The 103975-nt window shown below is 43.2% G+C and overlaps 1 protein-coding gene and 1 non-coding gene across 2 annotated transcripts; one reads left to right on the top strand and one right to left on the bottom strand.

Moving 5' to 3' along the window:
• Positions 1 to 38977: 38977 nt before the first annotated feature.
• On the top strand, positions 38978 to 93171 carry B4GALT5 (beta-1,4-galactosyltransferase 5). Its single transcript, XM_028735166.2, has 9 exons — positions 38978 to 39396; positions 73853 to 73987; positions 77766 to 77879; positions 81424 to 81548; positions 82664 to 82780; positions 84564 to 84751; positions 84946 to 85068; positions 86528 to 86629; positions 90115 to 93171. The coding sequence occupies exons 1-9, from the start codon at positions 39273 to 39275 to the stop codon at positions 90260 to 90262; spliced, it is 1176 nt and encodes a 391-aa protein (XP_028590999.1). The 5' UTR covers positions 38978 to 39272; the 3' UTR covers positions 90263 to 93171.
• On the bottom strand, positions 86005 to 86204 carry LOC144327890 (U2 spliceosomal RNA). The gene has a single exon (XR_013393065.1). It is a non-coding gene; the product is annotated as a U2 spliceosomal RNA (small nuclear RNA).
• Positions 93172 to 103975: the final 10804 nt, after the last annotated feature.

The following is a 103975-nucleotide window of genomic DNA, read 5'->3' as shown; positions in this document are numbered from 1 at the left end:
CCCTTTCCATCTTCGTCAGAATGACTTATGACACATGACTGCCCTCTTGAGAAGTAGAGCGCAGCCACCCTAAAGGAGTCAAAAAATGGCACCCTCTCCCCATCGACCCATACATCTTTTCCAAAGGCATTCAAATTATTTTGGGGCATAAGGCGATAAAATATCTCAAGGGCCTCATCTAAGGACCTCATGCTTCCCTGACAGTGAAAAAAATTCATTAATAATAAGTACAATCGCTAAACAGCATTGACCATGATATCCTGAAGCAGCTGTATGGGGGAGGCATGTCACTACCTGGATCATTGTCTTAGGTTGCATTTAGCCATGTATCTGTACTTCCTAGGTACCTGTTGTACCTTGTAACCTGTGCCTTGCCTGCTGTGCACCAATCAGATTTATGCCTTTGGCTGAAACAGAGCTGGGAATTTGAGTTCTTTGCCCAGCAGTGAGAGCCAGGAAGACCCTCGCAAACCTAGTAAGACTCCCAGGCTTCACAGCCCTGCTCTCTCTCTCTCTCTTTCTATGATGACTGAACAAGTAATAGTTGGATATGGTGGTTATTCTGCATTTTGAAAAGTGGTTTGCAATGGAGCCTGTGGCTTGTCAGGGCCCCCTTCTTCATGCTAAAGAAGACATTGCTTCACTCCGTGTGGTTTTGTGGTGATGTGCTTGAGACGTGACTTTCTCACAGGTTTTGCTAGCAGCAAAAATTTGGTAGGTTGGTAGAGCTGATTCTGGGACATAGGTCTTGCTGGTAACTTCCGCTCTCCTTGTATGTAGAAGCATATTGGATATTTCCTCATTTTTCAAAACCCACGCTGCAGGTATTTGATCGGCCGGGCATAAATTTTTATTTGATGGTAGCAAACTACAGAAAAAGCAGGAGATTCTTTTGGGTGTTTCTGTAAGTTTCTAATGAGCCTGGTTATAGGACATTTGATTTGAACCTTGTTGGATCGAAAGACTTAACAGGATGCATTTTCAAAAGTGGTGAGCATCCATATTTTTAGGCGTAGGCTAAGGAAGTTGCATGTGCTGTCTGTTTCCCAGAGCTCTGTTAACCCCCTTTACAAGGGAAAGTCTTTGCATGCAAGATGCTGGTTTTCAAGCATGTCACCATGTCACCACAAAGTGTGAAGGAACAGCTTTCTGGAATGAAAAGGAAGCCTGACAAGCCACAAACAAAACCTAACATGGCCTTCTCTAAAAGCTGTAGAATAAAAGACTCATCGGTTTTTTGTAAATGATATACAAGGCTTCTGTCGCGCATTTAGTTGCAGTAAGCCCCGTTTTTATATAACAGGAGTTACTTCTGGGTAGACAGGTATAGGATTGTGCCTTTACAGGTTGCTCTGAGGAGCTCACTACATGCTAGTGCAGAGAGATGTAACTGAGCCCTGGTACTACCTTGGGAGGGGGGAATTTAAAGCAGGGAAGTAGAAAGAGAGGAAAGTGTAAGGCAGCCCCTTCCAACCCCCTTCACTCTAAATTTTCACCTCCTGAAACGGCATTTCATTTTAAAGAACTGAGGTTGGGTGACATACATTTGCTTGTGATGTACATTATATAGCTGGTCTACTGTAGGACAGAGGTGGTCAATTTTGTGCCCTCCAGATATCGTTAGACTACAACTCCCAACATCCCCAATGTTCTCACTCCAACTTCTGCCCTTCTTGCACAGACAAAACCAGCATCATGGGAACTGTTCTCGTGTAGTACAATCCCCTGCCTTGAGATGGTGTGAATTTTCCAGCTACGTGGGTGGGAACAACTGCATATCTCTTTTCCATCCATTCAGCAACCTCCCTTCAGGTATCACGCCAATCAGGTCAGAGAAAGTCACATAAGTTCCCAAGTGACTTGAATATTCTCCAGAACAAGATGATCCTCTAGACTAGTTTAAGGAGCCATAGCTCAGTGGTAGAACATTGGTTTTGCATACATGATCTCTCAGGTTCAATTCCCAGCATCTCCAGGTAGGGCTGCCGGTCAGTGTAGACAACCTGGTTTTGGACTACAATTCCCATCATCAATGACCCTTGGTCCTGCTAACTAGGAATGCTAGGGATGATGGGAGTTGTAGTCCAGAAGCTGCTGGAGACCCAGTTTGAGCAACCCTGGTGTAGTAGACAATACTGAGCAAGGTGGTTTGACTTGTTATAAGGCAGGTTACTATGTTCCTGTGAGATTGTAATCAGCCAGTTCTGAGTGGAGGCACACTCCTCTGAAAAAATAGGTTTGCAGATTTGTGATGGTCCTGGACCCTCCTTTGTTTTTTTGGGCCCAAGAGACTTTGAGAGTGGAGAATGCTTTTCATTGACTTTGGCTGCTATACCAGCTGCAACCTCATCTGAACCAAGAGTCTGGCTGTGTAACAGTCTCTCAAGATAAGTGCAATGAGGTCTATATGTGGTTGCCCCTGGGGAGGAAAACAGATGCCGCAATCTGTGCAGGATGCACAAGACAGAGTTGACTGGCACTGCTGATTTCAAATGCCATCTCACCGGTCTTAAAAGAACTCCACTGGGTGCCTGTTTCTTTTCCTGATCCAATTTGAAGTGTTGGTGCTTACCTTGAACGTAGGGTTGCCATGTGCCCTGCTTTACACGGACCTCTCTTTTGAAGTCCTCCGTTTGGAGGTGTTCTCTGTTTAAAGGGGCCGCCCAGTCCAAATCTGGTTTAAAGGTAAGGAACCCTACAAAGGGAGGGGCCTTGACGTTGCCCATCAACAGCTAGGTCAGTGAGAAAGGAAGCAAATCCCCAATGCCAGTGAAGTTAACTCGTTATTCAAGGAAACAGAATACAACTCAGCCTAGTGGTCTCAGTAACCCTTCCCAGTAGGTCTCACCCATATGGAACAGTTGCCAGGATGGAAGGTCCCTGCCTTCTGCCACCCTTAAGGCCCCCTCCAGGACCTTTCCCAAGCAGTCTCAAACTGTGTCTGCGCACCTCCACCCTCCTCATTATCCTGTGTAGTCTTGGAGACTGGGGGGGGGGGGAGCTTTTTGCAGCAGGAGGGGAAGACTCCCTGGATTCTTCAGCAGTCTTTTGACACCCCCACTCTTCTGCTTCAGCCTCAGAATCTGAACTCTTCCCTGTCACAGGCTCTTCCTGCTCACTAAACTCTGCTGCCCCTTCAGCTTCCAACACCTCCTCCTGCCAATCTCTCCCCTTTGACCAATCCTCTGTCTCCCACCACCAGTCCCCTGGTTCTGAGCCTTCCTCCTCTGGGGTTTCCCTTGGGGTTTCCCTGGCTGGTGCCTCTCACCACTTCTCTTCATCCTGCCAGTTCTTGACAGGCGATGTGCATTGGAGCTATATTTAAATTATAGTAACTATTTTTAAATTTGCGGCTATGCATATAAATTACTCTTTGCAAATTTGTGTCATATTTTGGAGGGGAATGCAAAGCCTCTTTATTGGCAATGCATAAGTGGCCACCCTACCTTAAAGCCCTAAATGGCACGGGACCCGAATATTGGAAAGCGATGTCCTCCCCTTCCAGCCTTCTTGCTAAAATCATCAGCCAGCGTCCGTCTCCAAATACCACCTTCGTCTGCAAGAGTCAGGAATGGTGTCCAGGCTATGGAACCTCCCCTCCCCCGGGAGATACATGTGGCACAAACTTTACCATGTTTCAAGCACCAGGCAAACTTAAAAAAAGAAAATCAAATCATGCTGGCATTTAAAAACATTTCTACCCCATTGTATTTTGAAACCTTCTGGCTATTAATGACTCTTTTCACCTGCTCTTTGTGGTTTTACCCATGGGGCAGTATTCAACAAACTCATACCATCAGCGTTAAGGACTTATGACTGTACAATGGAAATTCCTCCCCAACCATCCTGCAGAGCAGATTTTGGGGCATAGGGTTCACACTTGTTGGGGGGGGGGGAGGATAAAGAATTGCTTATTATAGGTGGGGGTAGGAGATGAGGGGGAAAGTTCCATTGTGCAAGTGGAAATCTTACCACCAACAGAACAAGAATGTTGGATGCCGCCCTGTATCACTTTTGCAAGTGCACCTTTGACATTATTGATAAAAGACTATAACTGAGATAACAGGATAAATAAAATATTCAAGCACACTGCTGAAGAGGGTGGGCTCACATCACAGAGGAATGGCATGGTTTGGGGGGGGAAGCGGGAGAAGAGAAAGAAAGAGAGGCAAGGATGCACAGGAAATCTGACATTTTTAAATAGTTTTTGCTGGTTAAGTCATGCAAAGGAAGAGAACCCAAAACTTATTTTTGCTTGCACTAGAGAAGAATGCAAATAGAGCCAACCTGGTAATAGTGTATCAGCCAAACTCTTCACAGCCCACACGCTGCTGTGGCACAAAAGGTTTTCTTTTTTCCATTTTTCAAAAAGAGCCATCTGCAAAGCTTTCATTTGTGGTTGTCTGCTTGCATGGTTAATAAGCATCTGTTAGTAAATGTTGGCTTGACTCCTTCCTTGAATGTGCACAGGAATTTTATTATTGTTTGAGACTCTTCCCCCCCCCCCCCCCCGCATCTCACCCAAAATGATACAGCACTAAATTATCCTGTGTTTAGCCTTAATTGCTGGATGTTACAGGGCAGTCTAAACATTATCTGTCATGATATAGTTGGAATCAATACAACAGATGTCCAGAAAAATGTGTAATGTTGTAAGTCTACGTACAGATATGTGTATGTGTTGTTAATCTACATGTATCTATTCAAAGACATAAGCTTTAGAGATGGAATATAGCTCCAAACAACACAGATGCATATGTCTGGACGCTACGAGGTCACTGTATTTCTTCAAAGAAAGTTCTTCCCCTGCAAAAACAAAGTAATAGCTGTTATATTCTTTGTCTTAAATGAGTTGGGGATAGGCACTTATTTTCTTAACCCATAGTCCAAGAGTGGAAATTAAAATTAAAATAACCCACAGCCTTTAAAAAAAAAAAGTTGCGGACAGATGCTTGGTTTTGCAATTCGAGTTGCAAAACCAATGAGTATTCAACGAGTTGCCTTGCTAGTGGGAAGTAACCAAATGAAATCTAGATTTTTGCTACAATTTGTTTTGGGTACAGTATGTCTCAAACTGTAAACTGCTTGCACTTCCTATTGGGATAGTATTTCAGTAGTATTTTCTGTGACGCTGATGACTGATGTTATGGAACAGGAAACAAAGAGTAGAAAAAATGGACAATTTTATATAAACAGTTTAGAGATTTATTTTAATTATTAAGCCGTATATGAAGCTTGCTAAATAAATGGATATTCTCTCCCAATGGAGGAAGCGGAATCCCCCAAAGATCAGTAAAGGTAAAGGAACCCCTGACCATTAGGATAAAAAGGGATTGTGAGTAGGATCTCTCCAAACTGGGCGAACAGGCATTCAAGTGGCAAATGAGATCCAGTGCAAACTAGTGCAAAATGATGCACATTGCGCCAAAACATCCTAACTTACATAGCAATATTTAAGTGCCTTAATGACCAGTTACCAAAATTTTAGTTTGCATATGTTTTTGTTCATAATTTGCTTTCCATATTTTTGACCATATTTCGTTTTCCATGCTTATTCAGAAGTAAGTTGCGCCAAGTTCAGTGGGACGTGCTCCCAAATAAGTATGCATAAGATTGCCTATTTGCCAACATTTTGGTGACCAAGGCAGGACTGCTGCTTTTATGCACCATTCCGCACTGAAAAGGGCTTTTCCCAGAATTCCATACATTGCATTCTGTAATTACTGTACCTTCCTTGCACTGGCTGCTGAAACAGGATGTGTTAACTAAGCATAACCATTTACTTTAGCTTAGGAATGTTTAATCTCATAATAGTTATATGGCTGTACTTATTACAGAATAGCTGCACCTTAAACTTCTTAGCTGATTCCATTATCTGGATAAGCAAATATGGAAGGGGGAGCAAGGCCTGGACATTTTGTGCTCCATGCATATGCCTTTATATTTGCACATGTACAAGAGCAAAGATTAATCTGCCACAACCTCTGACACATGAAGATTTAATGTCTATCGATGGAGGGGACCCTAAATGGGAGAAAGGGAGACAGCATTATCTGCTGTTCAAAGGAACAGCCTTGCACTGAAATCTGAGCAAACATCTGAGAGGAGATTAAACACCGGAGAGTTAATCTACAGTACCTTGGTAACATATTAGCAAACACAATGACTGTTATTTTACTCAGCAAACCACTGTGTCATACTGCTTCCGGAAAACATAAATTGCATAGTAAATTGGGGGATCAGTACAATGGTTCCCATATGCATAGCTTCCTGAGAGTAAGTTCCATTGACCTCTGTGGCGCTTGCTGCTGACTGCATAGGTTCAGCCTGTGAAACGCATTGAAATTTAACAGAAGGTCTTCAGTCAGCTGAAACGCAACGTTTAGCTTTGAATTAGAAATGCAAGCAATCTTGCAAAGAAGCCGTGCCTCTTAAACGTTTAGTATGAAGTAAGGGCCTCTGTCAAAAAGAATAGGTGCATGGTGCAAACTCATTGGCTGTCATGGACTGGCTGGACACAGAGGAGTGGTGGGAGGCACCAGCTGGGAAACCCCCAAGGGACAAAGGCTCAGGATTGGGGGTGGGAGGACGAAGAGTGGACAGGGGAGAAGGGGAGCCTGGGAGGAGGAGATGTTGGGAGCTGAAGAGATAACAGGGTTTAGTGAGCAGGGAGAGGCTGTGGCAGAGGAAAGTCCAGAATCAGAAGCTGAAGCAAGAGAAAGAGGAGACCAAGAGGCAGAGATGAGTCAGGCTGGTGAAAAGCCAGGGTGTCTCCCCCTCCTGCTGCAAAAAGCTTCTCTCCCCGCTGGTCTCCCAGGTCCAGAAGAACTATGAAGAGGGAGAAGCAGAGACAGGCACATCGGCATAGTCTGAGATTGCTTGGGAAGGACCTGGGGGAGGAGGAGCCTCTGCAACTGCCTCATAGGGACAAGACCGACCAAGAAGAGTTGCTGTGCTCCTTAGCCCTGTCTCCCTTGAGCAGGCCTTGTTTCTGCTAATAAAGTATTAACGCCCCGTACTCCGTGTGATTTATTGCTGGGTGGCTGCCTGACATTGGCAGAGCTTATCCAGTGCTCCTGCTGGTGCACTTGCACTGGATCAACCGTCTCACCCCTCACCCTCTCCTCAGAAAGCAGCAGCATCTCACCTGCAGAAGAAGCTAATGTTAACAGTTTTGCCCTACCCAGCAAGCTGCTTCTGCTTATTATTGTTTCCTGTTGACGCAATATGCCACAGCGGCTTATCTATGTAGCTCTAGGTTGATAAAACAGCCTGCTTCCAATTTATCATGGATCTAATGGAACCTTTGCTGATAAAGCCACCTCTTGTCAATGCAAGGAACGCAAATCACCTCCTGTATAATATATGGGGCCTATATCTTGGGGTGACGTTGCTCTGAGAACAGTGGGGTGGGGTGGGGAGAGAAATGAGTAAGAGCAGGTTAATATGACAGTTTTGGTCCTCTTGCGGTCGGGGGAAGGGAAGGGGGAAAGGAAGAATTCGGCAGGTGGAACTGGCTGGGAGCAAAAGGGAAATCTAGAAGAATGAGAGGGAGATGTTCAGTGAGATTTGCTGTCATGTAAGTGGGTGCACGATTTGAATCTTCACTTACTCTATGTTAAATAATAGGTCATAATGCAGCCACCATTTAAGCATCATGATGCTTTTGAATTATGATGCTGGAGGAGACTCTTGAGAGTCCCATGGACTGCAAGAAGAACAAACCTATCCATTCTTAAGGAAATCAGCCCAGAGTGCTCACTGGAAGGACAGATCCCCTGCTTGGCAGGGGGTTGGACTCGACGGCCCTTGTGGTCTATTCCAACTCTATGATTCTGTGATCCTGAAGCTGAGGCTCCAATACTTTGACCACCTCATGAGAAGAGAAGACTCCCTGGAAAAGACCCTTGTGTTGGGAAAGATGGAGGGCACAAGGAGAAGGGGACGACAGAGGACGAGATGGTTGGATAGTGTTCTCGAAGCTACCAGCATGAGTTTGACCAAACTGCGGGAGGCAGTGGAAGACAGGAGTGCCTGGCGTGCTCTGGTCCATGGGGTCACGAAGAGTCGGACACGACTAAACGACTAAACAACAACAACAATGCAATTTAAGCACTTTGAAAGTCCACAGTCTTCAGTGATAAAAGCTGTTATGTACTTAATTCCACTGAAAACAAGGAAACTTCAAAATAAAGGTGGACCTTCAGATGTTGCTGAACTACAGCTCCAATAAGTCCTGATTGTAGCTGGTGGGGCTCAAGGAAGTGAAGCATATAAGACAGAAATAAAGTTGGGAAGGTGAAAGTGAGACCTAGTGGTTTCATGGGGTGGGAAAAAAGGAGGTCTAAGGTCTTATCTCTGGGGCAGGTGGAGACAGTGGCAAGCAGGCAGGCAGAACCCTCTAGTTTTAAGCATCTTGCACAATCTGCATGGCTTTCTTCGCCCTACATAAAAAGAAACCAGGATGTAGCCAGAACAGTTGATTTAAGGGACATTCCAACAAAAGCCAATTAATGAACCGCAGGTCTAGCTTTCAATAATGAGAGAAACATTTGATGAAACGAAGGGTGGGTGCTTGGCCCCAAACCAAATGCATTTTTGCAGTTTTGTTCATTTAGGATATTAATGAATCACGCTTCATCCAAAAGAAGCTTGGAGCAATACACAACAAGCACAAAACCAAAACACACCAAGCGTCACTACGCACATATACCAGCTGAACATTAAATAACAAAATCATTAAAACACAGGCTCGCCCATTGCTATTAAGGATTAAGTTTCTCAACATGAAAGTAAATAAGATTTGTCGTCATTAAACTGTGAAAAATCCTGAGCAAATTAAAATTATCCTCAAATGACACCCATTTATCCGAAAACATGGGAGACAAGAGTAAGTCCAGGGGGAGTTCATCCCAAAATCCAACCCCCACTACAGAGAAGGTTATTCTACCTATCCCCTCACTATGAATCCTAGCAGGGACTGTGAGCAGAGCTCCTTCCATTAAGGATCAAAATGACTGGTATTGGAGGAGGCACTCCTTGCAGATATTTAGGGCCCAAGGAGGTTGTAAAGAAGTTGGTAAAATGCGGTCTTGACTATGCTACCACTCAGTGGATTTGTAACTGGCTGACTGACCGAACGCAAAGGGTGCTCATCAATGGTTCCTCTTCATCCTGGAGAAGAGTGACTAGTGGGGTGCCACAGGATTCTGTCTTGGGCCCGGTCTTATTCAACATCTTTATCAACGACTTGGATGATGGACTCAAGGGCATCCTGATCAAATTTGCAGATGACACCAAACTGGGAGGGGTGGCTAACACCCCAGAGGACAGGATCACACTTCAAAACGACCTTGGCAGATTAGAGAAATGAGAGGCACAAATACAAGATGGGTGACACCTGGCTTGAGAGCAGTACATGTGAAAAGGATCTAGGAGTCTTGGTTGACCACAAACTTGACATGAGCCAACAGTGTGACGCGGCAGCTAAAAAAGCCAATGCAATTCTGGGCTGCATCAATAGGAGTATATAGCATCTAGATCAAGGGAGGTAATAGTGCCACTGTATTCTGCTCTGGTCAGACCTCACCTGGAGTGCTGTGTCCAGTTCTGGGCACCACAGTTCAAGAAAGACACTGACAAACTGGAACGTGTCCAGAGGAGGGCAACCAAAATGGTCAAAGGTCTGGAAACGATGCCTTATGAGGAACGGCTAAGGGAGCTGGGCATGTTTAGCCTGGAGAAGAGGAGGTTAAGGGGTGATATGATAGCCATGTTCAAATATATAAAAGGATGTCATATAGAGGAGGGAGAAAGGTTGTTTTCTGCTGCTCCAGAGAAGCGGACACGGAGCAATGGATCCAAACTATAAGAAAGAAGATTCCACCTAAACATTAGGAAGAACTTCCTGACAGTAAGAGCTGTTCGACAGTGGAATTTGCTGCCAAGGATTGTGGTGGAGTCTCCTTCTTTGGAGGTCTTTAAGCAGAGGCTTGACAACCATATGTCAGGAGTGCTCTGATGGTGTTTCCTGCTTGGCAGGGGGTTGGACTCTATGGCCCTTGTGGTCTATTCCAGCTCTATGATTCTATGATTCTATGATTCTAAGTCAGGAGTGGGGTTAACTGGGTCTGCCAGGGTTCCCCATTTTGCCCATGAGGCCCACCTACATACACCTGCCCTACACCTGCCGCCATATATGATGTCAAACATGGAGCAGGTAAAGGTATTGGCTGAGAGTTCCTGCAAAGCCCATTTTGTTCCATCAACTGAACAGCAGTGCCTACCAAGCTCTGTGCAAGTGCCCTTCCCAGGTGCCAACATTCAGCTGATTGCCGTGTCAAGGAATTGTGAAGCTTTTTATGACATCTCTGGAATTACAATATTCTTGTGATCTAAATAGCATCTTCGGGTGTCACATCTCAAATGCGAATAGACATTAAATGTCCCTCATCTCTCTAGCAAATTGGTTAAGAAAACATTACAGTAATTAACAAATATCAGGCTTAAAAGTTTGTAACCAGTAGCACCTGTTTTGGACTAACATCCTTTTTAATGTGGCACAAGCTTTTCTGTGGTCTCCTGTGTCCTGTTTTCTGCATCCTGTTTCTTCAAATGCCAAAGTGTAATAGCTAGCAGAGTCATCACAATGTGGTTAGTGGAATGTTTGCTCTCAACAACCATTCATATATATATATATATATAATACTACAAACATCAAAGGAAAGGAAAGTCTTTATAAATGAAAGACGAGGCCATAGTCCAAGGAGGGGGAAACTTTGGCCCTCCAGATGTTGTTGGAATACAATTCGCATCAGCTCCAGTCAGCTAGACAATGGTCGGGGTGGTGGGAGTTTTGATCCAACAACATCTAGAGGGCCAGAGGTCCCCCATTGCTGCCATACGATTCTGTTTATGCCCTGGGTTGTACAATCATCCCCCCTCTTTACAGTACAGTCATACCTCGGGTTGAAGTAGCTTCCAGTTAAGCATTTTCAGGTTGCGCTCTGCGGCGACCCAGAAGTAACGGGGCGCATTACTTCCCGGTTTCGCCGCTCGCGCATGCGCAGACACTCAAAATGACATCACACGCATGCGCAGAAGCAGCGAATCGCAACCCGCACTTGCACAGATGTGCAGACACAGGTTGCATTTGCTTCAGGATGTGAACGGGACTCCGGAACAGATCCCATTCACATCCAGAGGTACCACTGTAGTGGACTTTGGGCTCAAATTTCAGTGGTGCTATGCACAACACGAAAATTTTGGGGAAGGAGCCTTTTGTGCTCTATTCTACAGCATTGATGTAGCTTCCACTGCAGCATGGTGCCCAGTGAGGCTGGGCCAGTCACTCTACCCTAAAACCGCCTCTATTCTTTAATTCACGTTTCCCCACTCCATATACCCGCCAGAATGCATTTTCTTGAGAACGGTCACTCAGAGGTCTTTTATGACATCCCTGAATAGGTTGAACTGCTCATTCATGTGTTTTAATTGACTGATGACATCAGAGTTTGGTCTGTTTGTGTATTTCTCCAAGAAGGATGGCCAACATCCAGTCACTTCTCTATGCTCACTGGTGTCGGACAGAAGTTTTCATGTTTAATACAAATCTGGAATATCTGCAGTGCTTGAAAGATTCAGGCAGAAGTGCTGTTTATTGCTGTATCCTTGAGAAGCGGACAGTTTGGATCAGCTTACAGACTATAGGGTGACTCTCTGTTTATCTGCACGAGTGACTGCTGCAAGGCAAGGCTATTTTGTTGTTTCAAGGTAATGTGTCTGATGGCTTCCAGGCTTCAGAGTAGTTCACAGCTCCAAGTGTAAATCGGTGTTGCATGAGGATGTGAAACTTCATTGCATAAATGCTGCAAGCTGTGAGGTGGTGGGCGGTAGCTTTTATTATGAAATCAGTCCTGAAATATTGCCCTTGATGGGAAATAGAGTGAGTCTGCTCTGAGATCTTTTAAGCTTTCACCTCATGCTTTTAACTGCAACAACAATGCTGGGCTTGTTATCTTGGCCACATTCTCTATTATTCTTGTCGTTTTTGTTCTTTTGCTTAGAAGTTTCCACTCGGCTTTTATAGCAAGGATTTATCCAGGAAGCAAAGTGGTTTGCATAGATCTGTTTACTTCCAAAAATTTAAAGACTTTCTAGAGCAGCGTTAGGGAACTAGTGTAGTCCTCCAGTGTTGCTGGACTCCAGCTCCCATCAGCCCCAACCAGTATGGTCAATGTCCAAGGATGATGGGAGTTGTAGTCCAACAACATGGAGACGGGGGATCCTTGATCTAGGACGGCTGGAAACAAAAAGATGCAGGGCTCAGGTACCATTTAAGAGTTGTTGAAGGAATTATTCATAGGTAAAGCTTGTCAGGAAGGGACGCGGGTGGCGCTGTGGGTTAAACCACAGAGCCTAGGGCTTGCCGATCAGAATGTTGGCAGTTCGAATCCCCGTGACAGGGTGAGTTCCCGCTGCTCGGTCCCAGCGCCTGCCAACCTAGCAGTTCAAAAGCATGTCAAAGTGCAAGAAGATAAATAGGTACCACTCCGGTGGGAAGGTAAACGGCATTTCCGTCCGCTGCTCTGGTTTGCTAGAAGCGGCTTAGTCTTGCTGGCCACATGACCCGGAAGCTGTACTCCGGTCCCTCGGCCAATAAAGCGAGATGAGCGCCGCAACCCCAGAGTCGGCCACGACTGGACCTAATGGTCAGGGGTCCCTTTAACTTTAAAGCTTGTCAGGAACCGCTCATCTGGGAGGGTCTGATCTAAGATGGGCATGTACACATTACCATTGCTTGGAGACCTTCGAGTGCAGTGATAAACAGCGCTTTTGAGCAATGCTGATATTCCAGATCTGTATTAAATATGAAAGCTTCTATCCGACCTTCGAGTGACAAGCATCTATTAGGCAAAATTGCAAATCTAAGTGTGAATAGAATGTGAAATTTGCACTAAAATGCTGACTGATATTCAAGGGGACTTAAAAACAAACAAACCGCAAACTGGTGTGGAAATTAAGACTAGAAAAATGAGAAACTAAGAAAAGCCAAAAGTGACAGATCCCTCCTGACAGCTTCCCTGTTTCTCCTTATGCCAGCTGTCAGTAGAATTTTGCATGAGTAGCTTTAGAAACTGGCACAACCCAACCCACCACAAAAGCAAGGTGGGATATTGCAGAACGGATGGATTGAACAAATAAATAAATCAGCTAACTGCCTTGTAAATAAAGGCTCATTTACGCCAGTCTCACGACATGAACCATTGGTTTAACTCCTCTATCTATCTATCTATCTATCTATCTTTTTAATGCATATTTTTATTTAGAATGTAGAGCCTTGTGCATGTTAAGTTGAATGTAAGTCCTAACTATGTGGTCACACCTGCTGCTCCTACATAATGATTGTGACCTGTTACTTCCACCTAGTCTGTTGGGGAATGGAAGAAGTCAACTCGCTCTGCTTTGCATCCAAATTCGAAAGCATTGTGTCCTGGCACATTGATTCCCATGGGGTTTGCCTCCAAAGAAACATCCTCAGTCAGCAGCTTTTATCTGAGATATTAATGGGTGGCCCTTTTCTTGATCCTGTCTCCCTCACAGGCATGCTTAGTAGGGGCCTTTGCGGTAGCTGCCCCCAGAATTTGGAACTCCTTCACTCGAGAAATTAGGCTGCCTTTATCCTTGTTGTCCTTCTGCCAGCAGGCAAAGACGTAGGATCATAGAATTGTAGAGTTGGAAAGGACCGACGAGGATCATCTCATTCAACCCCCTGCGACGCAGGAATCTTTCGCCCAATGTGGGGCTCGAACTCGCGAACCTGACATTTAAGATTCTCAGTCCAAGAGGCTTTTAGGAACCAGCTGATTTTATTGAAAGGGCTGGTGCCGCGTTGCTTTTATTGCAACTGTTACTGTATATATAAAGTTTTAATTCTATTAATGTTTAATTGTTTTTTAAGGATTTCCCCTCCCCCCCAAAAAATGTTTTTCGCTGTTCTTCTTTTGTCTGTAAGCCGCCTTGAGTCCCTGTCAGGGGAAAAGGCTGCTGGATGTAAATAAATTAACAACAACAACTCTGGCTCTTCCTGGTGGTTTGTTAATTTGTAAAGGTAAATGGGATAATAAAGGAATAATTGCCTCTCTTGGCACAGAACTGTTTCTTACACTTTACTTAGCTGGGCACTTAGCGGGCTGGCAGCACTGCTGGAAAAGATAATGGATGTGCTACAACTCCCTGTGAGCAAGGTTGCTGCTTCCTAGAATGTGACTAATCCAGCAAGTTCTCATGGCTATCTGTGTGCCAGCTAGCAATTGTTAGATAACTGGAGTATCAAAATGCATCTAGTTATGTAGGGAGTGAGTAAGGTTGCACCTAAAGCAGGAGTGGAGAAGTTGTGGCCCACCTAGATATTGAGGGACTACAATTCCCATCATCCCTGCACTGGCCATGCTGGTTGGCACTGATGGGAGCTGGAGCCAAAGACATCTGGGCAGAGTGGCTGGCGACACATGAAAAAAAAGAGGATGGAAGAGCTCACAGATTTGTGTAAAATGTGCATGCGCACAGATGCAAAGTTAGAAATGATTGCTTTAATTGAAATAGAAGTGCAATACATCTTGCCATAGTGAAGATACTTGCAACCACATGACCTCTGTTTCTTCTCAGGCTGGTGTCCAGATGCAAACTGTTGATAGGCAGCTTCAAGACACCTCATCTCCCTGTTTTCTTTAAGGTGAACATGCACCAGGCAGCCATTCTATTCTCTAGCCACCTTACCTCTGAATTCTGGAAGACCACAAGTTAGGGAACCTGTGAAATGGAGTCTTGTCTTCCAAAACGTACCATTCTTCTGTGTTTAATGCCTGTTCCTCCTCCACTCCCTTCTCACTGCTAGTGAACCAGGCCCACATGTCACTGGCTGAGAGAGAGAGAGAGAAAATAAAACAGGTCTGGATCTTTGGTATAGTATACTGGTCTACCCTGTGTATTGATATCTAAATGAAAGGTAAAGGTAAAGGACCCCTGACAGTTAAGTCCAGTCGTGAACGATTCTGGGGTTGTGGCGCTCATCTCGCTTTACAGGCCGAGGGAGCCGGCGTTTGTCCGCTCTGCGGACAGTTTTTCCGGGTCATGCGGCCAGCATGACTAAGCCGCTTCTGGTGCAACAGAACACCGAAACCAGGGCAGTGCACGAAAACACCATTTACCTTCCTGCCGGAGCACTTTTTGGGGTGCTTTCGAACTGCTAGATTGGCAGGAGCTGGGACTAAGCAACGGGAGCTTACCCAGTCGCAGGGATTCGAACCACCGACCTCCTGATCGGCAAGCCCGAGAGGCTCAGTGGTTTAGACCACAGCGCCAGTGAATTCATTCTCCCAAGCGTGGATCCTTGACAAGGATGATTGACATTTGTTAGTTGCCTATAGCAAAAACAATTCAAACCAGAGCATTTAAAATGTTTGATGCAAAATGGCTAAAATGCTCATCTAATGTTGACAAAATGGCAGAAGGTATTTGTTGACAAGGCGGAGGTATCTGCAGCAGTCATGGAAGCAGCTGGCGTTGGTGGTGAAATTGCTGGGCCCAAAACACATTGAGGAAGGGGTTTGGCGAAGAGTTGAGGGAGAGCTGGTTCCTGCAGCAGCAGTGGAAGATTCTGCCATGGAAGGTGCAATTCTTCTGGCTGCACAGGTCTGCTTTGCCATCATGTTCTGCACAAGCAATGTGCTGCCAAAGGGGACCCTTGGACCCCTGGCATGCAGCAGGACTGAACCCTGCTCCCTGGAGCGCAGTCCTATAGAGTTTTTTAAAAACCCAATTAAACATTAACCCTGCCCCCAAATTGATTGGTGGTAGGATCAGAGTGGGGAGTTAGTGAGGTTTTTTTGGGAAGGGGGTTACATAGCCCTAAAACAAACACATTACACTATCCATTTCTAAATTATCAGTGTTTTTTAGTTTCTCAGAAATCCTATGCAACACCCAGCATTTTCTTCTAGTGAATAAAGTGCACATGAAAAACACACATCTTAGTAAAAAAATAATGTAGAAAAATGCATTACCTTAGGAAAGTATTGCTTTGCAAAAGTATGCATATCAGGAGAAACTTGCAGCACAATGCTGATGAATTTTCATGAGAACTTAAAGAAAAGCCACACACTGATGTGGAGAATCAAAGATCTGAAAAAATGAGAGACTGAAATGGCCCATTCCTAGTGAGGTCCATCTAACTGCATTGCTACATTGGCTACGCATTTTTGTTTCATTACATCTCAGGACTTCCATCTGTTAATTTTTTGAGCCTTAATGTGAAGCTGAGGGATCTGCCAGAACAGCACCAATCTGCCTAAGTGTAGACTCGTGGAGAGAATTGCTTGTTTTATTGTCTTGAAAATGTATGCAAATAGCTTTCCAAAAACATTGTCATCACCATCCACATTAAAAGCAATTAACTTTCTTTCCTGTTAACATGTCTCTGCAAAGACTGCCCTTGCCAAAACCCAAGTGCAGCCAAATAAATCACTAGCAGCAGCAATTCTGCTCTGAACTGTTCTTCTCCAGATGAGGCATAAATCACAGGCAATGGAAGCGAAGCGGCTGCAGCAGCAGCAGCAGCAGCAGCTGTGTCCAGCAAAACAAAGCACTGTAGGACAAGGGTGGTTTTTTTGTTTTGTTTTTTTACCTTTCCTTTCATTGCATGCTTATTCCTAATTGTTCATTTACAGCTTTTGTAGTCTCAGATTTATAAAAGGCTGCAATCCTCTGCACAATTTGGAATAAGCCCCACTGAACGCAATGTGTCAGGCGTGCGTGCAGGAGCCAGGCCCTGTGACCAGTAGGGCTTCGCAGGATTGGGGCCTTCCTAAGTTTGTTCTGGAGAGGCAAGGTGCAGCCGCACAGGTGAGACCGCTTGGTAACTCACTGCACCTGGTGGGAAGAGCTGGGAAGGGATATAAAGTCAGCATTTCCCTTCAGCTCTTCGCCACAGCAACATGTTTCCTGCCTTGCTGTGTTTGGCTTCTTGCTTCCTGATCCTCGGACCCTTGACTTTGTGACTTCCTGCTTCCTGACCCTTGAACCCCTGACTTCTGGACTCTTGTTCCTGCTCCCACCCCACCATCTTGCCCCCGGTCCCGACGTCCTCACCCGACTTCCTCAGCCGGGTCTTCGATTGCCTGTAGACCCGACCGTGACACAATGGGTCTAATTTGGCTCTAAACCCAATGTTTGTTTGCTTGTTTTAAATTAGACAATGCATAGATTGGCTCATGCTGCCAGACTCTGCCCCATTCACACCATCACCTCCAGTATAGTAGACCAGGAACTTGAATTGCAGCCCAGATCGGGAGTAGCCAATGTGGTGTCCTCCAGATTTTTTTGTAGGACTTCAAATCTCATCAGTCCCAGCCACTGTGGTCAATGGGCAAAGGATGATGGGAGTTATAGTCCAGTGTCAGGGTGCTGTCGACGGCTCCTGGCTAATTGCCCAGGAAATCAGAGAGGCAGAGAAAGAGAGAGCTTTTCCATTCTTTTATTTTTACAGGAACTCAAAGAAACTTACCTACTCTGAACCAATGTTGCTTCATGTAAAGCTCCTCCCTGTCAGTCAGACTCCTGCTGCTGCTTACGGTGGCTGCTAAGGGCAAACTTCCTTTGGGCTCTTTGTTCAGCTATTGGCATCAGACGTCTGGTTTTTGGAGAAGGTGGGGGCTCTGGTAGACTCTCCAGAGACAGCATGTCATTTTGCTGCCATACAGACTCTGTTCAATGCTACCTTGTTCCTGCTCTTCATCACCCATTATTTCCCAACTCCTATCTTCTTCTACTGGGGTGTGCCCAGTCTCAAACCATGCTTGTAGGTCAATACTCTCTGCCCCTTCCTCCTTTCTGGATGGTTCCTGGGGAGACGGTCTCCACCAGTCCTCCTCATCTGCCCAGTTCCTGACACCCAGTGTGTTTGGAGTGCATCGCATTGGCTACCACCAAGTCCATTGATGTTTTCGTTCCCCATCCTGGGATTTAACTTCTGGAGCCCATGGAGCAAAAGCTGAACTCTGAAGAATAACAGTAACAACTCAAACTATCATACCCTTCAGCATTTTTTCTGATGAAAATAGGGATGTCCTATTCCATAATAATAATTTTATTATTTATACCCCACCCATCTGACTGGGTTGTCCTACCCACTCTGGGCAGCTTCCAACATATATAAAAACATAATAAAACATTAAACATAAAAAACCTTCCTTATACAGGGCTGCCTTCAGATGTATTCTAAAGGTTGTATAGTTACGTAGCTCCTTACCTTAGGGGTTGCATAACTCCATATCCTCCAACATTTCTCTGGTGAAAATAGGGATGTCCTAAGGAAAAGCAGAGACATCACCTTGCCAACAAAGGCCCGTATAATTAAAGCTATGCTTTTCCCAGTAGTGATGTATGGAAGTGAGAGCTGGACCATAAAGAAGGTTGATCGCCGAAGAATTGATGCTTTTGAATTATGGTGCTGGAGGAGACTCTTGAGAGTCCCATGGACTGCAAGAAGATCATACCTATCCATTCTGAAGGAGATCAGCCCAGCTCACTGGAAGGACAGATCCTGAAGCTGAGGCTCCAATACTTTGGCCACCTTATGAGAAGAGAAGACTCCCTGGAAAAGACCCTGATGTTGGGAAAGATTGAGGGCACAAGGAGAAGGGGACGGCAGAGGACAAGATGGTTTGACAGTGTTCTCGAAGTTACCAGCATGAGTTTGACCAAACTGCAGGAGGTAGTGGAAGACAGAAGTGCTTGGCGTGCTCTGGTCCATGGGGTCACAAAGAGTCAGACACGACTAAACGATTAAACAACAACAACAAGGAAAGGCGGGACATTCTGGGTTCAAATCTGAACCCAGGATGGCTTCTGTAAATCCGGGACTGTCCCTGGAAATTAGGGACACTTGGAGGGTTTGCACTAAACACATTAACAGCACACTGGCAAAAGGGGAGATAAGGATAGCGATGGACTGGGAACCAATACCAAAAAATATTCTATCCCTGGTAAATGGGACCAACAGGACACCATGAAACTGATTTTGCAGTAATGAATGAATGTATATGAATGTAATGCTGCTGAGATAAATCTTGATTAAAAGCTCCGGAGAAACTTACTGCTGCTTCCATTGCTATGGATTGACACTGATGCCAAAATAAACAGAATGTAGTTAAGGGGAAAGCATTTATGACGAGCATTTTTTGTGTGCACACAACCACCAGACTGTGTAGGATGTAAAATTAATTCAGGCACAAAGTGCACATAGAGTAGCACGTGCAGGGCGATTTTAAAAAGAAATATTGCTGTCCCAAGACTAACTTTACAGGTTTTGCAATAAGAGCAACGGGGTGTGTTCTTGATTCATTAACACAAGTTGGTGGCAATAGGAGCTTAAGACCAAAGATATGGGTTACTAGTAAAGCTGGTTTCTGTTTTATTCCAAACTACTACACCACAAGCACAATAGCTCTGTCAGCACGAGACTCTTAATCCCAGAGTCATGGATTCAAGCCCCATTCTGGGTAAAAGATTCCTTTATTGCGAAGGGTTGGATTGGATTACCCTCGTGGTCCCTTCCAACTTGATGATTCTATGATCAGGAGCAGGGGCAGACTTTGGTAATATGGTGCCCTGAGCGAGGACAACATTTTGCACCCTCTCCCTAAATATTAATTCTTTCCACAATCATAATTCTTATTTTGCTCACCCTTGGGTCGGCGCCCTGTGCTGGGGAAACGCCTGCACCACCCTAAATCTGACACTGTCTGGAGATAACATACAGTACAGTGGTACCTCAGGTTACATACGCTTCAGGTTACACACTCCACTAAGCCAGAAATAGTGCTTCAGGTTAAGAACTTTGCTTCAGGATGAGAACAGAAATCGTGCTCCGGCGGCGCGGCAGCAGCAGGAGGCCCCATTAGCTAAAGTGGTACCTCAGGTTAAGAACAGTTTCAGGTTAAGTACGGACCTCCGGAACGAATTAAGTACTTAACCCGAGGTACCACTGTATGTGACTCCAGTGGAAGAAGCTAAGTAGGAGAGCTACTTTCAACAACACAGGTGGAATGTTTTCTATACAGGAAGAATTGGGGTGGAACGCAGGATTCTAGAGAATTCCTTTCGTGGGGAGAGTTCCAGTCGGGGTTCTGGTTCTTGATTCTGTTAAACTAACCCATCTCCCATCACAGTGTTAATATTACCTCTCGCATTGCTTCACTGACGACTCCCTTCTCCGTCTCCATACCCCATATAAATGGAAGAAGATCCTACCTCCATGGATCTGAATGATCCAATTTTAAAGCCATTGAAGTTGATGGTCATGACTTTGTCTCACAGCAGTGGAATCTACGGTTAAACTAAGCACTTTGTTTGGAAGCACATAATTCTCTTGTTAAGGTATCAGCGTGAATTGCAAGGGTTTGTCATTCTTCAGTGTTTACCTCTATCCCTGGGATCTCTAGAATGGCACTTAAAACGCTGGCTGGGTGGATGCATCTCATCCCTAGTGCACATGTGAAGTATGATGGCCTGGGATTTGGATTCGGAAGCTGAACCTGAGGAATCCCAGCCTGCACAGGATTCGCCGCCTCCAGAACCAGCTGAGCCGGGGCTGGGGCCTGAGCCTGAGCCCGAAGGGTCCTCTCCTGTGCTGGATCCTCAGGTGCAGGCACCAGCTGAGTCTGCTCTGGCTCCTGAGGGAGTGGAGGACCCATTGGCTGCAGGGGCTCCACTCTCAGCCCAGTCAGGGGAAGCTGAGGTTGCCTCTGGGTCCGGTAACCCTTCAGCCTCTCCTGAGCTGCAGGGGCTCAGGGCAGAGAGGCGGAGGGAACTAAGTTCCCGCAGGAGGAGTGCTCGCCTCCAGGCCAGGAGAAGTGAGTCACCTGAGGATCGGGGCCGCCCTGTGCCTCGGGGCAGATAAAAGCCATCCAGCCAAAGTTGTGGGAGCAACTTTGTTGGTTGTCAGTTCCTGCCTGAACACTGTCCTGCTATCCTGCCGGAGCTCCTGACCTCACCCGACTACCTGCCCTGCATCCAGCTTCAGCTTTTATGGACCTTCGACCTTGGACTGGACTCAGACCTCACCTCTCAGTTAGCCCATGGGACCAGCACTTTAAGTATGTGCATGAATGCTAATCAGGGTTCCACGTATTTTTGGCTCAGCTGACTTGCAAGACATTATTTATGGTGGCCATCAATCTACTAAGATCACCAGTGTCAAAGCAATGACCATTCAACATCAACTTCTTTGAACTGGCCATGTGGTTTGGATGCCTGATTATTGTCTTCCAAAGCAGCTACTCTGTTCCCAACTTAAGAATGGAAAGCAAAATGCTGGTGGACAACGAAAGAGGTTTAAAGACACTCTCAAGTCAAAACTTTTTAATGCAGTATAATCATGAATAATAGAGAAACACTGGCCTGCGAGTGCTCTGATTGGAGAATAGCCTTATCATGGTCTTTGAAGAAGCACAAACTCAGGAAGAAAGGGAGAAACATGCTAAGAGGAAGGCACGTTTGGAAATCCTCACCGTGATCAACCCCTGCCCGGAAACCTATGTCCCCACTGTGGAAGGATGTGTGGATCCAGAATTGGCCTCCACAGTCACTTACAGACACACTGTTAAGACCATATTCATGGAAGACAATCTCACCAGCTACGAGTGATCGCCAAAGAAGAAGACCCCATATTCTTTGTCATGCATGGAGGGCTTCAAGAGAGAGGCAAGGTCTTCTCTCTTTGTGTCTATTGATTTCAATGGGTCAACACTTAGTTGGCTTAAAGCCCAGTTCTATCCCAGGCACCCTCTTTGCTTTGAGATCAATGGAGGCTGAACTATTCAGGAGGTCGCGAGAAGGGTTCCACTGTGCTGTCCTCCAAGCAAGCTTACCATTTGCAAGGCAGGGCAGGTTGTGGGAAGGAGTGGGAACAGACATTGGTGCAGCTCCAGCTGGCCAGTGCTCCCTGATCCTGGCACTAGGCAGAGAGGTGGCAGGTGAGAGGTGGCAGGTGAGTGCTGCTGCAGTCTTCATTTCCACAGAATCCCTCTGGGCCTGATGTCAGGTACAATCCTGCCAATGCTGCCAAGATGCAGATACACTGAGAGCAATGCAAATGGAAGTTGCTGTACTCGCCTCACCTGAAACTTTGTTTTCTTGTTGCTGAAATCTATTTAAAAATAAATAAAAATTAAAGGTTGCTTTAATCAGCTTTGGTTGAAAAGGGCATAAAGAGAAGGAGGAAAAACACAAGTAGGACAACACCGGGAAGTCAGAAGTCAATGGAAATAACTGTGCATCAATATTTATGGCTTTAAAAATCTCCTGATTCCACACAATCCCTTTTAGATGAAGGTATGCTTGGTATTTTCTGCTCTTCCTTTTTTGATCAAGTCACAAGGAAAGATAACCGAGAAATTGAAATGCTTTAAAAGGAGCTTCCTGTCCCCTCTCAGAAGTAGCTTGTGGCTGAAAGGCATATTCAGTTATTAAGAGTTTGTGAGGTGTCCCCCCACCCCACCCTCAAAGACTAAGACCAACTCTGCTTTCCTGAGAGTCATCCTCTTTCTGTTCTGTTCATTTCCCCTCTGTCAGAGTGGACATCTCTGGGACTCAGCAGCAAATGTCTTGGAGGGACAGCTAATTCTCTTTGCCACAGCAGGCACCATATGGCAGGTACTGTCCTTTCCTGAAATTTCCCAGGGGAGGAGAAAGCTTCTTGGGGCATCTAAGAAAAAGATAAAAGGAGAGTAGCAGAGAGTATTGATTTGGCCTTTCCCAAAGCCATATTTGCACTTGCCTTTTGTCAGAGTCCTTTTCAGGAAGCAATTAAGGAAAGTAAATAAGTCAGGCTAGCAGCATACATATCATGGATTGGTCAGTGGTTAAGCTAGGGAAAAAGGGGGGAGGCAGTTTAAAAGATCAGGGGATTGAGCAGACCTGCTCCTCTATAGTGGTGCTATCAGGGCAAGGCCTTCTCAACCGAATGAGCAGGAGGGTCCCCAAACCCAGCATATTACACATTTTGAAGTAATATGCCATCTAAAGTCGGGGTAGCCAACATGGTGCCCTTCATATGTTGGACTACAACTCCCATCATGCCTTAACATTGGCTGTGCTGGCTGGGCCTGATGGGCCTTGTAGTTCAATAACATCTGGAGGGCACCACACTGACAACCCTTGCTCTAAAGAGTAAGACCAGCCATCCCCAACCTTCGGCCCTCCAGATGTTTTGGACTACAGTTCCCATCATCCCTGACCACTGGTCCTGTTAGCTAGGGATCATGGGAGTTGTAGGCCAAAACATCTGGAGGACGGCAGGTTGGGGATGCCTGAGTAATACCATTCAGATCAGAGTTGAGGAGAGAGAGACTCTGGGTTTGCCATTAGGGGGCCGGTTGTTTCCATCTGCCTTGCTCTACCCTCCAGCCCCCAGAGTTTTCATAAGGGAACTGCTTCCAGATAAAATAGTTTTATCAATAGCAAATATAAGAGGAGGAGACAATGGTCACTGAAGACGCTTATGATTTTGTAGCCCATTTCATGAATGGATTTTGAGCCTGTTGTGCACATCATTCTGTCCTCTGCGCTGTTCCAGTCTCTCTGAGACTGTTATTCCTCGTCTGCCATTTGTATTAGAGGACGTGAATTCTGAGATCCACACAGTACATCTGATCTCTGTAACTGGCATGATAACAATATGCTTCCAACCATAGATGGCCAGCCTTTGGCCCTTCATGTTGTTGGACTCCAACTCACATCAGCTCCAACCATGGTTAGGGATGGTGGCAGTTGTAGTCCAACAAAATCTGGACCCAAGGTTGAAGAATACTGTTTACAACACCCCAATCTGTTATTGTCAATGTGTTATTGCATGATCAGTTGTTCTTGGTCGTTGAGTCTACATGAGTGTAAAGGGAAACATTGTTAACAGTGGGGTCAAGTGGGAATTAAATGCAAAGAAGTACAGTGGTACCTCGGGTTAAGAACTTAATTCGTTCTGGAGGTACGTTCTTAACCTGAGGTACCAATTTAGCTAATGGGGCATCTTGCTGCTTAACTTAGCATTGCTAAAGAGTCAACCACAAGACTGATGAGTACGAATAACTAGGAGTGTTTACTAAACCAGAAGTGATTACTAAGGAAGAATGCCATAATCAAGTAAGGATAACATTGCTAGCAGAAAAGTTATCCCCAAAACTTCTTTTAGGCAGAGGCCAAATAAAAGAAGACTCCTTTCTGAGCGAGTGGCAAGACTTTATTCTATATATGGATATAAACAGAAATGGCAATATGATTCCAGCACAATACCCAAGTATCTGCAATTCTCGGATTCCAGCCAAATGTAAGGATGCTAGAATAATGAATGTGAGAAACCCCCAGTTGCTTGCCAAATATGGGGGGGGGGGGGCGGGATTTAGTCCTTCAAAATTATTCTAGTCACATATGCACACCCTCATATATACTAGAAATTATCCTTCACCATTTTAGGTTTTGTTTTTTTAAAAAAAATCCATTTTATTTTGAGCGTCCTTTGTAACATAGGAAATATTGTTTAAATAGGTGCATGAGTCCCAGGGAGGTCACTTTTGGCATACTCCATTGTGACAGATACCAAAAACATGTGTATGAGAGGAATGTTACTTTTGTATGTAACAGGTCAATATAAGGGTGTTTATTTTATTTTATTTTTAAAAAAGGAAGATAAATAAAATAAAAAAAGATGCAGGACCAGAATTAAGATGTCAAATTTGAAGCCAAATGGTAGAGCCAAGCAGGATTTTTCAGAAGAAAGCTATATAAACATAGACTGTTTGGTAGATTCAGAACACTAATACAAAGACATACTAAAAGGAAAATGTGCCATTACGGTGCATTAATATCCCTAGAGCAGCATTCTCCTGTGATCTTTTCCATTATGTTTTGTTCCTGTTTATTCCCCACAGACTTTACTCATTCAATTTGTTCCCTTTAACCTTCCTCATCTTACATCCTCACAGTCACTTGAAGCCTAAGAAACGGGTAATGTATTACAGATGGGTGTTATCCCTGTCAAAGCCATTCCCCATTTGCTTGGTTTTAAATAAAAGCAACAGCAGCTCATGTCACATGTGTATGAGCATTTGTTTGTGCAAACCTGCTCCTGTTGCATCAGCCATTGCCAGCTGCGATAAGCGCTGGAACAAAAAAGAAGAAGAAAGAAAATGGAATCATGCAGTTCAGCAATATTGCTAATGACCAGGGCAAAGTTGCTGCACCAGGGCAAAGTAGCACAACTGACTGGCTCATGTGTCAGAGTACATAAAGCCAGCAGTTTAATAAGGAAAAAAATGCCACCCCTGAAAGGACAGCACTTTTCTCCATTTACAGTGGTACCTCGGGTTAAGAACTTAATTCCTTCTGGAGGTCCGTTCTTAACCTGAAACTGCTCTTAACCTGAAGCACCACTTTAGCTAATGGGGCCTCCTGCTGCTACTGCGCCACCACCTCACGATTTCTGTTCTCATCCTGAAGCAAAGTTCTTAACCCGAGGTGCTATTTCTGGGTTAGCGGAGTCTGTAACCTGAAGCGTCTGTAACCTAAAGCGTCTGTAACCCGAGGTTTCACTGTATCGTTCCTTTTTGCCCTTTGGGTACAGCCCTAAATGGCCTCGGTCCAGTATACCTGAAGGAGCGTCTCCACTTCCATCGTTCTGCCCGGACACTGTGGTCCAGTGCCAAGGGCCTTCTGACAGTTCCCTCGCTGCGAGAAGCCAAGTTACAGGGAACCAGGCAGAGGGCCTTCTCGGTAGTGGCGCCCCCCCCCTGTGGAACGCCCTCCCACCAGATGTCAAAGAAACTTTTAGAAGACATCTAAAGGCAGCCCTGTTTAGGGAAGATGTTAATGTTTAATAGGTTATTGTATTTTAGTGTTTTGTTGGAAACCGCCCAGAGTGGCTGGAGAAACCCAGTCAGATGGGCGGGGTATAAATAATAAATTTATTATTATTATTATTATTATTATTATTATTATTATTATTATTATTATTATTATTACAGTGGTGCCCCGCAAGACGAAATTAATTCATTCCGCAAGTTTTGTCGTCTAGCGAATTTTTCGTCTTGCGAATTATTATTTAGACAAAGGAAACAAAGTCGCGAGACGTTTTCGTCTTGCGAAGCAAGCCCATAGGGAAATTCGTCTTGCGAGGCAACTCACAAACGGAAAAACCTTTCGTCTAGCGAGTTTTTTGTCTTGCGAGGCATTCATCTTGCGAGGTACCACTGTATTATTATTATTATGCTGTGGATTCTCTCAGCCCACTCAGGCTTCCATCCCAGACTCTGCTGTCAAATCGTTCACTTTCCTTTGTTGCTCTGAACGTGTGATTCCCCTCTCTGGAGTCCACCTTTGGATTCAGCACAAACTCTGTGTCCTTATCTTCAAAGCTCTCCCTTACCCTTCTCCTGCCTTTTTCACACCACTCTTGTATCCCCAGACAGTGACCTTTGCTACTCCAGAATCTTCAGCCAACTGAAGATCTCTTCCTTCACTCAGCTGACTGCCACTTCTCCCTTCCTTGCTCCACATGTCCAGAAAGATCTAACAAGTGTGAGGCAATCTGTCCTCCTTAAATTCCCTCCTCAACTCCCCTCTTATCACCTACTCCAACTGAGCCTAAGCATGCGCAGATATATAGGTGTATGATCCACCTCTGTTTACCTCTGCATTCATCTTCTTCCCCTTCCACCGATGTCTTATCCTGTTATTGTGAGCTGCATTTATTCATCACAAAAGTGTCTCACATCAACTTACATTTCTCGTCAGGGCAGGGACCTGGTCTCTTGTGCTTTGTACACGCATTGATAGCAGAATTTCACCTTCAATTACGTATCTCGCATTTCTGCTGTTTTAGCTGCTGGTTGTCCTAACAAAAATGCAGATATGTTTTAGATGTTGTAACCTTACCCTGGGCAAATCATATTCATATTTGTAATCATAATAAAAATCAAGCCAAGGATGGGGAATCTGTGTCTCTGCAAGATGTTGTTGGTTGTCCAGTGGCAGGAGCTGATGAGAGTTGTAATCCAACAACATTTTGGAGGGCCACTGGTTATCCAACCCTGTCTTAAACTATAGACAGGCCCAATGAGATTTGCCACTTACAGGTGTGCATAAGTGGCCATTTTCCCCATAGCTCAAATTATGTCAGACATTTAAAGTCTTGTGCTCAGCATTTGCTCGATTAATGCTTCTCATTAAAGCTGTCTGTTTAACAAGGCAGCAGAATGCATTAAATATTTGTTCAGGTCTGTTAATACTGAGCCAGTACTACCTTCACTCACATGCAGTAAAAGGCGCACAATAAAACAAGGAGATTAAGCAGGAATGCTACTGAGTTTGGTAAGTGACAGGAGTACCTCTTTTTTTGCTTTTTACAGACATCAGTTCCAAGGAAGATGTCAAGGCTATCCAGGCAGCACACATAACACAACAGAAAGCATGTATGTAGAGTAAGAGGTGCAGCCCATTTTTCCCCCACTGATGCTTTTAAAAATTAAGTGTGCTTGGGGACCCCTTGCAAGCCTTTCTCACAACTGTCCAGCAGCCAGGAGCTGGGTAGTTGTATGGGTAGGTGTTTTGCACATGCTCAGAACATACAGTTATGGAAAAGAACACTGAACTGTCTTGTTTTCAAGCAGAAATGTGTCCCTTTCTTCATCCATTGCAAGAACCACAGTACAGTCATACCTTGGGTTGAATGTGCTTCAGGTTGAGCGCTTTTGGGTTGCGCTCCGCAGCAACCCGGAAGTAACAGAGCACGTTACTTCCGGGTTTCGTCGCTTGCGCATGCGCAGACGCTCAAAATGCGCAGACGCTCAAAATGATGTCATGCGCATGCGCGGAAGCGGCAAAACGCGTCGTCGCGTCTTACGTTCTATTCAGGATGCGAACGGGGCTCCGGAACAGATCCCGTTCGCATCCCAAGGTACCAAGATCTGGTTGAATTTTTTTCGCCCCAAGTACAGTGGTACCTCAGGTTACATATGCTTCAGGTTACAGACTCCGCTAACCCAGAAATATTACCTCAGGTTAAGTACTTTACTTCAGGATGAGTACAGAAATCGTGCGGCGGCAGCGGGAGGCCTCATTAGCTAAAGTGGTACCTCAGGTTAAGAACAGTTTCAGGTTAAGAACGGACGTCCGGAACGAATTAAGTACGTAACCAGAGGTAGCACTGTAGAACATGACAAGACTGCATCTAACAAGTTGATCAGTGGTGGGAGATAATCTTAGAGGCCGTAAGGAATTCCCTGGGTAGGAATGCTTCCATATAATTCCTTGGTTATCTTCAGGTACTCTAGCTCCTGTGTGAAGCAATACAGCTGCAAGATCTTACTAAGCAGCCCCAGCATTTTTATTTTTCAGTATTGCTTATGCCGAGAAGTTGATCCCCTATGTGTACTGCGTGAACATCTGCTGGCAGCGGAGCCGACTTGCGCCCAAGATTGAGGGTGCCCAGCACATCCCCTGCGTGTGACATCATGAGCACGGTGCATGCACAACATTGCATCATCAGGAGGGGCCGAGTGTGGAGCTGTATGGGTTCTATGGCCGGTGGCTCCTCCTCTCGTGCTCAGGAGGAGCTGACCAGGGGCGTAGGAAAGGGGGGAGGCTGCCCCAGGTGCCATCATGGGGGGGGGGTGACAAATTATCAAGGAACAATTACTGCCCTACTAGGGCGGTTCATAAAAAAACTTTTTTTTTTAAATGCCTGCTCCGAAGGTCTTATCTTACTACACGAGGGATTATATAGCTATATATGAAATTTCAAGCATATCAGTTAATATCTTGACCCTCCTCCACAAAAATAGCTGTTTACTTCGCCATTTTCCTATGTCATGAAGGCTGAAATTTCAATTCAGTGGAGCAGGGTCAAGATATTAACTGATATGCATGAAATTTCAGATTTAGCTATATAATCCCTAGTTTAGTAAGACCTTTGGAACAGGCATTTTTTTTAATAAAAAAAAAGTTTTTTATGAACCACCCTTCTGCCTTACCCTCCGCTGGGCTTCCTGGGTCCTGGAAAGTCGGCCTATGTGAAGAAAATGAGACTAGGCCAAGTAGCCTTGCCTTGTCTTCACCCAGCCCCTTGCACGCAGTCGATTTTTCTTGATTTTACTGCTGTGGGGTTTTTTTGTTTTGGTAAACCACTTTGCAGGTTTTTTAAAAGAAATTTGATTAAATAAATAAACAATAAAGAAAACAACACAAGCCAAAACACAATCCATCCTGTAGATTTAAGTATCTGTCCATAGTCGCCTACTTGTTATGAGAAGCCTAGAATCCACATTCCTTTGTAAGAAAATATGAAATAACATAAAACCAGGCCAAAAAAAAAAAAAATCAATGTGGGGGGGGGTGAAAAGAAATTTTCCACACCGGGTACCACTTGACCTTCCTACGCCTCTGGAGCTGACCACTGAAGCCATGCCACACTTGGATCTGCGTTTGGTCTCCTCTGCCCTCTCAACAATGAAGGACCCAGACCCTCCCAGCAGATTTTTTTTGGGGGGGAAGGATGCCAGGGTGAGGGGCTTTGGGGCACACACAACATTAGAGGGAGGGTGATTCAGCTCACACTTGCTCCTCTCACCTGTGTTGCTCTATATGGGAGATAGAAACCTCATGTCTCATCTATGTGTTACCTTTTTGGGGGTACACCTAAAATATAATGTGTGAAATGGAAGAGATGAGCAAAGAACGTCCGCATTGCACCAAAAAAATCCAAATATTTCCTAAAATATTCTTTTGCATTCCCTCCTTTGGAGCGACAAACTAGATGTGATATTAAATGCCTATTTGCATTTAACATAGAGGTTTTAAAAAGTGCAAATACAATCCAGAGTGGGATATTGAGTTTGCAGCAAGCATGAGAGTGGAACATAACGATCTCCTCTTCTGCTTCAGTCCCGAGGAAAATCCCTCCCTTGAAGCTGCTGCTGGCACTGAAGGGGGATCTCCTCCCAGTGTAAATGCCATCTGCAGGAGAGGGATTTTCTTCAAGGACCAAAACAAAGGAAGAAAAGGTCAAATTGCTCTCCTGTGCCTGCTGTGATCCTGATAATTATTATCGCCTCCCTCCCTCCCTCGATGATGCAAGTGACATTTTTAAAAAAATCTGTGCATTGTGAAATGCAAAGATGCATTTAACATCGCATCTAGTTTGGCTCTGAGATGTTAGTCAAAGGCCAGTGGGTGGTTTTCCTAGCTAATAAGGTGAAAGGAAACTCTACTGACGTACAAGGCAAATGGTGTGGAGTGCAGGAAAATGGGCTCACAGTGCAGAAGAAATTGAATCAGAGCAATAGCATGTCGAGTGAAAAGGAAGCAGGAGTGACAGAAAAAGGCAGTGGTCTCTGGCTGCATTATTATTCACCACTTGCCTCTTCTCTGTAAAAAAACAACAACCCCACAAGACTTTTCCTGCCTTTCTGTTTCTCTGTTCTCATTATCTGCCTTCTCACCTCGACACTCACCCAGCTGTTATATACACAAAAACAGAGCATATTGCATTAATACTAAACTTTCTCTTATCCATAGTCCAGTCCACCCCAACCTACTTTTTCCTCTAGGAATATTCTCTATATCACTGCTGTTGCCTGGGGAATTGATGTAAAGATGCCCTCAAAAACTGGGGATGGGAGATGCATAATTTGTTTGTTTATTGCATTTATATTCAAATTTTCGCCCCAAGGAAGTTAAGGTGCCATACATGGTTCTCCTACTTGTCATGTGATCTCTGTGAGAGAGGTTAGACTGAGAGGCAGTAACTGGCCCAAGGTCATCCAGTGAGGGGGGATTTGAACCCTGGACTCCCAGGTCCTAGTCCAACACTCTAACCACTACATCCCTAAATTTCTGGACCCAGCTGTAGTAATGCTGCATCAGCCTTGAAAGTGATAGTGCTGTGAATCTAGCACAGGCTGCTGTGTGCTTTACTTCTGCACCCCAGTCATCATACCTGCTCAGTTACAAACCTATGAAACAGGTATTACCTCCAAAAGGAGGAATATTTCCTGTAAATTTGTCCTGCAGTTCTCTGCTGCTGGAGAGATCTACAGAGTGTGAAACTACCAGTATATATTACAGGCTGGACATTTGGGGAAGTTAGATAACCCCACGTAGAGAAGCACTTCCTTAAAAAATGCCTACATCATGTAGGGCACATTTATCACTAGATAAACTGATTATATCACAGGGCTCTACTGCTACACATCTGGACAGAAGATTTCCCTGCCACATGAATTTAGCTAAGAATTACTTTTCATCTTCTCAACACTGTTGTTTTATACCTTCATGTTCCTTTTGAAGTCAGCCTAAAATCTCAGAAGCCCTTGGTTGCATAAGGTCAAAGTGAACCTGGTACGAAAACGATGCCCTGGTGATTCACTATTTGGAAATCCAGGTCAAAAGAGGAACACAATGTAAAGTAGCAATTAAGTCTTTGCTTGCCTTTAATTCCACCTGAGTGCCCATGTATATATGTTCCTCTAACAACCGTACCGCACCTCTACGAATCATGTTGCCGGGGCCAGACAATGCTCTTGGCAACAGGCAGCCAGGTCAGGCTTGGCAGCATCCAAACCCAGACACCACACAGGAGACAGAGGGCCGGACTTGGATTTCTGGGCATGTGTGATCCCAGTGCAAGTCATCACTCAGACATGAAACTCAGGGGGTGACATTGACAGGTCACGATTACTCAGGCTAACCTATCACACTGGGTTGTTATGGGGATAACAGGAGGGTGATGCAGACACTGCCCTGTGCTCCTTGGAAGAAATGCAGGGGGAAATGTAATTGATAAACAGCACCTCCCAGCAGTTTCACAGGCAGCAGTTTCAGAACTGAGTTGCAGGCAAAGCCAGCCCTTTCCTTCAGATATGTGAGTGTGCGCAAAATAGATAGACTATTGAAGGTATATGATCATACTGTGTCAGGTATTCAGATGAGGATTTCTCCCCCTTCCTGTTCCCATGCTGCTTTCTACTGTAAATCTCTTCCCACACCCCGGCAGCTGCTATTTTGCCCCGTAGGAAATACTTATGGGTTATGTTTATGCTTATTCGATCAGATTTGCTTCCAGGGAAGTTTACAAAATTTGATTCCAGAGCAGAGTACATCAAAACATTGTTTTCCAATAGAATGTGAGTGGAGGGAGACTCTGCTTGAACACAATCAAACATCGAACTACCTAGTGGCAGTGAAGGCAGCAAAAGTAAGGTCGCCATATTTCAACAAGTAAAAACCAGGACACCCCAAAAGTTGTGGAGCTTGCACTCTGGACCCTTGCACATCTTAGCTGATAAAAACTAGCAAGGAAGGGACAGCTGGCTGGGACAGGGGTGCTCCCTGCCTGCTTAAAGGAAGCAGTGGTAGAACCACTCCTTAAGAAATCCTCCCTGGACTTGGAAAATCTAACAAACTATTGGTCAGTTGCTTTCCCCCTTTTGGGGCAAGATTCTTGAGCGGGGGGGCAGGGGAGGGAGATCAGATCCAGGCAGTCTTGGATGAAACTGATTTTCTAGCTCCATTTCAATTGGGGTTAGGCCAGTTTTGGCACAGAAACTGTTTTAGTTGCCCTGTATAATGACCTCTGTCAAGAGCGAGACAGGGGAAATGTGTCCCTGCTAATTCTCCTCAACCTATCAGCTGCTTTCGATACCATCGACCACAGTATCCTTCTGGAGCAGCTGTCTGAGTTAGGGGTGGGTGGCATTGCTTTGCTATGGTTCCAGTGCTACTTAGATGATTGTTTCAAGAGGGTGATGCTCGAAGAGTGCTCTTCAGCCCCATGGAACCTTCAACGTGGGGTAAAATTCCATTTGTGGAATCTTCTCCCCAAGGAGGTTTGGGGGGACACCTTCAAGTACAGTGGTACCTCTGGTTAAGAACTTAATTCATTCTGGAGGTGCATTCTGAACCTGAAACTGTTCTTAACCTGAGGTACCACTTTAGCTAATGGGGTCTCCAGCTGCTGCTGCACCGCCAGAGCACGATTTCTGTTCTCATCCTGAAGCAAAGTTCTTAACCCAAGGTACTATTTCTGGATTAGCGGAGTCTGTAACCTGAAGCATCTGTAACCCGAGGTACCACTGTACACACCTTTAAGTGCCAAGTGAAATCATTCCTCTTCAACCAAGCCTTTGGCTGGTTAATATCTATATCAGGGCAGCCCAATTGTTCTGCACACACACCCCGGTCAGTTATTTAGTGATAGCAAATCTGTGTATTAGTAGCAGGTAGAAGGAATAACAATGCTGCCCCTTTCAGAAAAGGTAGTGCCTTTCCCCCTTTTTAGACCCCAAGGCAGGTTGGGAAATGTAGGCACAGCAATAGTCTACTTTCTATTGGCTCTGCCAGAGAGTGGGAAAATATCTCCCTTCTATTGGCTCTGGCCAGAGTGGGAAGAAACATCCCTTCCTCCTTTGTAAACTAGTGGCAGTCTAGTTATCACAAACCCAAGAAGAAGGGCGAATTCACTTCGTCCTTACAGAACTCCACATAGAACTTCACAGAAAGCTTCTAACCATCTTCATTCAGAGCCATAGAACAGCCTATTGAAATGTGGGTAATATTTCTACATGTGCCTTGATTATCTTCAATGAATCTATGTACGAGAGCTTTGGGGAGTCTTGTTAATACTATCCAGAAAGAGAGCAAAATCTCCAGATGGTACAGTAAGGACAGTCTCTCTAACAAGAATTTGCATGTGTAAAGAAGAAAGTGGTTTACAAATCAGCCTTCCCTTTGTACATGTGAAACTAGCCCTGTTGGTCTCCCAGAACAATTTACAAATGCAAACAATGTTTTAAAGTCTAAATCAGCAAGAAAAGTGCACCCTGCTTTTCCTAGCAAATTTATGCAACTCTGTAACTCTCCACACCCAGGAAGCCTTCTCCATTGCAATTCCATGGAAGTGCTAATTCCCCATTGCAAAGCTCACATACATCAAATGCCAACAGTGTCCTTCAGCTCTCTATATTGGACAAACAGGCCAAACCTTACGCCAAAGAATAAACGGACATAAATCTGACATCAAGAATCACAAGACAGAGAAACCAGTAGGAGAACACTTCAATCTCCCAGGACATTCTATACAAGATCTCAAAGTAGCTGTTTTACTACAAAGGAATTTCAGAAATAGACTGGAAAGAGAAGCTGCTGAATTGCAACTTATTACCAAACTTAAAACCATGGAGAGACCTGGTCTGAACAAAGACATTGGATTCTTATCTCATTATACATGACAAAGCCATTTTTCACCTTCTCACCCCTTGCTTTTTCCTGTAAGACCTATTGCAGTCATTAAGAGTCGTCAACAGGCTCATCACAGCTATCTGCCAATCACCCATTCCCACCACCCTTCTGAGTAATACCCCTCCCCACCTTCTCACTATATAGAAGGATCTGGCAACTTCTGTTTCAGTGTATCTGAAGAAGTGTGCATGCACACGAAAGCTCATACCAAGAACTAACTTAGTTGGTCTTTAAGGTGCTACTGGAAGGAATTTTTTTTGTTTTGACTATGGCAGACCAACACGGCTACCTATCTGTAACTTCTCAAACAGCTAAACTGGAAGATTACAGGAATAAAACTCTAGAGAAAAAGGCACAGCTAAAAGCAGGGTTTTTTTTAAAAAAAGCAAACTTCTTAAGGAAGATATTCCTATCCTTTCTGCCACAGCTAAGAGAGTCAAGGACTTTCGGCAGCAGTGTTACCATGTGGCTCAAAACTGCTATTGAGGTTTTAATATTCTAAATTCTGTGAGCCTTCTGAGAGGAGGAACTGACCCTTTTGACCACATGGCTAGGGCCTGCTTCCTCAGATCAGGCAAGATGCATCCATGCAGCTCTAGTGGATGAACAAAAACTAGCACTCCAGCAAGTTTAGGAGCGCCATGACTTCAATCTTTTCCAAAATTGACTATGAGGGATCAAACTGTGGGACTTGGCAGACATACTATTCAGGCTGGCAGCAGCTAAAAGAAATCAACAGCTTCCTGGCCTTGCGTGTCTTGATCAACACATGTCCCAGAAAGAAATCACAGCTAAGCTTCTGCTACCTCTACACGAAAGGTGGGGTACAGAGGTCACCACCTACAAAAGAAAAGCATGGTGGTGCCTATCCCCCTTTCACAACCGTTTTTCCATTTGTCACACAGATCACGAAAGAAAGAAGTGACCCACAAACTGACTTGGCTGGATTCTATGGAAATTCTTAAAGGTAAAGGTAAAGGGACCCCTGACCATTAGGTCCAGTCGTGACTGACTCTGGGGTTGCAATGCTCATCTCTCTTTATTGGCCAAGGGAGCCGGTGTACAGCTTCCGGGTCATGTGGCCAGCATGACTAAGCTGCTTCTGGCAAACTAGAGCAGCGCATGGAAATACCGTTTACCTTCCCGCTGGAAGGTATTTATCTACTTGCACTTTGATGTGCTTTCGAACTGCTAGGTGGGCAGGAGCAGGGACCGAGCAACGGGAGCTCACCCCGTCGCAGGGATTCGAACCACCGACCTTCTGATTGGCAAGTCCTGGGCTCTGTGGTTTAACCCACAGCGCCACCCGCGTCCCTCTATGGAGATTCTTACAAAGAGAATAAATCCACTAGGGACATCACATCCAAAGTAGTGCTTTCAGTGAGGAAGACAGACATGTTAGATGATGCCAGCAAGCCCAAGATGGAGAAGTTGACGGAGTCAGCCTGTCCATTGCACAAGAAACCACACCCTTTGAACAAATGCAGAGAGTTCAGAGAGGAGCCACTGGGAGAGCGGTAAGCCTTGCTAAAGGACCAAGGACCACATGGCAAAGGACCGTCTGACCAAGGTCAGGTGTCGTGAATGTAGCAGGGAGAAGCACCCAACTGACTTACACCCAAATAGCTCTCCTCCAGCACACTCTTCAGGTTCTTCAGCTGAAGCAGCTCCAGCGGCAGTGTAAAGGACGCCAAAACCAGCTGCAAATGAGCCAGGACAGAGGTGGGTGTCTGCTGCACTCAGGTTTGTGGTGTGGAAAACGGTGGCCGATCTTGCAATCAGGTAAGCCTGGCCAAGGTTTTCACTGCAGGGCATCCGGAGCAGGCTGTGAAGATGTATGTTGTATTGGATGGGCAAAGCAACTGAACTCTGGCTAGACCAGAGTTCTTTGACCTCTTCAGCTTGGGTGGGAAACAGATACAGTTCACTCTCAATATGTGCGCTGGTGTCCAGAGCTAGGACTGACCACCTGGGAGCCTGAAGGGCCCTGCCCTGCTTCTCTCCACCTGGCTTGGGGCGGGGCCTGACAGGCTCCATAAAGGAGTGCTTCTACGGCTGCTGGGCAGAGAGGGCTCCGTTTTTGTTTTTAAATTGCTTTTATTTTTTCTCTTTGTCATTTTAAATTGTGATTTCCGAGCACAGTTCAAAGTGTTGGTGCTGACCTTTAAAGCCCTAAATGGCCTCAGTCCTGTATACCTGAAGGAGCATCTCCACCCCCATCGTTCAGCCCGGACACTGAGGTCCAGCGCCGAGGGCCTTCTGGCGGTTCCCTCATTGCGAGAAGTGAGGTTACAGGGAACCAGACAGAGGGCCTTCTTGGTAGTGGCGCCCACCCCTTTCAACTCCGTAAAAAATTTAGACACAACTCCATATAAACAAGAACACAGAACGAGCCACTGAAAGATTTGGATACCAGGACAGTTAGCAGTGATAAACAAAGAGAAGCCAACTTATTTAAAAAAAACAAAACAAGTCAAGCTTTCTTCACACATCTACGGTATATATCCAATGTTTCACTGTGAGACAAGATATTTAAATATATTCATTATGGTAAAAAGATCTACGTTACTTTCACAAATTTGGGTCTGTACAAATTGCAGCAGTATTTCCTGATTAAGTTATGAAGAACCAAGTCAGATATAACTGTTAAATACTGGAATTTGACGGAGACTCTAAAAACATTACCGAGTGGTAGTACATGCACATGAGGCAAGGGAAAAGGGATGAAAAGCCATTTTGTCAATTTAATGGACAAGATGTTAGCGAACGTACATGCAGAACCCTTCACCACTGTGAAGAATTCTGGTACCTCCCATTCTTTGGTGTGTACCGTCCACAGAAACCTGGGCAGATCAGAGTAGTGATCGACTCCAGCGCCCAGTTCCAGGGCTTCTTACTGAACAAGGCTTTCCTCATTGGCCCGGACCTGACCAACAGGCTGGTCAGAGGTCTCCTCCGCTTCAGAAAGGAAGGCATAGCTGTCATGGCTGACATCCAACAAATGTTCTACTTCTTTCTCATGAGAGAAGACCACCGTAACTATCTGCGCTTCTTATGGTACAGTGACAAGCAGACATCCAGGAATACTGCATGAAATGGACCATCCCCTGCTATTGCAAACTATGGACCGTACCAAACTGCAAAGATTGTAGAAGTTTAGATAAGATGTGCACCAATTTATTGAAAGAGACTTTTACATGGATGACGGACTGAAGTCTGTACTCACTCCAGATGAGGCCATCAACCTGCTGAAGATTGCCTCAACTTGGGTTTCGTCTTGGGAAAAGCCAAGCTGTCACCACTCCAAGGACACTTCATGCCAAGGCTTGAGCTGTGTGGCGCCATGCTGGCAGTAGAACTGTCAGAGTTGATAGAAAAAGAATTGGGCCTCCAATTTGAGAGTGTGACCTTTTACACACAGAGAAAGGTCATACACAATAAGAAAAGAAGGTTCTATGTGCATGTGAGCAACAGGGTGGAGCGTATTAGAAGGCCGACGCAGCTGGAACATGCAACATGTTCCTCCCAACCAAAATCCAGCGACCAAGCAACACGCTCCATTCCAGCATCTCAGCTTGCTGAGGCAACTTGACTAAAGGGTGCCAAGTTCCTCCTACATTCAGACTACTTAGCAAAGACCGAGGAGGCTGACTACGAACTCTTATCCCTGGACCAGGATGCTGATGTTCGGACTGAGGTCTCTTTAAAGAAAACAGGTCAAGGCAGAGTGACGTCTGGGAACACGATGTTTCAAACACTTCTCCACTTAGACATTGCTTTTTCGGGGTATAACACACATCATACAGTTGGTGTGTCACCGGGATGAAGGGCCAACCTGCTCCTCTTATATCCTTTTGCATTTATTTATTTATTTATTTATTTGTGTGCCGCCCAATATCCGTAGGTACAATATAAAAAGCACAAAACACATGATAAACGTAATCAAAACGTGTTTGTGTGTTTTATGTATTTTGTTTCTATTATATACCTTGATGCTGCGAACTGCCCCGAGATCTTTAAGACGAAGCGCGGTCTACAAATGTAACGAATAAATGAAAAATATAACAATATATTGAGTAAGGCAGCAAGGCGTACGTCTTAGGTGCGGATTTTTTTCATTTTTACGTCAACCTACGTGTTTGCCCTTGACGTGTCCAGTACTGTATTAAACGCAGCGGAGGAATAATGAAAAGGAAGATGATAGTTAATAGGTAAACAACCTGTTCCAAGCATAGTTTTTTTTTTTTTTTTCGTTTTTAAATGCATGGATACCTGATGCCATTTTTTAATTAAAAAAACAACAACGACGACGCTTGTGACAGGTTGTACCTTAATAGATTGTATAATTAAATTTGATTTTGGGGGAAGAAAAGAAAAATGTCTGAGGGAGGTCAAAAGCTACCGGTGTGACACCAGGGCTCAGCTTGGGCGAAGGGAGAGCGAGAGAGCGGCGACGCCCCCGCCTCCGCCTCCGGGCTCCTCCGTTTTGGGCCGTGAGGTGAGGCGATCTGGGAGAGGGCCTGGCTCCGCCTCCCGCTGGCGCCTCCCACTCCCCGCCCCCTACAGCCTCTCTCCGCCGCCGGCTCCCGCGACCACAGAGGAGGAGAAAAGGGGAGGCGAGGGAGGAGGACAAGAAAGAGGAGGAAGCGGGGGAGGGAAAAAAGGAGGGTGTTTATGAGACGCCCTCGGAGGCCGGCTCTTCATTCATGCGGCGGCGGCGTCGGAGCCGAGGAGAGGCGCGCACGGAGCGAGAGAGAGGCGACTGAGGGAAAGGGAGGAGGAGCCGCCGCCGCCGCAGCTCCACAGCCAGCAGCAGCAGCAGCAGGAGCAGCCTCAGTGCGCCGCCGCCTGCCTCAGCCCTCCCGCTCCTCCTCAGCCGGGCTGCCCTCCTCCCGCGAACGGCGGCGGGGGCGCGGCGGGGCCGGACCATGCGGTGGCAGCGGAGCCCTCGGAGGCCCTGGAGGCTCCCTCGGCGCTCGCTGCTGGCCGCCCTCTTCTTCTTCTCGCTCTCCTCTTCCTTCCTCTACTTCGTCTATGTGGCGCCCGGCATCGGTGAGGAGAAGGGCGAAGCCCGGCGGGAGAATCCGTGAAGGGAAAACTAGGGTGGGGGGGGGGGGAGCGCGCGCGCGGGCGCGTTCTCGAGGGCCAGTCGCCTCAGGACCTGAAAGTGACCGTGTGTGGAGGGGGGGGCATAAAATGGGGTGACGACTGCTTCATATATGTGGGGACCCCCAAGATGGAGACCCTCCCCTGCCTGCTTCCTGTGAGGAGAAGCATTGTGGGGGGGGGGGTCGCCTCTTCATCCCCCCCCCCTCGCCTGAGCGGGTGGGTGTTTATTTTTTTGAGGAAAGGGCGAGGAGGGTTCTCCCCCCTCCCCCACAACCACTTCCCTCCTAACGGTCGGGAAAGGGGAGGGGGCGAGCCGGATGTTTAGGGGTGCTGCTGCTCCTTCTGCCGGGCGGGAGGTGATGTGGAGTGAACAGCCACCCCCCCCCCCAATGCTGCTCAGGCCCGGCTGACAAGCTGCGTGGTCTCGACTGCCGCAGCCTTGGGGCGGGATCTCAGGCATCCCCCCCCCCCGCCGCCCCCACAGCAATATCTCGCCCCCTCCCCTCCAAAGGTGTGTTGCCTTGAGATTTGTGTGTAAAACAGCACATTTTCGTAGCCTTCGGCCCCACCCCACAATATTATATGCAAATACAGAAACTTCGAGAAGGTACCCCTAACCCACCTCTACACACACACACACACACACACACACACACACACAAACACAAACACACTGCCCCCCCTCCCCGCCTGGCTTGGGCCTGGCTAGTTTCCTCCGTCTCCACTAGTACACCTCGCCGCCCGCTTTTCCCGCCCTCGCCTCTCGCCCTCCCCGGTTCCGTTCTAAGAATCCGAGGCATTCATTCCCTCTCCTTTGCGCCCGCATAGGAAAGCGGGGTGGTGGTGGTGGTTGAGGTATACTTTGCGTTGTTGTAGCGTGTCTCTGGTGTGGATCTGTATTGCAGCATGTCCACAGTGTTATTCCTCTTTATAAAACATAAAGTCCGTGCGTTTTGGTAGGCACCGACACTCTTGCAAGTCTTATTTTGGGGGGCTTATCGTTAATTTGGGGGTTCGGTATATCCCTGTGTGTGCTTTAAGAATAGCCTTTTGACACCAGTTCCTCCCTCCTGGCTATGAATTATCTCTTCCTTCATCTGTGTTCTCTCTCTCTCTCTCCCTCCCTCCGCCCCCCCTTTGTATCCTGACCTTGACTAATTCACCATTTTATCCTCTCCCCTTCTACATACAAACAGAAGGAAGATGTTAGGTGTATATATTCATGGGAGGTTGTGAAGAGTGATTGAGTGTAGATTTCCTCTTCCTTTCCTCCTGTAATCTGGGCATTGGTGCCTCTTTTAAAAAGGCATAATGGAGGGAATTGGTCTGGTTGGCTAGGACCTCCGCCTGAGTAGTTCCCAAATGGATATGTTAAAAAGCATAGGTAAAACTTGCAGGTTGGGCCTTCCAGGTAGAGATTTGGCAGCAGGTTCAAATGCTTGGTGGTGATAGTAAAAAGCATTGAATGAATAATTAGTGATGTTGGTTGCCTTGCTCCTAAATACCATAAGGTACTGCTGTTTATGTAGTTAAGCTCATATTCTGCTGGTTGTTAAATACCTGTTATTAAACATCTATTATAAGGGACATTTTTCTGTTCACTTAAGCAAAAATTGCTGCAGTTCATCTAATTGCTGTCTCCTTGCAGATTTTACTTTCTGTGCTGTCATGTTTGTGGTCTTTTTATGTCTGGTGAGAGTGAAACAAAGTTGTATTATACTTTCGATCACCTGCCACATTGCTACTGTTACTGTCTAATGGAGTTTGGGATCAGATCATTCCTCTTGAGAATAACAGTATTTATTTAGGTCTTGGCTGTGTTTGAATTTACATACAATTAGGAAATTTGAGGGATACTTTGGATGGTTTTGCAGTAAGAATGTATTTATTTAATGCTAAATAGCAGTTTCTTTTATATCACAGAAATGGTTCGCTGAGTATGTGAATGTTCCTGTATACAAGCTTTAGGACAGAATTTTGGTATAATTTCAGTTAGATACCATGATCTGACCCGTCTAAATTGGTGTTTCCCAAAGTGGTTGATGGTACTGTGCAGGGGATGAATAAAGATCTAGGGGCTGAAAAAGGCTCTTTGGGTGGGAAAGAAATTCACAACATAGTTTGAAAAAAATAGTTAGGAACTATGAGCTTCAGAAGTAAAGGGCATGGGAATATATACAGAGTGCCCTTCCCTTGCCAGTGAGGAGTCTCAGCATTTAATAAGGTGGTTCCAGATTATTATAATAATCCTTATATTGTACATTTTATGCTTCCTAATAGTGGTGATTGATTAAAAGGTGTTTGCTTACTGATATTTCTTGACCTGATTTAATTTATATTATTAAGATTTTTGGTTGGGGTCAATGACAATTTTATCTCCCCCTTGCTCTCTTGCCCCTATTCAGCAACATAAATAACTTGTCCTGGCATACTTACCATGAGGAGAAACCCTCTGGCAAAAGTTATGCTGGTGTAAAGAGTGGGGAATGGGCATGTTACAGGTCAGGAGAGGGATAAACAAAGTTACATGTCGTCCTAAATTCATTCTCTGGTCCCAAGCGCTTCACCAAAAATGCCAACATAAATTAATCACCCAATTGAAGGCATAGGAAAGGCAAAAAAAAAGGTTAACACTGCCTCCCACACTCCTACAACCCCAACCCCTGGCCAGCAACAGTTAGGATATAGCTTCACCTATAGAGGAGATGGCAGGCATATCTGCCAGTTTAATGTCACACAGAGTAGCTAGCTTAAATGTCAATTGATACTGAATGCATTAGTCATTGGTTACTTTAAGTAAACTAGTGATACTGCAGTTGCAGAAACCTAAGAATGAATTTATTGCTTGTTAAGAGTAGTTTGAAAACAATCTGAATCACTGTACCTTGCACTCAGTAAAATGTTAGAGCCACTGAAACTTGATGGCAAGCAGTTCAATTTAGCAAGGTTGTGATTTTTCTTCCCAGTTTGCATAGGCCATGTAAGTTATCAGTTTGCGTAACTATCAGGAAATTGTTTCTTATTAATGTGCACTGAAAATAATTAGTTTTTTAAAATAAAAAAACACCTTTTTTACAGCAATCTAATAATAAACACTTCATAATAGTCATACTTGGCAAAGGAAATAACCAAACAGTCTAATATCTGCTATAAAACCAACACTTTTAACAACAACACACCTGCCTAACTATATCTATTTAAAATAATATATTGGCACTTTTAAAAGGTCCCTGGTGTAGATCTCAGATGGCAAGACATTCTGTAAGCATAGTGTTGTTGTTTAGTCGTTTAGTCGTGTCCGACTCTTCGTGACCCCATGGACCAGAGAACGCTAGGCACTCCTGTCTTCCACTGCCTCCCGCAGTTTGGTCAGACTCATGTTTGTGGCTTCGAGAACACTGTCCAACCATCTCGTCCTCTGCCGTCCCCTTCTCCTTGTGCCCTCAATCTTTCCCAACACCAGGGTCTTTTCCAGGGAGTCTTCTCTTCTCATGAGGTGGCCAAAGTATTGGAGCCTCAGCTTCAGGATCTGTCCTTCCAGTGAGCACTCAGGGCTGATTTCCTTAAGAATGGAGAGGTTTGATCTTCTTGCAGTCCATGGGACTCTCAAGAGTCTCCTCCAGCACCATAATTCAAAAGCATTAATTCTTCAGCGATCAGCCTTCTTTATGGTCCAGCTCTCACTTCCATACATCACTACTGGGAAAACCATGGCTTTAACTATACGGACCTTTGTTGGCAAGGTGATATCTCTGCTTTTTAAGATGCCGGTAAGCATAGTACCAACACTGAAAAGTCTTTATTATATGGTAACGGCAATCTTATCCCAGAGAGGCAACACCAGGAAGACTTGATTGTTAGCATTGCCTCACAGATTGTGCTAAATGAACATCAAGTCCTGTATGCATTATTCTTTTAGTACATATTTGCATTTGGGAGTAAACATTGAATACACTGGCACTTTTGGAAAAGCATACATAGGACTGGGCTATTAATCTTGTTCTTGTAGCTTCAAAAATGTAATGTGAGATGTGTTCAACAGTCCACACTATTGAATTCACCAACTTGCCACTGTTGAGTGCATTAGTGAGATCACCTGCCATTCTCATGAGTGTGAAGAAGAATGGGGTAATCTTGTTTACCTCAAACATAGTCTCAGGGGGTCTGGGAAGGCAATATGTCCCCCAATCAACTCGGATTGTAGGTGGATATCCTACCCCATAGCTGCACAGGTCCTTGGAAGCTCTCCACTGAAGACATCAACATTTTCTAGGGAGAGAGTTGAGGCAGTGCTGAATGCTAATTTGGGTTGTCTATCAATGGTGTCTAACTTATAGACTTATCTGTTACATATATGGAAGAGCAATTCCTTTCATAGTAACTACATTTTCTACAGTATCATAAGATAGTTCAACTCTCTGTCCCATGGTTTTATTTTAGATGTGTTGTCCTTAGAGACACTCCTATTCATTAAAAGTTTTGACTTGCTTTTCTTAATATAATTCTCAATATTGATGCTGCTGCTGGCAGTGAGCTTTGGCTTCCTCAGGCTATGTACTTTGAGGCAAAGTCAGTTCTAGTAGGGGAAATATATCACAGGGATATTTCCACGGTCACAAACAAAATGTGATGCATGGAGTCTGTAAGCTTGTTTTTAAAATACCACAAAATGTTGCTCTTACTGCAATAGAGTAATACGGTTACTCCCTGGAATTAGTGCTGCAGTAGACATTTCAGAGTCCTGAAATGGATAAGCAAAATAATTCATGATGGCAAAATAACTAAGTTTAATAGCTAACTCACATCATGTGTTTTCCAAAGTTTACATCTAGAATTGGAGCTTGAAGGGAGCTGAAGGGGATTCTCCCCCATTAAATAGAATATGATGTGCTTAAAGCAGGACTATACAATGTATGAATTGCAAACCAAATGCTGCCCATGAACCATATATTGTGGCTTGCATGTCTGCATTTTCTGCAAAGCAGGTTTGTATTTATAGGTTTAATGGTGTACTGTGCTTAGCAACTTGGTAGAGCACAAATTCTTCTTTTAATGAGAATGACTTGTGACTGAGATCCTTAAGAGCAGGCAGCGCAAGACAGTATTGGGCAAGGAGTAGACGGCATTGGGCTAGATACACCAATTGTTTAAGGTCGTTTCCTATGTTCAGGGTAGCTTAAAATGTTATTGAAAAATGCCAACCCAAGCCTTGAGAGCTGCGGGGGAAGCCCTTCTCATAGTCCAGTTAATTAGTGTAGCACACTGGCAGTAATTTGGAACAGCGAGTTCTCTGTACAGTGGTGCCTCAGGTTAAGAACTTAATTCATTCTGGAGGTCCGTTCTGAACCTGAAACTGTTCTTAACCTGAGGTACCGCTTTAACTAATGGGGCCTCCTGCTGCTGCCACAGCGCCATTGCTGTTCTCATCCTGAAGCAAAGTTCTTAACCCGAGGTACTATTTCTGGGTTAGTGGAGTCTGTAACCTGAAGTGTTTGTAACCTGAAGCATCTGTAACCCGAGGTGCCACTGTAGTAGTACTCTGGTTGTGGAATTCCTGCCCAAAAGAAATGCATTTGTCCCCTACATTGACAGGTTTCTGGTGCCACATGTTGCTCTCTCCTTCAAACTTTTGGGAGTTAAATATATTTTTAGAGTGCAGCCATTGGTATGTTGTTATTGCTTCACTGAATCGGTTTATGATTGTAAATTGCTTTCATATGATCTTTTGTTAGTAATTTTTGTGTGACAGATGCATCTTTAAGGAACTATTTTATGACCCATCCAAATGGATGAAAAGTAGGTTAAATTGCAACCAATAACTACTTTCTTCACATGTACCCACTTAATAATGAATTTTCTTTTTTTATATACATTTTTTAGATGTCTTAAATATGTTTTTTAAATTTTTTTATTGCTTGTTTGCTGCCCTGGGCTCCTTTGAGTAAGTAAGTGGGTGCCCTTCTTTGTGTGTTCCTGCCAGGTTAGGTACAGGTGGTTATGAGTAAAAAGACCTTTTCAATTTTGGCACCCCAGAACAGAATGACCTCCATAGGAAGCTCACAGTGCATACTTTCAATGTACTTGTGCCCTAGGTGGTCAAATTATTTCCCCATGCCTTCTAAAGGCAATAGATTAAAAAATATATATATTTTCTACCCTGCACTTCATGTTTGTTTTTTAAAAGCTCCATCATGTTTTTATTACCCAGTGCATGCTTTTACTTTAGTCTCATTCTGCAAGCTCTAACAACTTTGTGAAATATTGAAAATAAATAAAAAGCACCATACTCTTTCCCCCCTGCCCACTTGTGATCATTTAGTGGATCAGGGAAGAGGGTCTTGTCTTCAAGCTGGGGATTGGCCTAATTAGCTGGGTTTTTTCTTGGACCCTAATCCTTTCTTACAAATTATTTCAAGCTTGCAATCCTTCTTGAACTGTGTTAATGTGAACTGAATACAGTTCATGCAATTACTGACTGGGAATGTGTAATGCAAACTATTTTCCTAGCTTGATACCTAGATTTCAGAAAGAGAGAGAACTCACTTGTAGTTAGGAAACCTTTGTCTGGCTTTGAGAAATATCATAGTCTTAGTAGGCTACAAAGCACACTGTTGTAAACATTAGCTCATAACAGGTATACTTCTCAAGGTCTCACTAGACAAACAGTTGTCAGTTGTATACACTAATTTTCTACCAAAGTTTGGACTAGTTAAAATTTATCTTAAGAGAACAAACTTGTTCCATTGCTCCCTTGTCTTTCTCTCAGTCTAAAGCCAAGCCTGGTTTCTGTACTCAGTTGGTATTGGCAGTACATAAGGGCTACATCTATTTCATATACAGTCATACCTCCTGTTATGTTTGCTTCATGTTACATTTTTTCAGGTTGCGTCCCGTGGCAACCCGGAAGTACCTGAAAGGGTTACTTCTGGGTTTCGCTGCTTGCGCATGCGCAGTAACTGCTAAGCTGCAGGTTTTTTTACATGCTGGTCATTGTTTGACAATATTCTTTAAATTTTCTGGTTATCAGAAAATCTTACTAAGTGAATTAGAAAAAGTTTTTCACGTGGACCACATCTTCCTTCGCATGTATTTAGATTCCCAATGGAATACCTGGCATGGCACTTTGAGGATAAAGTCATTCAGCTTTGTAGTGCTTAGGCTTAGATAACACTGTTGTGGCAACTCCAGTTGAAGTTTCCAATGCAGCTCCTCCCCAGTGGGATAAATTTCAATTCATGCGGCCTTGTGATACGGATAGCACTCCCAAAATGATGTAACCAGATTCTTGCTCTCTTGACCCTTGCCTCAGTTGGGTGGGGTTGACTTAATGGGTCTAGGGTGTGCTGAATGCATGTTTACATGATGGAGTTGTCCCTCCTGCACCCACTCAGAAGCACACCTTGAATCCTGTAGGCTACAACAGCTCCTGCATTCTACATACAGGCAGCAGGGTGGCTGCCTGTGTCTGTTTCAGGAAATGGTGAACAGCTACCAGGCCAGCCAGTATGCATGGTGACCATTTTGCATGAACATGGGAAATGTCAGATGGACTGGTTTACACATTTCACTTTTGTAAGAAAGTGCAGCTAATTTTTCACCACTTGAGCCATATAACACTGCTGCTGTTTTCATTTCCTGACTTACAGGGACATATGAAAAATTGTCTTTCACTAGTTGACTCCGGTGCTGTTTCCCAGCAGGGTTCTATCCCACAATTTGAAAAGAGTCAGCTCTTCAAAAGCTTGGGCTGCAGCTTATCATAAGAAAAAAAAAATCTGGGGCTCATTCTTATCTCTATGAAGAATAATGGGTTTTAAAAAATGGAAATACATATGTATGCAGCTACAGAATGCATGAAAATGTATCTGTAATCATGGCCTGGTGTCATATTCATGCAAATTGTATCTTTGTACATTATGCAAACTGGCTGCAGACTTTTGTATATTTTACTGTGGTAGTGAGTGATAGGCAGATCTATAAATATAAGATATTTCTGAGCTGTGTGTTTCTGATCTTGCAGTGTTTTTGGACTAGCTTCTTGCCTGTGAGGAGGGGATCCTTCCTGGATCGGATCAAGAAATATGGATAGTTAGGCCTTCCTTATTTTAAGACAAACCTATTATCATTAATAGCATTTATTTATCACTTATACATAAAATGTCTCATAGCAACTTGTAATTAAAAACCAATACATTATACAAAAAATTAAAAATATAAAAAGTTAAAAGGAGATAAGACTAAAAGTCTTATCCTGCAATAAAAGTCTTATCCTGCAATAACATAAAAAGGATGATGAACACCAATACAGGCTTGGGTATCATTATACTGTATAACCCCAATTAAGAGCCAAATGCGTGGAAGAACAGGGACATCCTTGCCTGGCACCTCGAAGTTGATGATGAGGGTGCCAAGCAAATCTCTCTGGGGAGAGTATTCCACAATTGGGGAGGCACCACTGAAGAGCCTGTCCTTAGGGTGCCACTTTCAACACCCATCTGAGGGGGCACACAAAGAAGAGCCTAGATTGACAATTTCAGGGTCTAGGTAGGTTCATGTAGGGCAGGCATGTCCAAAGTCTGTCTTGGGGGCCTCATCCGGCCTGCTAGCTGGCCCCCATCCCCCATGGCTGTGTATGCCTTGGGGTAAAATCCTAAAAAAAGCTTAGCAACTGCAATCCTAAAAAAAGCTCATCAACTTTGGTTGGCCCTCTTGCATGTTCACTTCATCAAATCTGGCCCTCTTTGAAAAAAGTTTGGGCACCCCTGACATTGTAGGGAGAGGAGATCTCTGTGGTATTGTGGTCCAGAGCTGTATAAATGAGTAAAAACCAGCACCTTGAATTGAGGTAGAAATCTACAGTCGTACCTTGGTTTTCGAACAGAATGCGTTCTGGAAGTCCGTTCGACTTCTGAAACATTCGGAAACCAAGACGCAGCTTCCGAATGACTGCAGGAGTATTCTGCAGCCAAGCAGAAGCCACACCAGACATTTGGCTTCAGAGTCAAAGTTCACAAATCTATTTCCGGGTTTGCAACATTCGAGTTCCAAGTTGTTCGTGAACTAAGCTGTTTGAAAACCAAGGTACGACTGTAATCGGAAGCTGATGCTTTCAGGCCATGATTGGTCTTGTAAAATTAGCCCTCCTGTTCCCAGTCAGCAGTCCGGCTGCTGAAGGCTGTACTAGCTATCATTTCCATCTTCAAAGGCACCTCGGCATATAATGCAATGTACTATTGGAAAACAATTGGAAATTGAAGTCCTTGTTGATCTCCAGCAAAATGTTTAGATCTGCAAGTAGATCCCAATTTTCTTTCTGCCTTTGCCTCATTATGCTACCAAATTTAACAAATAGTTTGTTTTATACTTCATATCTTCAATACAGTGGATCCATATTGCAGTGGTTAAAAATGCAGTTTACTATATGGCCTTTATTTTACCATGTCAGTTTTCCTTAAAATCCCAAGTGTAGAGCATTCAAGTTTGAATGAAGGTGATCAATCCTCTAATACACACCCCTTCCACATGGTGGAAGTGACCTTGTATATTGTTGCTGACTGGACTTTGTATTCTTGGCTGCTGAATAGTGCATGATCTGCAAATCGTAGGGTCAGTCTTTAAATGGAATATTGCTTGGCTCTATAACTCCTCAGCTTTAATGGGTTTATTGCTCAAAGCAATGGGGCAGTGATAACATGTCATTCTGTTTAGAGCTTTGCTTCCAGATTAGTCACTGTATGAAAGGAGTGGCTCTGGTGGTATTCATAAGGTTGAGGGAATAGTTCGTCTTTTCTGCTACTAAGCAAAGTTTGATAGAAGATCATCAAACCATGCAACATGTTTTCATTACAGTAACACTTAATAAACAACACGCCGTGTTTGCCTCCTCTTTGGGTGCAAACAAGTATTGTAGTGATCAGAATAGTTTGTTGCTAGGAGTAGTGCTAGTGTCAGCAACACAGAAGTTGGAGAGGTCCTCTTTTATGAAAGAGGTTTGTTTGCTTATTCTATATATGAGACTGGTAAACATGCATCTCTCTCTCTCTAAAATAGCCTTTTTCTGCTGCTGGAAAAACCATCCTGATACTATGCATGTCCAGTAACAGCTTTGACATTTTAACAGGTGGAGCTATTTGCATCATTTAAATACAGAGAGAGGCCATATCTAGAGGTTGCATGTGCTATTTCCTTTCTTCTGTTGCTCTGAATTTGACTTATATCCTGAGACATTTCTTCCCCTTCAGGTGGTGCAATGGGTCATTGTGTCTGGCTGTTAACCAGAAGATTGGTGGTTTAAGCCCAACCAGGGATAGCTGTGGGCAGGATTTCTGCATTGCAGAGGGTTGGACTAGATGACCCTTCTGGTCCCTTCCAACTCTTCAATTCTATGATTCCCCCTTCCATGTTATCTGAATAGGCTGCCTGATCTATGGACTGGACTTCTGACTGTATTCCTTGCATATTGGCTTCTATGAGGCTAATCAAGATGTAACTGCTTGAACATTTGGACATTAATCCTGATTGAAAACAAATCAAGCAAGGATCTCAGAGTGCAATAAAGCCTTGCTTGTTTGTGAATCTTTTTTATACTGGATATGTTTATCTCTTTATTTCAGTTTGACCCATAGAATCATTGAATTATTGAGTTTGAAGGGATCCTGAAGGTCAAGTCCACCCCCCTGCAATGCATTAATTGCTGCACAGCGTTAATATTACAATATATTACCTTCACCCTAATGTTCCAGAGCAAGTTACAACAATTAAAACACAATATCAAAAACAGTTTATAACAATTTTACATTTATGGAAGTAAAATGGGTCCTAAATGTATGCATCTCAGGTATGAAAAGCTGTTATAAAGAGGTGTGCCACACCTCTGTGGAGAGGGAGTTCCATAACTTAGGGAGCTCCATAACTTAGGAAGTGCCACAGAGAATGCCCTTTCTATAGTTAACAAAGCCCTTAAAAATGATAGTAGTGAATGGAGAACTATGTTTGGAATCTCACAAAAAATCTATGCAATGGGGCATTTTAATATGGTTTGTGTGTCTTTATATTATATGCAACTAAAGCAATAAGTAACCAGTCACTGCTTTTTATGCATACAGATCTTGATGGGTGCAACTGTACATTCAGTTTTCTGAACACCTGGTCCTTTAAGTCTTGCTTGGATTCCTTGCAGTGGTAATTTTTAAGTGCGCTCTGTCAGTTCAGTCTGTTCTGATCAGATTTAAATGAGACAGTGGTGAAAACATCTCTTGAAAATGCAAGGCTTGTAAATATTCTTTGGAAAATATGAGATTGAGCTATCACGTCAAACCTTCAGTTTTGACACAACCTGATATAATGGATCAATTTTATGCATCCTTGGTGCTATTTCAACCTGTCACTGCCAGTTTGCTTGTTAACAGTGATTTTCTTCCTTGCTGCTGAATGGTAGCCATTTTGGTGATAATATTGAATGTGGTTCATATCTTCTTTCTTCTTATAGCCGAGTAAGATTGTCTTCCATGAATGTGGTCAAACATGTTGGAGCAGTGGTAGTAAAGGTGTTCAGAAATTTATATTAAAAATGAAGAAAGTCTAGTCCCTTGCATCCAAACAATATATTACATTAAGAATATATTGCATTCATTAGGCCAGTTACAGTTAATGTTTTATGCTTTTCATTCTTTGCAAAATCACACAACTTGTGTGGGTCCCCCTCCCCCCCCGAACTGGAACTTTGTATGTTTGTTCTGCAGTGGGTGCCCAGGGGATTTCAAACACTGTTTATGGCATTAATAATGTTTAAAGACCACCTTGGATCCATCAGTTAAAGCAATAGAGACAGATTATATGAATCCGACACACTGTGAAACTGAGGTTGAAATGGGAAATGAAAACCTGAAATTCATTTGTAATTTGAGGTACCTTTCTCCTTGGGAGGTAATTCAACATGTAAACACCGTATGGCCCAAGGACCACATGCAACCTGCAATGCCTTTTTTGGTGGCACTCAGCACCATTTGATGCCCCCTCAGTCCTTGCACCACCTTCCCAAAGCTGGGTAAGCAAGGCTTTGGGCTTTGGGAAGGTGGTGTGAGTGCTCTGAGAGGGTCCCAGAGTCCTCTGCCTTCCTTCCCAAAGCCTAGTTACCATTTCCCCCCAGCTTTGAGGAGGAGGTGGGAGGGTTCTAGGACCCTGCCAAAGCTTCATGCCTCAGGTTCTGTGTCAAAGTACTCTTGCAGTCGACTTGGTATGAAAAGTTGGCCACCCTCATATAAAGAGCATGCATTAAATTGATTATCAGCTTCAACAGAGAATTGGAAATCTAACTTGAAGCCAAACTAAATGTTACATGGGATATATGTGATTTTATCGCTAAACACTGTTTTTGAAACAGCTGTGAAGTGCTCTGAATTTGACCAGACATTGGCATCAGAGGATGGTGTGCTTTTCCCTACCTCTGGCTAAGCTAACATCAGTTTTGAGGGAAAGGGTTTAGACTAGGAGGAAATGATATGGTGGGAAGTCTTAGAGGTCCCCTCTCCCAGTGATGTGATTAAATTCTGACTTCCCCTCTGGTTCCCTTTAAAGTAAAAACAAAACAACATCTTCTGCAAACATGTACTTTAGTCTTCAATATAATTAGGCAGTATATTAAAGATAAACAAGTTGATAAAATTATTTTTTGTAACCTGTGGAAATACTATATCAAGAGAAAGGAATGAGTTTCTCCAGCAGTCCAAGCACTGCTGTTTGCTTGTTGCCTTTTTCAGAAAGAAGGAATTTGGGTTTTTTAATCGATTTTTATTTGGAAGTTGTTCAGTGGTTGTCAGGGGATGCGTCAAGTTGTGTAAAGTGATAAAGCATGATGTTGCTAAGCTATATGTGTTTCTTTGGCATTCCCAAAAGTCTTTGACAATCCTGAAAAGAAAAAAAAAGCAACTTTTGATAATACTTCTAACCTGGTTAGCAAAGGTTTATGTAGGCAAAACACTAGACTTCTCAGTCTAGAATTATTCCTCAAATGGAACACAGTGCTCAAGAGTAGTACCTTCTACATCAGTCTGATTGTTTGTGTCCTGAAAGACTTTGTGCAATATGTCTTAGAACCCCATTGATCACGTGTAGCTGTATCACATTGATGTTCGTAACCCAAAGATGCCTGTTTCCTTTACATCCTCTTCTGACAGATCAGCTTCCTGTTGATGGCAAAAATGTTTTGTTATCTCCCTGAGTTCATTTTTAAAATCTTTAATCACATTTTTTTCACCTTATGAGTTCATAAGGCCATCCAGTTCATTCTACACAGACTTCCTGCTCCTCCTTTTCATATAGACAATGCTGCCAGAGTTGATGCCATCAGCATTTTCCTGCTTTCTTTCCCAAGGTCACTGAATCCCGGAGTCCATATAGGAAGTCCACTTGCTATTTAACTGTGAAAGCTGTCTTTTTAGCACAGCTTTCCATAATCTCTTAGTATGTACATCTTAAATTTTTCTTCAACTTAATTCATTTTCTTCATAGCATTAAATCACACATAAGTTCTGGATGTGAGTTTCTGGCCACTTAATATGCTGCTGTAGCATAAAAGGCCATCTCTTCCACATGTTCCTCTGTTGTACAGCAATAAGTAGCAAAAGGAAATCATGTCAAGGCATTGGTAACTCTCACTTCAGCCGTTTTCTACAATGGGATCTGAATAGTGGTTTCCTGCTAGGTTTGTTTAGTTGCATATGATGTTGTCTCCTTGTACACAAGAGACTTCAACTAATCTCAGAGTTGCATAAAGGGCTAATTGCTTATCCAAACAACACATACATCATGTATGCAAGTTTTGACGTTATGGAAACCAAAGGTAAAAAGATAGGGAATAAGAAGGCATGCATGGTGTCTATGTGATGTAACACGTTCCTTTCTATTATAAAAAATTTCCATCAATTCATAAAAATAGTTATGAAACTTCATTGAGCTCATTTCATGCTTGTAAATGGTCACTTGCTTAATTGGTTCTAGGCTACTAAGCAGGGAAGCTTTACTAAAGCAGTTATTCTTTACTTTAGGCCACAAGTTATCAAGATAGGTATGTGGGCAGGTGGGCTACTGAAAAGCTTCATAAGCTGGAAAATTTAGGATTTTATCCAACTAAGTTCTACTTAGAGTTGACTCTTTTAAATTAAGAGGACTATATCAGCGTTAGTTTCAGTGGGTTTACCTTGGGGATTATTAATATTGAATAGAAACTGAAGTCTTTATTTGCAGTACTGTGTTAATTGGGTTTGTGTCAGGAAAGCGGCATTCTGCCTTGTTTTGTGCCACAACGCTCTGTTTGCGAAGCAAATTTTAAGTTATTCAAATATGATTAGTCCCACTATTTATTTTTTTAAATGGTGGTTCTGAATCTCAGATAAAATGGTGCATCAGATAAATCATCATTTTCAATTATTATTGCTCCCTCCTGGAACTGGTGTTGCTTTTGAGAAAAAGCTATACTATACATCTCTCTTTAGATTTATCTTTCCATCAGAGGTGTCTCTGGAGAAATGTACTCAAGATCCTTTTTTTACTGGCACAGTCCCAGGAGCAATTAAAGGCTTCCCTATACAACAGACTCCCAACAGGAGAGAGCTCTGGAGTGTTTAGATACTGTAGAGAGCAAAATAACATATCCTCTTGTAAGTAGAGGAAACCCAGACTTGTGTTTTGAGTTGTCCATATAAAAAATCCTTCCTGCCTTTCACTCATGAAATGAAGCTTCAATATCCTGCCGAGCAGGGAATAAGATATGGAGTATACCTTGAATAGAATCCCATGAGACTTGATGTTTTGTTTAAGACAGCCATGTTTAACAGCTTGCCTGGTAGCCATAGGCAACCAGGAATTCCATGCATACAAGTATGTGGAATTCATTGCAGGCGACTAAGCAGGTGGAGGAGGGTCAAATCTCTCTATCCCTCCTCTTGTCAGTTCACGTAATTGCTGTGCTAGCTTAGCTGCAGAGGAATGAAATCCCATTTCTCTATGGCCATCATATTAACCAAGCAGGTTTGCAGTGGATTGGCAGAGGAGGTATCTGCTTGAGATAAGGCTTTTTTACTAGCCTTCTTGAGAGGCAAGTAGCCTGTGTTTACATGCTGGCTGTGGAGGAGTGAGATTCCTTTATACTTCAGCCAACATTGAAATACAGCCTGTTAGGCTACTAAACATGTTTTTAATTTTGTGGGTTTATTTAAAGTCTAGTTTAAAAGCTTTCAGCCCACATAGTGAACAGGCTGATGGTTTGTTAAAAATATGTTAGTTGCTGGCCACATGACCTGGAAAGCTGTCTGTGGACAAACGTTGGCTCCCTTGGCCTGAAGCGAGATGAGTACCGCACCCCATAGTCACATTTGACTGGACTTAATCAACCAGCTGTTATTTACCTTACCCTTACCTTTTGCTAGGGACGCGGGTGGCGCTGTGGGTAAAAGCCTCAGCACCTAGGGCTTGCCGATCGAAAGGTTGGCGGTTCGAATCCCCGCGGCGGGGTGCGCTCCCGCTGCTCGGTCCCAGTGCCTGCCAACCTAGCAGTTCGAAAGCATATCAAAGTGCAAGTAGATAAATAGGTACCGCTTACCAGCGGGAAGGTAAACGGCGTTCCGTGTGCTGTGCTGGCTAGCCAGATGCAGCTTTGTCACGCTGGCCACGTGACCCGGAAGTGTCTCCGGACAGCGCTGGCCCCCGGCCTCATGAGTGAGATGGGCGCACAATCCCAGAGTCTGTCAAGACTGGCCCATACGGGCAGGGGTACCTTTACCTTTACCTTTTACCTTTTGCTAGTTGAAAGTATGAATGGGGGCTGCAATAGTCAGTGGGCTAGCTCTTGGCAAAACTCTCTGCCACTTTCCATGGCCTTTTATTCCTTATCTACCTGTCATTTCCATATGGAAACATAACTTTCCATCTTGGTATAGGCAAGCTTTATTCACCCCACCCACTCAAAAAGTAGATAGCAAAATGTACAATATAAATTCACCAGGGTTGCCTTAGCCAAGATGCCTAGCTGCACCCCAGATCCTCCTGTTTGAGTTATTGTCACTCTGTGCTTTAGAAAAGCCAAAACAGTGCAAGCAAAACCTATCCCAAAGGGAGAGCACTTGGAGAGAGGTTAGTAGGAGTATCATTGTGCTGAACATTGGCATACTGGGCAGAAACAATAGAAGGTTCCTAAAAGTCCAGCACAACACAAGATACTAACAACTTATTTTTTTATTATAAAACATTTATGTCTGCCTTTTTATATACTTAAAACAAAATAATAATATAGCATGAAAAAATTTACTGTCCTTTTTGGCGATCACTTATAGCCGAGAAAGATTATGTTCCATGAACATGGTATAACATAGTATATACATGAACATGTAGTATAACTGAACATCTGTAGATAGAAGTCAGCTAAAGTATTAGGTCTAACTTTTAAAAAATCTAACCACGCAAATTGATAACATATCTGTTTTTTTAATTTCTTAACCAGATGGCAGAAAAAGGGCAGGGAAAAGGAAAGCGATGTCAGAGTTTGGGACATGGTCAGAGAATGCTCTGTTGATTCAGGGAAGGGTAGTGGTGACCACAAATAATGGCTGATTACTGAGCCAAAACCAAAATGTGTAGAGTCTTCAGCAGCATCTTGAAAATATGTGTAATTTAGATTTGGAGGGTTTCCAGTTGCACCTTTCAGTATACACTAGACAGCTATTTTTAGATTCCAGAATTCTTGGCACCATGTATAGAGGGGAAGATTTGGCCAGTTGTCACTGACATCAGAAGGGACCAAAGCTGGAAGAATTTTCTTAACTGATGTACAGCCTCTCAATGAAAAGTTCAGTGGAAAAAGCTAGGGCTGAATCCATGAGGATTTACTTAGTTGATTTATTTTCTCTCTCAAAACAAGTTGTAGACAAGCGGAGTCACTTAATGTGTGTGTTATGAAAACTTGATGTCAAATGTAAGAGGTCCTAAAACTGTTTAAATGCCTTTTGCCAAGGTTTCATGCTTGTAAGGAGCACAATTGTAGACTTTGGGCCACATCGCCATTTACAAAGCTGCTGATGGCTCTAGAAATGCGTCATAAATACATTCCAAAGGTGGTGTTTGCAGTGTTAAATTGCCCTGTATCAGAGTACACCTGTCCTTGGCTCCTTGTTGCACAAGCAGTGGCTTGCATGCTGTTGATTGTTCATTCCTCGTTGAAGCTGATTACCAGCATTGAGTCTTCCTTTGAAACGGTATATAAAATGTAGTCTAAGTACATGTCAGTAGCTAATCACTAAGATCTTTAGGGCAAGGAAGTCATAGCACTACAACAAGAGAGGAAAGATCACTAGTTCAAGTTTCACCATCACCATAAATTAATTATGGCCTTAGGCAAGCCACTTACTGTTAGAGTTTCAGACCCCTTCTCCTAATATGTAACTTGGTTGTACTCACAATAGTTTGCAGGGTCTAATAATAGATTACTTGAAGTATGTTTGTAAACCCAATTCCAGGAACCATGGAGATTTCATGATGTAAAAGCAATCAGTACTAAGTTAGGCTACAATGAAACCACCTTTAGATCATTTCCCTGACAGGAACAAGTTAGAAGTGTAGTTTTCGATCTGGGAAGCTGTCTACACACCTACTCCCCCATCAGGGCATAAACATGCAAGTACTAAATGCCAACTCTAAGCAGACTTCAGTGTGCGTTAACACATTCCTTTAGCCAGAAATGTAATAATGGCTTGTCAAGTAAGACTGGGAGGGTAGTGAGAAATCCAGAGCTGAAGGCAATTCTTGAGATAGAGTAGTATATCGGGAAACACAATTTCAGTGTCCCAGCTACATTTGAGTTTAAGCATAAACAGCATAAACAAGAAGTCCCTGACCAGCAATATATTGAATGTGGGAAACAATGCGTTTACTCAGATAAAGAAGCTCTGTTGGATGCTTTAGGAATTGGGTTTCATGTCCCACAGCCATAGTAAAGATGGTGTGCACTGAGAGAAGTGAAAAGACCCTCTGAAGCACATGGAGAAGGGAGAAGCCCTATTTAAGGGTTCTGAGTGCTCTTTCCCCCTGAAGTTTTTCCACCAGCTCCCCCACACCTTTGGCCAATTATTGAGATAGAAATGTGAAGTACAGCTAGAATCCAAATGGGAAATGTAAACAGAATGGTGTGAAATGCTTAACTAGGCAAAGGCCTTGCTGCCTCTCTGTCCACAGTCCTGTGTTTCTCAGTGTTTTTCTGACTCATGGCCTACTGCCAGAGTCCACATTAATAATGTACGGCTTTTTTATGTCGCTGCCTTCCCAGCATCCCCTTCAGCTGCTGAGTCAGAGAAGATTGTTACAGCAGCAGCCTCCAGAGCAGCAGAAAGCAATGAAATCCTCCTGCAGTGCTGTTGTGCTGTCATCTGTTATGCACATCTGCTCTGCAGGAAAGTCTTTGCTAAAGATGTCCTGGTTTGAAAAGCCAAACAAGAATGGGATTGTTTCACCAGTTTGTAACTGAAGAATGTATTGTATATCTAGAGTGGATGATCTTAGTTTAAGCTTTCCATCTAGTATATGCCTGAAGAGGGGAATGAGTTTATCTGCAGATTGCTGCTTTCTTTAGAAATATTTGAAGCATAACTGTATATGCCATCAACTACATTCTTTTTCCTCTGTCTGGTTCATTCAAGGTGATAAGAGATTATAGATATCACTTTGCTGTTGAAAATGACTAAGTGATTAAAAATTTTAAGGAACCCAAATAGTAGCTGATAGTATATATGGGTTAGAATCATAGAATCATAGAGTTGGAATAGACCACAAGGGCCATCGAGTCCAACCCTCTGCCAAGCAGGAAACACCATCAGAGCACTCCTGACATATGGTTGTCAAGCCTCTGCTTAAAGACCTCCAAAGAAGGAGACTCCACCACACTCCTTGGCAGCAAATTCCACTGTCAAACAGCTCTTACTGTCAGGAAGTTCTTCCTAATGTTTAGGTGGAATCTTCTTTCTTGTAGTTTGGATCCATTGCTCCGTGTCCGCTTCTCTGGAGCAGCAGAAAACAACCTTTCTCCCTCCTCTATATGACATCCTTTTATTATATATTTGAACATGGCTATCATATCACCTCTTAACCTCCTCTTCTCCAGGCTAAACATGCCCAGCTCCCTTAGCCGTTCCTCATAAGGCATCGTTTCCAGGCCTTTGACCATTTTGGTTGCCCTCCTCTGGACACGTTCCAGTTTGTCAGAGACCTTCTTGAACTGTGGTGCCCAGAACTGGACACAGTACTCCAGGTGAGGTCTGACCAGAGCAGAATACAGTGGCACTATTACTTCCCTTGATCTAGATGCTATATTCCTATTGATGCAGCCCAGAATTGCATTGGCTTTTTTAGCTGCCACATCACACTAAAAAAGCCAATGCAATTCTGGGCTGCAGGGTTAAACTATGTTATGAAGGCTAGTTGTGTTAACTGTTGCAGCAAAAACAGCAGTGTCTTGTGACACTTTAAACTTATTATGGCCAGGGGTTAAACAATGTGTGACTGGCCAGCTGCTTCAAAGAGTGTGTTTGCCAATTGTTTTAAGACAATCCCTGCACTCCCATCTGAATGCAGGGACTGTATTAAAATGCTTAGGAAAACACTCTTGAAGCAGCCTCTTCTCCTTTAAATAACACTCATGCAATGTTAAAGGGAGGGGTGGGTGCTTCTTTAAAGAGTGCTTTTGCAAAAGGATTTCAGACAGCCCCTGCTTGATGCTCTGGAGGCTCACATAAGAGTGCTGAGGCCATCTTTAAACTGCTTACAAACAGTGAAGGGGCTTTGAAGGCATTGCAAGTGTCCGACTGCCAGCTGGCTGCCTGGTGTCTGAAAACTTTGCATAAAGGATTGTGAGGTGTGTGTTGCTCTGCCCACATCTCAGATTTGATCGACAAGGCTGATCCTGCCAAGGATCTGGCTCATGGAGCCAAGAGGTTCCCCACCTCCATTTTAAAGTATTCTTCATTTTATACAATTTTTTAAAAATCTGTTTTATCTGCAATAATATAAAACCAATGCATTAATATCCTGTCTATTATTTGTACTTCAGCCTTATCTGATGAGTTCTGGCAGAAACTGCACATATACCGTATTTTTCGCTCTATAGGACGCACTTTTTCCCCTCCAAAAATTAAGGGGAAATGTGTGTGCATCCTATAGAGTGAATGCAGGCTGTGCGGCTAAGCCCAAAGCCAGAACAGGGAGACAGAGCGCTGTGGAGCGCTCCGTCTTGCTGTTCTAGCTTGGGGATGCCTGCATGCAAAGCCTCTGCAGGGCAGCAGGGTGCCTTCACCCCGCTGCCCTGCAGAGGCTGGAAAGGCTGTTCCCAAGCCAGAACAGCGAGATGGAGGGTGAGACGGAGAACTCTTGCTGCGCTCCGGAGGCTTTGGGTGAATGCACCTTGAATGCACCTTGTTTTAGAGGGGGAGAACAAGAAGAAAAATTTTCCCCTGTTCTCCCCCTCCTATGGTCCGGTGCGTCCTATAGAGCGAAAAATACGGTATATCAAATAGCATATCAATGTATTTCCTGTCAGTTTTACTAAACCAACATGATTGACTAATTATGTTTCTTTTATTGTGCCAGTAGTTGTTGACTAGGTTTAAGTGTTATATGCTTGTGTGAATTCCGTACTGGTAGTAAAGATTACTTGGCTTACAAAACAGCTGTCATTCATGGTTAAAAGAAACATTTTTGGCCCAATGGCTACTCAAAGAGGGGGAAAACTGGTCTATATAGCAAAGGAAAAAACTTTAACTGAGGGCAGTGAGCAGTGACAATAAGCTCTCTAAATCATAAGAATGCAAGTTATAGAGATCTACTTAAGCCCATGATATGTTGTTGTCTTTGCTTGTCTCATATGTGAATGTACAGTGGTATCTCAGTTCTTGAACATAATTGGTTCCAGAAGACCGTTCGGCTTCCGAGATGCTTGAAAACCAAGGTACCACTGTACCAGAAGAGAATAGGTAGATTCCTGCTCTTATCAGCATTGATAAAATTACTTTCTACTAGTTTTCATCCTGGTCTTGCTGAATGAAAAGTTCATTCTTGAGTGAGTGAATTGTCAACTGCTGTAGAAGTGCTAATATACTCTGTTGATTTGCAAGAGGAAGTTACATATGACCATCCTATGCAAAAGACAAAGCTATCTAGTTAGGAAAAGTGTCTTTACCCTCATTCTGAGCCTTTTCTCACCAACACTTGCAAGGATCTACGTATGTGCTTGCTAGTTTGTTCCTGGGAAGTACACTTTTTATTTGGCAAGAGCACAGAATCTAGGGTGGTTCCCACCCTTGTGTGCCTTGGAAATCATGAGGACTCTTCACAATGCCCGGCTAAGTTCAGAAGCATTGAAGTATGGGAAGAGCTCTCCTGGATGTTGCTTTAAGCCTCAGTGGCACTTGGAAAACTGAGAGACTTCTTGCTCCTTTCTCAAACCTGAAGCTTACTGGATAGGTGACAAGTTCCCATCCCTCTCCTAGCTAAGACTCACCCTGCTCAATTTTGCTAGGTCTCAAGTTTAGAGTAATGTCAGAAGATCCTGTCCTCTCCTTCTGGCAAGAATAAATTTTGTATGCTACCAAAATGAAATGAGATTGTTAGCTCCTGCAATATGTCTGGGACAATATGACCAACATAAAACTTAAGCATTTTGCAAAGTTTATTTAATTTATCTAATATATTTATATGCCACCCTTTGGTATAAACCTCCCAAGGCACTTTAGAATAAAATGTGTATGTTCAAAATAAATTAATTTGATCATGTTCCCTTACATTGTGTTGTCTTCTTCTTTGGTGATCACTCCTAGCTGAGTAAGATTGTCTTCCATGAACACGGTCTTAACAGTGAGTCTGTAAGTGACACTGGAGGCCAATTATGGAACCACACATCTTTCACAGGGACATACGTTTCTGGGCAGGAGTTGATCATGGTGAGAGTTTGTCAAACGTGCCTTCCTCTTTGCTCATTTCTCCCTTTTGTTCTGAGTTTGAGCGTCTTCATAGTACATGACACCTTTGGTAAAGGCTCTAATTGGAGCGCTCACAGGGCAGTGTTTCCCAATTGTTGTTTATACTACATTTTTTAAGATTTGCCTTGAGAGTCTTTAAACCTCTTTCGTTGTCCACCAGCATTATGTTTTCCATGTTTAAGTTTGGAATAGAGTAGTTGCTTTGGAAGACGATAATCAGGCATCTGAAAAACATGACCAGTCCAACGAACTTTATGTTGAAGAATCATTGCTTGGACATTCGTGATCTTTTCTTCCTCCAGTACACTGACATTAGTTCACCTATCTTCCCAGGTGATATGTGCATTTTTTCAGAGACACTGTTGATGGAATCTTTCGAGGAGTTGGAGATGGGGTTTATATGTTCCTATGTTTCACAAGCATACAGTAAGGCTGGTAGTACAATAGCTTTGTAATCAAGCATTTTGGTTTCCCTGCAAATATCCTAGTCCTCAAACACACTGCACTTCAATCGGGAGAAAGCTGCTCTCACCAAGTTCAGGTGATGTTGGATTTTGCCATCAATGTTGGCCCTTGTGGAAAGATAACTGCCCTGGTAGGAGAAGTGATTGACACTTTCCAATGTTACACCATTGAATTGGATTTGTGGTGCTGCAGAGGGGTTGTTTTGTGCTTGTTGGTACAGCACTTTGGTTTTTTGGATGTTGAGCGATAGGCCAAGCTTTTTGTAAGCTTCTGCGAAGATATTTAGGATGGTTTGGAGGTCATCCTCTCAGTGTGCACACACTACATTGTCATCAGCATATTGAAGCTCTATGATGGAAGTTACGGTAACCTTACGCTTTGCTTTCAGCCTACTCAAGTTAAAAGAGCTTTTCATCTGTTTGATATATGATTTCTACCCCGGTGGGGAGTTTCCCTTTGACAATGTGTAGGATTATGGCAATGAAAATAATAAATAGAGTTGGGGCGATAACACAACCCTGTTTAACACCTGATCCCTGCTGTGAATGGTTCACTTTGAGAGCCATTGTTATCTGTAATAGTTTCTGTCATATTATCATGGAGGAGCTGAAGGATTGTGTTCCAAGTTGTTGGCACATAGTTTTGGGAACTCTGCCAATACTAAGTCTGTGCTGTATACCTTTTTCTTAAATATCTCTGCAATCATTGCTTGTTTTAGTAAGAACATAGTATCTTTTTGGTCTTGACTGTTGTATTTTATACATCCAATTTACAGTTGCAGGTCTCTAAAAGAAACCACAGTCAGATGCTCTAATCAATATTAGCTTACCCTGTTGCACTTAAGTTGAATATTTTATCCTATTTCAGCCATTATTAGAATTTTTGTTTGTGATAATAGTTTGTCTGCTCAGCACTTACTCTTTTGTGCCAATATACAGATAGCTTTCTCAGCTGTGGTTTTAGACACAAAAATTTTCTGTGATTTTTTTTTTCTTCATACCAGCAAAATACGAGTTGGTGTAGTTATACACCTATAAGCGTATAAGTCAAGGGACTTAGTTGCGATCTAACAAGATTTAGGTGGATTAAGCTCTGAATTTAATCAAAGGATAAGCTCGCAGCTTTACTTGAAATGAATCAACCTTCCTTACCATTCAAAAATAGCTTTCAGATAGTTGCCATGTGATGGCACGACTATGTTTTAATAGAGGAGGTAGGAAGGAAGGAGATGGCTTTGGGATTTAAAAATAATCTCAGTGGGTCAGTTTTCAAATAAAGGAACAAAGCACTGAGTAAAATCAGTGGTCTGCCTTGCTTAGTAGTGGCTACCTTTTCTGGCCAATATGTTGTAAGTAAAGTCTAACATGCTATTTGTGTGTATATGTGCTTCTGGAACAAGAGTGCACACTTATTATTGCCCTTGCTTAACTGAAACTGGTATAAGTTTCAGTGGCTTCCTGTACATAGGATTGCTATGTTAGTCAGGCAAAGGCTGCAGATAGGTTCATAGCCTTCAGGTATTTGAACTTTAGTTGTGTGTCTTGGTGAATGCTGTATTCTAACCCTGTTCAAGGATTGTGGAGTTGCTTTGTTTAAATATACCTAGAGGTACTAGCATTGTAATTGGTTTGAAACCTGACACAGGCACACCTGGCCACTAAGGAGGTGGCTGTATGTAAATAGCAATCCCTTGAGAAAACAAGTGAGTTGAAAGCAATTAAAGCAGCCCCAAGCAAATAAAATGAAATAAAGGCTCGCTAGCAGCTAGACAAATTAAAGTGTGTACTTCATGCAGAAAAACTGAATCTAGGTAGGGAAGGGATTTAAATAATGCAGAGTAAAATACTAAATGCACCTTTCTAGACTGAACACAACAACAGTAAATTTGTCACTAATGTCTGAGCTCATTTTCTTATATAAGCAGTACAGCAGGTTCTGGTCCAGTAATAAAGCAAATCTCATTTTCCAATGCGACTAGTGTTCAGAGGCAGATGGAAATAGCAGTTTTGAGAATCTTAATCCAGATTAAGATCCTGAGTTCATTCTTCCAAGCCCTGAGTGAGGACTTGCAACCATGAACATACTAGAATTTTTCTGGAGGCTATGTGTACTACGTATGAAGATTTTGTTCTGTTTTGATTTCAGTAAGGTGTTTTTTTTAATAAAGGTAAAGCACTACTGCTAACATGAATTCTTCAGATAGCTTGTACTATATATATATTTTTGTTTCCTTGCACCTATTTACTTAAATATTTTTAATGACTTTGTGTTTAAAAACCTTGCAAGAAAGCAGATAATTATTAAAAAGACAATCATTACCGTATTTTTCGCACCATAGGACGCACCGGACAATAGGACGCACCTTGTTTAAGAGGGGGGAAAACAAGAAAAAAAAATTCACCCCCTCTCTGCCCAGCGCCCCTTCAGCGAAGCGGCAGGAGGCGTTGCGCAGAGAGGGGGAGAATTTTCCCCTTTTGTTTTCCCCCTCTAAAACAAGTTGCCGTTTAAGGTGCGTTCAGTCGCCTTCAGGCGGCTACCTTGGAAGCCTGGAGAGGGGTCGGTGCGCACCGACCCCTCTCCTCTCCAGGCTTCAGGTTCCTTTCGACCTGCTCCTTGGGGCTGGCGGGGGGGAAGCCCACCACCAGCCCCAAAGAGCAGGTTGGGGAGAAGCGGAAAGGCGCGCAGCGGAGAGGCTGCTGCCATAGCCGCGCGTCACCTCTCCAGCTGGGAGAGGGTCGCGGGGCTACGGCTTCTTTAGCCCCGCGCGCGCTCTCCCGGTTGGAGAGGTGACGCGCGGCTATAGAGGCTCCTGCCATAGCCGCGCGTCACCTCTCCAGCTGGGAAAGGGTCGCGGAGGGCTTCTTTAGCCCCGCGCGCGCTCTCCCGGTTGGAGAGGTGACGCGCGGCTATAGAGGCTCCTACCATAGCCGCGCATCACCTCTCCAGCTGGGAGAGGGTCGCGGAGGGCTTCATTAGCCCCGCGCGTGCTCTCCCGGTTGGAGAGGTGACGTGCGGCTATAGAGGCTCCTGCCACAGCCGCGCGTTACCTCTCCAACTGGGAGAGGGTCGCGGGGCTATGGCTTCTTCGCTCCATAGGACGCACACACATTTCCCCTTCATTTTTGAAGGGGGAAAAGTGCGTCCTATAGAGCGAAAAATACGGTATGTGGATGTCATCTTCTTGACCAGATGTGGGATGAATATTCAGAACAGTAGAATTGGGTGCTATGTTTAGATTTATGTGATACTTGTCTGAGCGCAGCAGTTAATAGACTGTAACTTGTGGTTACATTTCCTTTTTAAATGTCATTTAAGCTGTGAACTATTTCTTGGGTAATGTGCTTTTAGGAAGGGGCTCCTGGCAAGTTTGGAATTTATTTTTCTGCGTCTTAAATATACTGCAAGATGCCTTGAGAAATTTGGTTATACAAAAGGAGTAAAAGTACCCCAAAACAAATAAATGAGTGAATGAATGAGTGAGTGAGTGAGTGAGTGAGTGACTAGGGAAGACCAAGTAAGTATAAATGTTTCTCTAGTATTCATGTTCCAATGTTAATATGTTGGGAATCTTCCAGTCAGCAACATTAAGGGCCTCTACTTTAACAGCTAGCTCCCAAATATTTGCAGACCAAAGATTTATTTAAAATAAAGTTTTGTGTATAGAAATGATATCCAAGATGTTGTAGTGCATGTCTGATCCTTGTCAATGAACTTCCAAGGTTTTGGCCACATGTGTTCCTTTTAAGAAAAAAGTGGGATTTCCAAGACACTTGGAAATTTCTAGAATTTACAGGCACTCTGTGCTTGGTGATTATTATGAGTGAAACATTTTACTTTTGCTGTGTCCATTCCTGCTACCCTCCTACCACTGACCACCGCCTGTTTTATAAATTTGTATTTTGGATAGGATGAGAGAAATGAAAAGGAGAATGTGTGCAATCCTTGGTAGCAGATCTAGAAATAGAAACTTTGTTGAGTCATTTCAAGAATTTTCAGGAATATATATGTATGTTGCAATTGCATTCTGTTTACAGCAAATCCTCTTTTGATTCCTGAGACATGTTTTTCCCCCCACCCTGGATACTAGTGATATTAACTCTCTGCTGGGTGAAAATCTCCAGCCTCAATTCCAGGTGCTTTAGGACACAATTGTACCAGAAGCCAAACTTTTGTGCCCCCCTTGTCATTGGTGCTCAAACTGATTTTGTCCGTGAAGCATCCTTATTATGAGTCCTTTCTGTTTGTATTTAATCAAAGGGATCTTTTCCTCACGACAAATGTAGATTTTTAAATTTTCACTTAAGTATCTTAGGAATCTTTCTGAAACACCACGTCTTTCCTTGGATCAGCATCAGGTGGTTTAATCTTACTTGTAGTGTGATGAGGCTCTTTTCCTGTGACTTTGGCAGAGAGGTATGTGCCAAGTATGTGCCCTTGTACCCATGCAGTGTCAGGCGGTTCTCTCTCAGAGCTTGCACAACCTTACAAACAAGATAAGGTCTTATGCTTTATATTAACTCAGTGAACCTTCCCACTTGCTTTGCAGAGCTTTGGTGTGCTTGTCTCCAAGGCTGCTAATGAGGAAAGTTTACTTTCAGGCATGGAATGGAAGCAGTCAGAATGGTCAAAAGCTGGTTACCAGATCTAAAGGTCCTTAAAATGTCTGCAGTATTCAGTGACTTACACTGTTACCTACGGACATAGTCAAATGACTTGCCTTATTGTTTGGCCCTTGACATTTCTTGAATTTTGTATTAACCATTTATTCAAAGAATTGCTAAAATGCCATCTGAAATGGCACTTTTAAGATTCAAGGAAGCAAAAATCAGGCAATATGTTATTGAGTGAGATTTCTAATGGAGTGCTAATTACTTCCACTTCAAGCTCTTATGAAGATGCCTAGAAGCTAAAGAACAATATTCTCTTCAGGTCCATTACATCAGTTTCTGCAGTCTGTATTAACTGTACAGTCTGCTCCATTATAAGGGACAGGTCTACACAACCTTTATATAAGTTTTGTTACATGTGTACTGTAACTTCTCAGTGGAGGAATATCCAAGCATCTCAGCTGGAGTAATATGATGCAGTGTGACATGGCTAGTGATGTTAAATTCTCAAGAATAATATTTTGGAGGATATTCTCGATTAATGAGAATATTAAAGAATTTTCATTTAAAATAGAATATTCATTTTAATGCATTGAAAATGATATAACTTTAATAATAATATTAATATATTTCAGTATGTCAATCTCTGGTAAATGGCACCTTGTACCATTGAATGGCACTGCAAAAACCAGTTACTGGCACTAAATAAAAATACAGAAAGGTCAACTGTTTAAATCAAGGCCACCTTACATGCTGTTACACATAATTGTATAGGCCTAGGTACTTTAAGTGAATAAAGCATTAAAGCTTCTCTCTCTCTCTCTCTCTCTCTCTCTCTCTCTCTCTCTCTCTCTCTCTCTCTTTCTCGTTTGTGTGTGTGTGTGTGTGTGTGTGTGTGTAATCACACTGTATGGCCAAGGGTATAGAATTGCTAAGAATAAGGTCACACCAAAATAGAAAAAAGCCTATTACATATAGTTGAAATACATATGAATTAAAATGTTCATCAAATTAAATGAATAGCATTTTTAAAACTAAAAACTAAAAAAAAGTTTTCTGTAGCTCACATTTCAGAACTGCCAGTGGTGAATGACACAATGCCCAGTAATGTAACTGGCAAAAAAATCATTATTCATTACTTACACTAGCACTATCACAGCTTGACTTATTATTTACTTGATTTTTAAAATGTGCATTGTAAAACTGGTTCTTACATTAGAATTTACAGTTTGTGGAGAATATTCTCCAGAAAATTTTCTAGCAGAGAATATTCTCATCTCACCTCACTAGGCATGGCTATCTCTGCTGAATGGCAAAATACAAACTGAATTTCAAATTACAGAATTTGACTTCAGATGATATCATTTGGTCCAATTCTAAAAACAGAAGAAAATATCTTGTCTATCTATTGGCTCCGTGCCATTAAACCCATTCTGTAGTTGCTCAGCCACACAGCAAGCAGAATCAAGCCTGTTCATGCACCATGCAAAGTTAGAAAGTTCTGAGTACTTCAGAGTTCATACAATGTACAGGGCAGGAGCATAGCTCAGTGATACAGCACATGCTTTTCATGCACAAGCTCCCAGGTTCAGCCCCCAATATCTCCACATAGGGCTTGGAAAGACCACTGGCTAAAACCCTGGAGAGCCACTGACAATCAGCATTCTGGACAACATTGAGCTTGATGGGTCATTGGTTTGAATCTGTAAATGGTAGCTTCCTATGTTCCAAATGAGAATGAAACACTTACCTATAACACTATAATTTCCACATGCATTTTGCAGTGTATTTTGCACTACAGTTTTTTTCATATATGGTGTCCAATCTGTGTATATAAAGATGCTTTGAGACTCGCTCCCCACTGCCAGGCATGTTATGAAGTTAATTTGGCAACATCTAGAAAGTTGAAATTTGTTGTGTGTATCCATCACAAGTTGGAAAAATGTGACATTGTTATGGCTTCAGTCTGAATTTCATGTCATAAGTGGACCTCAGAATAAGTGTACTGAGAAAGCAAGCCAATTTTATTAATTTGTTCCAAATTCTTTCTACTGCATTTGCAGCATTCAGGGTGACTTACAAGAGTTGGATTTCTATAAGGAAGTTAATTTACAATCAACAACCATAATAAACAGCAGTACAGTTGGACGTGGAATGGTGTAGGAGTTTCCCCTTCTGCAATTGAAGTTTCCTCTGTGAGGAATGGTATTTGTTGTGGCATGGGGCAGAGCAGTCTACCACCTCTAGTTGCTGGAGGCGGTTTGGATGGGGGGTCCATCTGCCCAGCCCCACTTACACATCAATGTGCCTTCCTAAATGGCAGGCAGGAAGGAACTGCTGCCAACAGCATGCATAGCTGTAATAGGCAGTGGAAATCACCTAAATAGGGTATTTGTGGGGCAAAGTTAGCCCAGGATCTACTGGATCCTGCACTGACCCTGCTGCTGTCACATGATGACAGCAGGCCTGATACAAGCCTCTTCCTTGCATCAGTAAGAGCTGGTGGAGCAAATGGTTATTTCTCCCAACTTCTGCCCCAGTTGGCATGAGTGCTGGGGCTGCTGAAATAGCAGTGACTACACTGTTACCATAACAGTGGTAGTCTTTGCAGTTGCCAGTCTGAGAGTCTGGTTGATCCCAAAGTCTGAAAATGGGACAAGTGACATGCACGTATGCATCTGCTTTATGCACAATTATATCAAAGGTCCATCTAGCACAGTACTTTCTATTTTGGGCAGTATCTCATTGTGGTTTTTGATTTTGCCCTCCCTTCTGAGATTCGTTTTAAACGGAGAAAGCAGAGAATAAACCAGGGGCTTCATAGGAAAACACATTATCTACCACAGAGCAACAATGTCTTCTTCCTGTGGCAGACAGGACTACAGTGATACATTCTTGCAGCATGCAGTATTGTACAGTACATATTCAAGCAAGTGACTGACGTAAGCACCAGTTTCTAAATATTTTGTGTGCAAAACCTAATTGGATTGTGCTTCTTAGTTGCTGAGAGTTTATCAGAACTTGAGACAAGCTGCCATCTGATGACTGACTAGGAAGAAATATGGGTGCCATCAGAAACATTTCTAAAGACTGTGCACAAGTGTTTTATGTTTTGCATTTTTGTCAGCAACTATTTGTGTATGGAGTTGTAAAGATTTTTGTTTGTCAGCAGCTGGCAATCTATTGCCACTCAGCAGGCTAATCTTCTGCCTTTAGGTCTTCAGGGGCTCAGATGTCAAAATTTGCCACCACGCTAAAATTGGATTGGATCTCATATTTACCCTTTTCAAAAATCCACCAGGCTAGATAAACCCATTAATCTGCATAATAATAATTTGTAATCTGTAGATAATCTCATTTATCAACTAGAGTATTTTCAAACTGTATGACATATGTGGAAATTATTCTGCTGAGTGCTTTTTGGAGGTAGCTGTTGCAAACCATTACATTCTGATGCAGAAATGTGCAGTGGGCAAAACAACCCAGACCAGAAAAAAATATTTTGCACATCCCATTTGCTATGATAATGTGGATATGCAGATTATTTTTGGAACTAAATATTTACATATTGGGTTTTGCTTCCCTTCCTTGTATGCATTTGCTGCACCCATCAACTTAAACAAATATGAGAGTTATATGCAATTGTCTCTTGTCCTGACTCCTGAGAGGTACCAAGATTTGTGTGCTTCTTCAGGTTTGGACCCTTGTCCTGATATTTAAGCTATGATTATTTGAAAAAAAGAAGAAGTCTGTAATAGAAAAGTTTTTGTTGAGCCTTTTAGGAGCAGAAGTCCATACCCCTTAATGTACAGGTGCTTTAAAAAAAAAAGCTTGTCTGAGCCTTTGAGAGAGTAAAAATATTTTATAGATACCTAAATGGAATTGCTCTTTTTGGCTCTTGCTTATACATCATTAGATGGGACGCGGGTGGTGCTGTGGGTTAAACCACAGAGCCTAGGGCTTGCCCATCAGAAGGTCGGCTGTTTGAATCCCCGCGACGGGGTGAGCTCCCGTTGCTCGGTCTCAGCTCCTGCCAACCTAGCAGTTTGAAAGCACGTCAAAGTAGATAAATACGTACCGCTCTGGCGGGAATGTAAATGGCATTTACATGCTGGCCACATGACCCGGAAGCTGTATGCCTGCTCCCTTGGCCCATAAAGCGAGATGAGCGCCGCAACCCCAAAGTCGTCCGCAACTGGAACTAATGGTCAGGGGTCCCTTTACCTTTACCTATACATCATTGTACCTGTACGGTACATCCTTCCTGACAGACTCTCTTGGATGTTAGGAGCATCAGAGGAGGTCCTCTAGGTAGCTCTACTGCCCTCAGAAGTTGGGGGGTGGGGTTGATGCAGTAGAGGGAATTCTCTGTGGTATCTCCTAAGCTGTAAAACTCTTAAGTGACTTCTTTCCCCCTCTCTGGTTTAGTGGTGAACAATTTTATTATGAAAATGAAATATATAAGTGCCTCTAGGAAAATAACCTGCAAATTTTCAGAAGGATGTGGGTAGGGCTAGAGAGTTCAGGTCACTTTTAGGCCCTCTAAAGCAGACGAATGTTTACCATGGATCTCCTCTCATAGAAAGCTGCTTTATAGAAGTATCTGATCAAATTGAGCTGAACATTATGAAGTCCTGCTTTCTTTAACTCAACCAATCTAATGTGGCAGCTCTGAGTGAAAACCCTTTATTTACTTAGAGCATCTATACTGTAATTTTTAGCCAAGGTAGGGCTATAAATAACACAGCATGGAATCATTTTGATTAATATAATTAAGTGGAAATGATATTGTGAAAGAAGTACCGGTAGCTTGGTAAAGTTTATTCCTTGAAAAAATAAAAAATAAAATAAAATAAAAAATAAAATAAAAATAAAAATAACTCTAGTGTCTGTATTCTGCTTAAGTGGAATGCTGTACTTTCACCCCTGCTACATAGCATTTTAATGGGACTGATTTTGTTTCTAAATACTTGAATATTTGTGCTTGGGCATTCCTTGTTGCCAGGATGCCACTACCACTCTTTGTGTACTTTATACCGTAATGCTAGTTGTTGATTCAATTTATTTATAGTTGCCATATTCATGTGTTAGAGGAGTCCTTCTTCCCCCTTGATTTACATGACTATAAAAACTACCCTGCAAGGTCTAAAAGATTTTAATAAGAAATGCAATTTTACTAAATTTCCACCATGGCTACCAGTGGCATTGTAAAAATGCATTAAAAGCATGACAGATATCTGGCCATTAAAAGCAAACTCAAATATTCTTGCAAAACGTCTGATGAAGGATAATGTCTGATTAAACAGAATATTCAAATATAGTTATTAAGAATATTTTGTGAACAAGCCCTGAATGCCTCCAGGAGCACACCCAGTAATTTAGATTCATTATCTTCAACTTAAAGGAAGTTTTCAGGCAACACTGTTTGGATAATAGCTTGGCATTACTACTGGTTGAAATTTCTAGCAATTTGTTAGGTGTTTTTGTATGACAGCTGTTTTGGTGTATTTATCTGTACATCATCCACTGCCTAGCACAATTATATGTAGATTAGAAGCCCTCCCTCCCTGCTGCTGATGAGATACTGGGGTAGAGGGTGCATGAGGAATGTTTTGGATCTGCCTTCTCAGAAAAGCATGTTGCAAAAGATTGTATCAGAATATTTTATCTGGGCTGTACCATGTCAGACTGCTCTCACATTATTGAATCTTCCTCCAAAGCCCACCCCCACTCTGTCCATATAAAATTAACTTGTCTGGGAGAAGGCTATGTTAGAACTCTTTCCTTTCACATCTAGTTTTTTTGAACATATGGATATATTTATTTTTGTTCATGGAAGAGCATTCATGTGAGTACCACCCCTTTCCCATATGACCTAGTATGAAAGCCCAGCATAGAATTTTTTTTACCAACCACAAGCCTGCAACCTATGTGGGTGTTATGTGGGGATTGCATCTAAAGCCAAAAGTGTGTATAGTCAAAACACATTGGGTTCAAATGGCAGGTGAGATTGCCAAATAATTTTTTTCTTGGATGGCCCCCTTTTAATTTTTTTGCCAAGTACATAAAGCTGAATCGGCACAAGTTAAATGTGTATAAGTTGTGGGCTTACTGTAGTTTGGAAACCTGTAGGCCTCTTGCACAGGATGGTTGACAAGAATCTTCCTGAGAAAGTGACTCCCTGCTTTCCCCTGATGAGCCATGGCACAACCAAATGAATTTATTATCTCTGAGCTTCCTCAGATCTAACTTGATGCAGTCTTTTCTTGCTGACTAACGATCTAGAGTCTAGCCCTTTGTGTGTTACTCTCTGATGTATGTGTTTAAGGCCAACATTGTGTTTCTTTTTATTTGCAGGCCAACTTTTTAGTACTGCATCAAGTAAAAATCAAGGGCAGTTGATACAGTTGATACAGTTTTCATACATTAGTATCTGAAATACATGGTTCATTTTGTGTGTGTTGCATTAAATAACCCCAGTGTCAGAATAAGTATTGATCAGGGCTTTCACCCCACTGGACTTTTCCAACATGCAATAATTAGAACAATTTCTTCACACATTCTCCTCTAGTGTAAACTTGCAAGGGGCCTTTGTTTTTAAATAGGAGAGCCCTTCACTGAATAAAAACTTGGTGTTTTTTGTCAACTTGCATTGACATTGCACATTCTGCCTGGATGGAATTTATTTTCCACTTCTGTCAAAATAAAAGCAATGGCCTGGAGTTAACAAACTCTGTGCTTGAACACATCTGAAAAAATTCCAGTACTACTTATCTCCCTGCCTGCATAGCCTGTGGCAAAATGCGCATCTAGTCTTCACAGTTCACTACATAGCATGATTGCAAAGCATACCTAATTGCTGTCTTTGGTGCCCTGTGTGGCATATGTGTGCTACCTTATTTCTCACTTCATGGTCTTTCTTGGTAGTGGCACCCCCCACCCTACAAAACTTCCTGCCCAGGGAGGCCTGTCTAGCTAGTTTTGCTCATTTTCTAAAGGGTGAGAAGAGAAGGCCTTCCTGCAGAGTATTGCATTGCAGGTTGGCCCTTGTGGTCTCTTCCTGCTTTCACTAATTTTATTAAATTTCTTCACCTCAAAGCACACAAACCTGTTCCAGTGCATGTGAGTTTAAGCAAAAACAAAACAAAAACCTGTATATATCATACATCTAAAATACACAGCAATTGAGAAGCAATATACATAAGACACATTCTGTAGTGACCATTGGCAAAGAAATAATTTTTAAAAGATTTTAGAACTTGTCTTCTTCCTGTAAAAAGGCTGTGACTAATTTAACCTTCGTTTTTCTTGCAGTGAACACCTACCTCTTCATGATGCAAGCCCAAGGCATCATGATTCGTGAAAACATGAGAACAATAGGAGCTCAGGTTTATGAACAGGTGGTCCGCAGTGCCTATGCCAAGAGGAACAGCAGTGGGAATGACTCAGGTATGTTTACTAAACCTTTGTCATAAGGTAAAAAAGACCATCTCAGGTAGGAGTGGGGAACTTCCCTTTGTCTGACCTTATCCCAAGAAGCATTGAACAACCTTTAGACACAGTAGACTGAAAGCTGTCGCATTGAGATTTCCAGTGGAACCAGTGTATGATAGTGGCATTTATAAGGATACTGAAGTACCTTGTTTTCTATTTGAATATCTCAGATAGTAATCATCTAAGTTCCTGACTTGAATTTTAACCTTACAAGCTTTACTCTGATTCGATTACGGGGCTGTTACTAATATATAACACACTTCACTTAACTAACACTGTTTCTACTATGACCTGAATAAAATGCCTATTCCCTATGTTGAATGAAATCACATATGGTGCCAGTAGTTCAGCTGCGCATTATAGCTCTCTTCTCAGCTGGGCATCTATTTAATACATTAGATCTGTCAGAGGGCTATTTTCAAATGTTTTGCCTAGGGTACACAGAATGTCCCAGGTTCAATCCCTGGCATCACCAGGCAGGGCTGGCAAAGATTACCTACCTGAAACCCCGGAGAGCTGCTGCCAGTCAATGTAGACAGTACTGAGCAAGATGGACCAATAGTCTGGCCTAGTATAAGGCAGCTTCCTGTGTTTCTATGAAAAAGACCCAGAAGTGATTCTGCAGTTTATTCCATCTTCTGGATGGTTACCCAAGTCACTTAGTAGTCTTACCAGTAGCCCACTGCCCAGTGATTTTGCCTGCTGATGACACAGTTGACACTCTTCTGTCTCAAATACATAGCCAAATAACATTTCTGATCACTGCTCATTTCTATATGAACAGTTCACACTGAATGAGCTAAAGTGGACAACACATTAGCCTTGTTTACACATCATATTAAGTTATAGTACAGAACAAACATGGTTTTATATGAACCAGCCTCATGCTTGTGTATGCTTCTCAGTACTTCCCATGGTGCGCTTCCCATGCTCCTTAAGTACCGTAGACAGAACAAGCCAGTCTAGCTGTGGGAACAAACTCAATAGTTTCTTTTCTGGACCTGGGCTCCATTTGTGGACCCTTAGAAGGATGCCTGTAGTCAGTTAAATAACAGTATCTCAACTTGAGTGCTCATTATCTACAAGAAGGTATAGCCTACCTTACCTTTAGGCCAAAAACTCATTGGAGACCTGTTAGTTTGACTCATTCTGAAACCTAGGAAAAGCCATCTAGTTTCACTACATTCCCAGAACATTGAGCAAGTATGGGGAGAAGTAGGCTCATTGTTTCTGCACTAAATGATGATGATGATGCAAAAAGCAAAGCAAATATACAACCAGAAAATTCTGTTTACCTTACATGTCTATTTGTTCAAAGTTCTAGGCTGTTCAAATACTCTGAGCTGGAATTAGGTTTAGTCGTGTCCGACTCTTCGTGACCCCATGGACCAGAGCACGCCAGGCACTCCTGTCTTCTGTTAGTGTTATATTGAACCCCAAACCATCAAGCATACATTCAGAGAAATTGTCATCATTTTGGGCTGACACACAACCCTTGAATCACAGTTGGTTGCAAAATCAACTTGGTCTCATTTGTTCAGTATTGTTTGGCAATAATAATGTCATTTTAATTTCCATTTAACTACCACACCCAAGAGGTGGAAACTACTGCAGATTTTCTCTTTCTGGGAGGATAAATGAAGGAGGAGCTCTAAGATATGGATTTCCCTATGCATATGGGAAGAAGGAACCTTTAATAACCTTATACATCTGTCACAGTTTTTTAGATTACACAACTAAGCCAGTCATCTTTGTAAATGCCAGTTGTCTCATTTTCCTAATGCTATTTTTAGATGGCTTGAGGAAGTTATGAAACCTGGCATGCAATCCAGGCAGTTGGTCCAAGGGTTCTTTGGTCCTAGGATGCACTATTGATGTTGTATTTTGGGAGGAACTGTCATTCAGCTACATTTGAATAATCCACATACCTTTCAGTAGTTTTCTCTTTTCACCTGTGGAGAAAAGACAAACAAGCTAAAACTTTGGTAGAATTGCAGTATGAGTGGAGTGAAGGTTTATCTTATTTATGGAAAGATCATAAGAACCCTGCCAGATCAGGCCAAAGACCCTGTCTAGTCTAGTATCATGTTCTCACAATGGCCAGTCAGATGTCAATGGGAAACCTGGAGGCAGAAACTGAATGCAACAGCTCTGTGCACGATCCCAGTAATTAAATGAAGCTTCTGCTAGTAGTACTACTATTGAACTCTCTAGCGTTTTTCAGTGTGTTAGCAGGGAACCCTGTGCTATACTAAAATAGTAACATTCATGAAAAGCATGACGAGTAGAACAAAGCAAGCAGAAATACAACATGTACTTGCCTGATTTTAATAGAAAATTGTTTATTTAAATATGGCAATGACTATAACAAATAGGCATGATAAGCTGGCTCATCCAGATGCTAATGGTGTCCTCTGGATTGTCATTGCTGATTTGCATGTCAGCTTCTGTTGTATTATGTTCCAATACAATAAGCTTTATGATTGCTGATCTTTATGGCATGAGTTGAAATGATGGAGGGGTAATTTTTAATGTTAGACTATAATTGCAATACCTTTTCTGTCTTAACTTTGCAGGCCCTACTGACTCACTTGATAGCTTGGGGCTAGTGAATTATTCCCTGAAAATGCAAATAAGCACTTGTGACTTGACATTTCATTTTTTTAAAAAAATGCTCTGTGAATTGTTCAACTGACTGGGGGGGAGGCATAACTTACAGCCCTTGGACAGAGATGGAGTTAGGGGGGAAAACCAAATAGATGGAGAAGATTAGGCAGAGAGGCACAAGGCTGTACCTGTGCTATTGTCCCCAGAAGAACCTTGGGACATATTCCTGTTAAACCAAGAATACCATAACTGTGCATAGAATTTGCACAGCTTAAGATTCAGCTGCAGCATCCTGTAAAGCAAATTTTTTGTTTGAGCTAGGTGTCTGTAAGTGTCTTAGTAGGTTCTTGTGGTTGAAGGGAACAAGGCAGTTGTAGGAGTCTGGTTTAGGGGAGCAAAGCCTACCTGACCAGATTAGATTTGGGCAAAGGATAACAGCCAGAACAGTTATTACATAGTTGAATTAATTTACTCTGTGCATCACATTTTTTCAAATTAATAACTTATCTTTCAAGGCACTGAGGTTGTACAAAATGAGAGATGCAGCATGACAAACCTTAGAATGAGTGGCTGGAATTTTTCAAATGTATTAGAGAACTGTATGGCTTCTCTGGGAAAACACTGTCAGCAGTGCCTTAGTTGCTTTATAGATTTGTAACCCATTAATAATTCCATAGTTTTATTGCTTAATATAGAATGAAATGCTAGGAACATGCTTATTTGTGTTGTATAGCACTTGATGGTGAAGCAGTGAAATACTCTAAATCATGGGTAGGCAAACTAAGTCCCGGGGGCCAGATGTGGCCCAATCGCCTTCTCAATCCAGCCTGCAGATGGTCCTGGAATCAGCGTGTTTTTACATGAGTAGAATGTGTCCTTTTATTTAAAATGCATCTCTGGGTTGTTTGTGGGGCATAGGAATTTGTTCATTCCCCCCCTCCCCAAGAAAAATATAGTATGGCCCCCCACAAGGTCTGAGGGACGGTGGACTGGCCCCCTGCTGAAAAGGTTTGCTCACCCCTGCTCTAAATGTTGTGGTTAGCAGCAGATATTGTTGATGAATAAAAGAGACTGCAAAGTTAATAGCCTAAATAGCACTCTTCTTTTCTCTCCTCCCACCTCCCAGATTATCCTCTTGATTTGAACCACAGTGAAACATTTCTGCAAACAACAACTTTTCTTCCTGAAGACTTTACATACTTTCCAAACCATACCTGCCCTGAAAGACTCCCTTCTATGAGTAAGTACCGAAGGACTTGCAGAACAATTTGCCTTACTTTCTCATCACTCCTTTCATTTCGTAGCCCCTCATCAGATGGTCAGATCACTTCCTGGTGCAACTGGACTTCTCTGCGACCCATCCCCTCTGCAGGGAGGTGGGACCAATTCGGATGGTCCGCCCCCGCCACTTAATGGATCCAAATGGTTTCCAGAGAGTGGTAGGGGATGCTTTATCCCATGTTGATGGCCTTTCAGCCGATTCCCTGGTGGCCCGCTGGAATGCGGAGTTAACCAGGGCTATTGACTGTTTGGCTCCAAAGCGCCCTCTCCGATTGCATGGAGCCCGGAGAGCCCCGTGGTTCTCCACGGATCTGAGGGCAATGAAACAATCATTGAGACGGCTAGAGCGCCGGTGGCGGATAACCCATTCCGAATCTGACCGGACACAGGTTAGAGCTCAACGTCGAGCCTACCAAGTGGCGATAGCGACGGCGAAGAAGACCTTCTTCGCCGCCTCTATTGCATCTGCAGAAAACAGCAGCAGGAGACTTTTTCAGGTGGTTCACAATTTAGCGGAACCACCTGCGACATCTGGGCTCATTATGGGCCACATGATCTCCTGCAATGATTTTGCAAAGTTTTTTGCAGATAAAATCGCTCAGATTTGGGAAGAAGTAGACTCCACCGTGGGAGCAGAGCCAGGGCGGGAGAGTGCTAGAGTCCTGTCTAGTCAAGTTGTGTGGGATCAATTCCAACCTGTTACCTCCGAGGATGTGGACAGGCTGCTTGGACGAGTGAAGCCAACCACCTGCCTCCTGGATCCTTGCCCATCCTGGCTTATAAAAGCTAGCCGGGAAGGACTGGGCGATGGGCTTCGTGGAGTGGTGAATGCTTCCCTCCGTGAGGGAGCCTTCCCAGACCCGCTGAAAGAGGCGGTTATTAAACCGCTTCTTAAAAAACCATCTTTAGATGCGGCCACGATGGCCAATTATCGCCCAGTCTCAAATCTTCCATTCTTGGGCAAGGTGATTGAGCGAGTGGTTGCTGAACAACTCCAGGCACGCCTGGAAGAAGCGGACCATTTGGATCCCTTCCAGTCAGGATTCAGGCCTCATCATGGGACTGAAACTGCCTTGGTCGCACTGGTTGATGATCTCCGGCGGGCTAGGGACAAAGGTGAGAGCTGTTTCCTAGTTCTGCTGGATCTCTCAGCGGCGTTTGATACCATCGACCATAACATCCTTCTGGACCGTCTTGAGGGGCTGGGAGCTGGGGGCACTGTCATACAGTGGTTCCGCTCCTTCCTCCTGGGCCGTGTTCAGAAAGTGGTGGTGGGGGATGAGTGTTCAGACCCCTGGGCCCTCACTTGTGGGGTGCCTCAGGGTTCTGTCCTCTCCCCCATGCTTTTCAACATTTACATGCAGCCACTGGGAGAGATCATCAGGAGGTTTGGGCTGGGTGTTCATCAGTATGCCGATGATACCCAGCTCTACCTCTCTTTTAAATCAGAACCAGTGAAGGCGGTGAAGGTCCTGCGTGAGTGTCTGGAGGCGGTTGGAGGATGGATGGCGGCTAACAGATTGAGATTGAATCCTGACAAGACAGAAGTACTGTTTTTGGGGGACAGGAGGCGGGCAGGTGTGGAGGATTCCCTGGTCCTGAATGGGGTAACTGTGCCCCTGAAGGACCAGGTGCGCAGCCTGGGAGTCATTTTGGACTCACAGCTGTCCATGGAGGCACAGGTCAAATCTGTGTCCAGGGCAGCTGTTTACCAGCTCCATCTGGTACGTAGGCTGAGACCCTATCTGCCTGCGGACTGTCTCGCCAGAGTGGTGCATGCTCTGGTTATCTCCCGCTTGGACTACTGCAATGCACTCTACGTGGGGCTACCTTTGAAGGTGACTCGGAAACTACAATTAATCCAGAATGCGGCAGCTAGACTGGTGACTGGGGGCGGCCGCCGAGACCATATAACACCGGTCTTGAAAAACCTGCATTGGCTCCCAGTACGTTTCCGAGCACAATTCAAAGTGTTGGTGCTGACCTTTAAAGCCCTAAACGGCCTCGGTCCAGTATACCTGAAGGAGCGTCTCCACCCCCATCATTCTGCCCGGACGCTGAGGTCCAGCGCCGAGGGCCTTCTGGCGGTTCCCTCATTGCGAGAAGCAAAGCTACAGGGAACCAGGCAGAGGGCCTTCTCGGTAGTGGCGCCCGCCCTGTGGAACGCCCTTCCAGCAGATGTCAAAGCGATAAACAACTACCTAATATTCAGAAGACATCTTAAGGCAGCCCTGTTCAGGGAAGTTTTTAACATGTGATTTTACTGTATTTTTGGTTTTTATGGAAGCCGCCCAGAGTGGCTGGGGAGGCCCAGCCAGATGGGCGGGGTATAAATAATAAATTATTATTATTATTATTATTATCATCCTTATGGGCTTCAGAGCCAGTTGGATGAGTAAGTAGGAGGTACTCTTTGTTTTCATGGTGTATTTGAAGTCTTCATTGTTCTTCAAGAATTCTCAATTTGGTCTTAAAATACTCAGATTCAAACATGAACTCAGATAATTATGTTGAAGGACCAGGCTAGATACCACATGGAACATTTGCTGTGTGAGTCTCTTAAAAACTTTAAATGCAAGCTATTATTAATAATAATAATAATATTATTACCCTACCTTTTTCCCTAATGAGATTCAAGGTGGCTTACAGATAAAAACAAGTACAGCTAAAAACAGAAAAATATATCATTAAAATACAATTAAACAGAGATAGAATTTAAACTATATACATATATAAAATCTGTTTAAAACATACGAACAAGCCATGAGAGGGATAAAGATTGTAACCATGATAAGTGCACATTTTTTTACAGCCTCCCATATTGTTACCCTAAACCTGATGAGACAGTCTATCTGCTTAACACTTTACAGTTGAATTCAATGAAGCTTGAATTCAAAGCATGGGTAGGGAAACTAAGGCCGGGGGGGGGGGGGGCAGATCCGGCCCAATCGCCTTCTAAATCTGGCCTGCGGACGGTCCGGAAATCAGCGTGTTTTTACATGTGTAGAATGTATCCTTTTATTTAAAATGCATCTCTGGGTTATCTGTGGGGCCTGCCTGGTGTTTTTACATGAGTAGAATGTGTGCTTTTATTTAAAATGGTTCTCTGGGTTATTTGTGGGGCATAGAAATTCGTTTATCCCCCACCCCCCCCCCAAAAAAAATAGTCCGACCCCCGACAAGGTCTGAGGGACAGTGGACTGGCCCCCTGCTGAAAAGGTTTGCTGGCCCCTGATTCAAAGTGTTGAACTTCAGCTGCATCATTCCTTTAATATGAGAAGTCAACGTTCTACAAAACATATTAAGCACACCTCAAAATCAATTATAATCCCATATATATATAGAAATCAATTGCTTTTGTCATACTGGGAGTTATGAAAATGTAAGAGTTGAATTGTGCAGCAATAGGATGAGGTAAAGAAATTCAAGAATTGTAAATGCATATTCTCAATCAGAGCTGTACTTGTTTTTTCTCATAACCTGCTTTTTAACTATGTACGCAGAGGGCCCTATTGATGTAAATATGAGTGAAATCAGTATGGAAGAGATCCACCAACTCTTCTCTCAAGACCCTGCTATCAAACTAGGAGGCCACTGGAAGCCTAAAGACTGTTTGCCTCGTTGGAAGGTAATCTAAAGACAGGGAAAGCTGAAGCTTATCTTTCCCAAACAATAGTATTATTATACCGTAAGGAAAATAATAGGCTTGCATAGCTAACTTACATCCAATTCCTGCAGAAAATGAAAAATACTTTCCCCTTTGTTTTTTTAAAGAAACAAACTTCCAAAGTGCCTGCACAAAATCCCTCAGATGTATCTGCCCCCAGTTTGGGAGGCTTAATGCACTCTGGAGGGACTGTTGAGCTTGCACATTTAATCCACTTCTGTGAAAAGAAAAAAAGTTGTAGCCATTTTACATTCCCCATTATAGTAACTGGGGATGGGGAAAAGAGCCTCCTTTTTAACACATCTAATTTAGTCCTGAAGAAGAAATCAGTTTAGAAAGGACTGCTTTCCACAGCTACAGATATTCTGGTGGGTGCACACCCATACAAACTTTCTCTTCCTCAGGCTATACGAATTGCACAGTCTTGCCTGGTCTATGTTGTTAAGTGTGTACCTGTGGCAGCTGAAGCTTTCTGTTGTTGTGTAAAAGAATTAAATTGGTTCAGACCATCCTGCTCCCTAACATGGAGCTGTCTGGTCATGTCTTTAATATTCTGAAATCCCTGTTTGTAACTCTTGAGTACAGTCATACCTCGGGTTGAATGCGCTTTGGGTTGAACGCGTTCAAGTTGCGTTCCACGGCAACCCAGAAGTAATGGAGCGTGTTACTTCCGGGTTTCGCCACATACGCAGACGCTCAAAATGACGTCATGCGCAGAAGCGGCGAAAAGCAACACACGCGTGCGCAGACATGCTATCATTAGTTACGTTTGCTTCTGGATGCGAACGGGGCTCCGGAACGGATCCCATTCGTATCCAGAGGTACCACTGTACATAACAAAAGTTTGCATTGCAGCAGGCTTTAAAACACTAGAAGGATTATGAAATCCTGGTTCAAATTCTCAAGGGATGAGGATAGTTTAGCCAGTTGCCCATTCTTGAAGATTTTATTATTGAAGATTGTATCCATTTGATTTACATGTCCTTGGTGTTTTGTGCTGCTAGCCTGTGAACTGATAAAGTTTAGGTTGCTTCCAAGATCTAGAAAGAACTAATGGTCATTTTTTTTGTCTCTAGGTGGCAATCCTTATCCCATTCCGTAACCGTTATGAGCATCTGCCAGTCCTGTTTAGACACCTTATTCCAATGCTGCAACACCAACGTTTACAGTTTGCATTTTATGTTATTGAGCAAGTAAGTTAGTTTGTGTGTATTGTTGCCCACAATCTAATTTCGCTTCAGAAGAACATACATTGAAATAAGATTACCTAGTAATGGTTTTCTTTCCGAAATACGCGTTGAGAGAAAGACAGTAAACTGTGCTTTCCATAGGGCTCTTGCATACTGTATTAAATCCCTAAAATGTGCCCAGAATGTGCTTGCAGTTAGTGATGCCAAAATGCATGCCATGTTAGCTTTCCCAGTGTGGTAGTGAATGTCCTCTTTCTGTGATCAGCAGTTGGGACCCAAATACTACTTCACTTTACCCTGTAATCAATCCAGCAGGTTTTTATGAAACCTCTCCAAACATTTACCATTAAACTTAAATTATTTTCTGGTGTCACACTTTGCTCTGAAAGCTGATGTAATCATCCCATAAGTTCTTTTTAGCTGATATTGCTGATTTTGGCCTTGGTTTTGAAATGAACTTTTCATATTAAATTGCTGTGCAGCAGTGAAATGCTCCTATAACTAAACTCTCTGCAAGTAACCGAGATACCATATCGTAACTATTTTTTATTTGCCATGCTGCCCTTAAAGGTGCATGTGAACTCCTCAGGGCTTGGCACTAGTAGTTCATAGCCTATGCGACTGAAAAAGGCAAGTGTGATAAATTGCCCTATGTTTATGTAGCAAGCAGAATTTATTGGGGAGGCAAGAAAAGGAAGAAAATTGTCGAAGTAATTGTCAAGCTGAAGTAAATTGCAGTTACTCTAGTTGTTCATCCAATCTGGGAGGTAATTAACTGTTAGAAGGTCAGTATATATATCTGTAGTGTATTTATGAGACATGTAGAGCTTCTAGCCCCCAGGCTGCGGAAAATGACCAGGCCACAAATCCAAACTGGCCAGTCTGTGTAGTATTGGGCAAATGGGATCTAGAAGAAACCTAACCCGTTCAAGCAGTGTTGCAAGTTAATTCCAAAAGCCCTTACATCTTTTGTATACCTTCTAAATATGTTTCTGCCTTGATTTAGATTGTATTTTTCTTCAGGTCTTTCCTGAAATTAGTTCTAAGCAGGTATTCTATGAAAAAGAGAGACAGTTACTTATCCCTAGCTACTCATTGTGTTTTTCTAACAACATTTTCTGTCAGCCTGCTCCACATGGTTGGTTTATTTAGCTCAACATTGTCCTAGTGTGCAGCAGATTTCCAGGATCTCAGTCAGAAGTATTTACCTAGTCCCTGAATTTCTATTGACTGGAGATGATTGGGATTGAACCTGAAATCTTGTAAAGCATGAACTCTGCCAATTAGCTGTAGTCCTCACATTGGCAATTAATGAGATATAGCTGAGTGGTACAACATAGGATTTGCATCCCTAAAGTTCCTGGTAGGGATGGACACATCAGGTTTTTTCCCAGTCAATGTCGATTTCACACATGTACATGTAGAAGTCTGTTCAGTTTTTGCATTATCTGTGATTTAAAAAAGAAAAGAAAAATACGTATTTAAAATTGTATTAAATACATAAATGTGTATTCTTTTGCAATATATTTAAATATATTTATCTCAATATACACATTTCTAATTTTATCCCAAAACACCCACCTTTTTTTTTACATGTTTCAAATTTTTTTTGAGCTGAAAACTGTTGCAAAATTTTGAGAAGTGCAAAATCTGCATTCTGATCCATGTGTTATACTAAGTGATATGAATTAGGTCAGCACTTAAATGTGAACCAGAATTCTCCATCTCTAGTGTTGTAAACAAATGAATGAACACATGCAATTAATTTGTTGGGATTCTCTCTCAGGCTGGTAACCAACCCTTTAACCGCGCCATGCTCTTCAATGTTGGCTTTCGGGAAGCAATGAAGGACTTGGACTGGGATTGTTTAATCTTCCATGATGTGGACCATATACCTGAAAATGACCGTAACTATTATGGATGTGGGCAGATGCCAAGACACTTTGCAGCAAAGCTGGATAAATATATGTATCTGTAAGTAACTACAATCACGTGCTTTACTTTTCAAGTTAAAATGGTTTAAAGTAAGCAGAGGCAGACACTTCTGTGTCAGTTTGCATCCTAGAAAAGTGCTATTTATGACAGGCAATGAAAAGGAAGCCAAATTTGTTTTTACCTGTATTAAGTTCTGTTCATTGTAACCTTGACTGAAACTTCTTTTTATACAGCCTCCCTTACAATGAGTTCTTTGGAGGAGTGAGTGGCTTAACAGTGGAACAGTTTAAAAAAATCAATGGCTTTCCAAATGCCTTCTGGGGCTGGGGTGGAGAAGATGATGACCTTTGGAACAGGTAAATTGCATGCAAAATAGGTGGGATTGCATTACATGCAAGTTCTAATTGTGTTATGACTCCCCCATAAACTATCCAATTCCCACTGTGCCAGATGAATAACAAGAATTATGATATAAAATATATATAAAATATTGTGGCATGGGGGTTAGGGCTGGCTTAGCTTTGGAATGTTTGAAGATTGGTAACACTTCTTCAGAAAAAAAAGCAGGAAAAAAAAAAAAGGAGAGACATTACCTTACCAACAAAGGTCCGTATAGTTAAAGCCATGGTTTTCCCAGTAGTGATGTATGGAAGTGAGAGCTTGACCATCAAGAAGGCTGATCGCTGAAGAATTGATGCTTTTGAATTATGGTGCTGGAGGAGACTCTTGAGAGTCCCATGGACTGCAAGAAGATCAAACCTCTCCATTCTGAAGGAGATCAGCCCTGAGTGCTCACTGGAAGGACAGATCGTGAAGCTGAGGCGCTAATACTTTGGCCACCTCATGAGAAGAGAAGACTCCCTGGAAAAGACCCTGATGTTGGGAAAGATGGAGGGCACAAGGAGAAGGGGACGACAGAGGACGAGATGGTTGGACGGTGTTCTCGAAGCTAGTAACATGAGTCTGACCAAACTGCGGGAGGCAGTGGAAGACAGGAGGGCCTGGCGTGCTCTGGTCCATGGGGTCACGAAGAGTCGGACACGACTAAACAACAACAACAAACACTTCTTCTGGGACACACACCTATCTTGGCAGTATAAGCTGCCCATAGGCATTGCCCATTTCCCTTCTGTGTAATTGGCCATGTGCCTGTGACTTCCAGTCTTTCAGAGTAACATTTAGACAACTCCCACCCCCCTCTGCATGACTTTTAAGGAAGATCTTCCAGGATCTATAGCATTTTTATGTCCTGTGGGATGGGTTTTCTTTACTAAGCAGTTCTGGATGGGGTGGTGGATTGCTCTGTCTCAGGGTCAAATGCTTGCTTCTCTCCCCCGCCCCCCAGTTGCCCATTGTATTTCCTAACTAAAGTATGATGTTCAGTTAAGCGTTTGACCTACACATGGTATAAATATGATCATAAGATTGTCAGGAGCACTAGCTTACAAACCATATACTACACTTGATCTTAGCCAAAAGGCCGAGAAGCGGATGTGAGGGCGATCTGGCAGTGACATCTGTCACCCCATTGATCGCCAGGGTTGATTCGGCTGATCTGGCTGGCTAGGCGGGTGTCCCCTTCCTCCCTCACCGCTCCATGTGCGTCCCTCCCGAAGCTGCGCGCTCGGTGGAAGAGGACGACCATCCCAGATAGAAGGAGTGTACCGTTCTTTGGTCAAGGGTATACGATAGCTGCGCTCCCCTGCTAGAACCTCCAAACCATATTGTGGGGGTTATTGCTCAGATCATGCAGTCCTGGCAAATGTTGAAGTCAAAAATGCTAAAAAGTTTTTCTCTTTCCTCATTCCCCTCCAGAGTGCACTATGCAGGCTACTTGGTGACTCGGCCAGAAGGAGATACAGGGAAATACAAGTCTATTCCTCATCATCACAGAGGAGAAGTGCAGTTCTTAGGAAGGCAAGTCAAATTTTATCAGAGAATTACACATGAGAGTACAGATTTCCTAGCACTTCAGGCATGTGTCTGTTGCTAACCTGTCTGATCTCAAACACTAAAACTCTGCCACCTTAAAAACTAAGGGTGGAGTCAAGTGACTTAAAAGCTTCTAGTGTGATACTTTAAACCATATATGGGGTGTTGTTGCTTACATTCTTCAACATCATTCTCCAGCATCATAGTTAAGCTTGGTATAATCACACTTCTTCAGAAATGTATGTGGATCTGAAGCTTCGTTGTCTGGTGTTACAGATTATATTGGCTTGCACCTCTGTGATTCCTTAGCATTTGAATCTATGCTTAGCCATCCTGAGAGATGCAGATGATTTTAGCATATAGCTGACGTGTTATGTCTAGCACAGAAATATATGTAGTGGTACTAAGAACTTTCGTTGTGCTGGATCAAACCTACCAACCCAGACATTCATATACAATTTCCTTGTGTCTCAATTCCAGAAATCACATTGGTTGCCCAATTATAATAATTTAATAATAATAATATAATAATTTATTATTTGTACCCCGCCCATCTGGCTGGGTTTCCCCAGCCACTCTGGGCGGCTTCCAACAAAGATGAAAGATACACTAAAATGTCACATATTAAAAACTTCCCTGATTAATGTAAATTAATGTAAATAGAATAAAAATACCTTGCTCAGCCCTTGCCTAAACTGGCCCAATATTTCAATTGGATTACCAAGAGTGAAGATTCTGGATTCTTGTGCAGTGCTCAGCCAGCCCTGTAACATCACCAGAAACGTCAGTATGCCAGCTACAATAAAATTAATTTCAGCTGTGCATGTATAAAATGCAACTTCTGATCAGGGACAATCCACGTGATTTTTTCCCCACGCCTCAATGAAATATAGCTATGCCATTATTTTGCTATACATATTCATTGCATGGGACTTGGGCAGAAGAAGCTGACCCAGACTAATTTATATTGAAGGGTAATAGCTCAATGGAGCATCTGATTTGCATGTAGACGTATAATGTTCAATCCCCAGCATCTCCGTGTAGGTCAGGGAGACACCCATTGTCTGAAACCCTGGAGAGCTGCTGCCAGTTGGTATAGACAGTATTAAGCTAGATGGACCAATGGTCCGATTCTGTACAAGGCAGCTTCATGGGTACAATCAGGGGCATACCCAGCAGCCATTAAAATGCTTGAGAGAGGCTTATATGGTTTTCTCTGCCTTAGCAAGGCTTGCCACAAATGAGGATTTACTAATGCTTGCACTTGTGAAATATGTTTCTCCTATTTTATTCTAAAACATGCTTCTGCTACTTTATTTTGAACCATGACATTCAGAAATCTAAAAGCGATCCAAGCACTTAAATGTAAATAACTTGATGAGTTCAGTATTCTCCACTTGAATGAGGCTTTCCCCACTACTTTCCCCAAACAGGCAGCTAGATATTTTGTACATTTGCTTTAAGAAAAAGACGCTGAGGATGAGTTGGCAACTTTGTCAGTAGTGGCTATTCTTGCAGGATAATGCCAATTGCTATTAAATAACAGAAATTGTGATAAAGAAGTAAACAGGAAATTTCCAAGTGTTACACAGTTTGTGTGTGTGTGTAATTTATTTATTTGAATAATAAATGCCAGTTTCCTAACAAAAATTACAATAAAAACACAATTCAAGGTAAAAACTTCAAGTTCCAAAATAGGAATGACATCTGCCCAGTGGCGTAGCGTGGGTTGTCAGCACCCGGGGCAAGGCAAGTAATTTGCGCCCCCTAACCCGTGGATTTGCGCCCCCTAACTTGTGGATTTGCCCTAACCCCAGATGTTGCGCCCGGTGCGGCCGGCCCCCCCTGCACCCCCCACGCTACGCCACTGCATCTGCCAGACCATTGGCAAGGAGTTCCAAAGGGCAGAGCCTGCCACACGAAAGGCTCAGTCCCTGGTGAAGGCTGGCTGGACGTAAGGACGATGGGGGACAACCAAATGTGTCCTAACAGAAGATCTCTGTGATAGAGATGGAGTGTAAGGGATCGGGAAGTCCTTAAGGTACAGGCAGCTTCCCATTGGTGTGTGATTGACACATGTACAACCACTGACACACCCAACATTTTTGGCAGGGGAGGGGGGGCTTACATCTTGCAGAAACATGTGGTTCCTCGGAATGCAACTCCTGAGTAAATGGGCAGTTGCCTGTACTTGGGGCCTAAGGTTTTTTTGTTTTGTTTTTTTAATGGCTATGTGAATTAACACAAGAATCTTGACCTGGTAGCAAATAGGCAACTAGTACAGTTCTTTCAGCAAATGAGTGGCATGTTGTTGGTAACCTGCTCCTGTGTGTAGGCGTGTCCATTGCATTCTGCACTTCTTGCAGGTTCCAGACCAGATAAAAGGGTAGCCCTGCATAAAGCACACACACATATTGTATGTGTATTGCAGCATGGTCTCTAAATTAACTGCACACTCAAGCATAGAATGAGTCTGCAGTGCATGTTCTGGGCTGTTTTCCAATCTCTCCTTTGCCTTGATGAGCCATTTGATGCATTATTTCACTTAACTTCCCAGCTTTCATTCCGCTGCTGCAGCTGGCAGGCAGAGATTGTTTGTAGCATTTAAAATCAGAGTAGCCATGAATTAAACCTCCTACAGGTAATGTCCCTCAACTTAGCAGCCTTTCCTCTCTAACTCCAAATATATGGGACAGAGTGTCACTGAAGTTCAGTTGGATCAGTCCAGAAGCCTATCTAGTTCAAGTTCCTGTTTCTCACCATGATGCCTATAGGAAGCCCATTGGAGAGTGGCCCCTCTGCACATGATTTCAGAGCTAAGCCCTGGCCTTGAAAACAGCCCCAGGCTATATTAAACTCTCATGAGGATTTGCCCCAATTAACAAATCTGCAGCATGGTTCAAAGAGGTGTTTGGAGGAGCGCAGCCAAATCATTCAATCACAAGTCCTAGGTAGGGGTGGTCAACATTCTTTCATCTGATTGCTTAACAACAGCGATGAAGTATTTTTACTGTCTTTAGAAATAGTGCTGCCTGCTGAGGTCAAAGCCTTAGAGATGTATCTCTGCACTGTTTTATAACTTTCTTTAGGTATGTCAGATTGACTTACTTTTTCTAAATGAAAGCTAAGAACATAGGGCTCTGGGCCTGGTATTTGTGGCAGCCCTGTACACAATATAGAAAAATGGAAAGCAGAATAGATTTTTTTAGGAGGTTAGGCTTGAAAAAAAATTATGTTGCATTTCATGCCACAATATGTCTGATGCCATTCTAATTGCAAATTAAAAATATTTCTCAGTGTGCTTTTTGAAATCCCAGTCTCCTACTTATGATCATTACTTTCTGAATGGTTTTAATATGTTTAGGGACAGAAGTCTATCATACTAAGCATCCTGTTAGTAGAAATACACTAATTTCTCTCTTCAATTTTGAATATTTACCTTAACGTCTCCCAACTTTTTATTCCAATAGGTATGCACTGCTGAGGAAGTCCAAAGAGAGGCAAGAATTAGATGGCCTCAATAACTTGAACTACTTTCCAAATGTTACATATGACGCCTTGTATAAAAACATAACTGTCAACCTGACGCCAGAGCTGGCTCTGGTGAATGAATACTGAGAAGATGAAAAGAAGAAAACATATTATTTTGTAGGTATCTCTTGGACAAGAAAAATCTTGTGTCTAATGAAGGATCACAGTAATTTTGAAGAATAATACTCCACGCACACAGATCGTCAGATTATAAACTCACTCAAGACTGTGCAGCGAGCTTGGACTTCACTTGCTTTTTGATTTCTCTTTTTAAAGAACAGTGATGTGACCTGCTGCTTTTGTTCCAGCATTCCATCTCCTTAATCTTCAATACCAAACTGTGACTGAATGTGCTTTCCTGTTCATCAAACCAGTTTGGCTAAAAAGGACGCCATTGGCTTCTTGACTTTGGGTGCCAGAAGCTTATCTGGAGGCAATGACCCTAATGGGAGATGAACTGCTACTTAACAATGATATCATTCTTCTACATTTGTGTTTCTATTGGTTTTTTTTTAACTGAACTGCTTGAAGACTATATACTGTATATAAATATATATACATACACACACAACAGAATCACTTCTTAAAGAAGTGCAGGTGTAAATAAGCTTGTAGAAATTGCTTTTTTATATAACTATTTTATGATCCCGAACTGAAGCTGAAGGTTTACAACATAAGATAATTTATGTAAGCCCCCACCTGTGCAAACACTTCAGAACATCAGATGACATTCATGTGAGTAATTTTCTTCAGAGCTTCTTACCTGTCTGTTTGCAGGTTTGGGACTCTGCCAGTAGGTTATGAAGCTTAACAAATGGAAGCCATAGCAGTGCTTATTTGGGGGGTGGAATCTGACTTTGGAAATAGGGATTCCACTCATTAATGAACAAAGACCAGTCTCGTGCATTTTGTGGTCGGATAGCCTTTCAAAATTTTATGCTGATTGATCACATTCTGCCATATATCTCATAGTGGAAGCTAAACACAGAAAGAAATGCTTCTAAATCAGCTTCGCCTTTGCAAGGGACAGGTTCTCCAAAAAGTTGTAGGTTGTCACTCACCCCTCATATCCACACATTTTTGGTTCAGACTAAGTTTGCAAAGTCTACAGTGATTCCTGTAATTGAACTTTGGGCGTGGGGAAGTTATAGTATTTTGATATATTTATTGTGTAAATGAAACTGTACACTGAACTAATCTAGGTTAAAATTGTAGGTTAGAACTCTTGGTTATTACAGTAACTGAGAAGGTGTTGCACAAGTACAAATACTGGGATAAATATATCCAGACTCCAAATCATAATTAAAAGAATGAAGGGCATTGAGATTAGTTCAGGGGGGCAGAATGTGAGTCTCTGTGACACAAGTGCTTGGTCCATATCCTCCATTCAGTTTCACAGATCTGGTTTTTGTTTAAATGGGCATCTTAGATTTGTGCCTTTTTTGTTTCATTTTTCAAAAACTAATCCACCTGTTCATACTGTATGTACAAACTTTTTTTTTTTTTACTAGAGCTTATAGCCCTGGTAAATGTCTTCTTGGATTGCTCTAATATATATTTATAGACGCAGATTGTGAGTACTTAGCCTGAGAAGTACTTTAATTTCTTTTATTGCATTGTTGCCTTCAATTTGTTTAACTTGCATAGTTTACACTTAGTTTTTTTGGTTCGGTGGATGTATGATCCCCATATACATTTGTTGTGGGTGTGACTGACCAAGCCTATTTTCTTACGTCTCAAAAGTTATGAAAGTGTGTGTGTGTGTGTGTGTGTGTGTGTGTGTGCGTGTGCGCTCGCGCTCGCACGTGTGTTTGTGTCTGTCTTATCAGCCCATATGAAAGGCAGCAAGTCTGCTCTTGAGAATGCTGGTAAGTGTGCTTTAAAATATTTCATAAGGGGAACCCTTCATGGCTGCTGCAGAGGTAAGGATTTGCGTGTCTTTTTATTTTTTTATGGCACATATAGCAATAAAGACTTCTAAATTTTGACTTTTTTCAGATGTGGATAAGACACATACCCTTTTCTTGCTTGTCTTTTTTTTTTTAATCTAGAAAACTAATAGAAAACAACATCTTTATTCAATGGTGCTTCAGTTGAGGAATGTATTTTCAAATTGTCTGAATTCACCATCACATCTACATACACCCGAATAGATATTGGTCTGTGTGGCATTTCAAATCCTCAAGCTTTTGAGTAGATTGCCATCCCTCTAGAACCCCTATTCTTGAACAAGAAAAGGAATTACCTCTGCTCAGAAAGGCATTAAAGATTAGCATGAAAGGGTCAGTTTTACTCCTTAATCAATGGCTTTTGGTTTATTTTGTTCTTTCCAATCAAGTTGTTTTATTTTCCTCTTTTAAAATGTGGAATATCTTTGAAATGTGCACTGTTATTCTTATCAGCTAAGTCAAATACTATATAGTAAATGTAATTGTTGAAAACATAAATGTCAAGCGCATGTGATGTTATAGTGTAAAAGAAAATCATTTTAAAAACTGTACATACTTTGGCAGCTGAAATTTCAACAAGGCCAGTGCTCCCCATCTCCATCAGCACGGTTGGCTAACACTGCTGGGGGCAGAACACTATGATAAAAATGCGTGTTATTATTATTTTTTGTATGAGCCATGTGGGTCTTTATTTGCTAAAACATTTGTTTTAAAGCCACTACATTTTGTAAAAACAAAAAACAGCTCCTCTTCTTGAAAGAGTTTACCAGCTGAGCAACCACCATGCATTTCCAAACACCTGCTCGGAAAAGGTAGCATTGAACAACATGTAGCTTCCTTCCATCCTATTGTTTGAGCTTGCTCTTATGTTTTCTATGAGGTGCCAGGGGTACATTTTTGCACTGAAATCTATAGTGTTTTAAAACACACACAATTTTCAGCAAAGCAATCCTTTGTGTCATTACATTTATTTACCCATGTGTTTGTACATTTTTGTATGTTAATTTATGAATGATTTTTTCAGTAAAAAGAATACATATTCAAGAACCAAGAGACTATTGATGTCACATTATTTATCAAAACAATGTTTAACCTGCAGGTTCTATGTAGCACAAACCACAGACAAGCCTTAAACGTACAGTTTAGTTGAAACAACTTGCCAGATAGCTATTTTTTAAAAGTCAACTTTTTTCAGTCTTCTCCACCCCCACCCCCGCATTACATTCCATGAGATAGTATCTGAACTTTGAACATTATAATCACTGAAGACGGTCAACCTGTTTCTGTTAGAAAGAACATGTGCACACTCTCACTGTCCCTTATTGTTCAGAGAAGTGGCCTGGGTAATTTTCTCCAGGATCGCGAGCCAAGTGTTCGTTGTTCTTATAATTCCAGAATCTCTTTTGGGAAATACATGATTCTTCTGTGGGTTACTTAACAAAGTGCTGCCTTAAATTCATGATACAGTGACTTTCAGACCATCAAATCTAGACCATCAAAACTAACCTTAACATTTGCCCATGTCAAATACAGTAACATGAGCTACTATCTCCAAAGCTTTTTAAAATAGCAGTAAATCACAATGTTACAGAAACCTCCGATACAATAGTTTCATTAAACCCAGACCAATCTCTTACAGAGGCTGAGCTGCTTTTCAGCCTTCATGGAATTAAGCTAATGCACATGCTACATTTTATTGTGACATCTCAGTGTTCAAGAGAGACTTTATTGCGATACAGCTTGCATCTTTTCCAGGCCCCTTGAAAATGGATGTAGAGAGAAACTAATGTTGAACCTGGTATGTAGCATTGTCCTGAAAACACACACCAGCTTTTGTTCAGGAGGAGATTTTTCCTATCAAACTGCTAAAGCCTCCCTTTGCTCAAGTCCTTTTGGCACATGGCAAAAATAAAGTACTGAACTATAACGTGTTTTCTCAAAACTATTTACCGCTTGATCATTGGCAGTAGAAGGGATATTTCCATCTCTAAACTAGCAATCTAAAATTACCTCTGTATTCGATATCTGTTGTGAAAATTATAGGGCACCTTGAAAATGGCCAAAGCCTGAAACACAAATCAGAAATGTGGTTATTCACGTAGAAGCTCTTGTTCAGTCCTCAGAAATGATAAAGGAGTCAAGGGAACAGGCTAGATTCTGTTTAATGCTCAGGAGTTTAACTAATCAGATTATCCTGTGATATGGGTATAATTAGGCTCTGGTAACTTGCAGAGGAAGTGCCTGTTTCTATCACATCCTTTTTCTTTAGCTGGTGATACTCAAATGTTTTGTAGGAATCATATTCCTTGAAAGGAATAGCCTTTTGAGTCTGGCCAGTACTTAATCTTTAACAGAGGCTATGACTTTATTAGAGCAATATTAGCTCTATCCAATTATATATCTGCATCAGCAAAAGGGAGGTCTCATAGCCTCCCCAATGTGATTAGCAACAAAAATCTGGGAGTTAGAAAAATAAGTTTTTTGTACGCTAATGAATGAATGAATGAATGCCTACTTAAGCTCTTTGTGGTTTCTGCTTATCACTGGCAGTGTGGCAACATGACAAAGTAAGAGAGGCCTAGATAAATACTTGGCAGCTTCTCTTCTTCAAAGCATGGTGATCTGCTGCTTGTATTCTCTAGTTTCTTGAGTCTGATAAAGGTAAATGTTTTTGTTGCTGGATGGATTTTGGAGATGCTTAATAGTTGCCTGATCTCCCTGTAGAAGCACCAGCCTAGCTGAATGGGACAGTTCAGTTTTTCCATAGGTGGAAGGTCTTCCACACCTTTCTCTTTCTGCACTTGGGGTCCCTTGGGAATCTGCCCTTCACATTCTACACATGGTCCCTGGGTGAGTTCACCAAATCCCCTGGCGTTCAGTATTGCCTATGCACAGATGACACTTGGTACTCTTCATGCCCCACACCCCGAATGAGAGTAATCCCATCCTCAGCCAGTCCTGCATCTTCAGATGCCCTCCCTGATGCCTCTGTTTGGCTGCTTTGCCATCATCTCAAACTTGGCATGCCCATAACCAAGCTTCTCATTATTCCATCCATGCCTTTGCATTCTTCACACATTTTGAACAAGCACACAGACTTGGCTTTAATATTGGACTCTGTACTTTTGTTCTTGGATTTTCAGTAATGTATTTTTCAAATATTCTGAAGGAAGAAACGACACTTTCTGTCCCTTTGGCAAAAACTCTGGTCCATGACATAGACTGCTGCTGCGGCCTTGCTCTCTTTGTTTTTCCATTGTCTCACTTTGGAACCCAGAATTTTATCCGGCATTCTGCCTGGAGCCCAACTAACCACCTACATTTCATCTCTGATAATATGGTGGATCTCTTAAATTCTGACATTGGTTTCCCATCAGCTCCTGGTTCCAGGCACAAACTCCTTGTCATTATCTTCAAAGCTCACTCCCTGGGACTTGCCCCCTTTTCTCTTTGCTCTTATATTTCAATACACCCCTATCTATGAACTTTCCTCCTCCAACTTATTGGAGGGTTTCCTGCTCTGGAGGGTTTCTGCCTTGCTGACCTTTATTTCCAAGTATTTCCAGAACACCTGTGTGATGGCACCTTTCCTACTTTTGGTGCCCTCCAGATGGTGGGACTGGCCAGTGGTTAGGAACGGTGGGACCTATAGGTCCATATAGGACACAGTAGGCCCATAACCTACTATAACTTAGTCTGCAACATCTAGACCTAAGTGTGTGTAGGTGAAGCAATGGCATATTTTCTGTTTACCCTTCTCTTAATTTCTCCTGTATTCCATTTTAGATTGTAAGATCCTTGGAGCAGGCTTCTGTCATGCTGTGTTCAATGCCATGCATCCTGATATATTTGATCTTGGTTAGGCACGATGGGCTGTTGGTCTGTTGTTGCTGCTGTTCCATATAATAACGGGTGTAGAAGGAGTTTAAGCTGCTGCTCGTGGGTTGTGGTTCAAAATGGCATTAATGCAGGAAGTTATTTATTGATATGTATGAACAAGTGGCTAAAACTGGCTTCGTTAATTAGTAAGTTACTGAATACAAGCAGCTGCACCCTCTTCCTCCACCTGTTGTGAAACAATCTGGATTACTCAGGATAGAACTATGTTTGCTAGGGCCAGCCTAGCCTTTTCCTACCTTATCATTTCTGCAGTGGGGTGGATAAAGTACTGGCTAAGGTGGCTCTTTTGCCTTTAACAACTATATAGCAGAAATAACTTTTAAGATGTGCAGTGTGTCCCGACGGCATTTAATTCCACCACTCCAGCTTTTGAAAGCACAAGTGGTTCTTCTGCAAAGGCAGCTGGGCTTAGTGAAATTAAGCTTCGGAAACCAGCATTCCAGACGAACGGCTACACTATTTGTTTTCAAACTGTTCCTGCAAACCACAAGGTTCCTTCAAAATGTGAGGAGTTTCTCAGTGGAAGACAGGCTTGGCATATGCTCCAGTATCCTGCTATAGAAAAGGGTTCCGTGGTAATATATTCATTTTCAATATATTCCCCATTGACTTGTCTGTTGGGAGCCTCTATTGGATGCCAAAAAACCCTCGGATTCTATCCCTGGTTGGCATTTCCTCTTGGAAGAACTCAGAAGAGCCATTCTCAGTCTGCATGGGTAGATAATAGCCAGCTCTATGGACCAATGGCCTGACTCTGGCTGCGCACACACTGTACCTTTAAAACACATTCTTTCCCTCAAAGTATTCTGGGCATGATAGTTTAAACTACAGCTCCCATAATTCTTTGTGGGATGTGTTTTGTTTTGAATGTGTTTTAAAGGTACAGTACAGTGTGTTTGCCATCTCAGCAAGCCAACTCCTACATTCCTATATCCTCGGTCACGAGTAGGGAATTTGTGGTCCCTTCAATGATGCTGAACTTCCAGTTCTCACTAGCCCCAGCCAGCATAGCTAATGGTCCAGGATGATGGGAGTAGCAGTCCAACAATGACTGAAGGACCACAGGGTCCCTATCTGTGCCCTATTTTATTTCATATGACCAGTTGTTAAAGCACAAGAACCAAACACAACAGACTGAATGGCTATTTTCAACTTAGAGCCATATCTGAGTTTGCTGTACTGATGCTGAGCATGTTCTCTTGCCTGCACGAGTGAAACACTCCTGCAAGCGGAAAATGATTTCAGTTTTGCCACCCAGTGAAACCTACCTGCACACATTTTTTTTTACTCCCACACTTAGTGAACATCTGCATGTTTTACTTGGTCTCTGGTTTTGAAATCACTTTCTCTGTATAAGCTGAGAAATTCTTGAGAACTGATGTCACAACTGCACTCGCTTTCTTTTCCCTCTTTTCATCTCTCTGCAACTAGACTTGCGGTGTCACTCCAGAACGGACAGAAGTAGGTGGAGCATCGTTGCCGATGACTAATTCAGTTACAGCTAAAGCTTAACTGAGCTAACCGGCATTTGTGAGGCAGGGCAAGGTGACTCAGAATGAATGGCATGGGTAGATGGAAAACCCCAGGTGGCCTTTCAACCACAGCATATCACTGGTGATTGGAAAATACCAGTGTGACGTAAAGGAGAGGAGCAGGAAAACCTGCAGTACAAATCTCATTCCTATTGTCAGTTCTTTGGGTCATCTTGCACTAAGCTACTAGGAGTTTATATGTAATGCACACCTAACAATACACGCCTACCTTACAGAGTGTTACAACATAGGGAAGACTGTAATGTTTGATGTTTTTATTATATTAGGCTGCTGAGGAAGGAACTGGGGGAGGACACTTAGAGAGCAGTGGGAAAGTGTGGACCTTCAGTCCTTGCAACTGCCTCGTTGAGGCAAGACCTACTGAGAATAGTTGCTGTGATCACTTGGTCTGTGCTGTCTTAGTTTCTTTGAATAAAGAGTTGACTTCACAGACACTGGGTGTTTCATTGCTTATTGTCCTTAACTCCTGCTGGGTGACAGTTCCTTGAGCTTCTTTCTTCTCCCATCCTCTCCAGGCAAGGTCTAGATTTTCACAGGACGTCCCCCCCCCCCCCGCTTTTACTTTATTATTTCTACTTTTTTTCCATTTTGAAACTTCCAAGGTGGCACAGTGTCCTGATCCCCTGGCCAACAGTGCGCCAAGACGAAGCTCCACGTCCAGAAGGCAATCCACACAGCAGAGTTCCAAGTGTGGATTTGCCAGTCCACACAAGCCAAGTCCAAAGATCAGGAAATGCAGTCCAGCAACAGCCCAAGTAAGACAAGTTCAGCGCTCAATCTCGAAGTTGAAATCCATGAAGGTCCAAGGAGAATCCCAGGCAAGGTCCCTCAACATGGGCTGTGCTGCCTTCTTCTACTGTGTCTTCTGTTTTCAATATCTGGGCTTGATGTGGCATGCAACCCTCACCTGCTCTCAGCTTGCTCCAGCTGAGAAATTCCATGTCTCCTTCCCCACCTGGCCAGCTAGTGAATGAGGCTGCAAGCCCTGGCCTGCCTCTGCTTCCTGGACTGCCCCACCCACTGTCCCCTGCGCCTTAGGACCTGCCATGTTCGTGGGGATGGGGGCCTCTCTTGCTCTGGCTTCCTGCGCTCTAGTCCCTGCCCCCCTTAACCTCCTCTGTCACCCTGTGAGTATTGGCTACCCCAACCTCTCATTCCCCACCCCCAGCTTGCTCCTGTGTGACCCACTCCTAGCTGCACCCCTCACCAGCATCCTCTCCCTCCTCCCCAAAATCCTGCCAGTTCATGACACACAGGCACTGAGTTGCGCCCAACATTGGAGGGGAGGGGCCTGACTCCACATGTGCGACGTGCATCACATGCATGTGATGTCACGCATGTTGAGCCTCTCTTGATGTGATATTCGTGTGCCAGGCCACACTGGTCCACGTGGCATCTCAACACTAATGTACTAATACTAATGTGCTGAGACTGCAATGCAGAGAAAGAGGGCCAGAAACGACGAAGAAGAAGAAGAAGAAGAGGAGGAGGAGGAGGAGGAGGAGGAGGAGGAGTTTGGATTTGATATCCCGCTTTATCTCTACCCTAAGGAGTCTCAAGAAGGGATGTGGGTGGCGCTTTGGGTTAAACCACAGAGCCTTGGGCTCGCTGATCAGAAGGTCGGCGGTTCAAATCCCTGTGACGGGTTGAGCTCCCGCTGCTCGGTCCCTGCTCCTGCCAACCTAGCAGTTCGAAAGCACGTCAAAGTGCAAGTAGATAAAGAGGTACCGCTCCGGTGGGAAGGTAAACGCGTTTCCGGGCACTGCTCTGGTTCGCCAGAAGCGGCTTAGTCATGCTGGCCACATGACCCGGAAGCTGTACGCCGGCTCCCTCGGCCAATAAAGCGAGATGAGCACCGCAACCCCAGAGTTGGCCACGACTGGACCTAATGCTCAGGGGTCCCTTTACCTTTACCTTTAAGGAGTCTCAAAGTGGCTAACATTCTCATTTCCCTTCCTCCCCCACAACAAACACTCTGTGAGGTGAGTGAGGCTGAGAGACTTCAAAGAAGTGTGACTAGCCCAAGGTCACCCAGCAGCTGCATGTGGAGGAGCAGGGAATCGAACCCGGTTCACCAGATTATGAGTCTACCGCTCTTAACCACTACACCACACTGGCTCTGCATAGGAAAAGAACTGAATAGGAAAAGAACAAGGTGAACAGGAGGTTTGTGTGTGCTTATATGACTGAAAGCCATTAAGTGCAAGGTGAGCAGCCCTGGGGACAGCATTTAATAAATGGAGCACTACAGGTATACACAGTCACAACCCATCTAATCTAAGAAGGCAGGGAGTGGCAGTAGGACCAGGAAAAAGGCCTCGGATAGTACTCTTAACAGGTTAGTGTGAGAAAAGATGGTTCTGTGCCCCAAGCCACATAGGAATTTAAAGGACATTTTGGCTTCAGATCCCAATTTGGCTCTGAAGCTTCTGCTTCCGCTTCTTCTACTTCCTCCTCCTCCTCCTCCTCCTCCTCCTCCTCCTCCTCCTCCTCCTCTTCTTCTTCTTCTTCTTCACCTTCACCTTCACCTTCACCTTCACCTTCACCTTCACCTTCACCTTCACCTTCACCTTCTTCACCTTCTTCACCTTCTTCACTTTTTACAAATATTTCAACAAGAAAAGCAAAACCTTTGCAAATCTAATTTACCTTCCCCTTGACTTCCCTCCCCTGCTTTCTGTGGTTATTTATTTAATTTTTTTTATTACTGCATATCCAGTTCAAATATATTTACTATTTTCTCCTAAACTTCCCTTTAATTCTCTCTTACTGCACATGTTTATATCAGTCCCGCTAATATTTGGATTTGTTTACAATGTATCTTCAAATGGTCAATAAAGTCTCCCCTTTCTATTTTAAAAAGTCTCTCTTCTTTTTTCTTTTTTTTTATATAAATTTTTATTAATTTTCCAACATAAATAAAAAACAATACAATAAACAATACATAAACACACAAACATATAAACACGTATAATTTCACAACCTCTTTTTCATAAACCTTACTTCCCCGACTTCCCCATACCTCCCCCTTCTGCATCCCTATTTCAAAATTTCTTCAGCAACCCCTCGCTTCAATTGACTGATTACTCATTTTCTCCCCCCCCCTTTCTTCTATTACTTAATCAATTTACAGCTGTAATTCTATATTTTCTTAACCTTGACATTTTAGCACTCATCAATTTTACAAGTCTCTCTTCTTGATGCCTTATTCTTCTGGTCAGTTTTGCCATTTCTGTGTATTCCATTAATTTTAATTGCCAGTCTTCCTTTGTCAGAACTGTTTCTTCCTTCCATCTTTGGGCATAAATCATTTCAGCAGCTGTGGTAGCATACATAAGCTCCGCCCCCCCGCACCCATTTGGTAGATACCTCTCCACCAATTATTCCTAAAAGAAAAGCAGTTGGTTTTCCCCCCGCAAAAGGCTCTGAAGATTATTAGGTGACATTGAACCTGTTGCCAGCTTTGGAACACATGCAATAAGCCCATATACACCAACCTGAACTCCCAGCAGAAGGGGTGGGATACAAAGGATATTAGATAAGAGACCAGGATAGGAGAAGACTTTTAAAGTGGCTATTGATGGTCTTTAGGGGAGAGACTGAAAAGGGTACAGGAGCTGAGGTACAAAGAGAGGAGAAATGAAAGGACAAGGTTCTCTGATTAATTTGATGGGGAAAGTGGCAGGAAGCCAGCAATCAGATTTATGGACAGCGCAGATGTGATCATAGTAATGATGAGGTGTTTTCTTTTTTTATGCCCGGCATTCTTTCCTTGGACCTTGTGCATGCAAAATGAGATGGGCTCAGGCACTGAACTATGGACGCGCAGATCCAAGTCACATATTTAGGCAGTTACTCTTGTTCCATCCATACTGTAACATTTGCCCACTTCCCTGATGGTTGAGTTATTCCAGGGTGGGGAGGGGAAAGAGTGTCATTTCAGAGAGTGAAACTTAATTTTTGAAAATTTCTTCAGTGAGGGGTTGTGGTTGTGAATAATTCAAATCTGCTATTCTTTGTGTGTGACTGGACAACATTTAGTTTGGTAAGTCTACGTTGGTGCAGAAGCTGCTTGGTTTTATTTACAAGCATGCAAGCAGAATGTAAGCCGAGACGCACGTGCTCCTACCATGCAGCAGATCTCACATGGCGCTTCCAGCTCATCTCTCTCCACCACTATTTGGGTGCTCTGGTCATAGTTAGCACCAACATGTAGGCTGAGTTGCTACTCCCCCAACGGCTATGCATTAAATGCAAGTACAGCGGAACCTCGTGTTACGTACTGGCCTCCTTGCGAATGCTGCAGGTTATGAGCTCCGCTAACTTGGAAGTAGATGCCCCTTGTTGCGAACTTTGCCCCAGGATGCGAGCAGAAGTCGTGTGCCGGCAGGGCAGCAGCAGCGGGAGGCACCATTAGCAAAAGCATGCCTCATATTCCGAGTGCGCCTCATACTAAGAACGGACCTCCGGAATGAATTACCGTATTTTTCGCTCTATAACACGCACCCGACCATAACATGCACGTAGTTTTTAGAGGAGGAAAATCTGTAGGCATGCCACCCGTAGGCATTCCCTCCATAACACGCACAGACATTTCCCCTTACTTTCTAGGAGGAAAAAAGTGAGTGTTATGGTGCAAAAAATACGGTAAGTTCATAAGCAGAGGTACCACTGTATCAGAAAGGAAAGAGCACCCTTGGTGTACCCTTGTGATCTAGAACCCTGATTACTCAGGGTTCAAGACTGTGCAGAAACCTGCTTGTGATAAGACTCTTCTCACCCGTCTGTGTTGCCAAGGGGAAGTTCTACCCAGCTTCCCACTTGTATATTGGTGCTAACAGTGCATAGAATATCTGAATAAGACCTTGGTCTCTGTTACTAGCGACAAACAAGCATGTGTACAGGCACATAAAAAGGTAAATGTAAAGGACCCCTGACAGTTAAGTCCAGTCGCGAACGACTCTGGGGTTGCGGCGCTCATCTAGCTTTACTGGCCGAGGAAGCCGACGTTTGTCCACAGACAGTTTTTCTGGGTCATGCGGCCAGCATGACTAAGCCGCTTCTGGCGAAACCAGAGCAATGCACAGAAACGCCACTTACCTTCCCGCCGGAGCGGTACCTATTTATCTACTTGCACTTTGACGTGCTTTCAAACTGCTAGGTTGGCAGGAGCTGGGACTGAGCAACGGGAGTTCACCCTGTCGTTGGGATTCAAACCGCCGACCTTCCGATCAGCAAGCCCTAGGCTCAGTGGTTTAGACCACAGCGCCACCCACATCCCTATGTACAGGCACATACATTCACACAAATATCCAGATAGAGCCATCCCTACCATTACATGGCGTGAGGTGGTTGCCAGAGGCAGCTGATTTTGAATGTCGTCAAAGGACAACAGCCTGCCAGTTACTTCATTTGTCACAAGTGGCACTGTTAGGTAATTTTAGATTCTGAATTCGAGAGTCTCCTGTGTTCCTGCTCTTTACATGGCAATGCATATTTCAAAATGTGAATCGCCAGCCCAGTTTCATGGTGGGGCTCTTCCTTTTGCTGGGTGGGGCCCTTCGCTTGGGTGGGTCCCAAAGCGGAATGCACCATGTGCTCATTATTGTCTTGCTCTGAACGGTTTCCCACCCACTAACTCCATTATGAAAACATCTGCCAGGGATTCACTCCCTTCTGGAGGGACGGGTACATAGTCTGGGGAAACTCTTTGACCCATGTCTGTCACGAGAGGCCCAAGTGGCCTTGATAGCAAAGAGCAATAGTGACCATTCCTGCCAAAGGGTAGCCAGCAACTGTGATCCACATGCAGGACTGAATCATTGTGACATATGTTATGTGGAGTTTCCCTTAGAGCTGCTGCGGAAGGTGGTGGCCTGGCTCCTTTATTGGGCTCCATGCAGCACAAATTACCCTTATGCTGAATGAGCTGCAGGGCCTGACAGTTTACTGGTCTTGGCCTGCAATAAACAGCTTGAGACCCAGGTTTGTGAGAGACCTCCTTCACCTCTACAGGCCATCAAGGTTACAGGCATCTTCTGGGGAGCCTCTGTTGACTGTCCGACATTGCACAAATCCTCATCTGGCCACATTGGGGAGGAGGACCTCCTTGCTAGTGGCACCTTCCCTGCAAAATGATCTCCTAGCAGAGATCAGAAAGGTGCCCAGGCTGAACAGCTTCTGCTGGAAGTTAAATACACTCTTGTTTACCCAGGTGCAGAGTAAATCTAATAACTAGATGTGGTTGATTAGATTGCATTGTACTGTTTCAAATGTAAACTACTTGGGTTAGTTAGTCACAGAACTGAATAGCTGTGTATGTGTGTCTCCCAGAAAAGTCACCTGCTTTGTCCCATTTGTTCAGTACCAAACTGACAGCGTGGTCCGGAGTTCTGTTT

Source organism: Podarcis muralis, chromosome 5, assembly GCF_964188315.1.
Source record: "Podarcis muralis chromosome 5, rPodMur119.hap1.1, whole genome shotgun sequence".
In the NCBI taxonomy this organism is placed as follows: domain Eukaryota; kingdom Metazoa; phylum Chordata; class Lepidosauria; order Squamata; family Lacertidae; genus Podarcis; species Podarcis muralis.
Note: the sequence above shows the minus strand (reverse complement) of the source record. Positions and strands in the feature narration are given on the sequence as shown.

What these genes read in the sequence shown, in the direction of transcription:
- B4GALT5 (XM_028735166.2), top strand. Translation starts at nt 39,273, where the DNA reads ATGCGGTGGCAGCGGAGCCCTCGGAGGCCCTGGAGGCTCCCTCGGCGC. An exon ending in TGAAAGACTCCCTTCTATGA is followed by an intron (nt 77,880 to 81,423) that starts GTAAGTACCGAA and finishes CTATGTACGCAG; the next exon opens with AGGGCCCTATTGATGTAAAT. An exon ending in ACTGTTTGCCTCGTTGGAAG is followed by an intron (nt 81,549 to 82,663) that starts GTAATCTAAAGA and finishes TTTTGTCTCTAG; the next exon opens with GTGGCAATCCTTATCCCATT.